Source organism: Protomyctophum parallelum (assembly GCF_964188405.1).
Source record: "Protomyctophum parallelum genome assembly, chromosome: 2".
Taxonomy (NCBI): Eukaryota; Metazoa; Chordata; class Actinopteri; order Myctophiformes; family Myctophidae; genus Protomyctophum; species Protomyctophum parallelum.
Window position 1 is genome coordinate 56,884,787 of NC_139699.1, and position 136,526 is coordinate 57,021,312.

Here is a 136,526-nt window from a genome sequence, read left to right on the forward strand (position 1 = left end):
TTGAAAGTTGATGACCTTGCTTTTGTGTCCCAATCCTGGCATGCATCTACAGTATATTGAGATTGAGTAGCACCACTAATGGAGATTAAATTTTGAATGTCTTCCTTTAGAGTTTAGAGCCTTGTAAGAAATGTAGCGGCTGCATTCTGAATTATAGCATTTTTGGGGAGACTTGAAAGAAGAACATTACTTACTTTTCTAAGTCAAATTCATAAGACAAAATTGCAAAATCAATTGTGTGACTGTAAATTATGGGATTTCATTGTTACAGTTGTTGATGTCAAGGATGGAAGAAAGATTCCTGGGGTGATTAATGTTGCTGGCCTGTGATGTGATGTCAGTCATCTATGTCATGATGACCTGCATTTGTTATGTATAAGTCCACATTTGGGCAAGGTTTCAGCCTGATTAGAGCCCCATTGACTTTATGAAATTAAAAGACAAATATTAAAAAAATATATACACCAAATCAATCGTTTGCATACAAGCAGTGTGCCAAAGAAATGTGGTGTTGATCAGTCCAGCGGAGATGGCCTCATAGACAGTAATGGCTGGGTACTGAAAATAGTCACATTACATCAATTCCTGCCAGCGACAGTGATTGCATCCCACACTCAAGTCATATTTAATCTTCTTTCTGAGAAGACAGATATGACTCAATTACTGAGCAAATTAGACCAAAATTGAAAGTACCATTCATTCCATTGTACTGTAACTGTACAAACAAGGAGTTTCACTGACAGAGCATTCAGACTATCTCTCCAGTTCTTATATTATTTTGTTTTTTTGTTGCTTTTGCCTTTATTTATTTTTTATGGAGGGACAGACAGTAGCCTGACAGGAAATGGGGAGAGATGGGGGAAGACACGCAGTAAAGGCCGTCGGGATCTGGAGTCGAACCCGCGGCACACTGCCAGACTGGATTACCAGCCAAGGTGCCTGGAGCGCTGAGCCAGGGCCCAGGCCTGATTTAGACTTTTAACCCATTCTGACCTGAGATCAGATTCATACGAGGTTTCCACTGGACACACACTGGTCTGATGAACCCATTCTGACCCGAGATCAGATTCTAAAAATGTCAGTCGTTCTTCGATTTTTCAAAAAATAGCAGACCTACAAGCTCGTATCGCGCCACTCGGTGGCGCGATATGAGCTTGTAGATCTGCTATTTTTAAATAGCTAAAGCATAACATAATGCTAACACCAAAATGGGTGCCCGTTCAGAATGGGTTAAAGTATAGATTATTGTTCCCATATTGGATGGCTCGGCCGGGCCAAGCTACCGGCCCGCGCCTCTGAGCTCGTGCTGCTCCAAGTTTGACAGAATCTTGATTTCTCTATATTTAACGCCAGTCTTTCCACACCTCTACAGGGATTCCCAAACTGTCATCCTATGCAAAGTCAGAAGACAAGCTGTTCAAGTACCTATTCAAAAACTACCAGAAATGGGTCCGGCCAGTAGAATACCTCAACGGGACAATCCAGGTGAAATTTGGGCTCGCCATCTCCCAGCTAGTCGATGTGGTAAGTTTGAAAGGAGTATTTGTGGGACATACACAAATGTAAATTTGTGAACTTAAAGTAATGTTCTATATTATTCAGAGCACACATGCACGACAGATTGCATGATTAATGGTTGTATGGTGACTAGTCTCCTACTTTAAAAACGGAACCCTCAATTGCTTCAGTAGAGGTTTTATTGGTACAAAACTATCTATACTGGACATATGTTTCTTTGCAGACTTAGACTAGTTAGTGTAACAGTAAAATAACTAACACAGTAAAGTTAACTCACATTTGTAACTATGGGTTAATTATTTTTTCAAGTGCATTAATGTAAAGAGTGAAGACACATAAAAGCATACTTTGAATTAAGGTTACACTAAACTTATTAAACGTATTTCTTTATATACTAGGATGAGAAAAAGCAGCTCATGACAACCAACGTGTGGATGAAACAGGCAAGTACAACTCTTGCACAAAATCATACAATCATACAACAAATATGGCAGTAATTATCTGCTCTGTGCACCTTTTGTTTACAAAGCCTTGAAAGCTAAATGTTCAGTGCCAAAAACACAACTAACTCGTTAATCACAATTATTTGTAAAGCAGTTCATGACCGCTACTGACAGCCTTACTCGCAACCCTGCCCACCGCCCCACGCATCTACATCCACCTGTTGTTGCCTAACTCCCCCTGTCATTTTTATTAATGGCCTTGGATGCCTGCTGTTCTGTGCGGGTGGTGCAGCCAAAGGAATTACCACTCCACACCGTGTTCTGCCGGTCAGGTCAGGCACTCCCTTCAACAGTGATAAATGACAATAGGCCTTAATGCAAATGAGGAGAGGGAAGGGCAGTGGATGCCATGGTTACGGCTGTCAGGGATTGGCTTGCTAGGGTGTTGTTGAGACAGGGTTGGTGGAGAAGTGGTTTTCAAAGCAGGGTCCGGGGACCCCCTACGGTCCTCGAGGGGTTTCCAGGGGGCTCCCAGCTAAATGTGTTCATGTACAGCAGTCAGTGGTTAATATTATACAGTATAGGCATTAAAACGTTACGAAAGATTTTGAATATTTAATACTAGAAGTAAAATGAGTAGTATCAATTCTTCCCTTTCCTGCTTTGGGGTTTGTGCTAATCCTTGCTGAACAAGGTAATATGTTGGGGCAGGCAGATCGGCATTAGCCTGGCTACGCCAGGCTAATGCCGATCTGGCGTAGCCAGGCTAATATCACTGCGTAGATATTAGTCTGGAACTTCGGTGTGGAAGATTTATTTCCAAGGGGCGGCTACAAAGAGATTCCAACGTCACTTTGAATAGTGGGCTCTGATTGGTCACCCATATGGGGTGAGCGGAATGTAATTAAAACTGAAGAGTGCCAGACCAATCTCGCCAGAGATTATTATAAAAATAATATGTGGCAGATTAGTCTGGTTTCCAGGCTAGACTGGCATGAGGCATATACATTGAATTGGTGGTGAATTGACAATTTTTGGTGTTTAGTACCAGAATTTATGGAACATGAACCAGACACGTACTGTACAGAGGTGAATAGTCCAGTCTTTCTTTCTTTTTTACCTGCATTACACTTATTTCATTTTTTATCTTTTTGTATACTCTTAAATTGCTCTCCACTGTCTAGGAATGGGTTGACAAGAAACTGAGGTGGTCCCCAGATGACTACCTGGGCATCACTTCTATCCGAGTCCCCTCGGACACTATCTGGATCCCTGACATTGTGCTGTACGATAAGTATGTTACATGAGCTGATAATGATGAAAACCAACACATATGTACAGTAAAGCATGATTTTCATGATGCAATATCATCATATCATATCCGAGTCACCGGATAGGAAGGACGAGTGAACAAAAAAAACCCTCAATAAATGTGATCACAGCATTAGACTCTAAGGGCTCCATTAAGCAATTCATATAATATGACATATAATATTACAGTTTTATGAGCTGGGGGCGTGTTTATGTCATATTGCAATTTTGGGCATGTTAAGAAGCGCAAAATGGCCTTGAATTAGTCATGGGTGTGTTTAAGGCGTGTTTGAGACGTACCCAATCAACATGTCCGTACTATTCTCTTTACCAGTCAGCTGATGTCACATACGGAATGCGCACTTTGGGGATCGTGGTATTACATTTCTTCAGGCTGGCACCATAGAAGACATGACATGACTTTGTCACATTTGGGTTAATTAGTGTGGTTGCCCTGAGGGCAACCAAACTATAGTTTCTGTGCCCTGTTTATTTTGTCGCGTTATACCTCCCACAGTTTTTGTCGCACGCACTCGAGCCATATGTCAAAACGACGGGCTACATCGGGAATCGTGTGCTTGTATTTTGCTAAGACATTTGTTGGATAATTTAATTGATATGAATTAATTAGTTAATAATTAAATTTCCCCATAGACATGAATGGGAAAATGCAAAAGTATTTTTTCCTCTGAGACCGTAAGGGCTATACTTACAAGACTTGGAGGAGAGATTCATAATAATTACTAAAATTAATTACCTTAGAACTATATCGGTCGGCCTCATGGTGGCGCTATAACAGCCAACTTTACATTTTTGGGTATAACTCTTGAACCGTAGGTCGTAAAATCAAAATGTTTTTTTCCATGGATTCCTTGGGTCATGACGCATCTTCCCATATAGGCCACGCCCATTTCCGTCTAGAACGAATTTGCAGCAAATTAGCATCTTCTTCAAAACACACTTTTTGCTCCTCCTCCTACAGATTTTGTCCAAATCTCACAGAAATCGGTACACATGATCTCGGGACATATCCGATGAAAACAGCACAGTCAGAATTTCGATATTCCATATCGTTCGTCCGTAATCAGCTTCCAAAGTTAGTGGGAGGGGCCTATTTTACAAAAAAATGCACAAATCACGAACGGAAAGTCCAATCCTCCCCAAATTTGAATCACATGTTTAGGATGGCCTAATCAACACAGAGGCAATTCCATTTCCATCCATAGGGGGCGCTACAATTGCAAAAACAATTACCCGTTTGTTGCAAAAACACGATTTTGGGGGGGAAATCCCCTTTGAATTACTTACGCATGATCACAAAGGGTGACTTGACATTGTAATTGGCTGGCAAAATTACTGGGAGGGGCCTATACCCCTTTGTTGCAAAAACATGATTTTGGGGGGGAAATCCTCTTTGAATGACTTATGCATGATCACAAAGTATGACTTGACATTGTAATTGGCTGGTATAATTACTGGGAGGGGCCTATATCAGCCAACCTATCCGATTTCAACAGCACAGTCAGAATTTAGATCTTCTGTATCGTTCGGTCGTAATCGTCTTCCCAAGTTAGTGGGAGGGGCCTATTTTACAAAAAACGCCACAATTCACGCACGGAATGTCCGATCCATCCCAAATTTGAATCACATGTCGAGGGTGGTTTCATCAACGCAGAGACAAAAGCGATTCCATTTTCGACGGGTGCGATGTGGGCAACCACACTTTGCAATTTCCCAGAATTGCCTCTTTCTAGTTATTCCTATTGCACTGCATGCTGTCACCTTTATGCCTCAAAATAATTTGTTTCTATTGAAAAACACCAGTAAAATAACGTTTATTATATTTTATTTCATTCAAGTCATGATGAAGGAATGAGTTGAATGCTGCTGCTTAATGCTGTGCCTGTGGCCCCGATGGTATATTGTCTTCGCTCGTAGCATTTTATTGAAGACTTGAATCGGGTGTGATACAGCATATGAAAGCAAACTTCCCAAGGATTATGGAGATGTTTTTATTTATTTTTAAGATTGATAAATGAAAGAATTATGGCCGTTTCTAATCTCAACATTTTACAAAAAAAAAAAGAGGCTGTTGCCATGTCTCATAGAAACAAGTAAATAGGTCTATAAGAATAAGCGCATATAACAGGGGTCTGTAACCTATTTTAAATGAAGTGCCATGTTTTTATTTTCTAGATAGTGAGTCTGCCATATCCAGATTAATTTTAATGACACCACATTAAAATAAAAAAACATATTTTGATTGTCCACAAATATATAGTTCTTCCTTCTTTTTAAATTATGTTCTTGCACATTGTTATAATGGTCATTATATATATCCCCCTGCAGTCAGAGTTCATAGTTTTAATGAATGAATGTGATGCATTGTGAGCTGGTATAGATCTGCTATTTTCTAAAGTAATCTTGGAAAAAAATAATTTAATTTTTGGATTAGCCGTCCTTAGTTGGGCAAATGCATTCATCTGGGGATCCTTGACATGGGAATGTGCTGTGTGAGGATCACTGGTTTAAACAACATTAGGAGAAAAGCCCAAATAACCACTTTAGAAACAAGAAAAGCAACCACAACTAGTACAACTAGTCAACTACCAATATTTACAAGCAACTTTACAGAAAAAGAAGCCGCTTATAATAAACAGACATGGCAACACTCCAGCAGCCTCCCAGATCCGCTCAAGTGTAAAATCAAACAGTGCTTTTTGCGTTTATGAGGTGGTCAGACCCACGTCTAATCGTTGCGCTGAGTGTTTTTAGGTCAAGGGGCTTAATAGTAAATTGCGCAAAGCGAAAATAATTAACATTATGGACACTCCCACAATGCTAAAATATTCAGGAACGCCGTATGCCATATGTGTGTGCGTTCAACACGGGCCTTTCATAATACGATTGTGCGCAGAGCGAGGGCAATTTATGTATTACCCCATTGTAAAACGGATCTTCAAAATGGCACCCTAAGGATTAGATTAGAGGACCCATACCAGCATCAGTGGGTCAATGCACAGCTTCGCCTATATAATAACTTGCATTAACAGATGTTAAAGGGTTTCTTTTCAAATATCCAAACAATCAGTCAATGTTGGCTAAATATAATTTCAGTTATGGACATAAATACATCTTTTCTCTATAGTGACTTGTTCATTTTCCATATCGATCCACACAAACCACTGAGTGCTTTGGCAAATGGCCGGCAGTAATGTCAAGTACACCACGATTTGAAGACAGTATGGTCCATAAGAGCACAGTTGCGCACAAGACACACAGACACATGCAGAAGTTTGCTTGAGTTCTAATTCTTCTAAACACAAATATGCCAAAAGTATGGATTCAAGATGATGCCACATGTAATTGAAAAGAAAAAACTAAAAACAATTACATGTGGCTGTCTAATAACAGCATGGCTAGAATATCACACCATGCAATCTTTTATCTTACAGTATGTATATGATATGGCCAGATATGACTCCATATCTGGGCAACAAATCTGGCCCCGATTGGCCCAGCAGTTTGAGAGATCATCGCCGCCATATATAAATTAATTTGGGGGTTCTTGGTATATGAAAAAGTTTGACCACTGTCTTAAAGCAAGTAACTCCTTCAGTTAAAGTTAATTGCTTTGTTTGAATCTACATAATGTACTGTAGCTAACTTGCTATAAATCGTTATCTTATCTTATACAGTATTGATTGATTGATGTATTTATTAACAGATTAGAGAATTACAGTACATTTCAAGCACAACTCAATACAAATCTGTTAACTGTGGACGACACCATAAAGCATTACACTTGTTTACAATAGGGTCCACCATGTTCAATTCATCAACAATTAGAGACATACAAATACACTTCTATAGAGCACAGAAGTCCTGACGTATCTCGCCCATCCCTTCGATTCCCCTGGTTCCTGGAAGTAATTTCTCTATGGAGAATAACATGGGCTCATCTTACAATCGTTTCATATAAGCGTTTGTCCAAAAATAAACAAGCTGTCTCAGCGTTATGGTCAGGGAGGTGTCTCTGTATCGTTTGCAACAGTCAGTCACTCATATATGATACAGTCTGCTTCTAGGCGAAAATTTTACTAATTCAGTAGCAGTAACAATAGCGTTTTTTCTCAGTCAGTTGATTCTTAATATCCATAGGAGTGAAACGGCCGGGGTGACATGTTTATTTTTCAAACACAGTTCTTATATGAGGCGATCTAAAATCCCCCTATGGGGATTATAATGCAAATAAAAAGTACACGAACCTGTGGATTTGCGCCCGATATTGACGTCAGACATCGATGCTCTATAGCCAAAAACAGGAAATCGTCATAGAGCAGGGGTTCTCAACGCTTTTGGCTGGGGACCCCCGGAAATGCTTTGGCCAAATATTTGTAGTTTAAATATATTTAAGTTTTTCAGAAAACTATCTAAACTCTATTTAGATAGATGTTTTTAGAATCGTCCTAAATGGGTTATACTGTATATACTATATATATATTCTTTATTCTTCTCATATAGTTCTGATGGCCATTTTGAGGGTACTGTCACCAAGGCTGTGGTGAGATATGACGGTACCATATCATGGAAACCACCGGCCAATTTCAAGTCAGCCTGCACCATTGATGTCACCTTCTTCCCATTTGACCTCCAGAACTGCTCAATGAAGTTTGGCTCCTGGACCTACGATGGCTCACAGGTTCTGTTACCCATTGTATAATGTACTCCAAGTCAGTGGTGTTCAACCCTTTTCATATCTCCATTATCTATTCAGCATTTGAGCCACGGACCACCATTTGATGAGATTTATAGGGCTGTATTTTGCGTGTCTTAAGTACCAGGTCTTATTACTTAACTTAAGACCTGGAGGCGTGATCAATGCAATTTGGCTATTCTGAGTGGCCAAAGAGCATTGACCACGCCTCCAGGTCTTAAGACCTGGTACTTAAGACACGCAAAATACAGCCCACAGCCTCTCAGACCTAAAACGTAGAATATTTTGTTGTCGTTGGATAAGAATTTGTCCACAATTCCATGCTGTATTGATGAGGTACCATTAGGAGAGATAACAGGCAAACTTTGATCAAAATAACAGTTCTTCTATACATTCTGTAATTGTGTAGACTTCTTGTAAATTAAGTAATGTATATGTTTAACAATAATTTAACTCAAGAGTTAAAGATATATAAGGGTCCATTTGGATTTAGATGGGGACACCTGGAACTCCCTCAAGGACCACTGGTGGTCCCTGGACCACTGGTTAAAAAACACTGCTCCAAGTCATTACTAACACCTGTTCTGTATGAAATACAAAGGAGGAGAAGGATGCACATCCAATCTTTGGTCCATGGGCAACAGACAGATGCAAAATAATAATACGTTTGCACACTTGTTCTCAGCCTCGCTTTAGATTTATTAAATTTGTTTGTGTTTAACATTTCAATCTCGAAAGATCTTTATCAGTGTGTGGACTTGTTTTTAGCTGGCTATATATCTATGATATATATATATACACCACATGGATTAATTTAAAGAAACGAGTCAATAACTGAAGCATATTTCCTTTTTACAGTTTGATTAAAGTAAGTGTGACAAAGGAATCATTATGTCAAAAAAGGCTGGTATGGACCTTTAATTATTTTTGTAATAACTTAATATATTTTTGATTAGACCGATTGAGACTATTCGAGATAGTTGAGACATTAAATTGGTCACATCATTTATTCTATAAAGTGGAAAACTCAATAATAATAAACATTTTCCTGATAGTTCATGAACAAAGAGTAGTAATTCATAATCTGTCAAAAACCACAATACATAATGATCTTCTGGTGGATGACGTTCTGTTCTCTGCGCGACAGGTGGACATCCTCTTGGAAGACTTCCACGTGGACAGGAGGGACTATTTCGACAGCGGCGAATGGGAGATCATGAAGGCCACAGGCAGCCGTGGCGTGAGGACGGACGAGAGCTCCTTCTATCCCACCATCACCTATTCCTTCATCATCCGCAGGCTGCCCCTCTTCTACACCCTGTTCCTCATCATCCCGTGCATTGGCCTGTCCTTCCTCACCATCCTGGTCTTCTATTTGCCCTCCAACGGCGGCGAGAAGATCTCGCTGTGCACCTCTGTGCTGGTGTCGCTCACCGTCTTCCTCCTGGTCATCGAGGAGATCATACCCTCGTCGTCCAAGGTCATCCCGCTCATCGGGGAGTACCTGGTCTTCACCATGATCTTCGTCACCCTCTCCATCGTCATCACGGTCTTTGCGATCAACATTCACCACCGCTCCTCTGCCACGCACCACGACATGGCCCCGTGGGTAAGGAAGATCTTCCTGCACCTGCTGCCCAAGCTTCTGTGCATGCGCAGCCACGTGGACCGCTACAGGTATGCCACCCACGAAGCTGCTGAGGTGGGCAAAGGGGGAACGACGGGGGCCTTTGTGAGATCAGGTGGCAGTGCTAAAAGCTTACCGCCGGAATCCACCCCTCCTCCGTCCACTCGGCACAACCTACAGGCAGCACTGGACTCTATTCGCTACATCACTATGCATGTGGTCAAGGAGAACGAGGTCCGAGAGGTAAGGATCATGGACTTAATGTTGGCCTGCATCCAGTGCTTGATGCCAGTATGCAATATTTTTATTATATTTGTCCTGCTGTTATCAATGCAAGGGGAATTGTTTCATTTCAATCCCCAGTTTATTAGTTTTTTGTGAGTGTGTGTCAGATGCTATGGAATGAACATCCCACTGGGCTACCTATGGAGTCTTGCTGTCCAAATATGGACTTCCACACGGCTCCAGACTGGCCTCCAACATAATGTTGCATTCTCCCTCTACACAGCATGGTTAGGCCACCCGGCCTGGCGGATATATATGCGCTACACTGAACACCCCTTTCTAGTTCATAACCAAAAAGAAATGCTCAAATGTTCTGAAATGTTTTGAGGTGCATCATATTGATCAGTTTTTTTATATCAATCCTGGGCAAAAGCTCAACACAAATTATTACATTAGTATTTTTGAGTGGTGCTAGCCACTCCAATTACGTGACTTTGTGTGTGTGTGTGTGTGTGTGTGTGTGTGTGTGTGTGTGTGTGTGTGTGTGTGTGTGAGACACTGCTCAACAGTGCCATCCAGCTGTATTGGCGTGATACTTCTGTGCACTCGCGAACACACACACACACACACACACACACACACACGCCAGGGTGGAGTACAGTACAGTGCAGTACAGTACAGTACAGTACAGTACATACAGTACAGCACAGCACAGCACAGCAGATCTGCTGCTGAGTGAATGCACTGGGAAATCTGCGTGAAGGGGGTAAACCTGCCTATTATAAATGTAGGCTCTGCACCCTTACATTGACTTCATTCATCCAGTCACCTTTACACAATATGGGCTTCAAAGTCTGTGTAACCTTTTCAATTAAACAAGTTATTTTTGATATATTTCAGTTTCAGATATTTCTTTCCACAATAACCATTCCACATACTGTAGCCTATTTTTGTTTTATTGTAAACCTCTCTAAACCTTATTTTAGTCATGATCGAGTGTCCACCAGAAATGTATTTATATAGTCAATAAGACAATAAAGTCAATACAGTTAAATAAATATAAATAATAATGCTGTTAATGCTGTAACCCGAACCTGCAGCATCCGTTTTGGAACAATCTTTCCATGTTGTTTTCTGAACTGAACGGGTCTTACAGATAATTACTTTATAACCATTGATTGAATTCTCTGCACTGAGACTGATTGTGTTCTTTTGTTTTCTTTTCACAGGTGGTGCAAGACTGGAAGTTTGTGGCCCGGGTTCTGGATCGAGTGTTCCTGTGGGCCTTCCTTCTCGTTTCAATCCTGGGCTCTGCGCTGCTGTTCATTCCTGTCATCTACAAGTGGGCCAGCATCATTGTCCCCGTTCATTTTCGGGGGACTTAAGCCCAAACCACACCAACGGGTTGGGTGGGGACAAAACAGTTTTAAGGTAAACCCACACCAATGCAACTCATTGAGTTGCAAGGAGTTGCATTGATGTGGTTTACCTTAAAACGGATTTGTCCCGACCCGACTCATTGTTACGAAAAGGAATATGAAGATGGGAGGAAAAGGAAAAGTTGAACTCATTATGCTGAAACATATTTTCCGGCCCTCGAAAGAAATAATGAATAATTTCCTATGCATTTTTATTCACATAACACAAAATAATAAATGTCATGACATTCATATCACTCAGATTCTCTTGTTATTACTGTATTGTTACCCATTCACGATAATAATGATATATTAAGGGGTGGATAAACATGTTTGCTGTGTCACAATATGTTGGAAAGATACCAGGCACTCAGGCAGGTGGGATGGGAACTGCCCATAGATCCGAAGTCCCGTTAGTCCGAACATGCACTGCTCCCGTGCTTGCGGTTAGGTTTAGGTTTGCTCCCGTGCTTGCGGTTAGGTTTAGGTTAGGGTTAGAGATAGGGATAGTAATTTCGGAACAATGAACCTTCTGACTAATGACACGGCACCGGTGGGATGCCAATTTCAGACAATCAGGAGAGATTAGCCATTGATCAAGTTCAGTTGTATATAGTGTTCCAGTCCTGTCTGCTCACTTCTTTATGTCATCACTTCCAATTTAACTTGTTACTTGTGCAAGCAGAGCGCGCAAGTATTGTGGTCGTGCTGGTATGAATGCATGTGTATGCTTGGTATCAATGCCGGGGTATAACTAGCTTTTGATGGTGACGTAATACAGATAAGTTTCAGATTACATACATGTATACATACAGACATTACCTTTAATTCACCCGACACTGAAACATATCCTAATTAAGTCACCATCGACAGCCATTCATAACCCGAAATTGAAATATCTTAATTACGTCGCCATCAACATCAGTATATATACCTACCAAGCATACGCATATAAAAAAGCCAGCTGACTACAGTATAGTACTTTCAACTTACAAACATGTATACATACCATAATACATACATATATATTATATTATGTCACCATTGACAGCCAGTTATAACCCGACTTTAGTATTGAGATTTGAAAGTTCGTAGCGTTAGACGGATAGACAGTACGTGCGCGCTCTGCTTGCACACTAGTATTTATTTATTTATGGCCTACCTGCGTGCAACGTGCAAGTAGGCACTCAGAGTGCAATTCTAGTTTATCCTGTATCCTGTGTAAATGGTAAATGGTGCATTTATATAGCGCCTTTATCCAAGGCGCTTTACAGAGATTGTGCATTACATTCACCCATTCACACACACATTCATACACCAATGGCAGCGGAAACCATGCAAGGCACCAATTCTAGCACATCGGGAGCAATTAGGGGTTCAGTGTCTTGCTCAAGGACACTTCGACAGTAACTCTGGGGGAGCCCGGGTTCGAACTGGCAACCTTACGGTTACCATCCAGGCACTCCACCCCTGAGCCACCGCCGCCCCCCGCCGTGTGAGTTCTCTCTCCTGATTGGAAAATGGATTTTCGGTTTACTAAAGAGCTGGAGAGACGCCTGTTACTGAACAAACACAAAATCAATGATTACTGTAACCAGGGCTGGATTAGCACCTCTGAGGGTCCCTGGGCACTGAAGCTCGAAGGGCCCCCCTGCACATGCACGTGCAAATCTTTGTGTGCGCGCACGCAAAATGTTGGGGTTTAGGGGCATTTTAATTGGCCTATTCATGGTCGCCTACCCCAGCCCAGAGTGACAGTCAGGCATTAACAAGCACATCATTTTATTTGACCCACTTAGTAAGCAAATGGGTGCGAGAATCTGACAGTGCCAGTGTATAAGTACTTCAGTGTTGTTACCTTTTTTTGTCGCATTGTTGCTGCTTTACACACAATTGCACTATTCAGCTACATCTTCGCCAAAAAAAAAAAAAAAAAAAGAGTGATTAGTGGGGGAAAGATATGTGGGCCCCAAGGGGCACGTGCCCAAAGTGCTCATATGGTAGATCCGGCCCTGTATTTAACAAGTCTTTGGCACACCGGTGCTAGGTGCGTAGAAGACCAGACGGGGTCCAAACGTAGAAAAACTCCTGCACACTGTCTTCAAATGCACTGTCTTTTAAAGCAATCTGGGAACCCATTGGCAAAGAAAAGAATAATGTTTTCCTTTCAATTTGCCTCTGGGTACTCGTTCACCCTACACGTTGTAATGGGAGTTTCCGGCAGATTCAGCTTCGGGGTGCCCGTCGTCTGCCGATTACGCAATTTCAACCATAGACTGTAAAAAATATGGACAAAGCGTTCGCCGGGTCTAACATGGACGTAAAATGAAGCCTGTTATTCCTGCACTGTAAGTGGCCATCTTTCTAGATCCGTTTGGTACCAGCTGGCCATTGGCTGGCTCCGTTTTGGACCAGCTGGCCATTGGCTGCCCAGACAACGAGGCGGGACTTCCCCCCTTCTTCTCCGTTGGTTTTTATTTTGACTCGAGTGGGAGGGGAATCCCGATCATAGACTGTAACGGTAGCCACGCCCCTCAGAACATACGCGATGGTTTTATTTCTTTATGGTCATTTTTTTAATTAATGGGACCATAATTTTCCAAAAAGAATATTATGACATTAGAAATGAGACTTTAAACTAGTGACTGGAAGAAGAAAGTATTCATGACCATGTTTATTAAGGTAATACAGTCTAGGTGAAGTTGGGCCAAAATACATGGGCCTCTATGGAGCTATGGGGCTTTTTGGGTCCAGTCCAGCGCCACAACAGGCCATTATATGAACTACCGATTTCAAATGAGGCTTCACGAAATATCTGGCTGACTGCCCCCCTGATTTCAACTAAATGACCGCTTTATCACTATGAAGTGGCTGCAACGCAAACCAGCCTGTAGTCATGCCCCGGTTGTTTGCAACGGAGGTCAAAGAGTTTAAATGTGGTAAAAAAAAAAAAAAAAAGATTTCTTTATGGATGTTTTTGGGTAGAAATTTAGATTTATTGAAGAGGTGAGGTTTGAAACCACACCGTGGGACTCCGTTTTTACTTTCAAGTTTTGCAAGAGTGATTGATTCAACAAATGGGTTCATTCGGATCAGAGAATGAGGTTTAGTGTTTTAGCAAAACTGTAGATTAATTTACTGCTCTAGTCCTATTTCTTGACTGCTTTCTGGGAAAGCACACGGTTCCCGGCAATACAGGTTAGACTGCCTATAATGGCTAGACCCAGGAGGGTCTGGAACATGTTGAGGTACATCCAATACATGTACATTAGGCCCAGCATGGCTGAATGTAATATATGGAACAGAACAGAGCTCGGAGAGAAGCTGAAGTTGGAAACGTTGACCCCAAGTTTAAACCACAGAACGAGCAGCAGTAGAAATGGAGAGAGGGTAAGAGCAGTGAAGGTGTCGGACATCATCCTAGGAGCCTTCTTCTCCGGCTCCCTGAACAGATGTTGGATTTCTGGTTTGGGCATGTAAAGGGTCTTTGGCTGCATGGTGGTGGGGGCCTCCTCTCTGGGAAACTTCAGATCAACATCTGCCACATTCCACAAAATGGGATTCTTCAGGGTCGCATCCCCAACAATGAGATGGAGAGAGTAGGTGCCAGACTCCAAATCAGCTATGTCCAGCTCAAGTTTGTAAAGTTTCTTACTGTCTGGCACAGCCACAAACACAACCTCTTGGTCGGTTTTCTGATTATGCAACATCACAAAGGTCTGGTGAGGCATGAGCTTGACTCCTGTGTTAACATCAGTCAGCTGGAAGGTCATGGCAAACTTTTGGCAGCTGTCTGCTTTCACAGAGATCTTGGCTTTATTAGGATAGTCCACCTTGGTAGTCTTTGTACCAATGCTCCGGTCCTTATCCACCACAGAAAGATCAACATTGTTAATGGCCACCTTGGTGGACACCTTTACTTTCAGCTCAACGCGATTGGCAACCATTCTGTCATCTCCAGTCACAGCGACAGTGAGCTGGTAGTATCCACTGCCTGGTTGGCTCGACATGAAGTTCATTTCAAAAGCACCATCTCTGAGGGTGAAAGGTGTTTGGCTGATTATGACACTCTTGGAGGCCACGGCATAAGCGGATTCCGCCTGCACATTGGCTGAGACCAGGGGCTGAGAACGGACATTGGTAACAAGGAGTTGCAATGTTGGTTGGCTGTGGGAGACTGTAGCCAGGCCCTGGACAGTGACAATAACTGGAACATGGAAGCGGTTGTTAGAGAGGACGGCGGCAGCACTAGCCACACTGAAAGCCTCGGCCAGAGAGTCCCAGGACTTCTTCCTAAAGATTGAGTTGACCAGCCGGACAACCTGGTCTTCCTTTAGAGGGGGCTCTATATCCACATGGTCTGACAGTGAATAAGCACCCGTCACAAACAGGGCGGTTGCCTCCAGTCCCTCTTCAAACTGGAGGTAGACGCCACCCAGATCGTCCAAACGAGCCGTCAGATCCTCGACCCCCTTCAGTATTCCTCCAAGCTCTGCATCCTGCTGTGAGAGGCGGGCTGCTGTTTGCAGGGCTATTATTCTGTCCATTACGTTGTCCTCGTTGAGGCAGCCTGCCAAGGCACCTACTGCTTCCTGAGAGGCCAGAGGAAGTCCCAGGGAGCTGAGCGCACTCACAGCGCGGTGGATCCGAGTCACTGTTGAGTCACCACTAACTGCTGCCAAGAGGATACTGTGGCTGTCATCGGACACGGGGATCTCACATCCCGACAGGGCTCGACTGGCCTCGGCAGTGAAGAAGAGAGAGTCGAGACTCAAAGGGTCGAGCTGGGATTTAAGGAACTGGCATGCCTCACTTTGATTAGGAACAGAGACTCCAAGTTTGGTTAGACCAACAATAGAGTAGTACGCTGATTCTAGGTCTGTGAAAGGTTGACTCAGTATGTTTTGCAGTCTCCCCACATCAGACATTGACAGATAATGAGATGGTGAGAGAGCCTTGGCTCCAACTGTCAGGGTGAGAAGACATAAGCCTAAAACTCTATAAAGCACCATTTCTGTATTGTATACACAAGCTGGGACATCAGGAACAACACCAGACTGCTACTGAAGGCCGGTTTTAAGCTGAGTGACACACTGACGCCCGCATCATCACTATGACGTCACTGTGATACCAGCTACAGAATGCTCAAATGTGGCAGGGCAACCAAACATGATATATAGAAACCAATAGAACCAATAACCAACGTATAATTGAATAATCGAGAAGGTTTATTTTTGAGGGGTGCTAGCCCCTCCTATATACAGCTTTTGTCCCCACACGCCATTGACAATGAAAGGAGAAATTAGGTCATATGTGCCTCAAATATTACGTAAATTTGTGGCAACACAAACATTAAATGCCATTGACAATGAAGGGAAAATTTACATCATATGTAAATTTGAGTAAAAGTTTAGACATCAAATTGTACCAAAAGTAAAAGTACTCATTAGGCTGCTGCAGAATGTTTCTGTAAAATCTACAATGTAATTTTCAAATAAATGCAGTTGGAGTAAAAGTAGCCTACAATATTTATTTAGCTCTGAGATGTAGTGGAGTAGAAGTATTTTATACTCAAGTAAAGTACAAATACCTCCAAATTATAATTAAGTACAGTACTTGGATACTTTTCAACACTGCATTTCAGGTGGGGTACAATATAGAATATATGAAATTAATGCAAGAGCATATCTTCAGCAGCAGTGTCCAATGTGCAAAATAAGTAGAAGGCATACACATAATACATACAGTAAGCTGCTCAGCCCATGACCTAAAGGACCTGTCCCATCTAGTGTAAACATCAGTGGTTCTCAAAGAGGGGTCCGGGGACCCCCAGGGGTAGCCTGGCTAATAAGCCAGACCGAATCAGCCGTTGGCAAAAAGAAAATTGCCTGCCGGCAGATTACGGTCTGGAGAGGCTCAATTGTACCGTACGCCCATTTCCAACACCAGAGAACTGGTGTGGCCAATCAGGACACGGTATGCAATATGGGCGGGCTTTGATACAGTGATGTTTAATGCTTGAGACCTTTGACTGACAGTAGCTCTGACCAATTGCGTCAAAGAGAAAATGTTTGAACCCGCCCCCCCCCGGGAAACAACATCCATACACAGCATCTCCAGACTCAAATACCACACGACAGTGTGATTTGAGTCTGGCTTATTAGCCAGGCTACCCCAGGGGTCCTTTTGAAGGTGTTCCAGGGGGTCCCAGCAGCATTAGTTAACATGCTGTAGTGTAGCTATTTAACCACTTCAAGTCTTCAACCCTAATTTATAGGCCTACTTCAGTTATTTTTCCCCTGGCACGTCCATACTCCCCCTGGCACGTCCATACCGGGACGGGCCTCTCGGGGCGGGTAGAGTTGCCATGGTCCTCTTTGCCCCCAGTTAGCCATGTCTCGTATGGAATAGACAAGACAATGGGAAAATGGAGCACTGCTCCTGGCCATGTTCCTGTTGCCATTGTCATTAGAATGCCAAAAGTGAAAGCCCCACAGGATCTGACAACGCTGTCACCACGTGGAAGCTCACACCACCATGACCTGGAGAGTCCTGTGACAGAATCTACTCCTTACTGTGATTGGTCTTGCCTGGTTAACCACTCCCCCTTGTCCCCTTGTCAATCCATGCTCACAGAATGGAATGGAATGTTTCCAAGGTGGAGTGGTTAACCAGGCTACTGCTGTTGCACTCTTTCACCGTCTATATTTTGTATAGGCTGAAACTTTGGTCCGTGCCTCACTGCCTCCAGAATTAACCAAGCACATCTTGTTACAGACTATATAGGTAAGTGGGGTACACAGCAGGGGCTTAAACTGTTATTAATTAATATTACTTATTACTACCGTATAGTGATCATAGTGACCTGATCATTTATTTCTTCGTATAAACTTTTTGGGGTCCCTGTGACATCATGTGTGTCAATACATGATCTTATGCAAGACTCAAAGCTTGAAATTGTCAGTGCAACCACAGAACAAGGCTGTTTTCAGTGAGTTTGTACATGAATGAACAAGACATATTTTAGTGATTGGTTTTAGGGAAAGAAAGTCTGTTTGCAGTGGGCGTATGCAAAACAACATGTCGCATACAATAATTTGGTTCTCTTCTGTGTTATCGTAAATTGCAGAACACAACAGGGAGTCAGGGACACATCTGTAGTTGTCAAGTTAGGACATACTTCGCTCCGCCCTCGCTGAAGGCAGGGCCAGAGTTCATGTTTTAGCCCTTTCTTTCTATTCTGTCTGTGGGTCTGTGCCTTATTAACCATATTAACTTAAACTACTACACTGATCAGCATTGCCCACTTTATATTTTGGCCTACAAGTCTGGAACACTAATAGGCCATATTGTGAGGTCCCTTTTCGTTCAATTTTGTTCCCGCGTCATGGGCACTACACATTCAATGCATTTTACTCATAGATAATACCCTTCTGGACTGTGGGTTAAAAGTTCTACTCATAATTATTACAGTATTCTGTCACAGGCCAGAAATGTATATAAAAGTATATAACCAAAAAACGAAAATCTTGTTCTGTTGTTTTTGCTTGTAAAATGTGTTTTGGCAACACAAAATCTTTCTCAAATGTCATAAATACATATACCTAACATCTGAAACAAGTACTGGTGCCTTAGTTTACTCATATGTGAATCTAGATCATCAACTTAAGTGATTGGCACACAGCACATGAAGCATACACATAGTAAATGTAGCCAAAAGCTTAGATTTCATACATTTTCACAACCTACTGTGTAATGAAAGGTAGAAAAGAAAAGCAGTGCACCTCGGCCCACAAAGGCTCCAAATCTATCAAATTGTTACCACAGACCACACCCCCCTAAATTGAATAATGCAAAAAAAAAAGACTAAAGACAAATGCAATAAAGGTCAGAATTATTACAACATATGGTATGAAACATTTATTCAAGTATCACAAAGTGTCACAGCATCTGACATTAATGTACAGCGCATCGCGACCTCAATGGCTGCTAACTAAAACTGTTTTGGCTGTAAAACCAGATGAGCTACACATGCAAACTTTGTGACTGTCATGTTTTTGGACCATTACAAACGCATTGGAATGTTTATCATTGTGATTGGGTGTGTCTGGAACCCTATGGCTATGTGAAAACGAGTGAACTTTTGAAATTTTTGACAAACGTGGTGTCTATTTTAAACACATTGCTCTGATGTATGATTACATCTATCTAGAACACTTTAATATACACATTCCTATTGATACAGATAGGAGTATTAAATAATGAATGCACAAAATCTCTGTACGTGCATATACACGTCCATCTAGTAGACGTATCTCGAAAATCGTTCAACCGACCAACTTCAAACTCGGCATGTGCGTTGCTGTTGACTCCAGGTAAATTTTTATGTCCGATGTCGAGTTCATTGGATAGGTAGTTGTCCAGAAACACCTACAGTATGTACGCCCAATCGCCCATACACATACATACGTAGGTGTTGGCGTAACAGTATAGTATAGTATAGTATAGTATAGTATAGTATAGTATAGTATAGTATAGTATAGTATAGTATAGTATAGTATAGTATAGTATAGTATAGTATAGTATAGTATAGTATAGTATAGTATAGATCTAGTCTAATGCCTTCATTAGAGCTATGGGACTGTTGTCTTCCTGCGCTCGCATGAAATGCAGACCAGCCTCTCCTCTGTTGTGGAAATATAAATACGTTTTACCTATACTCACCAATACAAAGGCGGCTTGTGTTATTAGAAAGCCTACTTTCCACTCTGAGCTCCCCACCACATGTATAAAATCGTCACTCACCGATGGTGAGTGACTACATTGGCCCCCTTCAGTTAGAATCATGCTTTTTTATACTTCTCCAATGTCTTCAAAACTATCCAGTCACAGCTGCTTGCAGAAGCTTGTGTTGATTGGGGGGGGGGGGGGGCATGGTTTGGTGGCATGGATCTAAGATCTATGAATCTCTCGGGCAGACTGTAGTATGTGAGACTGCAGGGTTGTCTGTTCAGAGGTGCTGGTGTACATCCCCAAGGTCACCTTTCCTGCTCACCCTATAGACTAATGCAGAAACGGGTCTCATGGTCGCAGCTTACATCGAGATTAACCTGTTTAGTTTATGGCTGCTCCAGCAGTAGTGGCAACATTCCAAAAAACAAAACAAACGGAATGTCAAAATATCCACTGCAGGGTCTGAGACCAGATGTTAGGTATATGTACAGTATTTATGACAAAGACTTTGTGTTGCCAAAATCAATATAACACATTTTACAAGCAAAAACAGCAGCACAAGATTTTCGTTTTTTGGTTATATACTTTTATATACATTTCTGGCCTGTGACAAAATACTGCAGGATATTATGAGTAGAACTTTTAACCCAAAGTTCAGAAGGGTATTATCTATGCAAAAATGCATTGAATGAGTAGTGCCCATGACGCGGGAACGACATTAATTACTAGGGTCCCAACACGGCATATACCGTAACTGTTTCTCTGGATTCATTGGTGCATAATGCAACTTCCCATATATGCCATGCCCATTATTGCCCACATTACAATACATTACACTACTCTACTCCTGTACAGTTTGTCAAAAGCACAAGTTATATTTGTGTTTCTTTTTTTGTCTTTTTTTTCTAAAATCTAATGATTTTTGTGGAAACAATGTTCTCGAACAAAACATGTCAACATGTCAATTGTCAAACATGACTTTGTTTCCTAACGAAGCTATTTTCTTGATTAATCTGAACCCCCAATACAGAAATTCCATTGAAATATGCAGTGGGCACTCATGGCAGGACTAACTTCTGGATTGACCAACATGCTACTACATGCAGCTTGTAAGAGGAAATTGTTTTTTCCATTTGCTCCCATCATATTGTTTTTTACCTTCACCCACCCAGTTGCCTATGGTGGGAAAGTCCTGGTTTTTCCGCATGATGGCAGCCACTGGGTGAACATGAAGGTGCTTGTTAAGGAGTTGCATTCAAGGGGCCACAGTGTGACAGTATTGCGAGCGTTAGACAGCTGGTACATCAGCGAGACCTCTCCCTTCTACAATTCAATCACCGTGGATGTCGCTGGGGGTGCCAACTTGGATTTATTTCGTTCCTTCATCTCCAAAGTTATCCATATAAACAGAGGGGCTAGGCCAGCGTGGACGCGATTTGCTTTGGACATGGAGTTAAAGGAAACGTTTTCGGAAATGCACAGGAAGGTCTGTGAGATGGTGGTGAAAATGTTAGAGAGTAAGGAGTTTGTGCAGTCTCTTAGAGACGTTAAATACGACGTCGTTTTGACCGACCCCGTCAATGGGGGAGGAGTGATCCTGGCACACTTCTTAAAATTGCCACTAGTGTTCAACGTTAGATGGACTGTTCATGGTGAAGCCCATTTTGCGATCGCCCCATCCCCACTTTCATATGTTCCATTTCCAGTTTCAGAATTAACAGATAACATGACTTTTTTAGAACGAGTAAAAAATTTCTTTGTTTATGCTATGAGAATGTATTTATACAAACAGGTAGTGGGGGCCCATTATTCTACATTATGTGGCCGCTACTTTGGTCCCGATGTAGACTACTTTTCCCTGTTTCAAGCAGCAGACTTGTGGCTGATGAGAGTTGACTTTGTGTTTGAGTTCCCTCGCCCCACCATGCCTAATGTTGTCTATATGGGTGGGTTCCAGTGTAAACCTGCTAAACCACTTCCTCAAGACATGGAGGACTTTGTCCAGAGTTCTGGGGAACATGGAGTCATTATCATGTCTTTGGGGACTCTAGTTGAAGAACTTCCCCATGACTTAGCAGATGAGATAGCTGCAGCTTTTGCCCAGCTACCTCAGAAAGTCATCTGGAGGTATAAAGGTGACAGGCCAGCTACTCTGGGCAACAACACTTTACTGGTTGACTGGATGCCACAGAATGACCTGTTAGGACATGCAAAGACTAAAGTGTTTATATCACATGGGGGAACAAATGGTATTTATGAAGCTATATATCATGGCACTCCAATTGTAGGCGTTCCGATTGTGTTTGACCAAGCAGACAACCTCTCCAGGATGAAAGCAAAGGGCGTGGCAAAGGTTGTGGATGTTTCCATGTTAGATCAGAAACTTTTTGGGAATATCCTGCAGGAGGTTCTCCATGAGCCTTCCTACAGGACGAACATGCAGAGACTCTCCAGGCTGCACAGAGACACACCAATGAAGCCACTGGACAGCGCCCTCTTCTGGATAGAGTTTGTTATGAGACACAAAGGAGCTGCTCACCTCCGCACAGACTGGCACAAAATGCCCTGGTACTCTTACCACTCTGTTGATGTCATGTTGTTTTTACTAACAGTGGCACTTCTTATTGTGATTATATTTGCTGCTTTTATCAAGTGTGTATGTTTCAGGGTATGTTATAGAAGAAAGATTAAGTCAGACTAAATGTGGGATGTTTCAAGGCTGCAAGTGGCCATAGATTGTTGTGTAGAGCCCTAGCAATTTGTACTTCTTTGAAGATATTTGATTTGATTTGATTTATTTGATATATTCAAGATACAGTTAAAAAAGAGCAGTACAGGATTTTCAGGATTGCACAAAAAGTTAATTCCTTTGTGGTCCAAATAAATAAATACAGCATATGGTATAGGAAGAACATGCGTTGACTAAAATCACAATAATGGATATTACAACGACACCATCATAGATCACTAAACAAAACAACAAATACATCATAAATAGATAAATACAGCACTATTCTAGCTTGCCCATCAGCCAGTTTTTCAACATTTAAAAAAAAATGTTCAAGGACTGGGCAAATTTAATATCCCTTGGGATTTTGTTCCAGTCCTCCGCACCCCCATATATTTAAATGAGCTTCTGCCTACCTTATTTTTTAGGTTTGATAGTTTAAGATCAGCTAGTGTATTCAAGCTATGGGACTCGTTGACATACAGGAAGTAACCTTTAAAATATGTTGGGCATTTTTCCTTTACTTTATAGACCATAATGAGTCTCAGTTGTTGTCTCCACCAGGCCGAAGGCATGTGGGGAGAGTATGTTTTGCACTCCGTCCGTCCGTCCGTCCGTCCGTCCGTGAGCAGTTAATCTCGGCCACCGTTAACCCGGTCGATGCCAAATTTTGCACACACACTCCCTGGATGCCAACCATGAACCTCTGCCCCAAACTTTCCAGAACGGCCTGTTATAGCGCCACCAGGAGGCCGCTTTGTGCAAAACAAGTTTTTGCACAGTACACCTACAGATTTTGTCCAAACATCACGCAAATTGGTACACAGTCTCTCTAGAGCCATTCAACCAAACCGGTCTTTCAGATTTCTCAGACTCCATCCTGATTGGTTAAGATTGGCTTCCAAAATTCACAGGAGTGCTCAGTTTCAAACAAAATGCTGCAAATCATGAACACATCGCGTGATTTCCGTGAAATTGTGCACCCACATTCCCACTAGGCCGAGGACGAAATGCCACATGAACAATTTCAACTCAGCCTCAAGGTGGCGCTATAACTGGCCGAAAAGTGTTTTTACCTCTAACTGCACGGATCTGTGGATAACTTTGTATGCCAACTCCCTAGAGGCCAAGGAAAAACCTTTGCCTGGAATTTTTCACATCTGCTCTTTATAGCGCCACCAGGAGGCCGACATATGTAAAACACATTTTCTATTATTACTCCTTCAGATTTTATCCAAATTTCACGCAAATCGGTATACACTATCTCCATAGTCATGTGATCAACACGGAGCGCCACCATTTCCCATCTTCCATCCTGATTGGCTAAGATTGGCTTCCAAAGCTCACACGATTCGTCCATTTCGAAAAAAGGCCACAAATCACAAACACAGTGTGCAATTTCCGTTAAATTGTACACGCACATTTTCACTAGGCCGAGGACGACATGCCACAATTTTTTCCTCAAAATCAGCCTCACGGTGGCGCTATAACAGGCCAATTCCTGTTTTTAGCTATAACTGCATCGATCTGTATACAACTTATGTATGCACACATGGAAAAACATTGTACCTGCATCCCTCCAACATGAACCTCCGGCCCAAATCTTCCTCAACAGCCTGTTATAGCGCCACCATGAGGCCACAACCTGACCTGCCCTGGTGGAGACCTGTGCCGATTGGCACTTTGTCTAGTTGTATTCTGCCTTCGACTGGAAGCCAATTTAATTCTCTAAAGTGGTTAGCACCAATGTGGGTTCTTGGGGAGAGATACAGAACTACCCACATTAGTTTATTTTGTGATGTCTGTAGTTTATCTTTGGTATTCCTCATAGTGGTTCTGTCTAGGAATTTGGCGATCCTGGCTAGTAACTTAGTCCTTGCGTGGATCTTGCCAATAACTGAGTGAGCCATCGATTCACTGGTCATGTTCTGGTCTAGTGTGCAACCTAGATATGTAACAGTACTAACAGATGTTTTCACCTGGAGTTTAACTACGTTACATTCAACTGAAAAGTTGGATATCTCTCTTAAGTTGTGTCTTGAAGCAAAAACTATACATTCTGATTTACCCAAATGCAGCCCTGGATAACTTGTTATCACTTAACCATCTGTTGACTCTTTTTTACTCGTTTTGTAGAGAGCGACTAACTGATTCCAAGCACTCACCTGTCACCAGTAGTGCAGAATCATCTGCGTACAAAAATAAAGGACATGAACAGGCTGCATCCATGTCATTTATGTACAACAAAAATAATAAAAGGACCTATTATGCTTCCTTGAGGAACTCCACAGGTGAGTTTTTTCGGCTCCGAGAGCAAACCACCTGTTTCGACCATTTGGAATCTGTCTGAAAGGTAGGACTGTATCAGTGACCGCCTCACTTTTAAAACCTATTGCCTTTCATTTATATAATAATATCTGGTGTTTGACTGTGTCAAAGGCCTTCTGAACGTGCAGCATGACCATCCCGCAGTACTTGCCATTGTCAACTTCCTTTTTTATCAGGTCAGTTAGGTATAGTAGGCAGGATTCAGCAGAGTGTGATTGTCTAAAACCTGACTAAGTTATATGAAATGTCAAACTGATTTCCATAGTTTGAAATCTGTTCGTGGATAACTCTTTCAAATATTTTGCTAAGAATGCTTGAAATAGATACTGGCCGGTAACTACTTACATCATCCCTCCTGCCTTTTTTATGTAGGGCAGTAACTGTGGCCTTTCTATATTCATGAGGCACCATTGCTTGGGAGATTGAAAGATTTATAATGTGTGTTACATATGAAGCTATCACCTCAGCTCCATCCCGCAAAAAAGTGGCAGGGACGGCACCTAGGCCTGTTGCTTTGGCAGCATCTAATCCTCTTATAAACTTTGCAACTGTTTCCTTTGGTATTTGTGAGAAAGAGAATTGCTCTTTCAATATGCCTTTGGCCTCGTAATAATTATTTACTTGGGTTTCTCCATATTCACCTGTACTAACAGGGAGTTTCTGGACTAAATCGTTAGCAATATTGGTGAAAAACGTATTAAAGTTATCTGCCACACTGGCTTTATCAAAGGTTAAGGAACCATTTATCATAAAACCTACATTTTCGTTTTGGGCTTATCTTTGGTCCTTACTCCCTAGTAACTTCAGGGTTGCCCAGAGCTTTTTTGAGTCACTTTTATGTTCTTCGATCTTAAGGCCTATTCATAGTCTGGATTTTCGATAGTGAGGTGACCACCGCTCCGGTGGTGAGCTGACCACCGGAGTTGAAATAACGTTGAGCGGTGGGGAGTAAAAACAGAGAGAAGGGCTGGAGCGGTGGCGGTGGTTTGCTCTTCACCGCGGCTCGTGACGTCATGTTGTAGTTCGGTGGTCACCTAACCACCAAAAATCCAGACTATGTATGAGCCTTTATTCTTAAAAAATGTTTTTTGGCTTCTTTACTATCTAGTTCTGGTATCCTGTTTCTCTTACATTTCTTTAATATTTTGTCTCTTAAATGTATTGTGTCTATATGGCACTGGCTTTTCTACAAAACATTGAGAACATAATGATTTGTTTACCATCTATTTCTCAGAAAGTACTGCTCATCTCTGCCTAAAGTCTTACAGAACACCGGCCCAGGCACTGCTACCATTGTTGAGGTTATTGTATTCTTGAGGGGCACAAGCCCCTCCTATATTCAGCTATAGTGTAGATTTTCATCTTACATAAACATTAAATTCCCATTCACAATGAATGGAGAATTAACGTCATATGTGGACGAGCAAATCTGCTATGTATGTCCTACACAAAGCTCAAATTCCCATTGACAATGAATGGATGATGTATGATGATAAGAGCGCCCCTCACTTCACACAGGTGTGATTTTTTGAAAAAGCGTAATTGTGATAATTATTGTTCACTTTCGCTGCTTCAGTCAATTCATGTGCAATCTGAGAATCTCATCGTCAAATAACAGGACAGCGACCCCCCCTGTCCTTCCTTGAAATCAACAGTCTGTCTAGACTTAATCATGTCTTATGTTGCATTTACAAATAAATATATATATTTACATTTATTAAATCAATGATAACAGACAGTTTGATCTCTATTCCTGGTAAACCATACTGTGTATGTGAATTTTCTAACAGCTACTGCACTTGCTGTTGTAACTTATTTTCCCTGCTGGCAACAGTTAAGCCATCCGTCACTCTGACCATTTAGTGCGAGGCATTGATCAGTCTACTGCTCAGACTGATATGAAGACATTTTGTGAGAGAGAAGCATGAGGCAGGCAGGGGGCACTGTCTGCACCAGGCACCCAGAACTGGTGGGGAGAAAGCTGACACTGTGGGAGACAACCCAAGTTAAACAACTGCATTGCATTTCAAATTAAATAATTTAATATTTTACTCGAAATGTCGAATTTTGAGGTTAAGGTTTTCTTTTCAGTCACATCACAGCTTATTTTAATTCAAGCGTAGCGTTAGTTTATTGCGGCACGGAGGGCAGATGGTTTATATGCGTGAAAAATTCCCCCACCTCCCCGGCCTCCTCCCTGTAGTTCTTAGTCCAGGGGTTATGGGATATTATTGTATTGTTTGTGATTGTGTTGAATCATGTGTTGTGTTTCATTGTGTTGAATCATGTGTTGATGTGTCATTATTGTGTATTGGTCATGGATTATTGTAGCTTTGGCTCTGCTCTGGGGGGTTGTTTATATCAGAGCTGTGTCTTGGTGCACAGATAATCGGAGATATCAAATGTGATATCAGACCTGTGTCTCGGTATGCAGATCATCTGATATCACATGAGCAGAGCCACACCGCCATACTAACATGCAATAGCTTTGCAATAAATGGTGTATGGTCATTTGTCAATCTGAGCTGAAGTGTCTCATTGAATTGTTGTAATGTGTTTTCAACTAAACTTAACTCCTCTCAACTAAGCTGCATTCCATCATTCCTTACTGGGTCAGTAACGTGTCAAGTTGGCCTGTTATAAGTTTGTAAACAAAAGAACATGTTCTGTGCAGTGAGAGAGAAAGAATAGGCCTACATAGAGATATCCTTTGCCACCATGCTAGTCATGATCCAAAACAGCCACCCTGTCACAACAACTCACAACAAACCTCAACAACCACAACACAACACATAACCTACAGTCCTACCCTACAGTCTTCAATTGAACATTTACATTTGGAATTGATGGCTGTTAGCCTGTTATAAAGCCCATGACCTCTAGCTCGAACCAAAAGGAAATAGCAACTTCACTCATAGGATTATTGAGTCATCAAGAGCCATATACACACATATACTGCTCCCTGTTACGACTCACACACCTACAACGGCAGATACAACACAACATGCAAACTGTAGATTCACATCAGCATTCAATTCCAGAACCAGAAACAGTTATTGAACATGTTTCATTGCCACCTAGTCACCATGGGTCCAAAAATAGTACAACAGCACTAGAATACGCACAGCATAGGCTACAACACAAGCAGCAGCAAAGAAGCAAAAAGTTCCAACCTTGAGCCGTCTTCTACTTCAGCAGTTGTGATGTCAGGGTCAAACAGTGGAACCCATGGATAGAGGCTGTCTCTCTAGTTCATGATGATCCCTCCAGCGGCAGCTCCAGTCATCTCCATCCTCCTGGCTGGCCAGTACTTTCCTCCCTGTATCAATGGCACCGACCAGCCTCATTCTCCTGGCTGCCATCTTCTCACTCTGCCTTGGATGTTTAGTACTGCACATAGCATTCTGGAGTAGTGCAGTGGTCAGGGATTTAGGGCAGGCCCTAGGGCCCAGTATTCACAGCATGTCACAGGAGAACGGACTCAGGGCTGAGAAGAAGCTGAGCTTGGGGTTTTTGGGGTCATCACCCTGGCACCTGTAGGCTGTACCTGTGGAGAAGGTTGAGACACCATAAGCTTAGAGTAAGGTAGAAAGAAGGAAAGTGAGCCGACTAAGGGCCGATTCATTCATACTCCTATTTTACCGCTGTTTCGGCACTGTAGTGCCGAAATGATTTCGGCTCGTCAGAAGTTTTCAGTAGCACCGAAGAGCCGACTTTAGGACGGTACCCGCCCCCCAGAACCTCAAATGACGTCACATTGTAGGCTCTAAAATAGGAGTATGAATCGGCCCTAAGAGCCACATAGTGTAGCCACCAGGGGTCCTCAAAACTTCAAAAGGTAGATTGAGATCAAAGGCTGTGCAGGTGGACCACATGACATTCCCCTAAAAATATATATAATTTAAATATATATATATAAAAAAAGCCAATTGAATTAAGTTGACTTGATTGATTGATATCAAAATGGGCCTGTTAGCTCAAACCATAGACTGTAAAAAATATGGACAAAGCGTTCCCCGGGTCTAACATGAACGTAAAATGAAGCCTGAAATCCCTTGCATTCTAATGCACTGTAAATCGCCATCTTTCTAGATCCGTTTTGGACCAGCTGGCCATTGGCTGGCTCCGTTTGGGTCCAGCTGGCCATTGGCTGCCCAGACAACGAGGCGGGACTTCCCCCCTTCTTCTCCGTTGGTTTTTATTTTGACTCGAGTGGGAGGAAAAGACTCTTGAGTGGGAGGGGAATCCCGATCATAGACGGTAACGGTAGCCACGCCCCTCAGAACATACGCGACTTTATGGTCATTATTTTAATTAATGGGACCATAATTTTCCAAAAAGAATATTATGACATTAGAAATGAGACTTTAAACTAGTGACTGGAAGAAGAAAGTATTCATGACCATGTTTATTAAGGTAATACAGTCTAGGTGAAGTTGGGCCAAAATACATGGGCCTCTATGGAGCTATGGGGCTTTTTGGGTCCAGTCCAGCGCCACAACAGGCCATTATATGAACTACCGATTTCAAATGAGGCTTCACGAAATATCTGGCTGACTGCCCCCCTGGCTCAAACCCACAAACCACAATGCAATACTTTTGTTGTCAAGAGTGTTTTGCACAAACGTCAGTAGTAGCATTACAAAGTTATCTACAAGAAAACCCTAAATAGGTAGCATTTCCCATTCCAAGTGTGTTTTGCTTATATGCAACACCATCTCCGCTATTCCAAAGCCCCTCCTCAGGTACATTTAAAAACTATTTTCAGCAATGTGAAGATCTTTTTTTTTATGCTTGAGGGGCGCTAGCCATGGTTCATGACTCTCGTAATCATCATGGCAGTCAAGTCATGTTTCAGGGCTAGAGGGGCGCTAGCGGCTAGCCCCTCCTATATACAGGTTTAATGTTTGTTTGACAATGAAGGGAAAATGTACGTCATCTTGTCCCTAACACAAAACATTAAAACCCATTAACGATAAAGATAATTTAATGTTTGTTTTGACACCGTTTGTTTTGCTGGAGAAGCTTCCCAAAACTCAGGTAATTTGATCGGAGCGTTCATAGCCATGGTGGTTACGTAACTTACGTTCGGGTTACGTCAAGTCACTGGAGGAAACGACCAGCAGACGAATGTCGGGGTCACCAATGTAGGAATTGCAAGTAAGACGAATTGCTACTTCTATTCTATCTTTGAGTCAGAATGTGCAGAACGGCATTCTCGAACGGCACGTCTGTTTATTTCACACTCTTCAATCATACTGACAACACAAAACACACACACCCCCACTTCCTTGTTTACCCCGAAACCCCCGCCCACTCTCTGGGTGAATTATGTCCCTATAAAGTCACTACAACATCACCTAATCATATAGCATCATGGCTAACAGGACTTGGGCACTACCCCTCTCTATATCCTTTGATAAAGGCATATTAAAAACATGACGTACACCCAATGAAAATATAAACTTCACGGAATATATACCAGTGCCACTTAGCACTGCAGTGTTTCACCTATACTTGTGAGGACCTCTGCTTGGATTCATGTGAGTGGGGCACCGACGATCTGCAAGCTCACAACGCGCTGCATGTGGACGCTTGTAGATCCACGGCTTGCCAAGCCGTGTATATTATCCACGGATTCCGTGACAATTACCTAAACATGAGTAACCTCGCATCAAAAGTTCTCTGTTTCAAAAGTCCGTATGATCCGGGCTGGGGCCGGATGATGTGGTTACGTCATGTTGTAGTATTGTTTTGTAGTCGGAACAGGCGGCGGCAACTTCCTTTTCTTTCTCAATAAAAGCTCTCGTAAGCGAGAGCTTTTATTGAGAGGGAAAAGGAAGTTGTCGCCGCCTGTTCTTCCTGTTTGTAAGCATATCATCCGGCTCCAGCCCGGATCATATACCGAAATGAAATGGTGCCCAGGCTAAAACATGAGAGAGATGTGCCATATGCGCACGCACGATGATTCCATTCACACACCTCTCTCTCTGCACCCTCTCTCTCTCTCTCTCTCTCTCTCTCTCTCTCTCTCTCTCTCTCTCTCCCTCCCTCTCTCTCCCCTCATATGACCATGACCATGAAATGGAAAGCAAAATACAGCATGATAATGATATAGTCCTTCTTTGGTTGGAGATAGCAACAACGGGTCATCTGTGAATAGTAAGCATTTGACTTCTGTGTCCACTAGGGGGATGCCCGGTGCTGTGGATTGTTCTAGTGTTTTTGCAAGTTCTCTCTCTCTCTGTCCCTCTATCTCTCCCTCTCTCTGCCTTTCTCTCCTGTGCGTGCCTGTCTGTCTGTCTGTCTGTCTGTCTGTCTGTCTGTCTGTCTGTCTGTCTGTCTGTCTGTCTGTCTGTCTGTCTGTCTGCCTGCCTGCCTGCCTGCCTGCCTGCCTGCCTGCCTGTCTGTCTGTCTGTCTGCCTGCCTGCCTGCCTGCCTGCCTGCCTGCCTGCCTGTCTGTCTGTCTGCCTGCCTGCCTGCCTGCCTGCCTGCGCCTGCCTGCGCCTGCCTGCCTGCCTGCCTGTCTGTCTGTCTGTCTGCCTGCCTGCCTGCCTGTCTGCACGCACGTGTGAGAACTATAGTGTTAAAGTGCCAGTTTTTTATCAATACCATTTTGGTACAGCATGACTTTGGCTGACGAATGTGAAAAAAAAATTTTTTATATTTGTATATATTATTATAATGAATCATTATAATACACACTCACATACAACAGTCATATATACAAAGTCAAAGGGTGCACTGCTGGGACCTTGACTGCATTTGTAGGCTACTACAATATTTTGGCTTGCAGCGACCTCACATTGTTTCTTCAGGAAAAGTATTTCTAGTTGTCTGTTTAACATTGTCAGTTTGTTTGGCTGGCGAAGAGCTAGGGCTCTATGTTTTAGTTTTCAAATAGAATAGATTGAGAATACTTAATAAGTTGTACAGAGTAGCCTACCTCTTTGCTTTCTGGGTGTATGGATGGACAGGACATAGTTGAAATATAGTTTAGGCCTACATACAGTCTCAAGTCTGACGCCTTTGAAAGGTTAGTGATGGTTACTTTCCTGGTCAAAGTGGTTTTGGCCAAAAGTTTGGCTGCTCCAGTCTTCTGAGACTTAGCAGCATAAAGAGGTGCCTCAACTCCGACTGCTTTTGATGGGTTAGTGATGGCTACTTTGGCTTTCTGGGTCAAATACAAACCCTCCCTTTATCAGAACTCTCAGGAGGGCTGGGATTATATGAATAACACTGGACTATGGACTGGAGCCAGACACACATCGCTTATTGTTTTTTGATATGCTGCTCTGTTTTGACACTTATTAGTTTTTAGTTTGAGCAACATCTGATATTTGTTGAATGTTGTATTGTCCCCCGCCAACACACCTATTGTGTTGTCAGAGCCTTTACGTGTCATTTGATTTATACTTGGTTGCAAGCCAGTGAGTGTCATCACAGAAAATAGCCCATCTACAAGCTCACAATGAGTCACACTGATTATTCAATGACTTTATTTTGATACACTCGGATGATTTTTTTCAAAGTCACTGCCACTGGTTCTCTTGTTGTTTTTTATGTGCCTTGCAATTCTATTATTCCGATTTTGTTTCTTTCTGGTAACACTCAAATTCATGCTTTTAGTAGTTATTTAATGCCTTGCTTAAAGATGGAGTGCCACCATTTTTTTCCACCCTAAAACATGATCATCAGGTATTATTACAATATAAGGGGGAAGAACATTTTCCAAAAAGTGTACAGTATTTGTTAAAATCATGCTTTTATGTGGACACGCCCACCAGTTCATTAAGTATGCCTGGTTTGCCTGGTGGGTGGTGATGGGTGGTGATCCACCTGAACTGAAGCCGCACCCACAGCTGTAGTTGTATGATAAAGGGGGAGGGGTTAGGGGAGGGGCTGATAGTGTGGTGTCACTATATTACTGTTTACTTCATTGGCCCGTTTGACTGTCAAGGGTTCAGCCTCCAGGAAGAAACCCTAAATACAAAGTCAATACACAATTGCACATAAAAACAACTCCAGTCTGTCTAATTAAGTACTGTCACCTCATAGACACATGAAAAAATGGAAAAATTCAAAAATTGTGGCACTCCATCTTTAATATTTTCTTACCTAGAACATTTTAGCAATAAAAAGTATTTTTTGGCATCTAGACCTTTCGGTTACCTCCTAGAACATTTATTTTGTGGCTTTCGCCTTTATTTTTACGGAGGGACAGACAGTAGGCTGACAGGAAATGGGGAGAGATATGGGGGGGAAGACATGCAGTAAAGGCCGTCGGGATCGGGAGTCGAACCCGCGGCACACTGCCAGACTGGATTACCAGCCAAGGTGCCTGGACCATTGAGCCTGGCCCAGGCCTACCTAGAACATTTTAACATGATCAGGGTATAGAGTACTCTGGCAAACAAGTACTGTAATTGGTCTACTACTGGAACATATGAATGGATTACTTACACTTAATGTCAACTTTTATCCACGGACACATCCTTTATCACATTTTATTTTGTGTATTGTAAGTGGAGAGGAGTGCTGCCTGGATACAAAAAAAAAAATTGATGTCTTCATATAATAAGACTGCTGAAAAACTACTTTTGGATAGATGTGCCCTTTTTTTACAGTAAAGTTCTAATGACTCAACACAAGTAGTTGTGGCTTTCACCTTTTATTTTATATTTTTTATGGAGGGATAGATAGTAAGTAGGCCGACAGGAAATGGTGAGAGAGAGGGGGGGGGGGGGGGGTGACACGCAGTAAAGGCCGTCAGGATCGGGAGTCGAACCCGCGGCACACTGCCAGACTGGACTACCAGCCAAGGTGCCTGGACCGCGGAGCCACGGCCCAGGCCAACACATGATGTCAGATGGCAACACCTATGGACCAGAGCTATAAAGGCAACCCCCAAAAAGCCGATTGGATTGCAATGTCCTCAAGTGTTTTTTTCTTCTTCCCTTCCACTCTCTCCAGGTTCCAGCAATGAATAAACAAAGTTTTTGGCCATGTCTCATGACCCCTTAGGTCAGGATTTAGAGGAGTTTTTACAGTACAAATATACAGTACATCTGAATGTTATAGGGAAGCCTCGCGGTCCAGAACCCAACCCTCAGTACAAGAAGACCACCCATAAAACTGATCAACACAGAGGGTCCCTTTTTCCAAATGTATGACCGTATAAACCAGATAATGTGGGTGAAAAGCTATGTCATTCTGCCCAATGAATTTGGATTTACGGTTAATGACTTCAGGGAAAGAAACATGTCCTCATTCTTTGGGAATGGCTGCTTAACGCTAGAACCACTGCTGGCGTGGGCTCATCATACAACATTAAATAAGCATACATTGGATGGGATTACGCATTTCTTTTTCATATCAGACCTGTCAAGGAATAGAACAAACAACAAATAAAATAAAAATATATGTTTTAATGTGTCAAAAGAAAAGAAAAGGAAAAACATGTAATGTGTGTCAAAACAGAAAAGTACAAAACAATGCAATATGGAACAAAAGCTTACACTGCACACATCTGTCAGGTTTGTCATGTTGCTGTTTGTGCTATATTTATGAGTGTTTGGGGGTCTTGTGAGGAGGCGAAGCAGAATGCACAATCTGTGTGTCTGTGTTGGCAAGAAGACCTCAGTGACTTCATTGCGTGGGAGCCAATAAGCTCAGAGGATTTCTCTTCTCTCATCAAGTGGGAGAAGAGAAGAAACGGCACAGCAGGGAAAACTTTTATTTGAGCCATGAAGCGATGCGAGCTATATCTATAATAAAACTTTGTGTGTATATCACTCTGTCTGCAAGTGTGTCCAGGGGTCACCAACAGATATACAGTATAACAGAAACATGTTGCATAATGTAAAATAATTGAAATACAACCCCAAACACTTTAGTTCATATTCAATTCTGACTCGACACAACCATTTACAATGAATATAGACGCCCAAAAGACTTAAACATAATGTCACACGACCACGACCAAAGGTCAAGCAATGTAGATAACTTGTTAAATAAAAGTTGTTATACTTTATAATCATCTGGACCTCATTCTATTATATTTCATTCAAGTCCCTTTGCCAGAGAGGGAGAGAGCTAATAACTCCTCCTACACCAGCTGCTCTGCATTGCGTTGTACGGTAATGGGAGCATTCCTTATTCATAAACTACTCATCATGGTCCAAACAGTAACTGAATACACCAAGCTTATTAGCAGCCTTCACCCTCTCCTTTGCTCAGGCCGACCAGCATCACACCTGCACAGATGCACGCTATGCTTGGAGGAGCCACTGCTTTTTGGTTTTTAACACAACATACTGTTTTGATACGTTGCATTCTCTACAGACACATACATAAATACACAGACATATATTTCCACCGTGGGGTGTGACTGTTTTCCAACAGTGAGGATGCCATGCCAGGAACAGGAGGATGGGCTGGCCTCCACCCAGCCACACACTGCTGCATGTTGTTGAGTGAGGGTTAGAATCATTGCTTAACACCAGTTTATATACAGACCATAACTTGCACATCCTGAGATTAAGTTTCTGTCCACCAAAGCAGTAATACTTCCAAGGTCAGGACCGGCCATTTCCTCCATCTCAGTGGGTCGAGCATGTCACTAACTCTACTGTTTGCACTTACTGAACAGTAAGGTGCTTCTTATGCCAACATGATTTGTTTTATAGTTTAAGCTGAGAAAAATGTTGAATGAAACTCCCTCCTCACACAATATGGCATCTTGGTTGGTACGGGCAATGGTGAATGCCCAAGTGATCATCTATAATAAATACATTTAACATAATCTGTCCCTCCCCTCTCTGTCTCGCCTAACACGCGTGTACGTAGTGAGGACATTTTTTTTTCTCCCCTTTTTGTTTAAATTTATATTTTATTTGTCCCACGATTTTGTAACCCATTTTTCACCCCATGTGTCAATCATCCTGTGATGTGATCCTGGGCTCTACACACCCTCCGCCAACCTAGGGAGAGCAACGGACTTAACTCATGCTTCCTTCATAGGGTTCCCACCTTTGAGATCTTGAAATAAGGGACACTTATACGTCCACGCGGCAAAGCCGCGTGGGGGGTGGGTCACAAGGGGTAGTCAAGAAAGCTATAGGCTACTTCAAGTTTAAATTGCTTTATTAGCAATGAACATTCAAGTGCTGTTACATACAACAACTATAACCTGCCTGGAGACACTTAATAGCTGAATGAGGACAACAATACCTGCCTGGAGACACTTTGGCTACTGAATGAGGACAACAATACAATTAAACACTTTTTTAAACCCAAATTAAAAGCTTAATACAAAAATAAAGTGCAAAACATTCCCCCTTCCTCCTCCTTCAACCCTCTTGGCCAAAAAGTCATGGGTTCATCTGAAAGTATATCTCCTCCTCTCCCAGAGTAAAACAGTAAATAGCATTATGTCATATTTGGTGTAGACCAGAGTAAAACAGTAAACAGCATGTCCTCTTTGGTGTGTAGTAGACAGTCAACAGTTATCAGCTTTCCCTCTCTTCCTATAGCTGTTACTTCTTTTTCCAAGTGTACTTCTTGTCACTCCTTGCAGCACTGAGTAGCTCTTTGTCTTTCAAAGCAGTGCTGTGAAACTCTGAACAGGACTGCTCAAAGTTGAGAGTGATCAGGAGCTCACTCCTCATGAGCTCCACTGAGCACCTGTTCCTGCTGTCACTCCACTTGTTGGTCATTCTGGAGAAAATCCTTTCCACATATCCAGTGGATGCTGGGATGCTCAGTATGTGGCTGATGATAGACAGCATGTTGGGCAGGTCAGATTCTTTAAAAATAGCCATCCACCTGCCAGCAACACCTTGGGACTTCCATTCATCCTCAGAATCTCCTCTGAGCCTCTTCTGGATGTTATTGGCTGCGGTACATTCATCATAAAGCTCATCCATATTCACTTTATGGATGAGGTTGAGCTTAGTAGCCACCTTCTCAATGTCAGTGAAGGTCAAGGTGTCATGGTGCAGAGAGAGAGGTTGCAGTGAGAACAGCCAGTTGTCTTCTGAAAAGTTGAACCATTTCTCAACATATCCAATTGCTGTGTTAAGAAACGCAGTGAAATCTGTGTATGCCCTGTTCGCATCAGGTGGAAGGAGCTTCTGCAGCTTCAATTTAGTTAAGTAGCCGTAGAACTGGTCATCTCGTCTCTGTGTGATTTTTTCCTTGAAGTCATCCATGATGGAATATAACTCAACACAGGTGGTTGCATTACTCTCCAACTTCTTTACAACTTCCTCAAAGAGGGAGAGGATATTGTTGCAGAAGAGAAGGTAAACCTCCACTATGTCTCCATCTTCCTCATTTGAGTCTTCCTCTTCTCTGAGCTTTAACAAAGCTTGAATCTGTTTAGGACAATCAGCCCCCATGCTCTTGAAGTAAGACTTCAGTGCAGTCCAGGTTTGCATCAGTCGGTGGATGGCTGGATTAAGAGAGAGCCACCTGGTTGTGACATGTCGTAGGATTTCTTGGAACTGAACATCACAAAAGTCGCAAAACTCTTTGAGTGATTCTCTTCGTTTGGCAGATATGGAGAAGTGGCCATATACTTTCAGCACAACATTCTCCACATCTACAGTGAGCTGGTCTAATGCATACTTCACTGTGTTGTGCACTATGTGGGCATGGCAGTTCCCTTGCAGCAAATCTTTGTGTTTCTTCTTCAGGTTGGTGAAAACAGAGTTGTGAATTCCATAATTAACATTTGTGTTGTCTGCACTAAATGCTGTCACTTGATCCAATGACAAGCCACATTTTTCTAGGGATTGTTCAAGGAGAGCTACAATCCCGGCAGCTGACTCATCTGCATTCTCCACAAAGTCAAGCATTTTGTTTGTGACCCCACCTTTTGGAGTGAAGTATTGGACAGCAAGGGGAAACATCTTCCTGTTCCCTTTATTCGAGGCATCCGTCTGTATGGAAAATGGGAGGGGTGTTGCTAAGTCCTTGAGAACATCACCCACTGCTTTCGGAGCCAGGACATCTTTCACCAGTGCCTCTGCCTTTGTTCTCCCCAAAGTCATTTTCTTCAGTATTTTGGAATCATGGAGAATCTTTTGATTGAGCTTGTGTGCACAGTCAGCACTGTTGTAGCTGAGATTATGTTTTACTGTGTGGTATACCTGGGTCACCTCCGCTGCAGTAACCTAGGGGAGGAGTGGGATGACAAATTGTTAATGAAATTAAACAGTATGACTTTTATATCTGTATACTATTATGTATTGTGTATATGTGTTTTTCTTTGTATTTATTTATGTATATGTTGTGTATTTATTAACTGTAAATGTTCTTTAAATGGGCACAATATTTAATTATATTGATTCATTTATATTAAATACATGTTTATTTATTAGACATAAAAAACTCAACATGAATAAACTATCAACCATAATAGTCTATTGAAATAGTCTAGGCTATATGCCCAGCAGCCATTGACTATTGGGCACTGGGCAGGAAAATAGAAATACTATACTGACATCTTGAAATAACAAAATATACACATACCGAATCGATTTCAGGGGTAGTTTGAGTCATGAAGAATTGTGACACTTCTTGATGGGTCTTCTGTGATCGTACATATCTTACATGTTGCTCCCCTGAAGAATGCTGTTTGATGATGTCAGACAGTCCTCCATGTGCCACAGAAAACACACGCCGACATACCGTGCAGTTTGCTTTGTATTCATCTCCTGTGACGCTGCAAACCCAGGGATTTACCTCTTCCCATTCTCGTCTATATTTTTGAAGGCGTCTTTTTTTTTTTGCCGGTGGAGTATCAGCTGTAGTAGCCGACATGTTTTAAATCGCGCGGTGCGTGTGACAGGCTGCGGAGGGGGCGGGCATGCGGGCAGACAGGCAGAGGATTTGGCACGCTGAGTCGGTGACGGGGCGCCGCACACACGCATGCAGCCACGGGGATGTTTTTTTTTGTCTCGCGGGAGGGGGTCCTCGCGGGAGGGGGTCCTCGCGGGAGGGGTGCCTCATACTCTATGGGTGCCTCCCGCGCCAGAACAATTGTGCTGTCTTTAATATTTCCCGTTTTATTTTGTTCATTATTGTTAAATTCAGTGTTGACGTTGTGTGACGGATCGCGCAGGGGGCATTTAGGGAAATACGGAACAAACCGCGTTCCGTATTGATTCAATACGGGACGCATCATTTAATGCTCAAATAAAGGACGAATCCGTATTTTACGGAACGGGTGGCAACCCTATTCCTTCATGCTTGAGTGTCCAAGTTGCTCCTCTACACCTGACAGGGGGGAGTTTCCCTGGTTGGACGTAGCGCGTGGAAGGAGCACTCTCCCCTTTTTGTAATCGGAGATCATCTTCTGTCAACCCCCCTGGGACAGTCATGGGATCCCTGAGGTCTCCTGCTGATGATCACACAACAGAGAGAGAGGGAGGAGGGCTAGATAGGCAGGCAGGTTCTCAATCGTTTCCTCAATGAAAAACACATGTGAGAGAGAGAGAGAGAGGGAGAGAGAGAGGGAGGGGAGTGAGTGCTGTAGGACTATAGTGCAGTGAGAGGTAGAGAAAGAGAGATAGAGACAAAGAAGGAAGAAGAAAAAGTGGGACCATTTATGTTCTCACTGTCAGAAGAAAGGAAGCAGCTAGGACATCCTTCTTGTTTGTAGACAGACAGAGTGGAGAATATACAACCAAGAGTGACAGCAAAGAGCTCTCCCACAAAAAGGAGTCCCTTAATTCCCCTTTGATAGAAGGAGAAGAAGTGGATCAGTGGAGCGTGGTGGAGTCAGTCAGCCCCAAATCCAAACACATAATCTGACCCCTGTCAGTCTACTGAGCGAGCCATGGCCAACTCCATTACGAGGAGAAGTTCCACCAAGCAGGGCTTGGAGGACCTCATCAGGTGAGTTGTAACACAATGAGCTGCCTCATGCTCTGAGTCTGAACCTAATAGCCACGTTGTACAAGTTAAAGTTCACTTTGTGTTTCCAATTTAATACTATTAAGAGCTAATTTGATTTGTAAGCGCTTTTCATCAAACAGAAAAGTTCCAAAGTACCTCAGTCACCACATCTTCACCAGGACATATGAAATGATTGAATAACCAATATTGAGAAGTTTGTATTGTTTGTCAAGAGAAACTATGTACAGTAAAAGAAAATGTTGCAGTTGATGCCAGTAAACAAAATTGATGTTTATGCAAAAGACGTATCATTAGGATATAGCTGGAAATGTTTGCTGCCATTGCTGCCAGTGCCATTGTGTGTGTTTCATATTCATGTTCTGAATTAGACTTGTTGAATCAGAACAAGAAAATGCTGAATACGCTGCGCAATTTCTAACTTCTAAATGAAGTCTGACACAGTTTCACGCAAGGTGTTTTCATTAGCACTTTGTTATAATAAATTGTATTGGACATAGCCTGTTGGATCATATACTAAATAATTATTCCTTAAATGTTTGGTCTTAATTGGCTTCTAAAAGTTATTCATATATTTTATTAACAAAGATATTAATTTATCATGTTAACAATTTCAACCTTCTGCAATAAGATGCTGTCTGTACAGTCAAATCAAAACGTATGGCAACAAAAAATATGTGACTGTTGTTCTGGAACTATAAGCATTTTTTTATTTGTTGTGAAGTTAAAGAAGTCCTCTGCAGTTTAGTGTCATATGGTACGTGCGTCAGGGGAGATTCTTTAGTGCTGCATTTCTGTATGACATCACTGAGAATGACATCGAGGTCTGGCTACTGGCTTCAATGGCATTTTTTTGTGTTGAAACTTCCCTAATGGTAATGACATCATCTCCTACCCCTGCTGTCGACGCACACACACACACACACACACAGAGTATGTCTCCATGACTTCCCGCGTTTTACTGTGTGCTGAAACAGTGGAAAGTGTGATGAAACGCCACACTTTGGGGCCCTGACCTGGGCAGCCCTCAGGATCGGCAAGCTCACATTTCAGCCAACCCAATATCTCATCCCAGCTGATCTCATCTCATACAAAGAAGTACTTTAGTATACATATGGAGTACACGATTCAGAATTATTATTGTCAGGTATGTCTGTACATGAGGATTGATTTCCGTTTCCTTCTGTTTGGCTGTTGCAATACACTGAACATTATTGATGTATTGGTAATGTCGCATGACAAGACCTATGCATGGGGTAGGGCCTTGCTTTCATTAAGAGGAGAAATGCAGTGGAGTACTGTAGATGGTTCTCATTATACCAGTATTCCGTACTGTATATACATTCTGAATTTGGTCAAACTGAATGCAGGCAGCATGACATCAGCAGGACAGCTGTTGGTTCCAAAGTGAACATGCCAAAAAGAAAGGAGGGTGGGAACAACAAATGCACATTTGTGCAGATGTGAAACAAAGACGTCTATATAACCATGTGCTTCTCTGCATGGAGACACATGGGAACAGTATACTCCAATGTGGATCTGGGACTTCAGGTGGTGTGAGGTCAATCATCTCTATAGGCTTTCTCTATGTCTATGATGTATGGATTTGGGCCAGTCTTCAGCTAGAGCGCTATAGAGCCAGAGCGACTGATCCGTCCAGCTGTTTGCGAGACGAGCAAAACACACGAGCAGACATTTTTAAAATTGCCAAAAAGACCAATGATAAACACATGACAACACAGTCAAGTGTTTTCAAGGATCGTGTTCAGCCGATCTGACCTCCTGTTGAGGACAGTCTAACTTTATACTGTAAGTAATATTGACTTTATTCAGCGTGAGGCCTTAATTCCCCCATCATTCCCCCCGTCATTGCTCTGCCTCTGAAAGAGGCCACGTTTTGTTGAAGTTTCTCTACTTACACAGACGGAGTAATCTCTTAAGGGATATGTCACCTCAGAAACTGCTCTTGGACCAGAATAATTGTTATTTTATTCTCCATCATGTTCTCATGCTTTGCTGCACTTTTATCTGAACATGATGATAAAACAGTGCATACTGAAACGGTCCAGTCACAGCATTGGTGATAAAACGGTGCATACTGAAACGGTCCAGTCACAGCGTTGGTGATTAAACAGTTCATACTGAAACGGTCCAGTCACAGCGTTGGTGATAAAACAGTGTATAGTGAAACGGTCCAGTCACAGCGTTGGTGATAAAACAGTGCATACTGAAACGGTCCAGTCACAGCGTTGGTGATAAAACAGTGTATACTGAAACGGTCCAGTCACAGCGTTGGTGATAAAACAGTGCATACTGAAACGGTCCAGTCACAGCGTTGGTGATAAAACGGTGTATAGTGAAACGGTCCAGTCACAGCGTTGGTGATAAAACAGTGCATACTGAAACGGTCCAGTCACAGCGTTGGTGATAAAACAGTTCATACTGAAACGGTCCAGTCACAGCGTTGGTGATAAAACAGTGTATAGTGAAACGGTCCAGTCACAGCGTTGGTGATAAAACAGTGTATAGTGAAACGGTCCAGTCACAGCTAGCGTTGGTGATAAAACAGTGTAGTATACTGAAACGGTCCAGTCACAGCGTTGGTGATAAAACAGTGTATACTGAAACGGTCCAGTCACAGCGTTGGTGATAAAACAGTGTATACTGAAACGGTCCAGTCACAGCTAGCGTTGGTGATAAAACAGTGTAGTATACTGAAACGGTCCAGTCACAGCGTTGGTGATAAAACAGTGCATACTGAAACGGTCCAGTCACAGCGTTGGTGATAAAACAGTGTATACTGAAACGGTCCAGTCACAGCTAGCGTTGGTGATAAAACAGTGTAGTATACTGAAACGGTCCAGTCACAGCGTTGGTGATAAAACAGTGCATACTGAAACGGTCCAGTCACAGCGTTGGTGATAAAACAGTGCATACTGAAACGGTCCAGTCACAGCGTTGGTGATAGAAACGTGTATAGTGGAACAGTCCAGTCACAGCGTTGGTGAGCAGATCAGTGTTCAAGCCTATACATGCTTGGAGGGCAAAGTGTCTGCCAGTGGCTATATGAGGATAGCAGTGAACTCGCCAGTTTACCAAGTCGCCACGGCGAAAATTCTTCATCATACTTATCATTGGTATGCACATACTCACCTTTTTATCATCTAACTTAATTTAGTTTAATTGCACAAAATAATTTGATAACTTTGGAAATTAACTACATCTGTGAGTTTGTCAAACTCACAGATGTAGTTAATTTCCAAAGTTATCAAGTTATCAGTGTACCTATAGACAAATCCACAGAGGGGTGCCCTGGGCGCGGCCATTACTGAGGTGTAATCCATGGAGCAGGTGCTCCGTAGGCCAGGTGTGGCTAATCAGTGCTGCTGTGCTTAATGGTACACCTCAGTAATGGCCGCACCCAGGCAACCCTCTGTGGATTTGTCTATATTATAGGTACACTGATGAAGACACCATCTTAGCATAACGATGAAGTCATTGATGAAGAATTTTCGGTTACATGCCGCCATTTCGACATACCCCTATTCCGACATACCGCCATTTTGACATACCCCCATTCCGACATACCGCCATATCGTTTCTACCAATTCAGGAATTGTTTACTAATGAATTACATTGTTTCGGTACTTTGGTGTTTAAACTTTTAGCATTCCTACTTTCTCTAGTGTAAACTCTACACAACTATCCTCTCTCAATTCAATGCAATTTAAAGATGAAGTAAAACTGAAATGCACTAAATCGTGGCGAGTTGGTAAACTGGCGAGTTCTCCGTCCGGATACCCTGTATGACCACCGTCACTTACATGCAGTAAGTTGCAGGAAAGGTTTCATTTGTATTGCAAACTAAACTTTCCTTACAAAGAAATACAAGATCTGAATTGAATTGTGAGTAGGATTCAAGAGGCCAAAGCAGGACGCTCCCCATTCCTCCCCAGGCCCTGCATGCCGCACCCCTCTCTCCAGAATCCCCTTTTCCTTTGCCCTTGTTGACATTTTCTCTAAACAGACTTTCAAATTCAATCCTAAAAAACAGAGTAATGAGAGCTGTGTAGTTTTCCTCTCTGGGGGTGGGTTGTTTTTACAGTTTTTTGTCTTTGAGTTTGTCTTGTTTAAAAAAGAAAAAAAAAAAAATCATGATTCTGTAATTCATTGTTGTAAATGATGATTTCTGCATTATCAATAAATAAATCTTTAAAAAAAAGCATTTTTTCAATTGTCCTTTTCCCCAAGGACAATCTTTTTGGGTTCAAAATCCCAATTTATTTCCAAACCATAGAAATGAATAGAATTTGGTCAGATTTCAGTTTTCCAAAACCATGGTATGCTTTAGAAAATGGTCAGCAGTAACGTAAACAATGGGCGCTAAACTAGCCAGACTCGTGTAGTATTTCTAAAGGGTGATGCATACATTGCTGCACGCGGTTTTCACTTGCCGAAAATAGCAGATCTACAAGCTCACAATGCAGTGCGACATCGGTGCACAACTAAGTCTAAATCAGGCATAAGCCTCAAATGGGCATTGGTGATATTTATTGGAAACCAGTGTTTTTGGCAGCAAATTCTGATAGTTTTACTGTGAGTCTAGTTTTAGTCGACTAAATCTACAGTTGATTTAGTCGAATAAAATGTATTTTGGCTGGCCTTGATGCCGTTTTAATGATTTTTTTTTCTTTTCTTTTCTGATGTGGAATATGTAAAAAAAAGAAGTAAAATTAATATGATCATGTAGCGTATGAGCGTATAGTCTGGAGGGTCCTGTCTCATTCTCTCTGTGCCCTTCCTTCACACAGGGTGACGGCCCAGCGTATAGTCTGGAGGGTCCTGTCTCATTCTCTCTGTGCCCTTCCTTCACACAGGGTGACGGCCCAGCGTATAGTCTGGAGGGTCCTGTCTCATTCTCTCTGTGCCCTTCCTTCACACAGGGTGACGGCCCAGCGTATAGTCTGGAGGGTCCTGTCTCATTCTCTCTGTGCCCTTCCTTCACACAGGGTGACGGACCAGCGTATAGTCTGGAGGGTCCTGTCTCATTCTCTCTGTGCCCTTCCTTCACACAGGGTGACGGCCCAGCGTATAGTCTGGAGGGTCCTGTCTCATTCTCTCTGTGCCCTTCCTTCACACAGGGTGACGGCCCAGCGCAGTCTGGAGGATGCTGAGGAGCTGGCAAAGGAGCAAAGGAGACGAGCCAGGGAGAAACAGACAGGACAGGGGGGTCCTACGAGGGGTCCCATGACGCCCACAACCCTCACACAACATAATGGCCTCCTGTCGCAGGAAGCCACAACCCTCACACAACATAATGGCCTCCTGTCGCAGGAAGCCACGACGCTCACACAACATAATGGCCTCCTGTCGCAGGAAGCCACGACCCTCACACAACATAATGGCCTCCTGTCGCAGGAAGCCACGACCCTCGCACAACATAATAGCATCCTGCCGCAGGAAGCCACGTAAGTTTAAGCAATAACTGTGCGTGCGTGTGCGCGTGCGACGCCGTGCGTGTGTGTGCGCGTGCACCAAACCCGCAATACATAAATAACCACATGTGAGAGAAATTTGGGCTACATACTTGGAATCAGAATCATAACTACTTCATTGCAAAACCAATGTTTCAGTATAATTAACCATACCCCTAATTATTTCCAGCATGAGGCTGCTAGGTTGACTGTTAAAAGCCTCGCAATGATGTCATTGTACACCAGTTGACTTGTTCCGTTCAAAATAAATGCAGGGAGACGTTCCCGATGTGACGTCACCGCTGATGATCAGAAATGTTTGATTCCGCCTGTCTACAGGCTACGCCCGCTACAGTATTAATTAATAAAATGTCTGTAAGACTTACTTAGGGTATGAAACTGGTGATTACAATACAGAACAGATATTGAGATTATCATCAGATTGAAGTTTGGTTTGGTTTGGTTTTGCTTGGCAATCTCCTGGTGCGTCCCATTGACAAATGTCCCTGCTGGTCCACACACAGTCATGACGGTACTAATTGGACTAAACCCCATATGGTTGACCGGAGTCCCTCAAGGCTCTATACTGGTGAATTTTCAGTTTTCTGTTATTGTCCATCTGCTATTTTCTGTGCTGGGGTTTAAGTGGTTAAATTCATGCAAAGACAATCTTATCGGACCCCTCCCACATTCTGCATTCTGAATATCAGCTCCTTCCATCTGGCAGGATGCTTCTTAGGGGTTCCTGGAATAACATATTTTCAGATGGGGGTCGGAGGCCAAATACATCTTTGGGATCCTTGACATGAAAGATTGAGCACCACTGATATAGAAACCTAGGTTTTTTTTCGACGTCAGGCCTAAATGGGTTAATGTGTAATTGTTTTGTCTGTGTTCATGTGAAACATGATGCCCTCGGTGTAATGTCATTGTAGAGCAGCGTTGTACACATTTTACCCACAGGGTAAACCTTATATTTCTCTTATTTATAACACTAATAAGTGGCCTTAAAATAATGACAATTACATTTAGTCAAATTTTCATTTCCAATGGTGATGGAACTACTTACTGTATGCTACATTGTTGGTTCATAAGGGTACATTTCTTTGACATACTACCTGTGCTGTGACGAATCGATAACAACGCAACATAAACCTCTTAACCCATTTAAACCTGAGGACGATTCTACAAATGTCTTCTAAATCCTGACAGTTTTCTGAAAAAACAATGTTTCTATGACAGTCATTCTCAAACATTGTCATGCCAAGAACCCCCAGAATTATCTGTATTTGGCTGCGGACCATATCTGAAATGAAGAAGCAAAGATTTTAGTTAAAAACGTTTGCTCTGAAAGAATATACTGTATATATTCAAAGATTTGTGCCACATTCTCACGATTTTTCAAAAATAGCAGACAGAGTGCCCCGTTACGAGCTTGTAGATCTGCTATTTTTCAACAGCTAAAGTATAATATACTTTAGCTGTTGAAAAATAGCAGATCTACATATCTACATACAGATCTACATACATTATGTAATATTATTACATAATGCTTAAAACACCAAAAGGCGTTCCCGTCCAAAATGGGTTTGGGCTCAAGACAGCAGGCAAAAAGGCAAATAGACATGACACTACATTACAGGGCATAAAGTCGCACAGTATAATATGAGAACATTACAGCAGACAAAGTGCACTGCTTAATATTATATGGACGTTTTTATAGGACTTTATTGGTTGTAAGTTACCTGCAAAACAAATTAGAGCTTGTGTTATTCCAAATGCTGACTGTAAGGAAAGTGAATGTGTGACTAATTGGCATGGTTGCTCCAATTACACACTTCAGAAGCCAAGAAGCCAAAGTAAAAAAAAGTGCCCCGTGCCCTCTGTTTCCTCCAGGTGTGACACAGAGTTGAAGGCCAGCCAGCAGCCGGCTGCCGTGGAGGAAGACGAGGGCTTCAGCGACTGGACACGTAATAACCAGCGCCCCCTGGATGAGCAGGAGGACTGGAGGACTCAAAAGGCCATGCCCCAGGCACCCAAACTAGATTCCAGGCCGTCGGAGGAGGAGGAGGAGGAGAAGGAAGCTGTGGGAGAAGGAAGCGACCTCTCCTGTGAAGCTTCAAGAACACACCAGGACGAAAAGGTCATCCATCCAACAATAAATCCTCAGTGTTAAAACTGCAGTCTAGTATTAGAAGTTTAATTGGAACCAGCTGGTCTCCTGAATGAGAGACCACATTTCTACCACTAAGCTAATACAGAACGACACCAGTAGGTGTCCTACTCGACTCAAGGATCTAAATCTGTCAATGGAACAGTAGGGAGACCACCTACAACCTCTGCAGATGTGCTAGTTATAAATCTACTTTACTATGCATGTTTTGTTTAAATAACAATGTATCAATTCAAACAAGTTTTGCATTCCAGCTTTAATTTCCATCACGTTTACAATCTAGACTCTACTAAATGATATGTTAACGGAAGATTTTACTCCGGTCAGAATTGAGCTCACGCCATTCTTTACTGTCTATGCTTGTCAATAAATGGCTTCGTTGTGGGTCACGATGTGCCTTTTCAAACACGGATAGTTATGTTTGGGAGATTTACATCAAGCATTAAGATTAAATGTTTTTTCAAAATAATCTATGTTCCACATCCATGGTTCTCAATGTGGAGTCCGGGGACTCCCTTGAGGGGTTCCAGGCCATCCTCGTATAGCTTAAAAATCACTTCAACCCTTTACATCGACTGTTTGAAAATAGACCGTCTACAAGCTCACAACGCATCGCAATGCGACACATTGTGAGCTTTAACAACTCAAATATATATCGGGGGCTCTGGCACTAAATGTTTTCTAATGGGGGGGCTTCCATTGCAAAATACATTTTTGGGTTGTTGACTTGAAAAAGTTTGAAAACCCACTACTTTAATATTTTGGCTTCTTCTTCCAGATATGCGTCAATAAAAAGGAAGTGAAGATGTCGTACAGCTCCACAGTATTCATGCCACAGGATGCCAGGCCCTGGCATACCAATGGCCACACAGCAGACAGAACCTCCTACCAGAACCTTCTAACAATAAAACCATGGTAAGAACACATGCAGCTTAACCACATGAACCCTATAGCATCCATATTCTGGGGCATTTCACAATATCCAAACATTTTGAGAATTAGGCAAACAGTCAACAAACATGAACGTGTCATCAAAATATGTATTGTGGGCTTGTAGAAGGCCTATTTTTGGTGTTCCAAACTCCAATTAGAAAAAGAATCACCTGCAGAGAATTTCTTGACAGAAAGTAGCTCATAACGGTGTCTACGGTGGATTTTTATGAAACAAAAGCTCGGCAGATTGAAAGAGGATAATTCAAGTTTGGCATAGAGCTGCAATGTTGGTGAGTTTAACCTTGTTTAATACAAGCAGATCGCTAACGCAAATTGGATGAGTGGGGAGTCAATGGAGGGTATTGCAACTCTAGATTCATCCCATTATTTTAAAAAATCTAGAGTTGCAATTTGCAGACTATAGGCCTATTCATAGTCTGGATTTTCGGTGGTGAGCTGACCACCGCTCCGGTGGTGAGCTGACCACCGGAGCTGAAATAACGTTGAGCGGTGGTGAGTAAAAACAGAGAGAAGGGCTGGAGCGGTGGCGGTGGTTTGCTTTTCACCACGGCTCGTGACGTCATGTTGTAGTTCGGTGGTCACCTAACCACCGAAAATCCAGACCATGTATGAGCCTTAAGAATAGGCCTTAAATCTTGCACATTTCTGAAAACTTTTGATGTTTTCTTTTAAATGTGTTACTTTTTTGGGAAGGTTTTAAAGGTTTTTGTAGGAAAACAAAAAACACAATATTTACTTGCAACCCATAAAAACCGGTTTGCCACGGCTTGTGGAGCTATATGTTGGGGGAAAACCAGGAAAGGTCCTGGGTTGAAGCCTATTGGCAATTTCCAATTACAATATCTCCCCCTCGCTGCTTCAGTGGGCTGGCTGAACAAAAAGTGCAGGGCTATGGAGTGGAGGCAGAAGCTTTGACAGAAAGAGAGAGGAGACTGGACGAGGGCCGACGGTGTCACATGGCCAAACGGGAGCAGGCTCTGGAGGAGCTGGCTCTGGAGGAGCTGGGGTGCCGAGTGGAAAAGGAGGAGGTGGAGGAGGAGGAGCAGGGAACGGGAGACCTCAACCACAGACGGGAGGAGAGATGCAGTGTCAATAAGCTGGAGGAGGAGCACAATCCCATCCCAGAGGAGGTGGGCGACAGGTTTAATATAAAAACACTCCTGCTGCTGCTACTACTACGACTACCATCTATAATATATCTTCTATACCATAAACTCCTGTTACTTACTATAACGATTGCGTAATTTGTGTAAGTGGCAGACTGTTACTCCTTTCATAGCTCTGGTCCATAGCTCTAATGCATTGCATTTAGAGCTATGTTACTCTCAACTTCCACCGCTCGCATGAATGCAGACCAGCCTCTCCTCTTTAGCGTAAATAAAAAGAACGTTTTTTCTACTCACCAAAACAAAGGCGGGATGTGTCATTAGAAAGCCTACTTTCCTTAGTGGACGCACTCTGAGCCCCCCACCACACGTATAAACTGTAACTTTTTGGCCAGAAAGGGATTTTTTTTTCACCAGAGGAAAAATATTCTCTATGAGGCAATTCTCTGGGCAATATCGGTAGAAGGCGCAGTGGAGTAACTAAAAGTATAATCTTTTCGGTAGAAACAAAATAACCCTTTTGGCCAAACATTACATGTGGTGGGGGGCTAAGAGTGCGTCCACTAAGGTAAGAGGCTTTCTAATGACACGACCTGCCTTTGTTTTGGTGAGTAGCAAAAACGCTCTTTTTATTTACGCTAAAGAGGAGAGGCTGGTCTGCATTCATGCGAGCAGCGGACTGCGGAAGTTGAGAGTAACATAGCTCTAAATGAAACGCATTAGAGCTATGGACCAGAGCTACTCCTTTCATGACAAATTGTTATATACCGCTATAACTGTAGCCAGTTGGATATTTGATTCCATTTGTACACACTCGGAGGTAAATGAACGCTGGCGTGTTTTAGAGCCAGTTGTATCCATGTAGTGTCTGGGGTACTGCTGTAGTTTTGAACACTGAATCTATTAGTGTTCCACTCTACCCATAGGAGGACAGAGAGAGGGTGAACCCGGAGCTGAGGGGGACGCAGGGGGTGAATCAGGAGAAACGCTCAGCAACACTCTGCACTACTAGCAATGAAGAGGAGCAATCGATAAACCCTTTTAGTCCCATGAGTCCAACATTTAAGGTAATCTTAGTTAATAAGTAATAATAAATAAAATAAATCCAAGGATCTTTTATACATAATGTACCTAAGAGTTCTTTACAATATGCAAGGGACATACACATAATGCTAAGACGTGTGTGTGTGTGTGTGTGTGTGTGTGTGTGTGTGTGTGTGTGTGTGTGTGTGTGTGTGTGTGTGTGTGTGTGTGTGTGTGTGTGTGTGTGTGTGTGTGTGTGTGTGTGTGTGTGTGTGTGTGTGTGTGTGTGTGTGTGTGTGTGTGTGTGTGTGTGTGTGTGTGTCACCGTTAACCTGGTCGATGCCAAATTTTGCACACACACTCCCTGGATGCCAACGATGAACCTCTGCCCCAAAAGAAATTATATTACTCCTCCAGATTTTTCCATCCTAACATTGGCTTTCGAAGTTTGCAGGATTGGCCCGTTTTGAACAAAAAGCCTCAAATCATGAACGCAGCGTGCAATTTATATATCCCACCCTTTTCACATTGGCCTATTATAGCACCACAAACAGGTGAATTTTTGCAAAACACATTTTTGGAACCAAATGCCTCAAATCATCCAATTGCCATCAAAGGCATAAGAACAAATGGCACCCTTTTCACATTGGCCTATTATAACACCACAACCTGACCTGGCCTGGTGGAGACCTGTGGGGAACTTTTTCTAGTTATATTATGAGATATCTTGTGTTCAAAGTAAAAAGAAAATTGTGGCAGAGGAAAAGTCATGGGATCCTCTGAGAAACATGAATGTGTCAGCAAGCAAGCTTCACAGCAATCTGCCTGTTATATTTTGAGATGTATATGTGTGGAAGTGGAACATTTGGCCTATAGGTGGCGCTAGATGAGAGGCCGTGGGGTCAACTCAATACTATTGGTATAGGATTCATCCTGCCGGCGTGGAGCATGACAATCCATTACAGCACATCTCACTCATCTTTCTAAACTATAAATGTAATAAAACAATTACAATTTAGGAATAATAGCAGACGCTCAGAATCCAGAGTGATCGATGAGTGATATTTAATGTAAGCAAGGTAATGCATCAAATGCACAGAGACTGTGTAGAATCTCAAAACCTATGTAAACTATACAAAATCTAGGATGCCGGCCCGGTCAACAAACCAACAGAAGTATACAAATACAAAGAGCATATCTCCGCCAAAACTATGCAAATGTTATTTCAACCTGACCTTTGACCATTTTGACTCAAAGGTGAATCAGGTCTTTGGCCAGTATACATTACCACAAAGTAGCATGAAAGTCCACCCATCCAGGGTTGTGACCTTTACATTGATTGCCAGCCTCTACTCCTGTTCATTCTCACCATTAAGTTGAATGAAAATCTGACCAACTGCATTTGAGTATAATTTTGCCTAAAGCTAAACAATCAAAAATGGTATGTTGGTGGAGGTAAATTACAACAATGTAGTTCTGTCAGTCATGTTCAGATGTCTTGTCTCTTTCATGCTCCACATGCCACCCCGCTAGAAACTTCTCATTCAGTTCTATCCAGTAAGTTGCACGCATGTGTCATCAGTTATGCTCCTGTGCTGCGCTTTATACTGTGTTATATACTGTATGAGTGTTATGTGAGTTATGAGCTGGCAACTTACTTTGAGTTGCCAAACTGTCTGCAGGAGTCGTCCATTGCAAACAATGTGGTGTTATGTGGATATAGTGGTGTTTTGTTATACAGCCAACAAACGCTCTAATCCAGACAAGCCAGCTTTTGCTGTGCATGATGCCATTGTGCCAATAGTGTCTGCCTTGCTTAAGTGAGAAGGCCAAACCATTTTCGGCTCTACACGCCAGGTATTGCCTGTGCTACATTGGTACTGTGCTAATCCAGGTTATAACCTGTGTCGCATGTATTTTCTTCTTCTCTCTTTGCGATTTTAATGAAGCAGAAATGTCTGAGAATAATCTGTTACAAAAGACATTCTTTAGTTCATGTATTTAATGTTCTGCCTTCCTGTGTTATGCAGAATGAGATGGAGGCCAGAGTCACAGCTGAGAGCACATGCACGGTGAGTGTACAGTCTGTTAATTTAATTTATACTAATGGAAGGGTCCTTTTAGTTCTAGTAATAGTCTCTGAGTTACAAATGGATAAATGAACACAGAGAAACCTGAGAGACCTGCAGCCCTGTATAGAGACTGAGAGTATGCACATGCATGATTTTCCCATCAGGACACGCCCCCCTCATCTAGACCTAGTGGCAAAACGTTGAGCAGCATGGAGTGTTGGCGTTTGGAAGCGCTCGTTGGAAATCACTCAACCGTCCTGTGTACCACCTGTTTCTAAATGTCACATAATGCAGGAGTCAGCGAAATGTTGTGTTATTGAAAACGAGCACTTCCAAACTCTGACACTTAAAAATGATCAAATGCAGGGCATTTCTTGACAGAAAGTAGCTCATAACGTTTCTATGGTGGATTTTTATTAGTGATGCACAGAATCTTCGGCCGCAGAAAATGGCTAAAAACGCATTTTCTGCCTATTCGGTTTCAATATATCACCGAATAGTGTATGCAATTAATGCATTCAAAAGAGCGGAATAAATGTTTTCTGGACCCATAATAGTGATTATTATTTAAGTTAAGTTTTGCCATAACCATTTATTTTGCCATAAATCAGGTAGCTTTAAGGTACGGCCATGACAGCAATGGTAGGAAAAAACATATATAATATTAATAATATTGGGATATGCGGTATTCGGTTTTCGGCCAACTGTTTCCTATATTCGGTATTCGGTTTCGGCCAATAATTTCCCTTTCGGTGCATCCCTAATTTTTATGAAACAAAAACTTTGCAGATAGAGGATAATTCAATATTTTCATACAGCTGCAATGTTGGTGAGTTTAACATTGTTAATGCAATCAGACAGGACTTTTCTGTTTGGATGAATGGGCTGTCAAGGCCAGAAAGTAGTGTTTTGCCACTCAGTGGGCGTTCCCGGCTCCCGCATAACTTCCAGGTACGAGGATGTCACGTGCATACCCTCTATTCTGTACAGTCAGTGAAATATTCATTGAGGTATGCTCTATAAATTCTGCAACAACATACTGTTGTCTGATTTCATATTCCTAAATTCAATTCACATTTCAACCTTTTAATCAGTGAGAGCTCCTGCCTCCTGGAACTATAGATACAGTAAATATATTTTTTTTTGGTCCCTGGGGCATTAAACTTTAAAATCCGCAGGCACAAACTAGCAGGTGACACAATTACCACTAGGTGGAGTTGTTTTACAGTTTTGAATAATGCATAGTGTTTCAAGGTTAGCGCTTTACTGTTTTGTGTCATTAACCACCACCAAAACTATACTTCTTGAGCAATGTCCCCCAGGGATCTGTACTTGGCCCGTCCATTTTTCCCTCTACACCAAATATCTTTTTACCAAAGGTTCACCTATTATGCCATATGCCAGAATGTAGGTGTTCATGTCATTAATCGAATGGCTCCCTACTCTAGACCAGTGATTCTCAATAAAAAAAGGACCCCAGTTTTAATTGTATATCCAATCTTGGTTCATATTTAGATCACTGAGAGAACAGAGTGTCTGAGTCGCTCTCTGAAGAACGGGTGAGGCCAATGTTTTATTTTTTACTTTGATGTCCATTGTCCTTGTCCACTGATAATATTTGCTCTTGTGCAGTGGCAAAGCAATTTACTTGAATAACTTCTTGTTACTAATGTCTAGATAATGAATGAGTGAACAGTGAGACTTCTGCAGTGGCTTAATGTTTCATTTAAGTTAAACCTTGAACCTTATTATATTCATTTATTTAATGTATTTCATTATCTGCTCAAACCCCAAAATAGATAAGAGTATAACTTGGGGCTTTTATTTTATTTTTTAATAATAGTTGTACATTTATAAACTGTGTACATTGGTGACTATAACTATAATCTAGCTGATCTTGAGGCCTACAAAAACGGGGGGAAAAAAACATTTTTTTTTCTTATCAACTATAGTCAACTAGTACCAAGAAGGTACAGGTAGGCTAGTCGATTTACTAGTCGACTAGTTGAATAGTCGACTAGTTGCTTAAAGCCCTACTCTATAACTAGTCATATTCCTTGACCAACAACAATTGTATCCCGTTCTTTGTAAAGCACCGACGGTGTGAAGAAGACACCACCTCCTTTGACTGTTGCCAAGATTGACAACAGGCTGGAGCAGTACACGCATGCTGTCAAGGTAAGTACTGTACCACAACCTCTGGAGACAAATGCAAGATGAGGTTTAATAACCGCGTGGATCCCATGTGGATGTCGGACTGCATGTGGCCAGTCGGTCATCTATCATGGCTCTGCAAGGTTTCAGCCTCATCTGACCGCCAATATGAAATTCAAGTTCAATATCGTCACCTTCTTAAACTAATGGCCCAAGTCATTGTTTGAGGGAAATATTGTTTTGGGCCTAAAGGCTCATTCATAGTCTGGATTTTCGGTGGTGAGGTGACCACTGGAGCTGAAATAACGTTGAGCGGTGGTGAGTAAAAACAGAGAGAAGGGCTGGGGCGGTGGTTTGCTCTTCACCGCGGCTCGTGACGTCATGTTGTAGTTCGGTGGTCACCTCACCAGCGAAAATACAGACTATGAATGAGCCTTTAGTCGGCTCCTCATGACAGTGGCCACCTCTGGTAAAATCGCCCAAGTGGCTTATCTCAAGAGTGTGACTTAGGCAACATGGGCAATTTTCTTGGCCTAAGTTCCATGGTTTTGTGACTTAGGCAAATATATATATTTTTTTTATTAATATTAATACTTTAATAGTCATAAATTGGTATAAACTTTTTGGTGAAAGAAATATCATTATATATATATATATAGTTTTGTTTTGGATATTTTTTTTTATTGAAAAGACTATTGACTATTTAAAAAAGAAATATAAAACATATTGCTGGCCTACTACTGGCAGTGTGCACATGCACAATACACTTGGTGCTAATTGGTCCAATGGGCTGTGCGATTAGCTGATTGGTCCAACGGGCTGTGCGATTGGCCCTATGCAAGCGAAACAGTGTTCTGCACCGACTAGTTAATGATGTTAACCCTTTGCTAGTTATAGATGGGAACCCTTGCACTGACATGGCAAGGGTGACAATGGTCCTCAAATGCCCTCTGCATAATGCTATACTACAGTGCATTATTTGTACTGTATAAGCCAATAGATCTTGGTACTGTATAATATCAAATAAATTAATAATATATTTTATTACGGTATACCTTATCTTGTCTTTATCATAAAACATAATTCAGTTCAGTTCAGTTTTATTTTCGGAATGTTCATACATGGCACACATAATTTCCTTTTTTTTTCTCTACTCCTTTTGAGTGTCCTTTGCTTATGTCCTGTCCGATATCCGAAAATGGTCTAGGGGGAAGCCATAGGCTTGTCAGGCCCTACCCCTGGAATCCATTTGTATATTTAGGTGCACCTACGCAGACTGATGGGACATCTATCTGCCTACACAGTGCATACATTCATGTTGTCCTTAGATATATACATTCATCTACACATATTCATATATATAAACATACATATAAACTAGAACTGCACTCTGTCGAGTGCATACTTGCTTGTTGCACACTAGTAGGCCATTATGGCCTACTAGTGTGCAAGCAGAGCGCACAAGTACTTTCGACCGCTACAAATTGTCAAATCTCAGTTTCTCTGTTAAGGAACGTTTGAAATGTTGAATTAATAGGTTTAACTATTTGCTACCTACCTACTTTATGCAAGTAAAAAAATATTATTAAGTATGGTACAAGTTTCTATCTATAAAAGAAATACAGTTTCTCAAAGAAAAATAAATTATCGATATCCGATGAAAAAATGTATCGCGTATACAGTATAATTGATTAATTATTTATTGTAAATTGTAATTGTATATAGCAAAGAGCATACCGAGGTACATTGTTGGCGGATTACTATATAAGGGTTATTATTTAGGGGATATTATGAGTATGATTCATATGTCTCTGTTATGTTATCCTTATTGAATATATATGAGTTACTTATAATGTATATGGTATATTATCTATGGTATAATATGTTTTACTATAATATGGTATAATAGGTAATATGGTTTTACTATTGTATAGTATAATATGATACATGGTATGGTTTACCATTCTTATAGTACACAATATGCACCACGGTTCACCAATGATAATAACAATTGTAGTTAATAATAATAATAATTTACTATACTTGTATAGTACATAATGTGTTATGGTTTACTAATAATGGTCTACTAATAATGTATGATGAGGTTTACTATACCTACTATATATTACATAATATTTATATAATGTATGGTTTACTATAATTATATGGTACAATACTTCATAGTTCCCCTTTTGTAATGCCATTAGTACTCTTCTTCATTTCTGTATCTATCAAAAATAGTTATGTTTTTTTTTTTAACTCTGGGTATAATATAATACCACATGATCACATCCTATCATATATTTATTATATATCATATTGTACTGTATTATACACTTTATATACACTTATACAATTTAAAATGTACTTGAACGTTTAACATTTATATCCTATCATATTATTATGATAGCCTGTCATCTTGTAATACTTTTCCTACCAATACTGTGTCTCTTTCTTGTACAGGTCTCTTCTGAGGATGTCACTGCGGCCAGGCAGCTGTTGACGGACCTCCCCGTTCCTGCGGAGCCTGTAGCCTCCAAAAAGCACCTGTTTGAGGCTGGTGACGCCTGGAACCAACACTCCATGAAAGTCCCTCTGGCATTAAAGGTTAGGTTAACAACATCTAGCTGTGCTTTCATTCAGCACAGTGACAGTATTATATAACCTGTATCAGAAAGCCCTTGTAGAAGTAGCCAGTGTTGTTTTTGGCAAGGATTTTAGTTTGTCATAGCCTTTTGAATAGTTATCATTTAGTTTTAGTCACATTTTAGTCACCTGGAATGTCTTAGTGATAGTCTAGTTTTAGTCGACTAAACCTCATAAGATTTTAGTCGACTAAATCTACGGTTGATTTAGTCACGGTGTGATTCTTTTGTTTTTTTTAGGCCACCACAATTCTTTTCCAATGGGAGTCACATGGTTTGACCAAACATTTGTGTTCGATTGCTGATTGCTGGTGGTGTTCTGCCCCCTCCCCCCCCATCAAACAAATGTTTGGTCAAACCATGTGACTCCTATTGGAAAAGCATTGTGGTGGCCTAAAACAACAACCAAACATTTGTTTGATCAGTGTTTGATACGTGTGAATGAGGCCTTAGTCAACATTTAATTTGACTACTAGCCAGATGTTTTGACACACTGATTTGTCTCAGGACGCAGAAGGTATCAATGTAGGTGTGGCTGAGCTCATCAACCAGTGGGTGAAAGGGGGCTCGGATGGCACCAGAAGCAGTTCTCCCTCCAAACCAGCTGTGAGTTATTGATATTATGGTATTTCTTTAAGTGAGGCGTTATTGATAACACCTCACATTCAGTGGCTTTAAAACAATGTTGTGCCCAGGCCGTGGCGTAACGGTCTGGGCACCGGACTGGTAATCCAGTCGCAGTGTGCCGCGGGTTCGACTCCCGAACCCGACACGGCCTTTACTGCATGTCATCCCCCATCTCTCTCCCGTTTCCTGTCAGCCTACTGTCTGTCCCTTAAAAAATCAATAAAAGGCGTAAGCCGCAAAAAAAATATCTTAAAAAAAAAAAAAAAAAAAAAAAAAAAAACAATGTTGTAACACTGTCTGTCATAAAGCAGTTGTAATGCTCCATTGTGTAACCCGTTACATGTTATTAACCATTACTTTCAAGATACAATTTCATATAATAAACATTAATTATTGTCAGTTGTTTACTTACTGCATACACTCTGAGGTTTCTTTTATTTTTTAAATTACATAGGCTAATACATAGCACTGAATCAGAAGCCCACTCCACTTACCTTCCGGGGCCTCGTTGTATGGCTAAAATTCTGAGCAGACAAAACAGTAGCATTCAACTCACCTGTTTGGATTTTATATTGCAATACATAATTTGTTAAGGATGTGTTTTTTCACTCCTCAAAGCCTTCTGACAGAAATACAAGGGGTTGGGCCATGCATCCAGCAAGCCCAACCCAGTAGTGCACTTTGAGTGGCACCACACAAAGCCACGGGTGAACATGTACTGTACATATGTCGGACTAAGACATTACTATTTCTAACCCTATACCCCTAACCCTATAACCGCAAGCACGACGCCACGCAGGTGGGTGAACATGAACATGTACTGTATGTCGGACATTACTATTACTAACCCTATACCCCAAACCTAACCTTTCAAATAAATAAACTCCCAAAGTGATGTGTTGTTTCACCCAGAAATGTGGCACGATACAGAAGTTGGGTAATATCAAAATGCCTTGACACATCTTGCCCAAGAGAATTCCAGCTCTCACAGAAATGTAATTTAGGCACTATTACAATTTATTGAGTTGACACAGGCACGCATTGCAGGTAAATGTGCACGTTTCATCACAAAGCCTTCATCAGCATTGGTAACACCTGGCAGAAGGTTTTTTGCTTTAAACATTTTTTTAGTTGGATTTGAGCTCACATTCTCTTTAAAATACACAGCCTGACACTGTCAATGATGCTGAGATATACAAATGTCTGCCCTCTTGTGGGGGAATTGTCAAACTTCAGTCTTTCATTGGTTGACATTTTTGTACTGTGGCTCATTGACATTTTAAAAGCTTTGGTTATTGGCAGTTTTATTCATTTCATTTTCTATAGTTCTTATCCAAATTCTAATAATTTAGTAAATATTGTTACATTAGAGTATAGAATGCACTATACATTTTATGGATTGATGAATACTGTACTTGTTAACAGTATCTTCATCTCAGGGGGAATAAAAAGCATAACCAGGTGCTCACAGGAGATATAAAAAGGTAACGATCAGAGTGAAATGGAGGAAAAGCCTTTATTTAATAATAGGCAATATTACCAACATGTTTCGACCTCGGAAGGTGTTCATCAGGCCAAGAAAAAAAGGATATTCATCTGATTGACAGATTAAATAGTACTCAATAAGCTTTGTTGTCAGACCTTTTCAGGTATCAGGTTTGGAGCTCCATCCCTACTGACAAACCATTCAACGCATGTCGTAGTATAATGTAGTCTGATTTCACTAATAATGATTGCTAATTGTGTTGTCATGGTTGCAGGAAATAAAACCAGGTGATGTGCTGTGCAAGAAAAATCTATGGGAGAACCTTGGTGATGCAGTCTGCTCTGGAAGAGCAGGGAAGGTATGCAATATGCATTAACTAATTAATAACAAGTAATGGTAAAATAAACTAGGATATTTAACAATTCACTTGATGAAATTTGATATAGAAAGTAACCGTCTTATTTGGAACTGCCATAGAATACAAATATATATATGTTTAAGTTTAAAGAATACTGTATGATCTCCATTCTCCTCACAAGTGTGTCTTATCTTGACCTCTTGTCTTGAGGTATGGATTCTGTGTTTATTTTACATACTGTAGATTTTTGTGCCACTTGAAATAATCCCTGTTTGAACGTGCAGCAGGTATAGACGTTGCAGCTTGACACATGAATAGTGAAATATATTTAGCTTCATGTAATGCTGTTGTTGGGCAGGACAAGTAGTAATGTCTCTACTGGTTGACAAGGAGTAGTGCCTCAAACTGCTAACACAACATTATCTTCCCATGCCTTATTTTGCTCTCCAAAGCAGGAGAAGCAAGTTTCTCACTGCACCCATTAAAACCTGAGGCCAATTCTACAAATGCCTTCTAAATCAGTAGTTCTCAACACTTTATATGTAAAAAAAAAATGCATATGTACATGCTCACAGCGTCGCACAAAGTGACATGCTGTGAGCTTGTATAGTAGGCCTATCTGCTCATTTTGAATAGCCAACACAAAAATCTAAAATTGCTTTCCCGGTTTTCAATTGAACTCATCAAACTCAAGGAATAGTGGCATATTGCCTGAAATTAATAATAATAACATAAATATAATTAATTGTTAAACAATTGAAGAAAAGTGTGCCGGTTAAAGGTTAAAATGAGCTTGTTAGCAATTCCACAATCTATTTACATTCTATATAAGACTAGTCAGTCTTTAGAGTATACTCTAAGGTTTCAACCTGTTAACAAGCCACCGTTTTCAATTGTCTGAAAATAATCTAAGTATTAATATTAACCAGATTGGAACACAGGTTTGTTTTTCCATTTCCTGAAAAGTAACAGTTTTTTGGGACAGACAAGGTTTCTGCCCGACAGTGATAATATGAACTTGAAAAATTGCCTGCCAGCGGATTAGTGTTGTGTGATATTAGTCTGGCTTATTAGCCAGGGTAATTATGTACGGGAACCCCTATTGGTGTTTTAAGCATTATGTTATACTTTAGCTACGGAAAAATAGCAGATCTATGAGCTTGTAGATCTGCTATTTTTGAAAAGCCGTAAAAATGTGGTGCAAATCTTTTAATATAGATTCTTTCAGAGTGAACGTTTTAACTCATATCTTTGCTTCTGGGAGGGGTCCCTGGAACAACATATTTTCAGATGGGGGTCGGCGGCCAATTACATATAATTTTGGGGGTCCTTGACATGAAAATGTTTGAACGACTGACATAGAAACATGAGGTTTTTCAGAAAACTGTCAAAGACATTTGTAGAATTGTCCTCAGGTCGTTGTGATTTGATTCATTGTGTGACAGAGAGATACATGCTGGACGGCCTAATTAAAAACAAATTGGCATCACTTCACTGCCTCCCTCCAAGTTTCATAAAGGTCCACCTTGATTCTGTCTTTGTCCGTTATTGTGATTCTACGATTGATTTTGATACTGCAGCCAGGGTAATGTACATTAAGGTCAGATGCATGCAAACTCAAAAGACTTTTAGCGAATGTTGTCTGTAATTTGGGGAACGTACTTCTGGTACTATACTGTACATATGGTTAATTGTTAAAATAATATATAACATTCCTATTTTTAGGGGAGCTCCTCTGGAAAACAATACAAATTTCTGGTGACCGGCCATGGAAAATATGAAAAGGTTGCTGCTGATAATGCCTACAATGAATGCGGTCAATATAATCAGCCTGGTAAGAAACCTCTCAAACATAGTGTTAGTCGGTATGAAATGTCCCGTTTACTACCTGCTTGCTATTGGTAAGTCTGAATTATGGTTTACTTATATTCATACATTTATTACTTAAAATATTACATTTTCCATGACTTAATTGGGTAGATAAAGCTACAATACCGTTTCCCATGCTAGCAAAGTTTTTGGGGTGCAAATGGCCAATTGATTTAAGGTGCATATACTGTATACCACAGTGCGTACTCTGATCGATTCCCAGGCAGGGCGTACCTTTGCTGCATGTGACTCGCGAAATATCTGTCCCTGTTTCCCGTCTTTCTATCCTGCAAACAAATTACCACAGAGACGTGCACGCACGCACGCACACTCACAAAGAGACATGGCTCCACATATATTAATTCAATCAGGGATGGCATGCAAGAAAAATGTTAACGTTATTTTATGTACGTTTATACATTATAGTAGGCCTATAATTTGGTGGTTCAGCCAGTGAGTGTGATGCCTGGGGTTTGAAGCTGTCCCCTATCTTGTCTCACTCGTCTCTCTCTTTGCACTTCCAGTGTCTTATCTACACTGACATTGTGTAATAAAGCATAGCATTAAAAAAATAAAAAGTCAGACATTGAGTGAATTCAAATATTTTGCTGACTATAACCTCTCTTAGTGTTGCTTAATGCTGGGGGTTCCTGGTGGCTCAGATAGTGTGTGAGGCTGACTATAACCTCTCTTATTGTTGCTAAATGCTGGGGCTCAGATAGTGTGTGAGGACCTAATCCAACCACTGGTGTGTCTCGCAGGTCTCTCCACTCTCTTTGCCCTTGGTTTCCTCTCCGCTACACTGACATATCTGAATTAATAGCATAAAATGTACTTGAACGCAGCAAATATGGTTGCCACTTTCTATAATAGAAATAAGGGACAGCCACCTCAGGGGCCAAGATTTACAGGGAAGGTAGGGAGTGTTGACATCCATCCATAGGTTAAATATAAATACAACCAGATGGGAAATCTAATCGATCAGAACACAATGTTCCATACCGTGGGATATCAGTCTTGGGAGATGTTTGGGGAATGAAGACATGTGACATTGTTGCTTTAGGTCATACTGTACATGGGCAACTGGCGGCCCGGGAGCCACATGCGGCCCCCACCTTCACTTAATGTGGCCCTCAAGTTAATATCACAGTATTGATATAGTATTGATTTCAGCTGTTACAATTCCAAACATGACCCGCTTTTAATTAATTCAGTTAGCTTAATGAGTAGTATTAGAATGTTATTGTCTTTTTTTTATGTACAATGTATTTGTACTTAGTTCATAAAGTTAACATAACTGTAATTAAAGGCATTTGAAAGGCATTTTGAAAAGTTAACTCCAATTTAAAAATGGCAACAAAAAAAAGCTGATCTACAAGCTCAAAACGCGTCGCGATGCATTTTGAGCTTGTAGATCGGCTATTTTTGCTATATTTGACGATTTTGACAGTTATATGCAATGTGACCCTCTGGAGTGACTGTGGAAATACAGTCATCAAAGTTGCTCACCCCTGCTTTAGTAGAAGGAGTACATTGTATATTCTATCTGAAACTGACTGATGGATGTCTGACATGAGCACATATTGTTCAGTAGCGTTAAAGGGCAGTCCATACTGTCCGACCATCGACCTTTTAGTCGGAAAGCTCCGGTACAACTACAACATGACGTCACTCGCAACTTCTGAAACGCATTCCTCCGAATTTTTGTTCTGAAAGCTGCACTCCCAGATGTTGTGACTCGCCGAATTCTACTTCGGAGAACAAATTAAAGACTGATCTTTCCGACGAAAAGTTCGGTGGTCGGAGACAGTATGGACTGCCGTTAAGGCTCACACATACTCGTTATCACCTAAAAATCACACCCGTGTGAAGTGAGGGGCGCTAATATATTAAAGTCTATCTCATGTTGATTAGGTGATGTAATGGTGATGTAAAACAAACATTAAAACATTAAACGCCATTAACAATAAAGGGACAATATGACGTAAATGACACATTATGACGTAAAATGTCCCTTCATTGTCAATGGCGTTTACAACACAAACTTTGAACTAAAGACAAACATTAACCCTGTGTGGGAGGGGCTGGCGCCCCTCAAAAACTGGAGTATGCATCCCGCTTTAATTATTTTCAGGCCTTGAGTTGTGAGTGACCATCAGAAATGTCACACTATACTATGTCACACACAAGACTAGAACCTCTCTTAACCCATTCTGACCTGAGATCAGATTTTAAAAATGTCTTCTACATCCTGACAGTTTTCATTTTGACCTGAGATCAGATTCTAAAAATGTCTTCTATGTCAGTCGCTCTTTGATTAAAAAAAAAATAGCAGACCTACAAGCTCGTAGCGCGCCACTCGGTGGCGCGCTACGAGCTTGTAGATCTGCTATTTTTCAATAGCTAAAGCATAACATGATGCTGACACCAAAATGGGTTCCCGTATAGAATGGGTTAAATAGACTGATATGACAGGTCTTGAGCAAGTGATTATGGTAGCTAGATTAAATAATTCATACACAAATAATGACAAGTGAGACATGTGGCTTTCCGTTCAACTTTATGCAATCGTAACAATCACACAATGGTCACATGTATTTTTTTTTTTAAACCCAAACACGGATGCAATAATTCCTTATAAGTAATTATTGGTATCTGGTTACAATGACCACTCTAAACATCATCTCAGAAATAAACAAACAAAAGTATAAAAAAAATATGCTCATAACTGCTGTAGCAGTACAATAAACCTTATAAGCCATGAAATAATGGAGACCACCTACTAAATTACATTCTTCTCTTCACTTTTCAAACAATCTCACCATTCAGGGGGTCATTCTGAGCCTTCTTTTATCATTCAGTTCTTCGGCCATACGATTATCAAAACTATTCCATGTCATTCAGGACCAGGGTGGGAAATATCTACCAGTAACCGTCTTGACTGTTGTAATGAGTGAACTTATAAGTTAATGACAAATCTACTGATCATTAGTTACACTCTATCAGCCACTTTGAATAGTATCGACTATCCAACCATTATTGGTACAGTTTGAGTTTAGGTCCTCTTTTATTTCAGAGATCTAGTCAGAAAGTTGGTCTGGTCAATAAGGAAATAAAATGGCTGGTTCCTTTTTTAGAGCAAACTTTCCCTCCCTGGACCAGATTCCACATACAGTAACTCCACATAACTCCCATGCCATATCGCTCTGTTCTTGCACTCACCATCACCATCTTCTGTCCCCTCTACATTTCTGCACATTGACCTCTGTCCTTCTGCCCTTATTCCAGGAATGTAAAAGCCCTATTCATCACACAGATTACAACAAAGGGTTACCCTTCCAGCAGTTGGCACTAAAAGCAAGCATCTTTTTAGAAAAAATAGAAAAAAATAAATGTAGCCTGACAAATGAAGTGATCTCAACGTCACATTGAAATGAATATCTACATGCATTCAGACAAAACGATTTACAAGAAAGAAAGATCAACCCAAATATTGTGAAGATTCATGCTCTAGCATGTATCTTGAGTAAAATTATAAATATATATTCTATGAAAAAATATTTCTATGAAAAAATATTTCTATGAAAATATATTTAGTAAAGAAACAAATGAATTGTTTGTTACCATTTTCTAACAAAGAATAAATAATGCAGTATCAGTAAAAAGTTGAATGAGTTACAGTACTAAAATGAATGAGTAGCTCAATCACTCATTATTTTCAGATGACCATAATCTAGCTTTATGTCTGACTGTGTACATAGCCTACTGTGCTTTTAAGGTTTTTTTTTAAATATATATGCTGTACCTTTATTAATCGCACATACATTTCTATTACATGCCTCTGTTGGTGTGATTCTTACTTTGATTCTGGTGTTGTACATATTTTGCTAATATTAAATTGAGCTATTCCATACAGACACCTGCAATATCATTATGCTTTCTTAGTGAGACCAGATTCTCAGCCTCGGTCTCTTTTACTCTCTAAAAATGTCTCTTCTATTCCTCACAGATCTGTGGAGACACATATCTCGCATAGCTTCTTACAGGAGAAAAATCAATCACATATTACCAGTAAATACTCAAGACATGCATATAGCGTCCTAGCGACGTCAAAACAAGTCAAGCTTCTGGCATCTTCAATGCACCAAATCCCTTTGCCTTTCTGTTAAAGTCCTTTCGTTCGTCCTCCTGGGATTTGCGATTCAGCAGCCCTCTTTCAAACACAGAGGCTATTTTAGTCAGGGGCTTCTCTGCCGCCTCTTTCAGCTTCCTTGCATCAAAGCGGGGGCTGTACAGCAGAATTGGAAGCCGATTCACAAAGGATGGGACCTCCACCTGGGTGTCTTTCGATGCCTTCTTTTGGTCTGGATCCTTTTTGTCACCTTTGATCTGCTGCATAATTTTATCCTTGGTGGAGAACATCTGAAAGAGCATGGCGTCCCACATCTTCATCGCTATGGGGTTGGCCTTTTGATCGTGCACCTCCCGGCCAGCAGACTGAGCTTCTGGCACCACATCATTAACAGCTTGCACCATGGTTCCACCGGAATCTGCCTGAGGTTGGCTCTCTTGTCCTGGAAACATCGGCTCGTCTGGCTCCACCACACAGTGTTTTTTGAGTCTCGTCCATCCGCTAAGCTTGGCCTTGAGGCCTTTCGGTTTCTGCGCCGCTTTGGATTCGGAGGCCGCGACGTTCTTGTCAGCAGTTGAAGATGCAGGTGATGTCACTGACTTCATAGAGGTCGTGTCTGGAGGGGCTTCCGTCAGGGCAGCTGTAGATTTGGTCTTCAGAACGTCCTTCACTTTTAGTCCACTTTTTGGCTGAGATGGCAGTGACATTCCTCTGTTTGTAGATGGATCTTTGACTGAGACCGAGGCCTGCGGCAAAGAGGCAGGAGTGGTAGAATCAGTCACAGCGGCTTTGGTTATGGACGCTTGCATGTCAGTATTTGTTGCTGGGTTTGCTGGGGTTACAGGTTCTAATGCTGGCTCAGTAAGGCTCTGAGCGTTAATATGTGTGTTAGACTGGGCAGGATCAGGGGAAGGCTTTACGGAGTCTTTAGTTTCTATTATTGGTGTCATAGAAGTTTTATTTTCAATAGCAGGTAGGTCAGTCTGCATAGGAGAAGTCTGCATTTTTACAGCTTTGGATTCTACAATCTGTGAGGAAGGTTTTCCTTCCATGAGGGGTGATGATGGGGAAGGTATAATCTGTTTCTGGGGGTGATCTACATCTAAAGCAAGACTATTAGTTGGGATTGTAGTGGTTTTAGTTAAGGATTCTTTCATGCTGGTATCTGTTTTTCGACAAGAAATGCTCTTTGCAGTTGGCACTGGAGGAGGTTGGACAGTAGCGGCTGGCATATTAGTTGGAAGAGATTTGGGGGGCGAGTTAACGAGATCTCTGTTTTTTATAGCAACTGTAGAGGGTTTAGTCTCCGTTACAGGATAGTTACGAGCCATAGGCTCCGGAGACCGTAGGAAAGGTGAGTCTCTCCTCCTAGGCACAGGTATAACATAGTGTTTTTGTGTACTAGTAGGACTTGCCAGGGCTCTGGCTTGCCCAGGAGGACCTAGTTTTAGTGTAGTAGTAGGACTTGCCAGGGCTCTGGCTTGCCCAGGAGGACCTAGTTTTTGTGTAGTAGTAGTAGGACTTGCCAGATCTCTGGCTTGTCCAGGAGGGCCTAAATCGCTCCTGGGGTTATTCAGAGTAGGATGTGTGAGGGGCTGCGTGTTTGCTGCTTGTACATTAAATATTAACAAGTCTTTTGTCTCTATTAACGAGTCTTTTGTCTCTATTACAGAGTGAGTGACGTGTCTCATGTCGACATGAGGGTTTGCCAATCCGTTGGCAGAGGTATGATCATTGACTGCAGATGTAGTGATTTGGCTTGGCAGTGAAGTGGGTTGTGTCTGGATACTACAAGTGGTAGCTGGAACATAACCCGGGGCAGGGGAAGTTATTTTGTCAACCACAGGCTTCACAAAGTGCTTAGCTTCTAATGGATGCTTTAGTGAAGGTCTAATGTCTACAGCAGACTGGGAAAAACAGAACTGCTCGTTTATGGTGGTTGTACATGACACTTTAGGCTCGGGTGTTCTACAACTGTTGTGCTCGACAAGTGGGCCGATGAGTGGTTTCGCCTCTGTTCTGCAGTTTGACATGGGTCTCGTTGGACTGGTACAGCTACCAGGGGCAAACGTTGCAGCTGACGTGAATGGCGAACTTTGTGGTGTTACATACCTCATGGTAGAGCTCGACGGGATGATAGGTTTACCGAGCGGAATCGTTTCAATGGCAGTTTTGCTGCTCATTCCCGTTTGTGTGTTAAATACTACAGTGGATGCAGTTTCTACAACAGCCTTGTTGATAAGGTGCAGGGTGTCAGTGGGTGCAATAGTGTGAAGCTGTTTGCTGCTTAAACTGCCTTTGTTAAGCTGCGGTTTTTCACTGTTCAATTTAAGTTTCTCTGCACTTCCTGGCTGTCCAGGTGAGATGGTCTCTATGGCAGAGTTCTCTGTACTTGCCATTCCTATGGCGGTTTTGTCTGACAGTTTGGGTTGACTGCCGAGCATGTTCAGCAGAGGTGTGTTTTCATTTGATGGATTGGATCCTAGTTCAACAGTTGGTTTGCTGTAAATGTTTTCTGATATAATGGGTGTACTGGGAGGAGTTTTAATTGGCAACAGACCTGCATTTCCTGTGGCATGTTGTTCTTGTAGTTCATTTTTAAGCACCCCCTGGCCATCTACTTTGGTTTCATTCACAGTGTTACTGAGGGGCCTAGTTGTCATGTTTGCTTGACCGGACTGTAAAGGCACTTTAAATGGTATAGTTTCAGCAGTAGGCTTTGCGGATATGGTTCCTATTATTGGCGTACGTGGCTGAATTTCTCCACTGTCGGTTTTGGGCTCGAGTACCTCCATCTCTAAAGGAAATTTGACGTCTGTAATATTGGGCAATTGGGTTACCGTAAAAGGTTGACTGAGGAGTGGGGACTGTATGCAAGGCATGTCTGGTGAGATATAATTTACAGCCAATGCATTTGACATGCTCGTCGTCTGAGATGGCACGATGAGAAAATCTGGTCCAGGCAAATATTTGCTGGGGATTTTATTTTCTGTTGGAGACTGTATGTGAGTTATAGTCTTTAAGGCTGGTTTTCTTTGTTGCGCAAAGTCTGTCTTTTGCTTTGTTGTGAATACAGCACCCACATCGGTAGGGGAATGCTGAGCTATGAGGATGGATCTCACCATGGAGTTGCTTTGTGGATTAAAACATACATCTGAGAACTGGGGTTCGGTATGTGCGTTGCCTACATTAGAAGACGTGCAGAGCAAACCGCTCTCGTTGTTTGTCTCACTGGGTAGAACACTAGCAACATCTACTGCCTTGCTGTTTAGTGCATCCTCTAGACCTGCAGTCTTGGGGTGCTGTTGGAACAATCGGTTCAGGATAACAATGGTGGGATCTATTGGTTTCATGGGTGGATGTTCTACTGCAGGGTTTGGGAGGTGTTTAGGCTCATTAAATGGCGTGGCGTCACACTGAACATGTAGGACGTTGTCTGCTGGAGTAAGCTCACTGGGAGTTTGATAACCTCGTACAGGTTGGTGAGTTGAATCAACTGGTAAGGGTTGTGGTGGGGCATTTATAGTGTTGAAATTATTATGTTGAACAGTTTGAGGGCTAATAATTTTGGATGATTTCTCCACATTGACAGTATTCTGTATTCTTACATCTATTGCCTTTGCACTATTCTGGATATCTAACGTCCCTGGGAGAGTTGGAGAGTTTGGCAGACTAGTGCTATCATTCAGGCAAGGGGGAGTTATATTTGATGATTCTGCTATCTGATATGGTGCCGCACCTTGTGTGTGTACCTCACCTGCTTTACGTATTGGTATTGGAGCCTCTGAATATGAGGCTTTTGGTGCGGATACATCGCCTGTGGGTTGTTGCATAGTTTTCTGTGCCAAACCATAAGCAAGTTCAGGTTTTGCTATGTCCACTATAGGCATATTATTCATTTGTATTCCATTACAGGGTGCTTCAGATGCGGCCGCTTCCGACTTGATCTTCAAACACTCAGCAGTCTCTTCCTTTGGAGATTCAGAGTCTCTTGTGACCACTGAAGACGTTTCAGATTTGTGTCCATTAAGGGTTTTGGATGTGGTCACTTGAGCGTTTGGGACAGAAGATCCATCTAGCGCAACATCAGACTGCACATTGGTTGAAGTCTGTTCATTAGCCTTGGAGCCTGCAGGACTGTAACAATTTGACATAGTCCTAATCCCACCGTAGGCAACATATTCGGCAGGTGTTAGTCCATAATATGACCGCACTTTTTGTTTTGAGAACCCTAATGACAGCTGAGATCCCAGTAGTGATGTTAAAGATTGCCGTGCCCCAAGCATAGGAGAGCATGGTGGGTGACTCGGTGCTAAAATAAGCGGTATAGTAGGGGGATTGGAACCCATGTTTTGCATCGTAGGGTGAATTAATGGAGTAATTTGTGAATGTACAGCTCCCTCAAGCATAGGAGAGCATGGTGGGTGACTCGGTGCTAAAATAATCGGTATGGAAGGGGGATAGGAACACATGTTTTGCATCGTAGGGGGCATTAATGGAGTAATTTGTGAATGTACAGCTCTATCAAGCATAGGAGAGCATGGTGGGTGACTCTGTGCTAAAATAACTGGTATGGAAGGTAGATTGGAACCCATGTTTTGCATCGTTGGGGGCATTAATGGAGTCACTTGTGAATCTACAGCTCCCTCTGAAACTGAGATGGCCTGCTGTGTGGCTTCTGTTTGTGCAATTTTTACACTAACGATTCCTGAACTTGAAACTCTGTTTCTTTCGTTGTAATGACTTGTTCGGTCCTGGGAAACCTTGTTGAGGATCGTGTCATTGAATCCAGTCTGTTTCAGTTCTGGCACTGCAGTGGGAGGCTTACTCATACTGGTAGTATGCATTGGTGAATTGTATGATTCCTTGTTTACAGCAGCAGGCTGCAGATTTTGGGTTGAAGTGAAAGCAGGACTCGCAGCAAATAAAAGTGGGTTTGGTTTTGATATTTCAATGACTGGTGTGGACGCCCGGGAGGGCGTCCAGGAGGGTGTCTTAGGTCTCCCTGAAGGGGTCTTGGACACAGGGACCTTATGTGGGGAAAAGGTTTCAGATTTCAACATGGTTACAGCATTCTTTTCTCGGTGAATGGTAGATAATGATATTCCCTGGTATGACGCATTCAGTCCTGTTAAGTCCTGAATCGAAGGGGGTCTGGAGAGCTCATAAAACGTGGCCTTGGATGTGTAGATCTTTGTCTGAGGAGAATCAAACCTTTTCTCTTGGACTGCATGGACCAGTGATATGTCTGACCTGACCATCGCAGGGGCCATCTGGCTGGCGAGGGAACCGCCATCACTAGCATGCAAGCTGGTCAACGACATTTGGCTCCTGGTCTTGTCCTTTATGTCAGAGTATGTCTGCCTCTGGCTGGTAATAACGGGTTGTCTTTGAGGTACTGAAATCGATAGCAGGACAGGAACCGGCGGAAGGTTGGCGGCGACTTGAGGAAGTGCCAGGCTTGTGCCACCACTGGGGGTAGATGAGGAAAGAGCCATGCCTGAACCTCCATTGGGGGCAGCTGGAGACAGCTTCAGGCTGTGAGTTGATATTTTAGGGCTGGACTGTGGCACAGGTTGTGGGACCAGAGGCGCTTTGAGTACGACAGACCCACAAGGAGGTGTTGTGGCTGAATACAATGGAGATGGACGCAACACCGCTGGTGGTGGCATCATCATTGGCATTGCCTCGTCGAATAAAAACGAGGAGCACTCGTAGAGTGGAGCCACCTGGTCTTCGTATATATTGTTGGGCAGTGTGTAAGACTGCAGGGGGAAGCTTCCGGTCTGGCTGAGGGGGCTGCTCCGGAGGTGAAGGAAGGGAGACGACCGGTGGCTGTAGCAGGGAGCAAATGGGAGACCGGAGTCTGAAGCATCGTCACCCACATAGATTGTTTCAGGCGTCATGGATCGCGGAGTGGACTGATCGCTGTGCTCAAGGTCTGTGCTCGCTTCGTTAACGGGGGACAAGCAGGAGCGAAAGGGGATCGGCGTCTGAATGGGGCCTTTTTTCTTAGATCTCTTCTTCTTGAGCTTCTGTAGCCTGGCATTGTCTTTACCCGGTTTGGGCAGTAATGGAGGAGGGTATTGCTCAGGATTGTCATCCTCCAAGCCATTAACGTAGCCCACTTCCATCAGCATCTCGAGACCCTGAAAGACACAGAGAGAGAAATCTCATTAGTGTACTCCTGTTCATGTTTAACCGATAAGATATATATATATATATATATATATATTATTCTTTTCCTACATTTGTGTTTGATATCGTACATTGCAAGATTTTTCTCCAATAGTTGAAAACCTCTTAAATACGGTTACTGGCAATCTATCTTATGTGTGTGTGTATAGTATGTGTGTGTATAGTATGTTGTTATGTTATGTTTACTTTCTGTATGGGTCATTTAAATTCTATGAAAATATTGACATGAGCTCTTTTGCTTTACAGCAGGACAGTTCCATGAAGATATTGTGAACGACACATTGGATCCTTGAAAAACTTGGATAACGGCAGGATATCTTCATTGCTTCACAACATTCACTGGCTAAGTGTAGACTGTTGTGTAGACTATAGTTATTTTCTCTATATGCAAATACTGTTAATGTTCATAATCATTGCAGAATAACTCAACACATAGCGTCGTAGACTGTATGTACTACTCTGTGTAAATGTTGGACCAAAAACTGTTAATTTTCTAATTTCTTGTCTCCTTTTAATATGTTATTTTGTTGTATCATCTCCTTTTACTATAATAAAAGTTAATGAAAGGGATGTGTTTGATAATTTCATAGTACAATGGTTACAAATACAATTGCGTATGCTTAGACTGTGTTCACTTTCACTAACCCTCACAGCTGCCTAATGCCCATATCCTTTATTTAACTGACAGACACTAATGGCTCTGGGAAACCTAACCATGTGCCAGCTTTAGAAAGGCTCTCATGGCTATGTAATGGGCTCATTAGCAGGTTTCAAAACCTTGATCTTGGTGAGACCTTAAAGATGTCGTATACAGTAGCTTTGTGAAACACCACAGCCCAAAATAGAAAAGTAGGCTATACAAGTTGTTTTTTTCTTTAGTTTTTTCTTCTGAATTGGAGATGGAAATAAACGTTATAATTTTTTATTTGACTGCATGTATGAAGGGCATGTGAAGTGAGATTATGTCAAAGCACATTTTAGTCATGCAAAATAATGTAATTAATCTACATTGAAAATGATTTGTACAATTGAAATCGTTTCCATTAGTGCACTGCAGGGTTCATTATTATTTTGTTTCCTACATTTAGTTTTTGAATTATTTCAAAATATTTTCAAATAACATTCCCAAAAAAGTTACATTATTCATGACTTCAGTAATTTCATGAATAAATCAAAGAAATACCATAAATTATGAACAACAAAATGTTTAAGAAGTAGTGAAAATAGACGATCTACAAGCTCACAACGCGGCGCAACACAATGCCTTGTGAGCTTGTAGATCTGCCTTTGATGTGATGCAGGCATCTCATTTCTCATTTGGACAGACTAAAATGTTTGGGAACCCACTGATCCAGTGTGTGTGTTCACATCACCATATGAGATTAATTGTTTCCCTTCTCTTAATAAGCTTTCTCTTCATGTGTATTATCTCTTTCTCTCTGTGGAGAGACGCTGTAGTGCGACAAGGTCTAATTTTAGACTAGGAGAAAACGGATCATGACACCAAACACCTGCTTGTTGCAGTTAAGACCTGCCCAGTCTGGGCAGTCAATCAACCTCGCTCTGTGCTGGATGCGATAAAAATAAGTGTCGCCCGAGTCAGGGCAAAAGGGTTGCTATATTGCATTTACACCAGGCACGACAAGTGACATTTGCGTTTGAGTGTGACAGCAGCAACTGTGTTGTCTCCACCAGGCCTGGCGTGGAGAGAGCATGTTTTGCACTCCGTGTCTGTGTGTCCATGTGTGAGTGTGTGTCCGTCTGTGTACAGCAAATCTCCGGCACCGCTAACCCGGTTGATGCCAAATCTTGCACAACACACTCCCTGGATGCCAACGATGAACCTCTGCCACAAATTTTCCAGAACGGCCTGTTATAGCGCCACCAGGAGGCCGACTTTTGTAAAACAAATTTTTTGATATTACTCCTCCAGATTCTATGCAAAAATCCCACAAATCGTTGCACAGTATCTCTATAATCATGTGTTCAAGACTGATCTGTCCGATATTTCATATTTCATCCTAATTGGCTAGCATTGGCTTTCAAAATTTGCAGGATTGGCCCGTTTTGAACAAAAAGCCTCAAATCATGAACACAGCGTGCAAGTTACGTGAAATATTTCACAGACTTTCCTGTATACTAGGCTGAGGAATATTTCCCACCCTTTTCATATTGGCCTGTTATAGCGCCACCAACAGGTGGATTTTTGCAAAACACATTTTTGGAACAAAATGGCTCAAATCATCCAATTGCCATCCAAGGCGTAAGAAGAAATGTCCTTTCACATTGGTCTATTGTAGCACCACCAGGAGGCCACAACCTGACCTGCCCTGGTGGAGACCTGTGACCAGAGGGGCACAAAGTTATTCTAGTTCAGCTGCTAGTGACTTTGAGATGCACTTTAGATGTGAGCTGTACAAGGGGAGCAGCTTATAGATGGCTGTCATAAAGAAAGTCTTGGCTTCAATAACAAAACGACCCATCACAAATTATCTTGCACTTTATATTGTGCCCATGCAGATCTCTCAGAAGGAGAAGATTGTAGACCAGGCCACCAGGGTCCCAAAAAGGAACAGGAGCACATGTTTGATGTTATTCATCAGGTGCAACGACTAACATTTCGATGCAAAGCGGAGGTCTTTGTCGTAACACTCAAGGACAATGGAGATCATTAAACAGCACTTTTATGACTACAGAGACTAAAGACAGCCAGCCTCGACATATGAGAGGTCACCCTTTTAAGGCACCAAGGTATCTGGGCCACTTCCACCGGAGCAGCTCAAAAGAGGAAAGGGTAAGATTAGCGTTGCAATAAAGATGTGTCAATGACCTCAGCTAATTCTAGCTATAGTTGATCAACATGGAGAACAAGCTGTTAATTCACCAATAAGTTGATTCACTCAAACACAATATAAAGTCATGTGGCACATGACTCATGTGAATGTAGAAGTCTACCCTATTTCCCCCATGAAATATAAAGCCATCGGTCTAGTTGGTTCACATTAAGAGTGTAAGTACAAACATATAACATATTGATATTGTTACATGGGTAACGTAAATAAACTGAATAATCAATATGCTGCTATACTGTACAAGGGCTCAATATAATCTAGTGTAGCCTATATACAGGATCTTTTCATTCATCCATAAATCCATCCATCCATCTGAAGATCTGACAAGATCTGACATCACCCCAGAGTCTCAGGGGATTGTTGACGTCAACCAACTCTGTTTTCACATTCTCAGCCAAATACTCTAGTCGCAAATAACTACAGACATTCACCAAAGGAGGGTTGTTGAAAATGCGATTCCTTCATAAATGCATCCCTCATTGCTAAATATTGTGCAGAAATGCCCGTTGCAGCTGTAATGCACTGTCCACATGCATGCACACTGAAATGGATCATGCTTTAAAGATGTCAGATCATGCTTTTCCTATGTAACATTCCTCTGCACATTTTGCAGAGCACTCATCATCAGCGCCATGCCAATGGATCCAGAACAACAGGCCAGCCGGCATGTGCCAAAACAGACAGTGAGTTTGATTGTGTTTACCTTTGTTGTGACAGAGTGGTGTTGATGGAGGGAGGGGAAGCTGCTTTCTGCTTGTTAATCCCAGCTCAGAGACAGTATGTCACAGGGGCCGTCTCATCCTGAAGTGAACCAGCTGAGCCTGCCTTGGGGAGCGGGCACTGCGGTGTCCATGACCACTCCAAAAATAAAAACCCCTGCTGCCTTCACTTCATGTTTCCACTGCGACAGCGCTCTGGAACTATGACAGGTTCACACATAAAGGGAGTTTCCAGGTCACCTGAGAGACCGCGAGAGAGAAAGAGAGAGATCTACTTCCTCTATACCTTGTTGCAACCTCTACAGGAAGATATCATTTTTGAAGTTTGCTTTCATGCATTTATCCAACAAAATAAAAACTGCATGAATACTGTACTGTTACAGTTGCAGCTAGTAGTCTTAGTTCCTCCATCACTTTACCCTGCATTATTGCTATACAAAGGTACAGCCTTTGCAGAAATCACCCTTACCTTTAACCCAACTTAACCCAACCTATCCTGCTGCAATAGATGGAGATGACTACGGCATTGACTACGACATGACTACGGCAGTTGAATCAAATTATTATAGGGCGAAACTGTACTGTCAACTACTAGATACCTGACTGTTCCATAAATGTATCTTTTGATGCTCATTGCTCGAGAAAAGATGATTTTATTTTTTATATTTGCTGACATTTCATCAAAGTGTGTTGCAGCTATAAGGCATTACAAGTATGCATGAGATGTACATTTGGGCTTTAACTGTAGGCTACACTGTATTTAAAAAATATATATACTTCATAGCCATGTTTCACAATAGACAATAAGTAAGCCTTGCCGAGCCATGATGTCATGAGGTTTCTGTAGTGTGAGGCAGCTTTGATGCACAAGTACGCCCCCTGGACATGACGCTAGTATGTCGCAGGGACTTACCCCCAATCCAACCCTTGATGCTGACCAACCATAGACTGATGCTGACTCAGTGCCAAGCAGTGAGGCATTGGGTCTCATTTTTAAAGTCTTTGGTATGACCCGATAGACAATAAACAGGCCCAGAAATATTATTAAAGTATTATGGTTTGGATTTTAACATGTATTTTCACAAATATTATATTCAAGGCACTCAACATAGTCATACAAATTATGTTCTCAACAATTTATCTTTTGGCTATTTTGCAAAATATGGGATCTATGTCTTGTCACCAGCTCAGTGGCCTTGTGGTTAGAGTGTCCGCCATGAGTCTGGGAAGTCGGGGTTCGATCTCTCTGAAGTGAACCAGCTGAAGAAGTGCTTACCTTTTAACCTGGACCGTGCTGTGTTCATATTTCTGATCATCTGTGTAGTTCTATATGTTTTTGCAGCTATTGTGTTGTCTATTTATACCTTCAGGGGCCATCCTCGATATGAGTGTCGACGAGGCTATAACTGGGTGGACACTCCAAGAGACAACTTATACTGTAGGGCCTATCTATCACTTTCGGTTGGTGGTTGCAATATTCACTTATATTAACCTTATTTTGTTTATAGTGGATCTTGTTTTTAGTTTTTACCCTGCTTGGAATATGTGGCTTCAAACGCGGATAACACCTGTACATTTTTGTTTTAACACCCTTTATGTCTGTGTGTTGCTTCGAAAATATTGAACCAATGGAAAGTAATAAAAAAAGCTATGGACAAAACCTCTTAACAACATTGGACCCTCAAACTGTCTGCTGCTAAAGCAATGAACTCCACCGCCATCTCATGCAAGTAGCCTAATAATTGACAATATATAAACTCAACATCAACTTTGATGAGGCAGTATTGCTGGCATGCTCTGTTACAATCGTGATGTGTTCATAAGACAATCAAACACAGGGTGACTTTATTTCATTTATTTTCCTAATTTTACTTTCATTGTTTTCTATAACCGTTTAGTTTTAGTTTTTTAACAATTACTTACTTAATGAATTACTACAACAGTAACCAATACTGTTATAATTTATACATTTCTTTCAAAATAAGAATAAACTTCAGTTATACAATTTCTGTTTTCTACAATGTTCTATTTTCATCCTTCCATGTCAGTAAAATGAGCCTTGAGCAAACTTTCTTTGGACATTGGAAGCAAGTGTGAGAGCAAAGGTCCACAAAAATTACAATTCTTATTTACACAATTTAGGGTTTATCATTATAATTTAGCAAACTGACAGTCACGTGGTTAGGGCGTTTCCCAGGGCTTATTGGGTTAGTTTAGATGCAAAGTATGACACACAGAGGCACAGTATGTCAGTTTGTCAGGGCTAAACTCTGGAAGTTGAGTTCAATCCTTTTCTGTGAGAAAGCTTTTGGGAAACTGAGAGCTGATCATAAATATTTCTAGACTATTAAAGCTCAAAGTCAAATGTCTGTCTTTGGTCATTTTGAAAGCAGGGGATAAAAATTAAGACATTGGAACTGTTTAAAGTGCATTACAGATTTCCACTGAATCAAGATTAGCCCTGCTAAAGGGGAATGTTTTGACAGGTCTGTGGTCTCAGCAACCGTAACTTAGTCATTTTAAGTAAGCAGTTATGTTAGTTTTCATCTATCAATCAGAGCCAGACTCACTGAAAAGAAAAATAGTACATTACCAGCTAGTCTTTCTAATGTTGTCTGTATGCAATGTCAGTTTTGAGGTCAGTCACGATTTAATAATAATCCTGTATTCTTGTCCAAGTTTACCATTAGCATTCACTTTCACTTGATGATTGTGATAGAACAATGTACCATATAAATAAGATACCCAGTAGTGTCCCCTGGTCGTGGATGTAAATAACTACATTCGGTAGTCAAATTTACTTGCATGAAATAAAATGTAATATAATGTGAGTCTGTGACACATCCCATGTGTACAGGTTCTTTGGTCAAGTTAGCATGTACTTTTATGCTCACAATAAAGGCACATAATCTGGCTTTTGTAAAATATAATAATGTGTGTATTTAAATGTACATTGAAGAGTTGAATGAATATAACTTAACATTTGTATCTATTATATTACATTTGCCTATACATTTACATTAGTACGTTATATTATATTATATTTGCCTATTATAGTGGCACCCTCATTTGATTTGGAGCCCTGATGGTCCCAGGTTGAATGCTTCTGTTGCTTTCAGTGTAATGTACCAACCTCACAGACATTCCTTGTATACAGTATGTTCATAGCTGCTGCCAATTAATACAATTGTGATTCACAATGCAGGACTGGATTTTCCTCATCTGTATCATTGTGTGGACCAAGAGTTTGTTCACAATCTATCTCTTCCTTTGCTAAACCATCTAAACTGAATTCCTTCAATCAAAATGACAATGAGTGAATGCTTTTTCCTTCAATATTTACTTCAGGTGTCAAAGACGTAGTGTACACTGTTGTAGCTGACACTGACATCAATCCTGAACTTCACAGTTCAGCTTCAAAGTTTCATTTGAAATTGTATTTGTAACATCTATATAGTCTAATGATTAGACTATATAGATGTTACAAATGAAATTTCAAATGAAGTGGATTAGACTCTAATCCACTAGTCTACTATTTCACTATCATGGGAATACGGTTACAGTTGTTTTGTACAAACCTCAAGCCTGAGTTTTTCATAGCTTAGTTATATTTAAACTAAAAGAAGAAAATAAAGACATGAAGCTTGATATATGATTATCAAATCAAATATATTATTTATTATTATGAAATCAAACTTAAATATAACATATAGGATGAAGCACGTTTGATGTATAACACAATAGGAAACATACTTCTCAACAATCTCTTTAAAATACAAATACAAAATAACAAAAAATTAAACCATTAATGTAAGAAAAATTTGCACTATTATTTACAACTGTTACAGATTATTAAACAAAAGAGAAATAATAGTCAGTGTAGCATACTATCATTTCAAAGTAACAACTATTTACAAGCATAACTATGTATACACAGAGAGAGAGAGAGAGAGAGAGAGAGAGAGAGAGAGAGGGGGGGGGGGGGGAGTGATGGGTGAGATAGATTGAGGTGGGAGGAGGAGAGAGTGTGTCGTCTTGCTGGGATGGATCAGGGACCTGTGTGAGAAAAATAAGTGATAAGTAACTTTAGGTCATTTACTTGATACATTTAATTGCAGGAAATTGCTCCTGCATTGTTGTTGTTGTTTATAATTGTTTCTTATAGACTTTATTTTTATGTCTTGCAGTTTAACCACGTGAACCCTAATGCCCCTATTCTTTCTGCACAAATAGCAGAGCACAAATAGCAGATCTACAAGCTCACAATGAGTCTCGATTAGTGATGAGAGATTCATCGGTAAACACATCGGTATCGGCCGATTTTAGTTGTTTTTAGATTCATCTGCATCGGTTCGATTAATCAATCAGCCCGAGTAATTAATCGGTCTGATTAATCGGCCTGTCTTTACAGATAAACAAACCCAAAGTAACAGCTTGAACAGATCTACAAGCTCACAATATTTAATATAAAGGTATTTAAGTTAAATCTGACTTCCCTAAGCCTGCAGTGCAGAATGCAGATACCCTGTTACATTTCAGAATGGACAATATTATTATAATCTTTGAATACAGAATGAGATCATATCGACATCGGTAATATCGGTTATCGGCCATAACAGCAATTAATTATATTGGATATCGATATCGGCCAAAATGTCTCATCGGAACATCCCTAGTCTCGATGCAAGGCGCTGTGAGCTTGTAGATAAAGAAATGTAGTGTAGGGCGAAAAAGGAGGACCTAGTATGGAGGCCTGGGGCACCTTGGTCGACTAAGTATAAATGGTTTGTTGAATGGGAGCGTAGCCTAGTTTAGCTCAACTCTTGGATGATCAAGCATCAGATCCTCTTAATAGTAAAGAACTTCTTCATACTGTAGATGGATGGATGGTCTAACTAAACTAAACAATGTATTATGATGTATTTATTAAGTGGCTAAATTCTCTATTAGTAAAGATGTACTGGTATTTACTTACTTGGCACACGTTGACAGTCAACCTTCATCCTTGCCTTGGTCCAGGTCTCTTGGTGCTGATGGAGGCAGAAGATTGTCTCTGCACATGGAGAAGAAACACATGTTAGTGAAAATCAACATACATATCTTGCTAATTATAACCAAATGTACATAGTAAGTTACATCTTGCCATGTAGTTACTAATTAGTAACATAATGTATATTACGTATTACAACAATGTAAGTCACAAAATGATCTCAACATTAATTTTATAACTACAACTCAACATTTGAGTTGTATCCTTGCAGATATAATACATAATTATAATGGATTAAGTATCAATTGTATGTTTTATAATGAGACCATGTTGCCATGTCATTATCTTCACTCAGAACCGGTAACCAACTCACCTTCCTATGGACCACCCTGGGGGCATCGATGAGGATGGTGCTCATCGTCCTGGGGGGGCTGTCAGCTTCGACCTCCTGTGTGAGAAAAGGTAGTGATTTGTAATGTTATTGGTGGCAAATGTACATGCATAACAAATCACTGGTTATTGGTTAATCACTTAAATTCAACTGTTCCACTGTTTCATGTCTCTGCTTGCAGTTTAACCACTGACATGAGCCCTAGTGTTTGGGGCAGAAAATACATGCTGTGTTGTGAACTTGTAGATCTGTTCTTTTTAGCAAAGAGTTTAGTGCAGAGGGAAATTAGGAGCGGCCAAGTATAGACCCCTAACTCCTTGTATACTATGTAGTAAAGTTGTACTCACTCTTAGGCGTTTGGCTGGTGGTGGCACTGGCATTTCACCGTGGTTTTCCTCCTGGTCTTCCTTTGAGTCCTTGGGTGGTGGTTTCCTCTTGTTTCCCTTGCTCTGGGATTGTAGTCTCTTCTGGAGGAAGGCTTGCATGCTCCTGCAAAAAGTGTGAGATGGGAATAAGGAGAGTAAGCATTAACTCAGACAATAAACAAAGTCACATAAATAGAGCACAGGGAGAACAATGTGGTGCCTCAAAGAAACTAAGATTCAACGTAAACAATGAACCTAGCATGTCTAAACAACATACTATCTAAACATTTGTGGTCAAGCAAAACGAATCAATTAAAGTAACAAAACCATTAAAACCAGTGACCAAGATGTATCTATACATACTTGAACTGAGCAGATCCTCGCTTCTTTTTGGCCACGGTGACCCTCTTCCTGGGGGTGACCTGCCTTGGTGGAGGACACACAGGGGAGTCAGTTTCCGTGTCGGAATCGTCTGTCAGACACGGAAACCAACTCACCTGTGTATCTTGTGGGTCTTTGGGTGCTTCTCCCTGTGAAGCCTTCACTGTCCCTTTCAGTATCACCCTGGAATTCTTGGGGTCATCGATGCATTTCCAGGTCCAGTTGTCTAGGTCCAGGTCCTGTGTGAGGAAATGTAGACAATTGTAACTTCAGCAAATTTCCTTCAATAAATCTAAATTCATGAAATTGAAGTAGTTAGTAGTGAAGTAATTCATATTAATAATAGTGTTTTTTGTAACGTTTCTTCCTACAGATAAACTCATGGAAGCTTTCTTTATCAAATAATCTTTCAAAAATAGCCGATCTACAAGCTCACAATGCATCTCATCGGTTATTTTCTAATAGACACAGTAAAAAAATAGGGCTTATAAGTGGTTAATGCATGTTTTGAATAATAATCTACAGAGTAGTAAGTTTGAAGTTTTCAAAAAATTGTAGTGGAGTTGCCTGAGAGATGTAGTGGAGTGTATAGTATAAACTATAAAGTATTGAAAAATTGACATATTCAAGGAAAGTAAACATCAAAATTGTACTTAAATAAATAAATCAACTTAGTTACTTTAGTTTCCACCACTGGTAGTAAGGAAGGATGTACTTACTCGAAAGAGCTCAGTCCTAACCCTCTTCAGAACCACCCCCACCCTGCGGTTGTTGGGGTCCTGGATCAAGGTAGAAGTCAAGGTGAAGTTGTCATCTGTAGAATCCTGTGGGAGAAAATGTAGAGATTAGTAAATTAAGCAAATTTCCTTCATTCATTGAACTGCAGGAACTAGAACGGCATTGCATTTTTTTAAACAATTGATTTGAAAATGAATTTCAGAAATGAAACATATCCAGGAGCCACTGCTCCTTCGCGTGTAAAAGGTTCAGGCATCGCCATCTAGTACGAATGCCTCTGGTCGTCTCCCTATAGCCTGGCTAATAAGCCAGACTAATATCGCACAACTCGCCGGCAGGCAATTTGTGTTGTCCAGGAATGGGAAGTCTGGAACTCTCTGCTGGAACTGTTGACCCCTCAATCCGACTCCAGATAGGCAGTTGAGGATGGATGAACAATTATACAGTTAGTTATTTACATTAAAGTTGTTCAATTGTAACAGTTTACATCAACTGTTCATCTATAAATGTCTCTGTAAGTGTGTATGAACGTTTGTAATCCACGTAACTCAAGAAATGTTCGCCCCATCGACTTTTGACACCTGTTTGGTGCCCCAGTGCCCAGGCTATGGACAGGGCCCAAATTAGCCAATTGATCACACCTGATCACCCCTAGATCTCCATATATGGAGCTGGCCTGTTCTGACATCACAATGTTGTTAACCGATGTAAAAGATCACACATGTCATGATGCAATGCCACACATTGTGAGCATGCATGTAGATCTGCTATTTATTTTCTAAAAACTATTGAAACATTTTGAACAATTTGGAATAATTATACATTTCAAGTTCAACAACACAAATCTTGTATGGGGGTACTTCCTTGGCACAATATATGTTCAGATCCTAACCAAACCCAAACCTGGGGTCGTTGGCATTAAAAAAGTTTAGAAGAACCATAAGAACCACTGATTAAAACAGTGAAACAGCCATATGGATTAACTGTAACCGTTTACATTTAGCCTCAGGTGCATAATATTTGAACCAGTGCAGTTGGCTAAATTTGTACAATATCAGAGTTATGCTGAACACTATCTGACAACAACCGTTTGAAAGAGGCAGTAGCCAAATATGTCGACAAATATGACTGATATTTGTCCACAACGAGTGAAAGCGAAGAGTAAATATCAAACCTTGTCAACGAATGAGCGTGATTATGAATCCGAACCACTCCGAACCGCTCTAGGGTAGACCGTTAGCCGTTTCGTGCAGCATATAGCCCCGGAACCTCACCCACACAATCCAAACGAAAACGTAGCCTCGGTCCCAGGCTTACTTATCTGCGAAAAGAAGGTACGAAACGGGTCTTAACCGCTGCGGTGGGATCCATAATAACACCACGCGTCAACGACATTTAGAGCAGAGCAAACAAACTAGGCTATTTACTGCTAACGTTTCAAATTAAACAAACCCGCCTGTAAACAATTCCGTCACGAAATAACATTATTACGATCGTTGACCGTTGACAGTGCATACTATTGTATTAATAAACACGTCTACATATACCGTCTCCATCTTCTTCGTAACGTTCGTTTGGTAGAACTTGAAGTAACTGTCCGCTTGTGTTGGCTCCTCTCAATAAACGTCCAGTTGTTGGTAAAACCTTGGCAGTGTGTGTGTGAGTGAAAGCGAATGAAGAGATGAGCACTTTGAAAATATAATCCGACGTCATCTGATATACACCTGTTATCTGGTTGGCTGATTTCGCGACAGCACGGCCCTCTGTGATTGGCCAGTCAGTCAAATCAGCAGTAACCGGCCCCGCCCATTGTCGTGAGCCGGCGTATGGCAGCGTCGTTTGTTGATGTGCACGTGTACACACCGTGTGCACTAATTTAGTAACTGGTACTTTCAACTGATTTTCAGCAAACCTCTCTCACATCAACTGGACAACTGGACAACGCAGTCGCAGAACAGAGGACAGAGCACAGTTACTTACAAAACAGCTTATTTTCGGTTAACGGTTACATACCTCTTACTGTATAGGACCTGTATACTATACTTACAGTTATGTGTATGAGTATTTTGGACCGTGGTGTTGTAGCTGAGCAGCAGCTCAACACTTATGGTATTATAACGCCTGATTGCCGCAAAACGGCAAAAGGAAGGAATATGTCTACATGCTGGAGCAACAAGCGCAATAAGGTGAGTGTACAAACCTAGAACGCATTATTTACTGGAATGTTTCATTTTGTTCCTCGTAGAGGAGATATTGAAAAAACAAGAAGTGGTCGCACACACCAATAGCCAGAATGCCAATATGTATTAGGACAGCAGGTAAGACAGAAATGAATCCAACGTTTCGACGGTTAATCATCCCTGATGAAGGCTTTCGACGGTACAACGTTTCTTTGCACACAGTATTTCACTTAAGCCTTCATCAGGGAATCATGATGAAGTTTAACCGTCGAAACGTTGCCAACGTTTCGAGCCTTTTCCCTGATGTTTGTTTGCTCTGCTAAATGTCGTTGACGCGTGGTGTTATTATGGATCCCACCGCAGCGGTTAAGCCCCGTTTCGTACCTTCTTTTCGCAGATAAGTAAGCCTGGGACCGAGGCTACGTTTCGTTTGGGTGAGGTTCCTAACGGCAACGGTCTATCCCTAGAGCGGTTCGGTTCGGTTTCATAATCACGCTCATTCGTTGACAAGGTTTGATATTTACTCTTCGCTTTCACTCGTTGTGGACAAATATCAGTCATATTTGTCGACATAATTAGCTACTGCCTCTTTCAAACGGTTGTTGTCAGATAGTGTTCAGCATAACTCTGATATTGTAAAAATTTAGCCAACTGCACTGGTTCAAATATTATGCACCTGAGGCTAAATGTAAACGGTTACAGTTAATCCATATGGCTGTTTCACTGTTTTAATCAGTGGTTCTTATGGTTCTTCTAAACATTTTAATGCCAATAATTTGGGGTTGGTTAGGATCTGAACATATATTGTGCCAAGGAAGTAGGCCTACCCCCATACAAGATTTGTGTTGTTGAACTTGAAATGTATAATTATTCCAAATTGTTCAAAATGTTTCAATATCTTTTAGAAAATAGCAGATCTACATGCATGCTCACAATGTGTGGCATTGCATCATGACATGTGTGAGCTTTTACATCGGTTAACAACATTGTGATGTCAGAACAGGCCAGCTCTCTGAATTTATCATCTGCCATGTGCACAGTGCATTACCAATGCATAACCATCCATGGATTCATTCATTCAATTCATCCTTGGATCACCGCATTGGATCATCTAATCTTTTGCAAATCTTTGGGGTTTTTAGCAGCCAGGGTTAATTTGTTAGCCCTGTAATTCTACTCGCTAATTGATGAAAAATGACCACAAGATTGTCCATTTGTTTTGTGAAATCTTAAATGTTGCTTTACTATACTTTTCCTCTCTCAGGTGAAGGTTTTCGGAGCACCACTGAAGAGCCTACAGTGTCATCATACTGACCACGGGGATGTGCCAAGGTGAGTGTCCAGTGGAAAACCAGCAAATGTCAGTTAAATGTTACTGTTCAAATGGTGTTTATTTTTAATTGTTTTGCTAATTTCATTTCATGTCTCTGCTTTCTCAGGTTTCTGGTGGGTGCATGTACCATGCTGCTTGAGCACACTGAAAAAGAGGGCCTATTCAGAATAACAGGTTCCATTACTAGACAAAAAGCACTCAGGGTGAGTAATGGCTCTAGTTGACTTTGCTGTCATTGCTTAAGCCTAATAGGCAAACAGAAATGAATTTGTATTCATATGTAGGGTACCATTGTTTAATGCTAAAAACACAATTAAATCATTAATCACAATTATTTACCAATAATTAATAATTATAATGCCAACAATAAGATGTCATGATTGTTAGAGCCCATACTGACAGTGCCTGTAAGTATAAATGAAGTCTAAACACAACTTTTGCATTGTTTCTTCAGGTCCAGCTGGATGCGGGCAAGGAAGAGTGTCTGTCCACAGCAAATCCCCATATTGTGGCCGGCCTGGTGAAGCAGTTCTTCAGAGAGCTGCCAGAACCCATCCTGCCCACCGAGCTGCATGATGCCTTTCTGAAGGCGCAGGAGCTGACCAGTGAGGCAGACAGAACCGCCGCCACACTGCTGCTGTCTTGCAAACTTCCTGACAGAAACATCAGCGTGCTGCGCTACCTTTTTGACTTCCTCCACAGTGTGTCCAAGAGGTAAGTGTGTTCACCAGCTTTTTCAACCAACTTCCAGATTTATGCTCATGTGTTTTCTACTATGTGATCAATGCACCGCCAAATACAAGGATTCCGATTGTAATTGTACTGTGATTGTGATTGCCGTTTGTTTCTACCCTAGGAGTGCAGATAACAAGATGGACAGCAGTAACCTGTCTGTGGTCTTGACCCCTAACCTCCTTCCATCTGGAGCGGGAACTGCAGAGAACTTGGAATCCCACCTCAAGCTGCAGAGAGCAGTCATTCAGTGCTTCATAGAGAATGCTCAGGACTTCGGTAAGACGCCACAGTTCATTTCAAATTTATGACAGTTAACCACTTAAATCCCTATATATATACTTCATCACCTGTTATTTGTTTAGAATAAAGTAATTGCCTCCACCAGGGGGAGAGATTAGACTTTTAGTCATCAGGCAGCGGCTCTGTACTGGACTGGAACGAATATGTTTACCCACAAAAACACATTTTCATTCTATAGAAACAGAAGCATTTGGTAAAGTAAAGTTATAGTGCATATTTGACATTTTTACATGATACATCCCTAACACATTTGATTACTAACAGTTAGTACTTAGTTTGATAATATGTGCTGATCAACTAATCAATGACCTCCTTTGTGCTCTTAGGTGTGTTACCACAGTGCCTCTTGGAGAAAGTTCCAGTCATGTTTGGCGGTGAGACCAGCGATCCACTGCCTCCTCAAGACAGAGAGGAGAACACCCTAGGACAGAGAGCAGAAAGGGCAAATAAGACACTTACAAGATTTGCAACTTGGATTCACAGATGCAAATCATTCAGATTCAGGAAGCGCACAGGTTGCTATGTGCTTAATCCTGAATACGACTAAGACTTCAGCCAGGCTTTCCTGGGTAAGGGAAGCGAGTCCAAGAGTGAGTATCCATAAAGAACTAAATCGTCTTTGATAGAATTAGAAGAGTGGTTCTCAAACCTTTCTTGTCAAGGATCCTTGATGAATATGTATTTGGCCACGGACATCCATCTGAAAGTATTTGTGTACCTCCATCCGTACAAGATTTGTGCTGTTCAAATGTTTAAAAAATATTCAAAATGTTTCACCTTTTCCAGATTTCTGTTGGAAATGGGAAATCTACATTGTGACGCGTTGTTGTATTGCGACCTTGTAGATTCGGATATTGTCAATAGCCAATGTATTAGTGGTTGAACAGATTTTTATGCTATATTAACAAATTTGTTATCTTTATTGGAGACCCCCCTGGAACCCCCTTTGGGTCCCCGGACCCCACTTTTAGAACTACTGAATTAGATGTTCAACATAATGCTGCAAATGATCCTAGGCTGACGGTACTTACTGTCACAATCATCTCTGTAGGCTCAAAGTACTTCAGTACATCTGAAGAGAACCTGCTGACACCCCGGGGTGATGTAAGCACCCTACGGACCTCATGGATCGGTGAGACATCCGGTGGAGCCCAGGAGTTCAGCGAGGGATCCTTGGCAGACTCCCCCATGCCATAGCTACTACTACACCTCTGAGCCTGCCATCATAGCATCTACTGTAAGCCTCCGTTGGGGGAAAGATGTGCTGTGCCTCCAACGCAGCGAGTCTGTAGAACGAGGCACACCTAGAACGGTCCCACTCTGCTGAGGATCAAGACGGCCTTGACAGAACCTGGAGGTGACCTGCGAGCTGTCACACATGACCACCACCGGGGCATATTTGAGAACGATACAACTTGGGAACCTAATAATACTTGTTGGCACCTACTGTAAGCCTCAATGTTAAATCGGCTATTTATTTTTTCTAATGTAAAAAATAAAGCATTTGGAAAATGGTCTGAAGTAATACGTAAAGTATATAGGATTTGAACATGCTGAGAACAGACTTTTAAGGCCTAAAAATACACTTGCAACAAATTGCTACAAAACCTGTGATCAGCCAGTCATTAGGGGCATAGTTGAAGGATACATTTAGGTCTGCTAATTATGTACCATGCATGTTCAAATCCTATATACTTTACGTATTACTTCAGACCATTTTCCAAATGCTTTATTTTTTACATTTAGAAAAAATAAATAGCTGATTTAACATTGAGGTTTACAGTAGGTGCCAACAAGTATTATTAGGTTCCCAAGTTGTATCGTACAGCATATATAGACCCTGAAGGCGCACCATTCCACCCAGCTCTTATCAGCCACCTGGGGAAGCTACAACAAATATAGTTGAATAGTCCAAATATGAATACAGTGGACAGTAACAAAGTTGATATATTGTAAATAATTTACAGTTGTCTTCGAGCAACTTTCCAATGCCTTTGAATGTTGCAGTTATTAATCCTCAATTAAAAGAATATTCGCAAGGGCAGTAATATTTAAATTTATTTAGTTTATGCCTCATGTAAAGCACTCAATTGGCCTTTGTGTATTAAATACTAGAACTACTAGGGAGTAAAGAGCATTGTATTGTACATGGCAGATTGTAACATTAACTAGAGGCCATTCGACTACCAATCTACAGTACTACAATGGATGACAAAATGTATTCAAATGGCAGTTGAAATACTGGGCACACTGATAGCTAATGCAAATGTCCACATACTGCACACTCATTTGGTTCGCATATAATATTATGCCTTTGTATGTACATACATTTGAAAATGAAATAGCTTAATTTGTTTTGTTTTTTTGTTTTCGTTACACTGCTTCCATTATTGCTAGCATTTAATTTTAATTACTTTAATGCATGAATCTCAAGCACAGTAACTTATTCTGTTTCCCCCGGGGCATGGGAGGGTGAGGGCGGGTGGATAGGTATGAGGGACTGTTTTGTTTTGTTTCCCTTTGTTCTGTTCACTGTTTTGTTTTGTCTCTTGTTTTATCCCCTATGTTTCGTTTGTGGTCATATGTAAATAAAAATATATTAAAAAAATAATATATATATTATGCCTCTATATACAATAAGTCACAGTAAAAAAAAGCCTAATTCATGTTGTATCACTTGTGTCACTCGCCAAAAATATCATGACAATTTGTTTTAGTTGAAGATGTTGTCATCTAACCAGACTGCCAGATGGGGGCGGTATTGGGTAACCATGTTGGATCTGGCAGCGTCAGGTTAGTTGTCATCCCCCTGACATTGCTTTCAGTCCTGACAGCCTGTAGGGGGTTACAGAACTCATTTCAGTCTTCGTCGTGTTCCTCATACTCCACGGCGGTGTCCAGCAGTCCTTGGAAGGTGAAGTAGTGCGAGTTAGAGTAGACCGCTGGCTTGTTGGGACACATCCCCACTACTTCTGGTTTCTAGATCACAGGATTTGACTGTGGACAGTTAATAGACATGCTGTACTGTACCATGTCTATCTGCACCATCTAGACTTGGCTGTAGTTGTTCAGTGGACTCACTGCACATATCCTCTGTATACTGTGCAATCAATTACTACTGTGTATGTAGCACTGCTAGTACTTGGTAAGAAAACCTAAAAATAATTGCTCAAGTTTCTTCATAAAATGTTTTCTAAAAGCACCAATATTCAGCAAAATGTCTTTCTTTTTGCATGTAAAAAAGTTGCTTTGTGATTTTACTAATAGATCGCCCAACCCCATTTGAATTGGCAACTATTTGAGATTCCAATAAGTACTACTTGGAAGAAAAATGGGAGATGGAAATGGATAGCATTTAAGATCAAACGACGACAACTATAAAACGGACATCAATCAGTTAATTCAGTACCTTGAGAGAATAAACAAAGGTTTTATTTGTGATTCACACGGTTATTTGTAAACAGAATCAGTACAAATCCTAAAATAAACTGTTGTTTATACTGTACAGCAGTGGTCCTTGAGGTTTCAGGTGGTCCCCATGCAGCTAAATAATGAAGTTGATAACCAAATGGACCGTTATAGATTTTAAATTCTTGAGTGCAATATGAAATAAAATGGTTTTATCAATACCAGCATTGAATTGTGGACAAAAATTCTATACGATAACAATATTCTTAGTTTTGGTTCTGAGAAGCTAAATCTCTTCAAATGGTGGTCCGTGGCTCAAATGCCGAATAATGAATATGAAAAAGTTGAAAACCTTTGCTGTACAGTATATCGGTTGGTGTTCCAAAACAAGACACTTAACCCACAACAATCTTCCAACTACAAGGAAGCTTCTGTAAGCTATTCTTAAAATATCTATTGTAAACATTAAATGAAAATAGGCCATTTCTTGCCTAAAATGTTAACAAGATTTTCTTTTTTCTGGTGTAGAAGTGAAATGTACGTACATACTGTACTGTAGGTAAACAATTTAGAGCCATTGCTCTCTAGCACAAACTGAAATGTTGCATTAACAAAAACAAACAAAGCATGCAATACTAATTAAGAAGACTCATGCAAAAATAAAATGACTGCCGGAAGGCAGGCCGTGGCAGTGCCTTCTGGGGCTCACAGGACAGGTTTACAGCCAGTTTACAGATAGAAGAGGTAGTCATCCAGGTGGACGCTGGGCTGCCTGTGGATGCTCTGACCCACAAGGAAAGCCAGCTTGTGCGCGTACTGGCAGGGAGCTGGAACGCGCACGATCCCCTGAAAAGCAAAATATAGGGAAACATTCAATGTTGGTAAGATTCTTACTGTATGGCATATTGCTGTCAGGTCCAAACAGTAAGCCTGTTTTCCAATGGATAAAATAGTCACAAGCTCTTGTGAACACCCCTTTGCCCCCGTCGGCGGGGGCAGCGGCTGTCCACCTCTGAACAGCGCTCAGCAGGTCAATGGAGACCCAATTGGTCTCCGGTTCCAACTCTGATGTTGCAGATTTACCCCCTAAACCCCCCTGGGGTTGATGATCTCAAATTTGTATAGTGCATTTTCAACAAAACTACTTGGGTCCTAGTGTCGCAGTCCCGCTCCCTTTCAGAACAACGAGTGGCCAAGGAAATAATTCCCTATAGGCTTTTCAAAAAGTATTTATTTAAAGACGTTGATACGCCGCGGACAAAGCCAACTCGGATCGTAACAAATCATGACAACAAACAATGTTTTGGGCAGATCAAATAAGTCGAAAGAAGAAAAAAAAGGCAAGATACAACATTTTGTTTTTCCTCCGATTATTTGATCTGCCCAAAACATTGTGTCGGTCGTCATGATTTGTCACGAGCCGAGTTGGCTTTGTCCGCCGTGTGTCTTTAAATAAATACTTTTTGAAACGTCTATGGGGAAGGGGCATTATTTCCTGGGCCACTCCTCGTTCTTAAAGGGGGCGGGACTGCGACACTATTGAAGAAAAAGTGCTAGACCCAAATTCAGTATACATGACATCAAAACAAAAAAATTAGGGGAAAAAAATCGTAGATCCACTGCATTTCTCTCTGGGCCAGTGTGTAGAATATCAACCCCTCTAATAGGCATCACAATTATCTTATTCCCACAGAATTGGAATGAAGAAGGTGAACCATGATTTGCACATTTTATTTGTGCTCTGATAGCTTTTGTTTGAGGGGTTGTTTAGTTTGTCCCACGTATGACTAGACCACAGGGACATAACATGTAAATCACATGTGTAGACTTGCAGTTTAGCAGCTTACCTGCCAGTTGTAGTACATGTGGCAGAGTTTGTAGGTGAGTCGCTGCATGTGGTCCGGCTTCAGTCCGCTGGTGTCGTACACCACATTGTAGTGGGTAGGGGAGACGCTTCCCATGCGAACGGCCTGGCTCACAATGTAGAAGTCGTACCTGGGAGTAAGATTGCATACATTCTTTTATTTTAAGGATGTTCCAAGATGGACGAGATAAAACAAAACCAAAACACTTTGTCTAAATGTTCCAACCGTTTGTCGGGTGGTATCATTGTACTGTATGTCCGGCAGTGGTATCATTGTACTGTAGGGGCGGCAGTGGCTCAGGGGTAGAGTGACCGGATGGGAACCCCAGAGTTAGTGTCGAAGTGTCCTTCTATGTAAAGCGCTTTGGATAAAGGCGCTATATATAAATGCACCATTTACGTCCAAAACAACTTACCACTCAGGCCTGGTGACGTCCGTGTCAATAACAGTTCCAGGGGGAGGGTTGGTCAACTTGCCATTGAGGAAGGCAAAGAACCTCGAGCAGACGCGCTTCTTCACGACCACCATAGTCAACTTGGGCCTAGACCAGAGGACAAGGAGGTTAGAATCGTTTTCTAGCATTACATAGTGCACCCTGTCGCCATCGGTGGAAACCTTGTACGTCTAATTACTTTTGGCTGATTGTGGTAACCAGTGTTTTTAACAGTTGAGCCATAATGCCATTGAAGATTGGAGGTTCCTTGGTTAGATGACTAGAATCAAAGCCAACCAGACGAAAAGATGTTTGTCGACTACCTTTTTTCACTGACTAAAACTAAATAAAAACTAGACTAAAATGTTAGGAAGGAACTAGTGGACAAGAGATCCAGTATAAGTAATTTTACACTTGGTTTGCATGCTGAAAATAGCAGATCTACAAGCTCAAATCTGTTATTACGGCATCAAGGTCCGTCAAAATATTTTTTTGTCGACTAAATCAACTGTAGATTTAGTAGACTCAAATCTTATATTTAGTTGACTAAAACTAGACACTAAAACAATCAAAGGTGACTAAAATGTGACTGAAACTAAATGAAAACTGTTAGAGACTATGACAAACTAAAATCAAAATGTGCTGCCAAAAACACCACTGAAGCCAACAATACTCTTTTCAGGAAGAATCACTGGTCAGGATAATGGACATGTAAGGTTCTTACGCGTAGTCTGTCCCCATGGATTTGATGGACGCCAGCAGCTGGGGGACCTCGTAGTCAACCACAGTGGACAGCATGCCATCTCCTACTCCATCTCTGAACACAACGATGCGGGCAGGCATCTGGTTGTTGAACTTGTAGAATGATTTGAGAGCACCTGAGAAAATCAAAAACACATTTCATCTCAGATAAGAGTGCAGCAGTTAACACCCCAAACGCCCCAGGGTTATTTAATCCATCAAATCATTTAGCAGCGGAGCACTTTTACCGACAGACGTTATCCCGGATGTGGCTGAAGCAGCCGTTTTGGCTACATCTAGCTTCTTTACTAGAGGCGATCGACACATAATCTTTGCTTAGAATTGGACGGAATGATTTAGATTAAGTTATTCACATTTTAAGATTTTCGGTCTCGTCGGCTACAATTTTTAAAATAATGCTCAAATGGTTATTTAAGATGGATATGTGCTTCCATTATTCGATTAATCGAATAAGTAATCAATACAATAATCGATAATGTGATAGTTGCAGCCCTAAAGTTGGCCTTTGAACACGAGTGCAAATGAGCCTAACTTACCGACGAAGGCCGGTTTCAATCCATCCATGAGTTCCTGTCCTCTGTCCTGCAGAACACACTTGGAGTACCACCTATTCAACAGCACAGACAATGTCATATTTTAGGACACCACTTTCTAACCTCCTCACTATTGGCTCTACAGGTAAATGTAAGACCTGTCTCCTAAATATCTAAGTTTTCAGGGCCTGCAGTCTCAACTACAAATTGCATGAAGCAGGTATGGCAGCTAAACTATGAAAGCATGAGAGGAGTTGCAAATTGCAATATTATAACGTCTAACACCACAAGTGTCTAATGGCTGGCAATGATAATGTCCAATGGTAGCTGGGTTACAGTAGGCGACATCAATTATAGATTGCTTCTAGACAAGCTGCAATCGCTCTTCAACACTCCGCTTCGTCCAAACTACAGTACTGACAGATCACTGGTGCTGTGAGCACAGGGTATAAGACTGAGGTGCCAGCTCAACTAGCAGGTGTTAAGATGAGGTATGGCAGCAGGTGTTGAGATGCAACATTGTTCAGACTACATACTAACCTGGTCATGCCCTGGTTCAGAGTGCTGTACTAACTTGGTCATGCCCTGGTTCAGAGTGCTGTACTAACTTGGTCATGCCCTGGTTCGGAGTGCTGTATTAACATGGTCATGCCCTGGTTCAGAGTGATGTACTAACTTGGTCATGCCCTGGTTCAGAGTGATGTACTAACTTGGTCATGCCCTGGTTCAGAGTGCTGTACTAACCTGGTCATGCCCTGGTTCAGAGTGCTGTACTAACCTGGTTATGCCCTGGTTCAGAGTGCTGTACTAACTTGGTCATGCCCTGGTTCAGAGTGCTGTATTAACATGGTCATGCCCTGGTTCAGAGTGCTGTATTAACCTGGTCATGCCCTGGTTCAGAGTGCTGTATTAACCTGGTCATGCCCTGGTTCAGAGTGCTGTATTAACATGGTCATGCCCTGGTTCAGAGTGCTGTATTAACATGGTCATGCCCTGGTTCAGAGTGCTGTATTTAACACATTGATTGCTAACTTTTGAAATTCTACTCAGGATTGCTTCTGCTAAGCGATTAACATTGGACTTTTTAACTTTTTAGGGGCCCACAGCGAGGGGCCTCTTATAGCACATCGCACATTGCATAAATCAAAAGGAAGCCAAACTAGTCCACTTCAATTTAAAAAAAAATATATGATTCTACCATCTTCCATTCTGGAGATATTGACCTTTTTCTAAAACCTGCTTTTCACTGCACGCTGCTCTTTTGAAAAAACAGCAGAGATATGGAAGGTTGAAGTTGACAGACATTGACAGACAGATATAAAAATGAACACAAATAATATCATATACATACTACACACTGAATGAAAGCCCTGAATGTCTACTTTTAGGAGGAAAACAAATACACATGGTCCCATGTATAGTTTGTCAGTAATTGGCTGTTGAATGCAGCTTGCGCCCACCAGAGAGGATTTCAGAAAATGCATGGACCTGAAGAACCATTATTCACAAAATAAGGCCTATAGCGACATGTACATACTATATACCGTATGAAACAGAAGACTCTCTGCTTTCATAAGAAAAATACTTCTACTGTAATAATAATACAAATCACACCCCTGTGAAGTGAGCAGTGCAATGTTGCATTGTGATTTTTATTATTATTACAGTAGAAGTATTTTTCTTATGAAAGCAGAGAGTCTTCTGTTTCATACGGTATATAGTATGTACATGTCGCTATAGGCCTTATTTTGTGAATAATGGTTCTTCAGGTCCATGCATTTTCTGAAATCCTCAGAGTATTTTAGACAAGACAAGGAACTGACAACTAAATATTCACAAAATAAGGCCTATACATACTATATACCGTATGAAACAGAAGACTCTCTGCTTTCATAAGAAAAATACTTCTACTGTAATAATAATGAAAATCACACCCCTGTGAAGTGAGCAGTGCAATGTTGCACTGCTCACTTCACAACATTGCACTGCTCACTTCACATGGGTGTGATTTTTATTATTATTACAGTATTAGTTTTTTTCTTATGAAAGCAGAGAGTCTTCTGTTTCATACGGTATATAGTATGTACATGTCGCTATATGCCTTATTTTGTGAATAATAGTTCTATAGGTCCATGCTTTCTCTAATCAGACCAGTGTGTTCTCCAGTGGAAACCTCGTATGAATCTGATCTCAGGTCAGAATGGGCTAAAGTTCTCTCTGAAAAAGAGAATTTTATAAATGAAATGGATTCAATAGTCTAGTATTGACAAACAGTATATGGGATATGTGTATTTTATTTGTTTTCCTCCTAAAATTAGACATTTAGGGCTTTCATTCAGTGTAGTATGTATATGATAATTTATTTATGTTTATATCTGCCTGTCATGATAACGTCATGATGATGATGATTCTATGCACATATGTGATCATTGTCTCAGTAAACAAAATCAACAGATCGTTTGATAGCATAACAGTGACTTGAGAGGTTGACATGTCTGGACATGAACCACAGGAGCGACTCAACTCGCAGTGGGGGGGGGGGGTTCCACGACATGTCTGGACATGAACCACAGGAGCGATAAGCGTAGCCCGGCTGGCTGTGATTTCGACAAAATGACAGACAACACGATGGCTTCCGCAGCTTAGGATTGTATTAGTTATCCATTACAAACGGGTCGATTACGTCCCAGACGCCTTATCACTGCAATTGGCTGGCGAAGGCGCTATGGCGATTATGGTGATCAACTGCCGAGAATCTTTTTTCCGAGAATGAGAGTAGCATTGCAAACTGCAAAACGATCGATCGCAACTCGCAGTGTGGGGGGGGTTCCACGGTGTGATATCTGCTAGCCTAGTATACTGCTTCTTTGTCCAAACATGGCTGACGCGACGGCGAAAAAAAGACAGTTGGTCAGATGTATACTGCTTCTCCTATGGCGGTCCTTCGAGAATACGTCATTCGTTTCGCGTGTCTGTGTGCGTGAAATGGCGATCGACCGTTGGAGATTATTCTTGGTTTATATACGGGTTTATATTTCCGAGAATGAGGCGGCAGACCGGTGAGTTGTCGTTGGAAAGAATTAGAGAGGGCTGTGTCGAGTGGATCTGTGTGAATGAGTGGGGGGGGGGGAAGAAACTGTAATGCGATGGAGAGATGCCTCGGGAGAAACCATGTAGAAACAGGAGGGGAAGGGTAATCGAGTGTATTCACAAATTTCACACACACTAGAAAATGGGTAGCTCCATTTTAGATCCCCTGATCTGCGTTGGTCTATGCCGTGTGCAGGACGGCGATGCCGCCTCCCCAGTACGTCGTAATGGATACGGCATGCCTGGAATGTGGTTAGACCAGGCCTCTTTTCAGGAGGTGGGGGGCTTTAAACTCCCGGATCTCATGAGCGGATCTTTCTGGAGATGATCGGTGTTACATTATGTGTTGTCCGGGCGTCAGAGAAGTTGATGTACAGTATACAGTAAAAACACCAATAAAACGCTTTAGAGCGTGATGCGCAGACGGCGCTCGAGATTAATAAAACGCTTTAGAGCGTTTTGCGCAATCGATGAGTTAACATGGTCATGCCCTGGTTCAGAGTGCTGTATTAACCTGGTCATGCCCTGGTTCAGAGTGCTGTATTAACCTGGTCATGCCCTGGTTCAGAGTGCTGTACTAACTTGGTCATGCCCTGGTTCAGAGTGCTGTACTAACTTGGTCATGCCCTGGTTCAGAGTGCTGTATTAACATGGTCATGCCCTGGTTCAGAGTGCTGTACTAACCTGGTCATGCCCTGGTTCAGAGTGCTGTACTAACTTGGTCATGCCCTGGTTCAGAGTGCTGTACTAACTTGGTCATGCCCTGGTTCAGAGTGCTGTATTAACCTGGTCATGCCCTGGTTCAGAGTGCTGTATTAACCTGGTCATGCCCTGGTTCAGAGTGCTGTATTAACCTGGTCATGCCCTGGTTCAGAGTGCTGTACTAACCTGGTCATGCCCTGGTTCAGACTGCTGTACTAACCTGGTTATGCCCTGGTTCAGACTGCTGTACTAACCTGGTCATGCCCTGGTTCAGAGTGCTGTATTAACATGGTCATGCCCTGGTTCAGACTGCTGTACTAACCTGGTTATGCCCTGGTTCAGACTGCTGTATTAACCTGGTCATGCCCTGGTTCAGAGTGCTGTATTAACATGGTCATGCCCTGGTTCAGACTGCTGTACTAACCTGGTCATGCCCGGGTTCAGACTGCTGTACTAACCTGGTCATGCCCGGGTTCAGACTGCTGTACTAACCTGGTTATGCCCTGGTTCAGACTGCTGTACTACTACTAACCTGGTCATGCCCTGGTTCAGACTGGCCACCAGAGCACCGATGGACCTCTTTCCAGCAACGGTGTCGTGGTAACAGTCGATTCCCACAATCATCAGCTGCTTGAGCTGCAAAACATGGAATTATACAGTTTTCTTCTCTTTTTATTTATTTAACATTTAACCAGTAAAAACACTGACTGACATAAACGTGTTCATGTAGGTTGATCAAATAATCAATTAACCACTTAACTAAACCTGTAATACACTTTTGTACAATGACGTACAAAATAAAAACATTTGACGATCTACAAGCTCACAATGGAGTTGTGAGCTTGCATTTTTTTCTCAATGCCTATAAACATAATCGTTTATTATAATGGTGTACGAGGAATACGTTTGGAATAATCGTGATATTGAATTTGAAGTTATATCCCCAAGTGAATGCCACCTGTACATGGCTTGCTGATAATATACATTGAGTGTATCAGCTGCCTGAGCTGCAAAACAGGGAATTATACAGTTTTCTTCTCTTTTTATTTATTTAACATTTAACCAGTAAAAACACTGACTGACTTAAACGTGTTCATGTAGGTTGATCAAATAATCAATTAACCACTTAACTAAACCTGTAATACACTTTTGTACAATGACGTACAAAATAAAAACATTTGACGATCTACAAGCTCACAATGGAGTTGTGAGCTTGCATTTTTTTCTCAATGCCTATAAACATAATCGTTTATTATAATGGTGTACGAGGAATACGTTTGGAATAATCGTGATATTGAATTTGAAGTTATATCCCCAAGTGAATGCCACCTGTACATGGCTTGCTGATAATATACATTGAGTGTGTGACAGGGTGGCACTAACAGGAATCTCCAGTGTCCACAGCTCTCCTCCCATCTTGCAGGCCATCTGCAGTGCAATCTTGGTGGCGATGGTGATCAGGGCTTGTGGGCGGCCGAGGGTGCGAGCCAACACACACTGACTGGGGGTAGGGCAGTCCACGCAGAGGTACTTCTTGACGCTGTCGTATTTGTCCTTCTTAACGCTGGAGAGGACCACTACCACCTATGAGAACAGACCAAATTACACATATTAAGGAAAACCTTAATTATGGGTTGTGGACCATTCCATTTACAATGCTAGCAAGTCTTCTGAGGACCATCCTTAGTGGTTTTAATCAGTCAGAATCTGTCATGTCCAATGTCTCCCCTACCATTGACTTCGCGATGGCGCCCCATCTTATTAAAAATAATTTATTTTAATAAGCACATTTACTACCTCGTTATTGATCTCCTACTCTTCTGTGCTCCACAAAGGGCAAGACTCTTAGCAACAGCTTACACTCTTACAAATGAAGCCGATTCTGTCATCACAACAAAAACCTGCTATGGCATTATTTTTTAAATACAAATGTAAGACCATTTAAAGATTTGGATCTGCAGATACAGTCCAGGTCTATTCCAGATAGTAAGCTCAACTTGAAGTGAAAACTGGGTTGTTTCCTTTGCTTTGTTGTCTCCACCAGGCCGAAGGCATGGGGGGAGAGTATGTTTTGCACTCCGTCCGTCCGTGTGTCCGTCCGTCCGTGAGCAGCTAATCTCGGCCACCGTTAACCCGGTCGATGCCAAATTTTGCACACACACTCCCTGGATGCCAACGATGAACCTCTGCCCCAAACTTTCCAGAACGGCCTGTTATAGCGCCACCAGGAGGCCGCTTTGTGCAAAACAAGTTTTTGCACAGTACACCTACAGATTTTGTCCAAACATCACGCAAATTGGTACACAGTCTCTCTAGAGCCATTCAACGAAACCGGTCTTTCAGATTTCTCAGACTCCATCCTGATTGGTTAAGATTGGCTTCCAAAGTTCACAGGAGTGCTCAGTTTCAAACAAAATGCTGCAAATCATGAACACATCGCGTGATTTCCGTGAAATTGTGCACCCACATTCCCACTAGGCCGAGGACAAAATGCCACATGAACAATTTCAACTCAGCCTCAAGGTGGCGCTATAACTGGCCGAAAAGTGTTTTTACCTCTAACTGCACGGATCTGTGGATAACCTGGTGGAGACCTGTGCCCAGAAGGGCACTTTTTCTTTTATGCTTTATGTTTCTGAGGTTTATTCTTAGTTTGTGTTAAAACAGTGATTGTTGTAAATATACAACACGGTACATTTTCTGTGAGCAACACCATCGATGGTACAATGAAGTATAATCATGCTTCAGTTTCCAGACTTAGGAATAATGCTGCCAGTGAAGAGTTCCAGTCCACTATGTTTTAATCACTTACCATCTGGGTCTCCTGAGTTACATTTTGCTGCAAGGCCCTGAGGAGTGCCTCCTGCCGGTCATCATATTCCACCCTTAAAAAAAAAAAGGAAAGTGTGTCCAAGCTCAAGTGTGTGCAAACTTTGCAAAGTACGTATTAAAGTTTTATTTTAGTAAAGATTTCTAGTTGGAGGGTCTGTTTAATAATTACATGCTGTAAATTGAATGCAGAGGGAACAGTAGCATGCCAGGTAAATAATGAACCCGACATCCGTCTTAAACAACATGATGCATACAGGCTATGCGACTATTTTAAACTGGCGTTTTAAAACATACACCACTTACTAGTCGTTATGCATTTATTTAGATCCATTTCATTGTTTTGAGTCGATCGTATTGGATACCGATATTGTCATGTGATAAATGATGAACATAAATGACTCACATGGTAGGTCTGTCCACGTGGATGCCCAAAGGACCCGAGACCTTGCCCAAGGTCTGTACGAGGGTCTGGGCATCGTTGGCGTTGCGTCTGGTGCAGAACACCAACCATTTCTGCAGTGGGGGGGCCTTGATGATAGGAAGGCCCTTCATCTCCCTGGACCAGTCGGCTGCCATGGGGTTGTAGTCAAACTGTGTTGAAAACAAAACAATTGTGAGGTTTAACCCACGTAACTGCTTCACAACATTCAAACACGTTTGACACGAGACCTTGTTTGACTGATGACTTTTGCTAAACACTGAGGATTTGAGCTTATTGACAAATATAATATCAAGATGGGAGAACGGTTACATAAAGTGAAATATTGGTACAAAGAGTATATCTGTATGAGGAAGAAAAGGAAGGACAGTGCAGACTATTTTCTATATCCTCCCCGACTTGCAAGTTTCCTGACAAATCCTGAGGGGACATTTTTGTGCTTTTCATACCGAACGGGAGCCCTGGAAAATCCTCTCAGACTGAAGAACTCTGCCCTTTATGTTCAGGAGCTCTTTATCGAAGTTGAGTCCCCAGGTATTGAGCTCCGCCTGGGCTTGGGCGTTCCTAAAAACAGGAAAGGGTTGTTAGTTACCTCTACCTGTGGGCCATGGTGAGGATGTTGTCAAAAGAGCACCCAAATAATTGCCAAAACACACATTAAAACAAAATATAAAACATGCCATGTTTTTAAACCCTGAAAAATGTGTTTTCATTGTGATAGATGAATAGGAATTAGCTTAGTTCCATTGATCCAAGCCAGACCACAATCAATGTTGTGCTCTGAAAATGCATGCTGCTCACCATCTGCACCGTGTTAAGTGCTCAGATGGATGGGTGGACCCTGATCCAGAAAAGGTTGGGAACCACCGTTTTAGACATTTGCAAAAACATTGGTAACGTGACCTACCCATGAATGTTGCCGGAAAACTGTTTGAGGCGACATTCTCTCTGCTCAGGGGTCAATCTGGTCTGAGCGGAAAGGTCCTTCATGATGTTGAAGTCGGCACGCATCTTGTCAGTCAGACCTGTGGGCAACGCCAGTTAAGCTTGTTTTCAGTAATTGTCAGTTAATTTACCAAAATACTCTACTTAAGTACAGGTAATTAGTTTCTAGTTTACTCGAGACCATTTTTCGATACTTAATACATCATCTCAGAGTCAAACACCATCACCAAAAAAGTGAAAATATATTGTGCAAGGGATCCCATACAAGATTTGTGTAAAACTTCTCAAAATATATTCCAAATAATCTTTCAAAAATATTGTCCCTCTCCCCTTTGAGAGCAGAGCACCTGTAAGGTAGCAGAGTTCTGGGATCAGCATGGCTGGCCCTGGGGGAGGTCCCCCAGAAGGTACCTGTAAGGTAGCAGAGTTCTGGGATCAGCATGGCTGGCCCTGGGGGAGGTCCCCCAGAAGGACCCCTGATCTTCTTCAGTTGGCTGACCAGCAGTGCCTGGTCACTGCAACGGATGTCCAGGCTGTATTGCTTCAAGAAACACCAAATCATTAGTCTAGTGTAGCCTAGGGGTGTGCAATAGTTCACAAACTAATCTAGCACTGAGGCAGATTCTACAAATGCCTTCTAAATCAGTAGTTCTCGCAATTTCAAGATTAAAGAAATCAAAATAGCAGGTGTGCAAGCTCGCAGCACTTTCTGAATAGCTAACTTATGAAATATAAAATGACAGATGCTTTCTTGGTTTTAATGGGTAAAATTAAAATTAATAATCCGTTTTGGGCAGGTTTTATTTAAAAAAAAAATGCGTTATTTAAATGTTTGTGCCTTACAGTAAGACAAAACATTTCAAAAATATGTCAACGTCACAATGCGACGTGTTTCACAAAGTATAAAACAGGTCCTAAGTTTGTTATTCAATTTCTAGATATGAAAATATACACATCACAGTATATCCATTCATCTAAAAAGTAATCAATAAAAATGAAGTTAGTTGCAGCATTCCATATAATCTATGCTATACAATTGTGACCAGCAGGAAAACCTACATTCTTCATGTAGTCCTTGAAGGTGACCTCTGTGTCTCCCTTTCTGAACGTGTTGTTGGGAGTGTGATCCCATGCAATGTCATCAATCCTGTACGTTTTGTTGTTGTACCTGAGGAATGACATACACACCGCATTTATACACTGCATTATAGAAACTCATAGTATTCATTTCAAGTGAAACTTTTTTTTATCGGCTCGCCTAGTGTTGAAATCATTTTTAGGTGAGCATCTTGTGTTTGGGAAGAATTTATTTGGTGGACAGGCTCGGCGTCCGTATATTACAGTTTGATTGCACTTGGGATTCATTTTACCCAGACAACCGCTAGATTAAAACATTGCAATTCAAATGTGCTACTTTCCACAGCAGTCATTTGTCAGATTTATGTCGATCCCAAACGCAACACAGCCACTAAGCTCATCCATTACACGCTCACGGGCGTCAAGTGGATGGAGTGTGAATCTTCTGTTTACTTTGTGAGGACGATGAGGCCGACCAGCTCCTTGGTGCAGGCCTCTCTGAAGTGCTGCATTGGACACTGCTGCTTGAGGTTGGTCATGAAGTCCAGCACGGTCTCACTGCGCAGCACCTTGTGGCTCACGTCGGCACACATCATGATGCCCGACTCGTACTGCAAGATGCTGGTTTGGTAGCCAGGCCAGATTGTCAATCTTTGGAGAGAAAGAGGGTATTAATCATGGGAGTTTCCTACCTGTCCCAATCTTTGGCTCTCAATAGAAAGTTTCTACTGTGTGTTTGCAGTTTGTGAACAAAGTCCCACAAATATGGTGTTCAGAACACTATGCAGCTCCAGCCAATTGTAATTATTTGAACTCGGCACCCACATTGTCTGGAGCAAATCGGGAGAACTGCATACAGTACTGAGATAATCGCTTACGGCATATATTTCCTTACTATTTAGACAGTGTAACGCATTAATACCGTAGGTCAAATCCGGAGATGACAAATACATGAAGACAAACGGATTCAGTACCTGTGCTGTGGGATGTTCAGTGGGTCGTTGGGGTTGTAGTAGTGCCGTCCAATCTGCTGCATGTTCAGCATTCTCAGGATCCTAAATGAATTTCACAAGTTCAATTTGTAAATCCCTGCCTTTGGCAGAAACCTTGTATCTCCTTATTACTACATTTTGAGAGTTTTTTTCCCCCAGTTACTTAAAAGTAACCGTTTTGGACATACAAAGTTTCTGCCCGACAGCGACAATATTCACATTTTCTTTTACAAATTTAAAGAATTCCACATTGGAAATGAGCTGCATTTGAACTGTGAAGTGTAGTGTAGGATGGACCTTCTAAAGATGATGTTGTAGAACTGAAGGCACGCTGGTGAGGTGGGGGGCAGCTCATTGGTCAGTGTAACCGTTATTCTGACCTTCTCTCCCATCCGGGTTTCACTGTGCAACACGGTCTCCTAAAACAAGTTCAGACATCAGTGAACAGTAAGTAACTATTAATATACTGTATTTACTTGGGTACTGCACAACCCATTTAGACCCGAGGACGATTCTACAAATGCCTTCTAAATCCTGACAGTTTTCTAAAAACCTCATGCATTTTCATGTCAAAGACCCCCAAAGATATATGTAATTGGCTGCCGAGTCCCGACCCCATCTGAAAATGTTGTTCCAGTGTCCACCCAGAAGCAAAGATTTGAGTTTAAAACGTTCGCTCTGAAATAATATATTCATATTCATATATTCAAGATGTGTGCCACATTTTCACGATTTTTCAAAAATAGACCTACAAGCTCGTAGCACGGCACTTGGTGCCGTGCTATGAGCTTGTAGATTGGCTATTTTACAATAGCTAAAGTATAACAATGCTTAAAACACCAAAATGGGTTCCCGCCCAGAATGGGTCGAGTACATTTTGATTATCTGTACTTGAGTCATTGTATTTTTGGATACTTGTGACATTCACAAACGTACTCATTATCTGTTCCATCATGTGAGATGTGAATGTTTGGATTTTGGTCAATTCTTTTTAGAAAAGGAGTACCAAGAGAAGGGCGCCATACCTTGTTGTGAAGTCTACGAGGCAGAAAGAGGAGGGCTCCGTCGAAGGAGCGCGCCGTGCCAAGAGCCTCCTCATGCTGGTAGAGAAGGGCACTCCGCAGGCGGCGCGACTCCATGGGAGGGTTGTAGTCCACATGGTACTGATAGAGAGCCCACTGCGGACGGGATATGATCCGCAGGAAGTTGGCTTTCAACTGAATGACAGAGCCATTGACACCTGGGAAAGACAGTAGTGAATACAATGTGGTAAACCGAAAGGAGGTCTGATATACTCTCATGTTTGCAGTGTGCTGTGGACTATACTGTAAAGCAGTGTTGTTTTTCGTCGACTAAAACTATTACGAAAAATGTTCATCAACTACCTTTCACTGACAAACTAAATGGAAACTAAGCTATGGTGACTAAAACTATGACTAAATATACTGTTGATTTAGTCAACAAATAAAAACCAGACTAAAATGTTAGGAAGGCACTAGTGGACAAGAGATCCAGTACATTTTACACTTGGTTGCATGCTGAACATAGCAGATCTACAAGCTCACGTGTCGCAGCGGCTATTTTCAGCAAGTGTCAAATCAGCCATTACGACGGCATCAAGGCCCGCACATGAATACATTTTACTCGACTAAATCAACTGTAGATTTAGTCTACTAAAATTAGACTAAACACTAACATTCCAGGTGACTAAAATGTGTCCAAAACTAAATTAAAACGTTTCAAGAGACTATGACTAAAACTAAAATTGAAATTGCTGCCAAAAAAACTGCTGTAAAGCTCTCAAAACAAAACTCAATTCTGGGAAAGTTTTAGTTTCTGATTTTGATGTTCTCAAAATGGGGGCTTGCACAAAGACGGGACATTGAGGCTCTTTGGATGCAAAAACACACATTTTACAGGTACTCTGCCCCTAAAGCATATCTCTTCATCAAATACGATGGTGAGGTCTATACTTTTGCAGTTGTATTGTAGTAATGTTGTAGATGACTTGTAAATAACATTATCTCTTCTCTAATAGTGATACGACGATATTGGATTGATTCCCATGTTTGTTAACTGTATGAAATGTATGTTTATACTTATTCATAAGCATGAACATGTCATATACAGACCAGACTTTGACTCTCTGACATGCTCCATCGCCTGTCTGGTGTTGACTCCTGCATCGGAAAAATCACGCCGGCGTCCTCTTTCTCCAATCTTCACCTTCTGGAAACCCCCGGAGATCTGCAGCACTTCCTCTAAAGGAATAACCCCCAAGATACAAATTACTTTCAACCTATCTTCATATTAATTTATAAAACCCACAGACAGACTTCACCACTTCCAATTTTGTCCTAATAAATAGCCCATCTACAAGCCCTCACCATGAGCTTTACCTTCGCACAACACTGTTGTACAACAAAGTTGGGAAATAATTTACAAAAATAAAACAAATGGACTATATACAAGATGGGGTCAGACTGCACCTTCTGTAGTTGCAACAGCTCCTGGGGCGGTTTTCTGTCTTCCTCTGCCAACCAGCTCACCCTCCACAGGTGGAGGAACGGCTGCTGTGGCTTCTTGTAGAGCCGAGGAGGTCTAAAACAAAACACAAATTGATGTCACTGTGGTAGATACGCAAGTACCGGTACTCAGTTTTCTCACAATACTACAATGTATGCACTATGTAATGTAAAAAGCAAGCCTTCCAAGTTTTGAATTGTCTTATGTCTTTGTGTCGTCACTTCCGTTTTCCCTGGTTCATCCTGTATCCTGTTAGAGTTCTCTCTCCTGGACAACCTACCTCAAACCCTAACCTAAACATAACTGCAAGCTCGGGAGCAGCGCATGATGTCCGACATGTCGGACTAATGCTCTGTCGGAATTACATGTGGTCCCCCTCCTGATTAGCTAAAATCTGTATACCAACATGAACATGCATTTTCTGTTGACAAATAGCTGGACAGACAACTGTTACTCTACATATAACCCCTAGAGGGAAGCAGAGATATGTGATGTCCTAAGTGACAGGTATTAAAGGCCTTTCTGAACAGGCAGGTAGGAGATTGCCAATCTGTGGGTCCTCAACACCATACCAGTTACTGTGTTGTGAGAGGTGGTTTGTTTGAATGCCAACTTGAAGAGTGGTAAGCCTGTTTGGTGTCATTGTTTGTACAAACGTTCATGCGTTTGAGACATGCAAGGGGTGTCGTCTCTTCAGGGAATTGTGCATTGGATACCGAATGTAATTCTGTGTAACATTCTACGTTTGTGCTGAAATTCAGTGTACAGATGCAGTTGTCTGAGGAAGTGTGGCAATGAACCAAGTCACTGCATACAACCTTACAGGCACATGGCAATGTAGTTTGTTTCATCTTTACTTTTAATAACACACCATTTGGATATTTCTATTATAAGTGAACTGTCTTGTATTTGTTTGTAGGGTCGGGTCATGTGGAGTGAGTGGCTTAGGCTTGACCGCTGTTCCTTTTTCTTGATAGTGTTTCCTTTTGTATTTCGAGTACAGGGCACAAATCAGCTGGCCGGCTACCACAAGTGAGCATTGGTTTGGGTTCCTGGATTCAGATTTATGGTGATGAGTAGCCCCTTTCGGGACCCTATGTAAAACTTTTTTGATATTTTGTTGAGTTTTACGTTGGGTCCCTGCTCGCTACTGTATTTTCGTATGGAAATTCCTAAATGCGGATGTGGAGATTCTCTCTAAAATAGGCCCCGCGGCATGTGACGCCATTATTTTCCTTGAGTTATTCTGAATTCGGTAACTTTAAGTAGCTATACATCCCGGTGCGAATATCTCCTGTGGCGCGGAAGCCGTTAAGTATTTTTAATCTTTGTTTGACCGATTTGGTCGCTTTATTTCTTCTTGTTTGTTTACCGTTTATTGTACCGCCTCCCGGTGTGCGGTTGGCTTGTGAGGCTACGTCCCTGCCTCTGATCTGCTGTGTCATAGCTATAGCGCCACTAGCTAGCCAGATAGGCGGTACAATGAGGTGTCAATAAACAAGAAGAATCCAAGCTTCCAAATCGGGCAAACATATATTAAAAATACTTAACGGCTTCCGCGCCACAGGAGATATTCGCAAAGGTATGTATGTGTACTTATACTTTACATATTCAGAAAGCCTCATACTGAAGAATATCGTCAAAGACCGCGGGGAGGCGTTTTAACATGTAAACATGAGCCAGTAAATGTTTTAATCAGGTGGCATGGACGACGAGGAACAGGACCCAATGCACTGGGTCGAACAAATGTCAGAAACTTCAGTAGCATTTGGGTTCTGCTTGGAGGGCTAGGTGATGAGTAGAGTGCAGAGCTGGCTTGCTGGTTTAAAGTTTGTAGTGTGTTGTGTTATAGTGTGGAGCATGGCTATTTTGGGGAAATGTTACATCCGTCATTGCTCAGTTCAGATTTTAAATGAATTTGGAATAAAAATGTATTTACTTATTTGTATTGTAGGCTAATAAAGAATGTGTATTTTATTTTTCAATCTTACCTTGGGAGTCCTGCCTGTTCATTATAGCGGACGGGGTAAGGTAACATAGCAACAGCTAACAGAATACAGCTATTTAACCCATTTAGGCTTGACTTGAAATTAAGTCTTCTAAATACTGCCAGTTTTCTTAAACACCTGTTTCTATATCAGTAGTTCTCAAACTATTCCATGTCAAGGACCCCCAAAAATACATGTAATTGGCCGCCGACCCCATCTGAAAATGTTGTTCCAGGAACCCACCAGAAGCAAAGATGACTTAAACATTCACTCTGAAAGTATATAATCAAAGATTTGCGCCACATTTTCACGATTTTTCAAAAATAGACCTAAAAGCTCGTAGCGCGGCACTGAGCTTGTAGATCTGCTATTTTTCAATAGCTACAGTATAACATAATGCTTAAAACACCAAGAGGGGTTCCAACTTCCCCCAAGTATTATTTTGGCTAAATCATTGAATTATTTTGGCAAAATCATTGAATACACCATTAATTTATAATAATTAATATGAGAGGATATATACGGTCAGTGTTCTGAAGTGTGACATTACCATTCCAGGTGCTGCAGTCTCCTGACCACGTGCACGCCCTCTGGACCTCGCTCGTGCACGTCCAGTCATTTTCACTCTGTATTAAATTTCTGCATTTGGAAAAAAAAAAAAAACAGCAAAAGTCAGGAACACTTGGATTTATTCAACACTTTATACATTCATTTCCTAATGTAGAAATGTTTTAATCTAGATCAGTACAGTAGTTCTCAGAGACCCTGCTGGGACAGATTCGGCTCAAACAAGTGATTAAATTAATTCCGCTCCTATGCCACTAAAATGTGAAAAGCCCTACCAACAGCCATGAAGACATATGAATCCCTTGACTGACACCCCCCCCCCCCCAGCCCATTTCCCCCCATATTGTACTTGTTTTTCCCTTTTTTTTATATGATTTCCTGTTTTTTATAGAAGTGTATATTTGTACGTCTCTAAATGTTCTGATTAATTGAAAATGGTGGACCCTGTTGTAGTGTTAACAAGTGTAATGCTTTATCATATCGTCCAGTTTGTGCTTGCGTTTGAAATGTACCCATTCTACATACTGTGAATAAAACATTCAGGAGGGGTCCCAATTGGCAAACACAGATCTGTAACTCTGGGAATGTACAAAACGGTACCCTGAAATATAAACCTTGAGAACCTTTACTTTGGTATCCACAAATCGGTATCGATAAATCTTGATCCAAGGCTAAAAGCCACTGAATTTGAACTTTAATCTAAAGTCACAAACGAAAGAATATATATAATCGCCTCTTTAAAGGAATAGTCTCCTGCTGGGGGCTGCGCAAATTGAGGCCAGCCGACTGAGCCGAGTCTCTTCAAGCCTTTTCTTAATGACAAATAACATTCTTGAATGAAAATTCTTCAGTAGACTATAGCCCAAACATTTAGATTCTCGTAGAGGTACGAGAATCTAAAATTTGGGGCTAAGTAGGCTATAAGATTCAAATCGAAACGTAATTTGTCCACACAAGGTTCCATTTAGTTACAACATGGCGCCTGTAAACTCTCACACTCGAGTATTAAAAGAGCGTGTGTTGGTCATTGCAGTCAAGTAATGTATGTTTAATGTAAAAACGGCATTTGTTCTGTAAATATAAAGCCAATGGGTCTGTAATACAGTATTAGACCTTTAAAAAGTCGAAATCGACAGTTGAAACTAAGTTTTAGCTCGTATCCACAATAAAGCCATGAATGAAGTGACTATAATCATCCTCGACTTGATTGAACTGACCCAAAAGTAGGCTACAATTTTATATATACAGTAGTATAAAAAAATAACAGTATAAAAGTGAATAAGTACATATTATCTACCAGTACCAACCTTTACAACGTGTAGTTTTGTATTATTTGTTTTCAGGTTTTACTTCTTACACGATGTGTCTTTGTGTGTGTGAGTGAAAGCGAATGAAGAGATGAGCAGTTTGAAAATATAATCCGACGTCATCTGATATACACCTGTTATCTGGTTGGCTGATTTCGCGACAGCACGGCCCTCTGTGATTGGCCAGTCAGTCAAATCAGCAATTTTCAGCAAACCTCTCTCACATCAACTGGACAACTGGACAACGCAGTCGCAGAACAGAGGACACAGCACAGTTACTTACAAAACAGCTTATTTTCGGTTAACGGTTACATACCTCTTACTGTATAGGACCTGTATACTATACTTACAGTTATGTGTATGAGTATTTTGGACCGTGGTGTTGTAGCTGAGCAGCAGCTCAACACTTATGGTATTATAACGCCTGATTGCCGAAAAACGGCAAAAGGAAGGAATATGTCTACATGCTGGAGCAACAAGCGCAATAAGGTGAGTGTACAAACCTAGAACGCATTATTTACTGGAATGTTTCATTTTGTTCCTCGTAGAGGAGATATTGAAAAAACAAGAAGGTGGTCGCACACACCAATAGCCAGAATGCCAAATGCCAATATGTATTAGGACAGCAGGTAAGACAGAAATGAATCCAACGTTTCGACGGTTAATCATCCCTGATGAAGGCTTTCGACGGTAGGCCTACAACGTTTCTTTGCACACAGTATTTAATTTAAGCCTTCATCAGGGAATCATGATGAAGTTTAACCGTCGAAACGTTGCCAACGTTTCGAGCCTTTTCCCTGATGTTTGTTTGCTCTGCTCTAAATGTCGTTGACGCGTGGTGTTATTATGGATCCCACCGCAGCGGTTAAGCCCCGTTTCGTACCTTCTTTTCGCAGATAAGTAAGCCTGGGACCGAGGCTACGTTTCGTTTGGGTGAGGTTCCGAACGGCAACGGTCTATCCCTAGAGCGGTTCGGTTCGGTTTCATAATCACGCTCATTCGTTGACAAGGTTTGATATTTACTCTTCGCTTTCACTCGTTGTGGACAAATATCAGTCATATTTGTCGACATATTTGGCTACTGCCTCTTTCAAACGGTTGTTGTCAGATAGTGTTCAGCATAACTCTGATATTGTACAAATTTAGCCAACTGCACTGGTTCAAATATTATGCACCTGAGGCTAAATGTAAACGGTTACAGTTAATCCATATGGCTGTTTCACTGTTTTAATCAGTGGTTCTTATAGTTCTTCTAAACTTTTTAATGCCAACGACCCCAGGTTTGGGTTTGGTTAGGATCTGAACATATATTGTGCCAAGGAAGTACCCCCATACAAGATTTGTGTTGTTGAACTTGAAATAGCAGATCTACATGCATGCTCACAATGTGTGGCATTCGGTTACAGGCCAGCTCTCTGAATTTATCATCTGCCATATGATATGTGCACAGTGCATTACCAATGCATAACCATCCATGGATTCATTCATTCAATTCATCCTTGGATCACCGCATTGGATCTAATCTTTTGCAAATCTTTGGGGTTTTTAGCAGCCAGGGTTAATTTGTTAGCCATGTAATTATACTCACTAATTGATGAAAAATGACCACAAGATTGTCCATTTGTTTTGTGAAATCTTAAATGTTGCTTTACTATACTTTTCCTCTCTCAGGTGAAGGTTTTCGGAGCACCGCTGAAGAGCCTACAGTGTCATCATACTGACCACGGGGATGTGCCAAGGTGAGTGTCCAGTGGAAAACCAGCAAATGTCAGTTAAATGTTACTGTTCAAATGGTGTTTATTTTTAATTGTTTTGCTAATTTCATTTCATGTGTTTTTCTGCTTTCTCAGGTTTCTGGTGGGTGCATGTACCATGCTGCTCGAGCACACTGAAAAAGAGGGCCTGTTCAGAAAAACAGGTTCCATTTCTCGACAAAAAGCACTCAGGGTGAGTAATGGCTCTAGTTGACTTTGCTGTCATTGCTTAAGCCTAATAGGCAAACAGAAATGAATTTGTATTCATATGTAGGGTACCATTGTTTAATGCTAAAAACACAATTAAATCATTAATCACAATTATTTATATATGACAATTAACCAACAATAAGATGTCATGATTGTGAGAGCCCATACTGACAGTGCCTGAAGTATAAATGAAGTCTAAACACAACTTTTGCATTGTTTCTTCAGGTCCAGCTGGATGCGGGCAAGGAAGAGTGTCTCTCCACAGCAGATCCCCATATTGTGGCCGGCCTGGTGAAGCAGTTCTTCAGAGAGCTGCCAGAACCCATCCTGCCCACCGAGCTGCATGATGCCTTTCTGAAGGCGCAGGAGCTGACCAGTGAGGCAGACAGAACCGCCGCCACACTGCTGCTGTCTTGCAAACTTCCTGACAGAAACATCAGCGTGCTGCGCTACCTTTTTGACTTCCTCCACAGTGTGTCCAAGAGGTAAGTGTGTTCACCAGCTTTTTCAAACAACTTCCAGATTTATGCTCATGAGTTTTCTACTATGTGATCAATGCACCGCCAAATACAAGGATTCCGATTGTAATTGTACTGTGATTGTGATTGCCGTTTGTTTCTACCCTAGGAGTGCAGACAACAAGATGGACAGCAATAACCTGTCTGTGGTCTTGACCCCTAACCTCCTTCCATCTGGAGCGGGAACTGAGAACTTGGAATCCCACCTCAAGCTGCAGAGAGCAGTCATTCAGTGCTTCATAGAGAATGCTCAGGACTTCGGTAAGACGCCACAGTTAATTTCAAATTTATGACAGTTAACCACTTAAACCCCTATATATACTTCATCACCTGTTATTTGTTTAGAATAAAGTAATTGCCTCCACCAGGGGGAGAGATTAGACTTTTAGTCATCAGGCAGGGGCTCTGTACTGGACTGGAACGAATATGTTTACCCACAAAAACACATTTTCATTCTATAGAAACAGAAGCATTTGGTAAAGTAAAGTTATAGTGCATATTTGAAAGTTTTACATGATACATCCCTAACACATTTGATTACTAACAGTTAGTACTTAGTTTGATAATATGTGCTGATCAACTAATCAATGACCTCCTTTGTGCTCTTTATAGGTGTGTTACCACAGTGCCTCTTGGAGAAAGTTCCAGTCATGTTTGGCGGTGAGACCAGCGATCCACTGCCTCCTCAAGACAGAGAGGAGAACACCCTAGGACAGAGAGCAGAAAGGGCAAATAAGACACTTACAAGATTTGCAACTTGGATTCACAGATGCAAATCATTCAGATTCAGGAAGCGCACAGGTTGCTATGTGCTTAATCCTGAATACGACTAAGACTTCAGCCAGGCTTTCCTGGGTAAGGGAAGCGAGTCCAAGAGTGAGTATCCATAAAGAACTAAATCGTCTTTGATAGAATTAGAAGAGTGGTTCTCAAACCTTTCTTGTCAAGGATCCTTGATGAATATGTATTTGGCCACGGACATCCATCTGAAAGTATTTGTGTACCTCCATCCGTACAAGATTTGTGCTGTTCAAATGTTTAAAAAATATTCAAAATGTTTCACCTTTTCCAGATTTCTGTTGGAAATGGGAAATCTACATTGTGACGCGTTGTTGTATTGCGACCTTGTAGATTCGGATATTGTCAATAGCCAATGTATTAGTGGTTGAACAGATTTTTATGCTATATTAACAAATTTGTTATCTTTATTGGAGACCCCCCTGGAACCCCCTTTGGGTCCCCGGACCCCACTTTTAGAACTACTGAATTAGATGTTCAACATAATGCTGCAAATGATCCTAGGCTGACGGTACTTACTGTCACAATCATCTCTGTAGGCTCAAAGTACTTCAGTACATCTGAAGAGAACCTGCTGACACCCCGGGGTGATGTAAGCACCCTACGGACCTCATGGATCGGTGAGACATCCGGTGGAGCCCAGGAGTTCAGCGAGGGATCCTTGGCAGACTCCCCCATGCCATAGCTACTACTACACCTCTGAGCCTGCCATCATAGCATCTACTGTAAGCCTCCGTTGGGGGAAAGATGTGCTGTGCCTCCAACGCAGCGAGTCTGTAGAACGAGGCACACCTAGAACGGTCCCACTCTGCTGAGGATCAAGACGGCCTTGACAGAACCTGGAGGTGACCTGCGAGCTGTCACACATGACCACCACCGGGGCATATTTGAGAACGATACAACTTGGGAACCTAATAATACTTGTTGGCACCTACTGTAAGCCTCAATGTTAAATCGGCTATTTATTTTTTCTAATGTAAAAAATAAAGCATTTGGAAAATGGTCTGAAGTAATACGTAAAGTATATAGGATTTGAACATGCTGAGAACAGACTTTTAAGGCCTAAAAATACACTTGCAACAAATTGCTACAAAACCTGTGATCAGCCAGTCATTAGGGGCATAGTTGAAGGATACATTTAGGTCTGCTAATTATGTACCATGCATGTTCAAATCCTATATACTTTACGTATTACTTCAGACCATTTTCCAAATGCTTTATTTTTTACATTTAGAAGAAATAAATAGCTGATTTAACATTGAGGTTTACAGTAGGTGCCAACAAGTATTATTAGGTTCCCAAGTTGTATCGTACAGCATATATAGACCCTGAAGGCGCACCATTCCACCCAGCTCTTATCAGCCACCTGGGGAAGCTAACAAATATAGTTGAATAGTCCAAATATGAATACAGTGGACAGTAACAAAGTTGATATATTGTAAATAATTTAGTTGTCTTCGAGCAACTTTCCAATGCCTTTGAATGTTGCAGTTATTTTGTTTTTGAAACTTTGTTTTTATTTTTATTTTTCAATAAACAGATGGGTCACATTGGGCATCACAGTACATATCGTAATTGTTACAAGTCTTTTTGTTACATTTCTTGTCATTAACTTTCACATTGTAACGGGTCTTTACAGTTCCAGGAGAGTAAGAGAACCCTCTTTGAGTAGTTTCAGAGTGTCTTAGTTTGTTCGTTTCCAGGTACAGGTTTCATGGTAATCATACATCGGTAGAATAAGACAATAAATAAAGTAAGTAAATTACATAAATAATTAAATAAAATACGAAACAAAATAGAGGGCAAACCAAAGACAAAGCAAAAACATGAGCGCAACAGGTACATTTATGACATCATTAATGACAGAAAAAATGACAGTGTTCACCTCTTATTCTTTCATACAAAATACCTTTACAAAATATCTATTCCCATGTATACTATCCATTTCAGCCAGTATCTGTAAAACTTTTCTGTGCTTATCCTAACGGCGAAAGTAAGTTCCTCCATCTCGTATATGTTTTGTACAATGGCTGTCCACTCTCCCTTCTTAGGCGGGCTTTTATCTAGCCACTTTTTGGTTATTGCCTTTTTTGCTGCCACTAGCAGTATTTTAAGAAGGTATTTGTCTGGGGTATTAAGGCCCTCTGGTATGTTACACAGATAGACACTTGTAAATTCAAATTCAATCTCAAAACCCATTATTGCGTTAATGTCTGATACTATTTCTAGCCAAAATTGTTGTATTCTTGGGCAGTCCCAGAATACGTGCAAGTGGTCAGCCATTGCATTAATACATTTCCTCCAACAGTTCCCTGCTTCCGGTGTCCCACCCTGTAGGCTTTTTATTTTCGGTGTAATGAAGAACCTAATCATGTTTTTCCATGAAGATTCTCTCCATAGGCCAGAACTAGTGTTTGTGGATATCATATTACATATATTCAGCCATTCTTCTTCTGTGATGGTTATATTTGCCTCCTTCTCCCATTTAAGTTTGACATATGATGTGGAATGATTTTTAGCAGAAAATATATTCGAATATAGTTTTGATATCAGTTTTTTTGTGGTTTCCCCTTTATAAGCTTATGTAAAGATGTAAATCAGATCTGTTTCAGGTTTGTCTATTTTTATGTTTTTATCAAAATGGTCCCTTAACTGTAAAAATCAGACAGTATGTTGTTATACCCTCCCAAGTCCATCGTTCGAATCTAGCGTCCATCTGGGCTGGTGGGAAATCGGTATCATATGCTATCCATTTCAATCTCTGCATTTCTTTATCTATCTTTTGGGCTTTACATTCCTTAAACCAGATGTTCAGGGGGACTTTCGTCCATTTACTTAATTCTCCTAAGTGTTTCCTCATGAGAGTCCTATCACCCAATAATGTTGCAGTCAATTAAAAAAATACTCGCAAGGGCAGTAATATTTTAATTAATTTAGTTTATGCCTCATGTAAAGCACTCAATTGGCCTTTGTGTATTAAATACTAGAACTACTAGGGAGTAAAGAGCATTGTATTGTACATGGCAGATTGTAACATTAACTAGAGGCCATTCGACTACCAATCTACAGTACTACAATGGATGACAAAATGTATTCAAATGGCAGTTGAAATACTGGGCACACTGATAGCTAATGCAAATGTCCACATACTGCACACTCATTTGGTTCGCATATAATATTATGCCTCTATATACAATAAGTATATTATGTCACAGTAAAAAAAAGCCTAATTCATGTTGTATGGCAGTGTCACTCGCCAAAAATATCATGACAATTTGTTTTAGTTGAAGATGTTGTCATCTAACCTGACTGCCAGATGGGGGCGGAATTGGGTAACCATGTTGGATCTGGCAGCGTCAGGTTAGTTATCCCCCTGACATTGCTTTCAGTCCTGACAGCCTGTGTAGGGGTTACAGAACTCATTTCAGTCTTCGTCGTGTTCCTCATACTCCACGGCGGTGTCCAGCAGTCCTTGGAAGGTAAAGTAGTGAGAGTTAGAGTAGACCGCTGGCTTGTTGGGACACATCCCCACTACTTCTGGTTTCTAGATCACAGGATTTGACTGTGGACAGTTAATAGACATGCTGTACTGTACCATGTCTATCTGCACCATCTAGACTTGGCTGTAGTTGTTCAGTGGACTCACTGCACATATCCTCTGTATACTGTGCAATCAATTACTACTGTGTATGTAGCACTGCTAGTACTTGGTAAGAAAACCTAAAAATAATTGCTCAAGTTTCTTGATAAAATGTTTTCTAAAAGCACCAATATTCAGCAAAATGTCTTTCTTTTTGCATGTAAAAAAATTGCTTTGTGATTTTACTAATAGATCGCCCAACCCCATTTGAATTGGCAACTATTTGAGATTCCAATAAGTACTACTTGGAAGAAAAATGGGAGATGGAAATGGATAGCATTTAAGATCAAACGACGACAATAACTATAAAACGGACATCTGAATCAGTTAATTCAGTACCTTGAGAGAATGAAAGACTGACTCCCAATAAACAAAGGTTTTATTTGTGATTCACACGGTTATTTGTAAACAAGCAAGCTTCTGTAAGCTATTCTTACAATATCTATTGTAAACATTAAATGAAAATAGGCCATTTCTTGCCTAAAATGTTAACAAGATTTAATTTTTTCTGGTGTAGAAGTGAAATGTACGTACATACTGTACTGTAGGTAAACAATTTAGAGCCATTGCTCTCTAGCACAAACTGTGAAATGTTGCATTAACAAAAACAAACAAAGCATGCAATACTAATTAAGAAGACTCATGCAAAAATAAAATGACTGCCGGAAGGCAGGCCGTGGCAGTGCCTTCGGGGGCTCACAGGACAGGTTTACAGCCAGTTTACAGATAGAAGAGGTAGTCATCCAGGTGGACGCTGGGCTGCCTGTGGATGCTCTGACCCACAAGGAAAGCCAGCTTGTGCGCGTACTGGCAGGGAGCTGGAACGCGCACGATCCCCTGAAAAGCAAAATACAGGGAAACATTCAATGTTGGTAAGATTCTTACTGTATGTCATATTGCTGTCAGGTCCAAACAGTAAGCCTGTTTTCCAATGGATAAAATAGTCACAAGCTCTTGTGAACACCCCTTTGCCCCCGTCGGCGGGGGCAGCGGCTGTCCACCTCTGAACAGCGCTCAGCAGGTCAATGGAGACCCAATTGGTCTCCGGTTCCAACTCCAATGTTGCAGATTTACCCCCTAAACCCCCCTGGGGTTGATGATCTAAAATTTATATAGTGCATTTTCAACAAAACTACTTGGGGTCCTAGTGTCGCAGTCCCGCTCCCTTTCAGAACAACGAGTGGCCAAGGAAACAATTCCCTATAGGCTTTTCAAAAAGTATTTATTTAAAGACGTTGATACGCCGGACAAAGCCAACTCGGATCGTAACAAATCATGACAACAAACAATGTTTTGGGCAGATCAAATAAGTCAGAAGAAGAAAAAAAAGGCAAGATACAACATTTTGTTTTTCCTCCGATTATTTGATCTGCCCAAAACATTGTGTCGGTCGTCATGATTTGTCACGAGCCGAGTTGGCTTTGTCCGCCGTGTGTCTTTAAATAAATACTTTTTTAAACGTCTATGGGGAAGGGGCATTATTTCCTGGGCCACTCCTCGTTCTTAAAGGGGGCGGGACTGCGACACTATTGAAGAAAAAGTGCTAGACCCAAATTCAGTATACATGATATCAAAACAAAATAATTAGGGGAAAAAAATCGTAGATCCACTGCATTTCTCTCTGGGCCAGTGTGTAGAATATCAACCCCTCTAATAGGCATCACAATTCTCTTATTCCCACAGAATTGGAATGAAGAAGGTGAACCACGATTTGCACATTTTATTTGTGCTCTGATAGCTTTTGTTTGAGGGGTTGTTTAGTTTGTCCTACGTATGACTAGACCACAGGGACATAACATGTAAATCACATGTGTAGACTTGCAGTTTAGCAGCTTACCTGCCAGTTGTAGTACATGTGGCAGAGTTTGTAGGTGAGTCGCTGCATGTGGTCCGGCTTCAGTCCGCTGGTGTCGTACACCACATTGTAGTGGGTAGGGGAGACGCTTCCCATGCGAACGGCCTGGCTCACAATGTAGAAGTCGTACCTGGGAGTAAGATTGCATACATTCTTTTATTTTAAGGATGTTCCAAGATGGACGAGATAAAACAAAACCAAAACACTTTGTCTAAATGTTCCAATCGTTTGTCGGGTGGTATCATTGTACTGTATGTCCGGCAGTGGTATCATTGTACTGTAGGGGCGGCAGTGGCTCAGGGGAAGAGTGACCGGATGGGAACCCCAGAGTTAAGGTCCTTACACACTGGCGAATTGGCGACGCGATTTATTCGTGCGAATAATTCGCATTTTATTAAAACCAATTGAAGTCAATGCAAGCTTCCACATCAGTGGCGAATTTGCGAATGTGCGAAAATGCGACCGTTTTCGCTCTTTATTTGTTCGCTCTGGTGTCGAATTTTGCAGACATTCGCAGGCGAACTGCAGCACCACTGACCAATCAGAATGCAGCCCAAACTTGTTGCTGTAAACAGCGGCGTTCCGTACAGTAGCTGTCAACAGAGCAGCCGTCGGTCCGGCTACGCAGGTCGGGATAGCACAGCGGCACACACTGTTGTACACCTCCCCTCCTACAACTCGTTGGGTGTGTGTGCGCTCGCGTGTGCATGCGCGCGTGCGTGCGTGGTGCGTGGACATGGCACATGTGTGTGCGTGTGCTAACAGCACGCAACGGCAACAGCGAGCAACGGGCTCCGCCAGACTTTGGTCTGTATGTAAGGTGGTCTCAGGTAAAGTGGGCCATCACTAAGGTAAAATGAGCCAAGGTTTCTGCCTCCTAGACCTTTGAGTTTTAACAGCCAATGCTGCACATCATGTGCACACAGCACATATGTCTTGACACAGCTGTACTTGACAAAACAATTGATTTGATTGGTCTATTTTTTATTTATTTTTACCATGGCAGCCATTTTTCAAAATGGCCACCAGCAACAACTGTTTTCTTATGAATGATGGATATAATATGATATTTCAGACTCATTTACCATATAGTACTTGGTAAGTGTCTTTTGCATAATTGAAAATTGTCATTGAATATTCAAGATGGCCGCCATCACTTGTATGATTGTCTGATATGGGTGATCTCGGTGTCAAATCAGTATTTTTTTATGATCCAGAATTCAATCTTTGGAATTGGCCAGAAGCTTCCTTCTACCTCACAAATGAATATCAACAGGGCATGTGTATAAGCTCAGAAGCCCATACAGCCCGCGCAGTCTTTTTCCCGTGGCCAACATGCTTGACACAGTGTCACAACCCGTCAATGCATGGAACACTGGTATAGTTTGTGTGCTTTCTCCTGCCATATCCCTGCTGCAATTTAATGGGCTGCTATAAGTATCGGAAATGTCTTATGGTGCTGACTATGTTCATGACTTTCATTGACACACCCAATAATAAAAATAGGTATTCCATTGAGTATCTCATGGTCAGAAACCATGAAATAGATACCAAGTTTGCGTTTCTAGCTCATCTGGTTCAGAAGTTCAAGCCAAACATATTTTCTGCGTGCTAATATTGTGGCGGCCATATTGGATTTCATGGAAACTTTCAATGCAAAAAATGTTCGTATTCATATTATTGATCAACCTGTGAAGTTTCGTGGAAATATCTCTGTTAAAAAAATTGCCCTATTCACCCCCCATTATAACTAATAGGGGCTAATATTGGGGCGGCCATATTGGACTTTCGCCCAACAATTGACCAGGTTGTCCATATAGGTTGTGATCCTACTGGGTCATAGATATTATTTCTGGTGGACAACTTTGTATGTTATGACAAATGCAGGTCAACCCCCTTTGCCCCCTGGGTAAGTTATTAGTGCAGCCACACCCGGCAGCCAGCAAAAACTAAAGTCCTCAATGGGCCCAAAAGGTAAGGGCCGGCCCTACCTGGGCCCTCATCACACCATGTACACTCAAGACACTGCCCCCGCTGCCACCCATAGATCTCCATATATGGAGCTGACCTGTTCTGACATTCCATATGTTGATCTGACCTCATCTGTACACTCAAGAAAGACACGCTCCATTTATGGCCAGTACAGAATTCATTCCATATGTTGATCTGATCCCCCCATGCCAAAGTGCCAGCGCTCACCCAACAGTCTGCTGTCACCCAGGCGGATACATGCATGCTCGCTTCTTGCCCTCAGGGTGTCTTACTGGTTTTATTAATACAATGTAGGGCTAATGACATTATTGTGGGAATGTGGGTATAGCCCCTCCTATATTCAGCTATAGTGTCGATTTTTGTCCTAACAAAAACATGAAATGCCATTCACAATGAATGGAGAATTTACGTCATGTGTCTGAGCAAATCGCCGATTTTTGTCCTACACAGACTAAATTCCCATTGACAATGAATGGATAATGTACGATGAAAAGAGCACCCCTCACTTCACACGGATGTGATTTCTTTTAAATCAGAAATGACTGTTTTTCTTTGCAGCTTGAGTGGCCCATTTTAGCTGAAAATAAAAAAAATAAGTCGGCTAAGCAGTATACGTGATCACCTTATCATTGACAACTGAGATTGCTTTCACCCATGGCATTTACCCTGAGTAGTCATATATGACTGATATTATTTCATCTGTTGCATTGCATCTCCCGCCATAACAACCATAGACTGTTTTATGTCAAGTACACTTGTAGCGAGAATCATGTGCATCCATTGGCTGTTCAACTTTAAAAAGCAAGGCTAAAGAAAACGGTGGCCCATCTTAGCTGATCAGGTGGCTTATTTTACATGAAAATGCTACATCTTAAAAATATGTGACAGCTTGTTTCAGTCAGAGGCTGTAGGGACTAAACTATTATTTGTTATTAAATACATTTAACTTAAACATGATATTAAACAGTCAATAATAATCATATAACCCCAATTTAGTGTCATGCATTGCTTTATCTCAGTTTAATTACCAAATTGCCAAAAAGTGGCCCAAATTAGCTGACATCCCCCTATTCATAATTTTATTTTATCGACGGCACGGGTGAGCAGCCGACCGGCCGTCGATCCCAAATGACTCTGGACTCCACTTCACGGTAGTGAAGAAGACAAGAAGTGGTGGAAAGGATAGTAGGATATACCAATACAAACAAAAGAGGTATTAGCGCACGCTGCACACCAATTTATTGAGGATCGAGGTGCATGCTGACCACGGGACGGGAGACAAACTTGTAAAGGATCGGTTGCACAGCTCGTAGTCACGAATCACGATACAGAACACTTCTATTAAAGACCAACGTTTCGGCACATGAGTGCCTTCTCTTTAGGGTATGAAAGAAATTTAGGATACCAATAATGACATAACGCAGGAGAAGAGTAGTGGAGTGGAGGAGGAGGAGTTGTTCAAGTTAAATTGATGCGTTGACGTTATTATGGTATTTACCATAGGCAATATGCCAATATTGAAAAAAGTTAAAATAACCAGTGAACAGGCTCATCAAAAAGGTAAGATTTGCACTAGGCTATTTCTGCTGTGCAGACCCGTTTTTGACCCGAAAATAAAGACTTTATAACCGGAATATATGCCCACATGCACGGGCGCGGCCGGTACCAGTTGTACCATATGTGGGCCGGTACCAATTGGACCCCTCCATCTGTGAAGTACTGGATACGGGGGTATTAAAGAAAGGATACCAAAGCGGGAGGGGGAGGAGAGGAGAGGAGGAGGGAGAGGAGAGGAGCTATAATCGCACAATACGCGTCGCATATAGATGTGTACACTGCATAGGCAAACGCGAATAAATTCGCCGGGCAAATATTTCACATTTTCAGATCGCTTATTCGCATCGCGTCGCTAATTCGCCAGTGTGTAATGACCTTTAGTGTTGAAGTGTCCTTCTATGTAAAGCGCTTTGGATAAAGGCGCTATATATAAATGCACCATTTACGTCCAAAACAACTTACCACTCGGGCCTGGTGACGTCCGTGTCAATAACAGTTCCAGGGGGAGGGTTGGTCAACTTGCCATTGAGGAAGGCAAAGAACCTCGAGCAGACGCGCTTCTTCACGACCACCATAGTCAACTTGGGCCTAGACCAGAGGACAAGGAGGTTAGAATCGTTTTCTAGCATTACATAGTGTACCCTGTCGCCATCGGTGGAAACCTTGTACGTCTAATTACTTTTGGCTGATTGTGGTAACCAGTGTTTTTAACAGTTGAGCCATAATGCCATAGAAGTTTGTAGGTTCCTTGGTTAGATGACTAGAATCAAAGCCAACCAGACGAAAAGATGTTTGTCGACTACCTTTTTTCACTGACTAAAACTAAATAAAAACTAGACTAAAATGTTAGGAAGGAACTAGTGGACAAGAGATCCAGTATAAGTCATTTTACACTTGGTTTGCATGCTGAAAATAGCAGATCTACAAGCTCAAATCTGTTATTATCTGTTAACGGCATCAAGGTCCGTCAAAATATTTTTTTGTCTTATATGGTTGACTAAAACTAGACACTAAAACAATCAAAGGTGACTAAAATGTGACTGAAACTAAATGAAAACTGTTAGAGACTATGACAAACTAAAATCAAAATGTGCTGCCAAAAACACCACTGAAGCCAAAAATACTCTTTTCAGGAAGAATCACTGGTCAGGATAATGGACATGTAAGGTTCTTACGCGTAGTCTGTCCCCATGGATTTGATGGACGCCAGCAGCTGGGGGACCTCGTAGTCAACCACAGTGGACAGCATGCCATCTCCTACTCCATCTCTGAACACAACGATGCGGGCAGGCATCTGGTTGTTGAACTTGTAGAATGATTTGAGAGCACCTGAGAAAATCAAAAACACATTTCATCTCAGATAAGAGTGCAGCAGTTAACACCCCAAACGCCCCAGGGTTATTTAATCCATCAAATCATTTAGCAGCGGAGCACTTTTACCGACAGACGTTATCCCGGATTTGGCTGAAGCAGCCGTTTTGGCTACATCTAGCTTCTTTACTAGAGGCGATCGACACATAATCTTTGCTTAGAATTGGACGGAATGATTTAGATCAAGTTATTCACGTTTTAAGATTTTCGGTCTCGTCGGCTACAATTTTTAAAACAATGCTCAAATGGTTATTTAAGATGGATATGTGTTTCCATTATTCGATTAATTGAATAAGTAATCAATACAATAATCGATAATGTGATAGTTGCAGCCCTAAAGTTGGCCTTTGAACACGAGTGCAAATGAGCCTAACTTACCGACGAAGGCCGGTTTCAATCCATCCATGAGTTCCTGTCCTCTGTCCTGCAGAACACACTTGGAGTACCACCTATTCAACAGCACAGACAATGTCATATTTTAGGACACCACTTTCTAACCTCCTCACTATTGGCTCTACAGGTAAATGTAAGACCTGTCTCCTAAATATCTAAGTTTTCAGGGCCTGGAGTCTCAACTACAAATTGCATGAAGCAGGTATGGCAGCTAAACTATGAAAGCATGAGAGGAGTTGCAAATTGCAATATTATAACGTCTAACACCACAAGTGTCTAATGGCTGGCAATGATAATGTCCAATGGTAGCTGGGTTACAGTAGGCGACATCAATTATAGATTGCTTCTAGACAAGCTGCAATCGCTCTTCAACACTCGCTTCGTCCAAACTACAGTACTGACAGATCACTGGTGCTGTGAGCACAGGGTATAAGACTGAGGTGCCAGCTCAACTAGCAGGTGTTAAGATGAGGTATGGCAGCAGGTGTTGAGATGCAACATTGTTCAGACTACATACTAACCTGGTCATGCCCTGGTTCAGAGTGCTGTATTAACATGGTCATGCCCTGGTTCAGAGTGCTGTACTAACTTGGTCATGCCCTGGTTCAGTGCTGTATTAACATGGTCATGCCCTGGTTCAGACTGCTGTACTAACCTGGTCATGCCCTGGTTCAGAGTGCTGTACTAACTTGGTCATGCCCTGGTTCAGTGCTGTATTAACATGGTCATGCCCTGGTTCAGACTGCTGTACTAACCTGGTTATGCCCTGGTTCAGAGTGCTGTACTAACTTGGTCATGCCCTGGTTCAGAGTGCTGTACTAACTAGGTCATGCCCTGGTTCAGAGTGCTGTACTAACTTGGTCATGCCCTGGTTCAGAGTGCTGTACTAACTTGGTCATGCCCTGGTTCAGAGTGCTGTACTAACCTGGTCATGCCCTGGTTCAGACTGCTGTACTAACCTGGTTATGCCCTGGTTCAGACTGCTGTACTACTACTAACCTGGTCATGCCCTGGTTCAGACTGGCCACCAGAGCACCGATGGACCTCTTTCCAGCAACGGTGTCGTGGTAACAGTCGATTCCCACAATCATCAGCTGCTTGAGCTGCAAAAACAGGGAATTATACAGTTTTCTTCTCTTTTTATTTATTTAACCTTTAACCAGTAAAAACACTGACTGACTTAAACGTGTTCATGTAGGTTGATCAAATAATCAATTAACCACTTAACTAAACCTGTAATACACTTTTGTACAATGACGTACAAAATAAAAACATTTGACGATCTACAAGCTCACAATGGAGTTGTGAGCTTGCATTTTTTTCTCAATGCCTATAAACATAATCGTTTATTATAATGGTGTACGAGGAATACGTTTGGAATAATCGTGATATTGAATTTGAAGTTATATCCCCAAGTGAATGCCACCTGTACATGGCTTGCTGATAATATACATTGAGTGTGTGACAGGGTGGCACTAACAGGAATCTCCAGTGTCCACAGCTCTCCTCCCATCTTGCAGGCCATCTGCAGTGCAATCTTGGTGGCGATGGTGATCAGGGCTTGTGGGCGGCCGAGGGTGCGAGCCAACACACACTGACTGGGGGTAGGGCAGTCCACGCAGAGGTACTTCTTGACGCTGTCGTATTTGTCCTTCTTAACGCTGGAGAGGACGACTACCACCTATGAGAACAGACCAAATTACACATATTAAGGAAAACCTTAATTATGGGTTGTGGACCATTCCATTTACAATGCTAGCAAGTCTTCTGAGGACCATCCTTAGTGGTTTTAATCAGTCAGAATCTGTCATGTCCAATGTCTCCCCTACCATTGACTTCGCGATGGCGCCCCATCTTATTAAAAAACGCAAATGTTAATTTATTTTAATAAGCTCATTTACTACCTCGTTATTGATCTCCTACTCTTCTGTGCTCCACAAAGGGCAAGACTCTTAGCAACAGCTTACACTCTTACAAATGAAGCCGATTCTGTCATCACAACAAAAACCTGCTATGGCATTATTTTTTAAATACAAATGTAAGACCATTTAAAGATTTGGATCTGCAGATACAGTCCAGGTCTAATCCAGATAGTAAGCTCAACTTGAAGTGAAAACTGGGTTGTTTCCTTTGCTTTGTTTGCTTTATGTTTCTGAGGTTTATTCTTAGTTTGTGTTAAAACAGTGATTGTTGTAAATATACAACACGGTACATTTTCTGTGAGCAACACCATCGATGGTACAATGAAGTATAATCATGCTTCAGTTTCCAGACTTAGGAATAATGCTGCCAGTGAAGAGTTCCAGTCCACTATGTTTTAATCACTTACCATCTGGGTCTCCTGAGTTACATTTTGCTGCAAGGCCCTGAGGAGTGCCTCCTGCCGGTCATCATATTCCACCCTTTAAAAAAAAAGAAGGAAAGTGTGTCCAAGCTCAAGTGTGTGCAAAGTACGTATTTAAGTTTTATTGTAGTAAAGATTTCTAGTTGGAGGGTCTGTTTAATAATTACATGCTGTAAATAGAATGCAGAGGGAACAGTAGCATGCCAGGTAAATAATGAACCCGACATCCGTCTTAAACAACATGATGCATACAGGCTATGCGACTATTTTAAACTGCCGTTTTAAAATATACACCACTTACTAGTCGTTATGCATTTATTTAGATCCATTTCATTGTTTTGAGTCGATCGTATTGGATACCGATATTGTCATGTGATAAATGATGAACATAAATGACTCACATGGTAGGTCTGTCCACGTGGATGCCCAAAGGACCCGAGACCTTGCCCAAGGTCTGTACGAGGGTCTGGGCATCGTTGGCGTTGCGTCTGGTGCAGAACACCAACCATTTCTGCAGTGGGGGGGCCTTGATGATAGGAAGGCCCTTCATCTCCCTGGACCAGTCGGCTGCCATGGGGTTGTAGTCAAACTGTGTTGAAAACAAAACAATTGTGAGGTTTAACCCACGTAACTGCTTCACAACATTCAAACACGTTTGACACGAGACCTTGTTTGACTGATGACTTTTGCTAAACACTGAGGATTTGAGCTTATTGACAAATATAATATCAAGATGGGAGAACGGTTACATAAAGTGAAATATTGGTACAAAGAGTATATCTGTATGAGGAAGAAAAGGAAGGCCAGGGCAGACTATTTTCTATATCCTCCCCGACTTGCAAGTTTCCTGACAAATCCTGAGGGGACATTTTTGTGCTTTTCATACCGAACGGGAGCCCTGGAAAATCCTCTCAGACTGAAGAACTCTGCCCTTTATGTTCAGGAGCTCTTTATCGAAGTTGAGTCCCCAGGTATTGAGCTCCGCCTGGGCTTGGGCGTTCCTAAAAACAGGAAAGGGTTGTTAGTTACCTCTACCTGTGGGCCATGGTGAGGATGTTGTCAAAAGAGCACCCAAATAATTGCCAAAACACACATTAAAACAAAATATAAAACATGCCATGTTTTTAAACCCTGAAAAATGTGTTTTCATTGTGATAGATGAATAGGAATTAGCTTAGTTCCATTGATCCAAGCCAGAACACAATCAATGTTGTGCTCTGAAAATGCATGCTGCTCACCATCTGCACCGTGTTAAGTGCTCAGATGGATGGGTGGACCCTGATCCAGAAAAGGTTGGGAACCACCGTTTTAGACATTTGCAAAAACATTGGTAACGTGACCTACCCATGAATGTTGCCGGAAAACTGTTTGAGGCGACATTCTCTCTGCTCAGGGGTCAATCTGGTCTGAGCGGAAAGGTCCTTCATGATGTTGAAGTCGGCACGCATCTTGTCAGTCAGACCTGTGGGCAACGCCAGTTAAGTTTGTTTTCAGTAATTGTCAGTTAATTTACCAAAATACTCTACTTAACCCATTCTGACCGGGCACCCATTTTGGTGTCAGCATCATGTCGTGCTTTAGCTATTGAAAAATAGCAGATCTACAAGCTCATATCGCGCCACCGAGTGGCGCGATACGAGCTTGTAGGTCTGCTATTTTTGAAAAATCGAAGAGCGACTGACATTTTTAGAATCTGATCTCAGGTCAGAATGGGTTCATCAGACCAGTGTGTGTGTGTGTGTGTGGAAACCTCGTAATGAATCTGATCTCAGGTCAGAATGGGTTAAGTACAGGTAATTAGTTTCTAGTTTACTCTAGACCATTTTTCGATACTTAATACATCATCCCAGAGTCAAACACCATCAGCATCTTCATACACTGAATCTCGTCAAGGACCCCCAGAAAAGTGAAAATATATTGTGCAAGGGATCCCATACAAGATTTGTGTAAAACTTCTCAAAATATATTCCAAATAATCTTTCAAAAATACTGTCCCTCTCCCCTTTGAGAGCAGAGCACCTGTAAGGTAGCAGAGTTCTGGGATCAGCATGGCTGGCCCTGGGGGAGGTCCCCCAGAAGGTACCTGTAAGGTAGCAGAGTTCTGGGATCAGCATGGCTGGCCCTGGGGGAGGTCCCCCAGAAGGACCCCTGATCTTCTTCAGCTGGCTGACCAGCAGTGCCTGGTCACTGCAACGGATGTCCAGGCTGTATTGCTTCAAGAAACACCAAATCATTAGTCTAGTGTAGCCTAGGGGTGTGCAATAGTTCACAAACTAATCTATCACTGAGGCAGATTCTACAAATGCCTTCTAAATCAGTAGTTCTCGCAATTTCAAGATTAAAGAAATCAAAATAGCAGGTGTGCAAGCTCGCAGCACTGCATATCTGCCATTTCTGAATAGCTAACTTATGAAATATAAAATGACAGATGCTTTCTTGGTTTTAATGGGTAAAATTAAAATTAATAATCCGTTTTGGGCAGGTTTTATTTAAAAAAATGTTGTTTTTTAAATGTTTGTGCCTTACAGTAAGACAAAACATTTCAAAAATATGTCAACGTCACAATGCGACGTGTTTCACAAAGTATAAAACAGGTCCTAAGTTTGTTATTCAATTTCTAGATATAAAAATATACACATCACAGTATATCCATTCATCTAAAAAGTTATCAATAAAAATGAAGTTAGTTGCAGCATTCCATATGATCTATGCTATACAATTGTGACCAGCAGGAAAACCTACATTCTTGATGTAGTCCTTGAAGGAGACCTCTGTGTCTCCCTTTCTGAACGTGTTGTTGGGAGTGTGATCCCATGCAATGTCATCAATCCTGTACGTTTTGTTGTTGTACCTGAGGAATGACATACACACCGCATTTATACACTGCATTATAGAAACTCATAGTATTCATTTCAAGTGAAACTTTTTTTTATCGGCTCGCCTAGTGTTGAAATCATTTTTAGGTGAGCATCTTGTGTTTGGGAAGAATTTATTTGGTGGACAGGCTCGGCGTCCGTATATTACAGTTTGATTGCACTTGGGATTCATTTTACCCAGACAACCGCTAGATTAAAACATTGCAATTCAAATGTGCTACTTTCCACAGCAGTCATTTGTCAGATTTATGTCGATCCCAAACGCAACACAGCCACTAAGCTCATCCATTACACGCTCACGGGCGTCAAGTGGATGGAGTGTGAATCTTCTGTTTACTTTGTGAGGACGATGAGGCCGACCAGCTCCTTGGTGCAGGCCTCTCTGAAGTGCTGCATTGGACACTGCTGCTTGAGGTTGGTCATGAAGTCCAGCACGGTCTCACTGCGCAGCACCTTGTGGCTCACGTCGGCACACATCATGATGCCCGACTCGTACTGCAAGATGCTGGTTTGGTAGCCAGGCCAGATCGTCAATCTTTGGAGAGAAAGAGGGTATTAATCATGGGAGTTTCCTACCTGTCCCAATCTTTGGCTCTCAATAGAAAGTTTCTACTGTGCGTTTGCAGTTTGTGAACAAAGTCCCACAAATATGGTGTTCAGAACACTATGCAGCTCCAGCCAATTGTAATTATTTGAACTCGGCACCCACATTGTCTGAGCAAATCGGGAGAACTGCATACAGTACTGAGATAATCGCTTACGGCATATATTTCCTTACTATTTAGACAGTGTAACGCATTAATACCGTAGGTCAAATCCGGAGATGACAAATACATGAAGACAAACGGATTCAGTACCTGTGCTGTGGGATGTTCAGTGGGTCGTTGGGGTTGTAGTAGTGCCGTCCAATCTGCTGCATGTTCAGCATTCTCAGGATCCTAAATGAATTTCACAAGTTCAATTTGTAAATCCCTGCCTTTGGCAGAAACCTTTTATCTCCTTATTACTACATTTTGAGAGTTTTTTCCCTCCAGTTACTCAAAAGTAACCGTTTTGGACATACAAAGTTTCTGCCCGACAGCGACAATATTCACATTTTCTTTTACAAATCTAAAGAATTCCACATTGGAAATGAGCTGCATTTGAACTGTGAAGTGTAGTGTAGGATGGACCTTCTAAAGATGATGTTGTAGAACTGAAGGCACGCTGGTGAGGTGGGGGGCAGCTCATTGGTCAGTGTAACCGTTATTCTGACCTTCTCTCCCATCCGGGTTTCACTGTGCAACACGGTCTCCTAAAACAAGTTCAGACATCAGTGAACAGTAAGTAACTATTAATATACTGTATTTACTTGGGTACTGCACAGCCCATTTAGACCCGAGGACGATTCTACAAATGCTGATGATTCAGACAGTTTTCTGAAAAACCTCATGCATTTTCATGTCAAAGACCCCCAAAGATATATGTAATTGGCTGCCGACCCCATCTGAAAATGTTGTTCCAGTGTCCACCCAGAAGCAAAGATTTGAGTTTAAAACGTTCGCTCTGAAAGAATATATTCATATTCATATATTCAAGATTTGTGCCACATTTTCACGATTTTTCAAAAATAGACCTACAAGCTCGTAGCACGGCACTTGGTGCCGTGCTATGAGCTTGTAGATCGGCTATTTTACAATAGCTAAAGTATAACAATGCTTAAAACACCAAAATGGGTTCCCGCCCAGAATGGGTCGAGTACATTTTGATTATCTGTACTTGAGTCATTGTATTTTTGGATACTTGTGACATTCACAAACGTACTCATTATCTGTTCCATCATGTGAGATGTGAATGTTTGGATTTTGGTCAATTCTTTTTAGAAAAGGAGTACCAAGAGAAGGGCACCATACCTTGTTGTGAAGTCTACGAGGCAGAAAGAGGAGGGCTCCGTCGAAGGAGCGCGCCGTGCCAAGAGCCTCCTCATGCTGGTAGAGAAGGGCACTCCGCAGGCGGCGCGACTCCATGGGAGGGTTGTAGTCCACATGGTACTGATAGAGAGCCCACTGTGGACGGGATATGATCCGCAGGAAGTTGGCTTTCAACTGAATGACAGAGCCATTGACACCTGGGAAAGACAGTAGTGAATACAATGTGGTAAACCGAAAGGAGGTCTGTATACTCTCATGTTTGCAGTGTGCTGTGGACTATACTGTAAAGCAGTGTTGTTTTTCGTCGACTAAAACTATTACGAAAAATGTTCATCAACTACCTTTCACTGACAAACTAAATGGAAACTAAGCTATGGTGACTAAAACTATGACTAAATATACTGTTGATTTAGTCAACAAATAAAAACCAGACTAAAATGTTAGGAAGGCACTAGTGGACAAGAGATCCAGTACATTTTACACTTGGTTGCATGCTGAACATAGCAGATCTACAAGCTCACAACGTGTCGCAGCGGCTATTTTCAGCAAGTGTAAAATCAGCCATTACGACGGCATCAAGGCCCGCACATGAATACATTTTACTCGACTAAATCAACTGTAGATTTAGTCTACTAAAACTAGACTAAACACTAACATTCCAGGTGACTAAAATGTGTCCAAAACTAAATTAAAACGTTTCAAGAGACTATGACTAAAACTAAAATTGAAATTGCTGCCAAAAACACTGCTGTAAAGCTCTCAGCATGAACATGTCATATACAGACCAGACTTTGACTCTCTGACATGCTCCATCGCCTGTCTGGTGTTGACTCCTGCATCGGAAAAATCACGCCGGCGTCCTCTTTCTCCAATCTTCACCTTCTGGAAACCCCCGGAGATCTGCAGCACTTCCTCTAAAGGAATAACCCCCAAGATACAAATTACTTTCAACCTATCTTCATATTAATTTATAAAACCCACAGACAGACTTCACCACTTCCAATTTTGTCCTAATAAATAGCCCATCTACAAGCCCTCACCATGAGCTTTACCTTCGCACAACACTGTTGTACAACAAAGTTGGGAAATAATTTACAAAAATAAAACAAATGGACTATATACAAGATGGGGTCAGACTGCACCTTCTGTAGTTGCAACAGCTCCTGGGGCGGTTTTCTGTCTTCCTCTGCCAACCAGCTCACCCTCCACAGGTGGAGGAACGGCTGCTGTGGCTTCTTGTAGAGCCGAGGAGGTCTAAAACAAAACACAAATTGATGTCACTGTGGTAGATAAGTACTCAGTTTTCTCACAATACTACAATGTATGCACTATGTAATGTAAAGAGCAAGCCTTCCAAGTTTTGAATTGTCTTATGTCTTTGTGTCGTCACTTCCGTTTTCCCTGGTTCATCCTGTATCCTGTTAGAGTTCTCTCTCCTGGACAACCTACCTCAAACCCTAACCTAAACATAACTGCAAGCTCGGGAGCAGCGCATGATGTCCGACATGACGGACTAATGCTCTGTCGGAATTACATGTGGTCCCCCTCCTGATTAGCTAAAATCTGTATACCAACATGAACATGCATTTTCTGTTGACAAATAGCTGGACAGACAACTGTTACTCTATATATAACCCCTAGAGGGAAGCAGAGATATGTGATGTCCTAAGTGACACAGGTATTAAAGGCCTTTCTGAACAGGCAGGTAGGAGATTGCCAATCTGTGGGTCCTCAACACCATACCAGTTACTGTGTTGTGAGAGGTGGTTTGTTTGAATGCCAACTTGACGAGTGGTAAGCCTGTTTGGTGTCATTGTTTGTACAAACGTTCATGCGTTTGAGACATGCAAGGGGTGTCGTCTCTTCAGGGAATTGTGCATTGGATACCGAATGTAATTCACATGTGAATTCTGTGTAACATTCTACGTTTGTGCCGACATTCAGTGTACAGATGCAGTTGTCTGAGGAAGTGTGGCAATGAACCAAGTCACTGCATACAACCTTACAGGCACATGGCAATGTAGTTTGTTTCATCTTTACTTTTAATAACACACCATTTGGATATTTCTATTATAAGTGAACTGTCTTGTATTTGTTTGTAGGGTCGGGTCATGTGGAGTGAGCGGCTTAGGCTTGAGCGCTGTTCCTTTTTCTTGATAGGGTTTCCTTTTGTATTTCGAGTACAGGGCACAAATCAGCTGGCCGGCTACCACAAGTGAGCATTGGTTTGGGTTCCTGGATTCAGATTTATGGTGATGAGTAGAGTGCAGAGCTGGCTTGCTGGTTTAAAGTTTGTAGTGTGTTGTGTTATAGTGTGGAGCATGGCTATTTTGGGGAAATGTTACATCCGTCATTGCTCAGTTCAGATTTTAAATGAATTTGGAATAAAAATGTATTTACTTATTTGTATTGTAGGCTAATAAAGAATGTATATTTTATTTTTCAATCTTACCTTGGGAGTCCTGCCTGTTCATTATAGAGGACGGGGTAAGGTAACATAGCAACAGCCAACTTCCCCCAAGTATTATTTTGGCAAAATCATTGAATTATTTTGGCAAAATCATTGAATGCACCATTAATTTATAATAAATAATATGGGAGGATATATACGGTCAGTGTTCTGAAGTGTGACATTACCATTCCAGGTGCTGCGGTCTCCTGACCACGTGCACGCCCTCTGGACCTCGCTCGTGCACGTCCAGTCATTTTCACTCTGTATTAAATTTCTGCATTTGGAAAAAAAAAAAAAAACAGCAAAAGTCAGGAACACTTGGATTTATTCAACACTTTATACATTCATTTCCTAATGTAGAAATGTTTTAATCTAGATCAGTACAGTAGTTCTCAGAGACCCTGCTGGGACAGATTCGGCTCAAACAAGGGATTAAATGAATTCCGCTCCTATGCCACTAAAATGTGAAACGCCCTACCAACAGCCATGAAGACATATGAATCCCTTGACTGACACCCCCCTCCCAGCCCATTTCCCCCCATATTGTACTTGTTTTTCCCTTCTTTTTTTACTTTGTTTATTTGATTTCCTGTTTTTATAGAAGTGTATATTTGTACGTCTCTAAATGTTCTGATTAATTGAAAATGGTGGACCCTGTTGTAGTGTTAACAAGTGTAATGCTTTATCATATCGTCCAGTTTGTGCTTGCGTTTGAAATGTACCCATTCTACATACTGTGAATAAAACATTCAGGAGGGGTCCCAATTGGCAAACACAGATCTGTAACTCTGGGAATGTACAAAACGGTACCCTGAAATATAAACCTTGAGAACCTTTACTTTGGTATCCACAAATCGGTATCGATAAGTCTTGATCCAAGGCTAAAAGCCACTGAATTTGAACTTTAATCTAAAGTTCCAAACGAAAAAATATATATAATCGCCTCTTTAAAGGAATAGTCTCCTGCTGGGGGCTGCGCAAATTGAGGCCAGCCGACTGAGCCGAGTCTCTTCAAGCTTTTTCTTAATGACAAATAACATTCTTGAATGAAAATTCTTCAGTAGACTATAGCCCAAACATTTAGATTCTCGTAGAGGTACGATAATCTAAAATTTGGGGCTAAGTAGGCTATAAGAATCAAATCGAAACGTAATTTGTCCACACAAGGTTCCATTTAGTTACAACATGGCGCCTGTAAGCTCTCACTCTCGAGTCAATTGAAACCAATTGACTTAATTAAAAGAACGTGTGTTGGTCACTGCAGTCAACTTAGTCAAGTAATGTATGTTTAATGTAAAAACGGCATTTGTTCTGTAAATATAAAGCCAATGGATCTGTAATACAGTATTAGACCTTTAAAAAGTCGAAATCGACAGTTGAAACTAAGTTTTAGCTCGTATCCACAATAAAGCCATGAATGAAGTGACTTCTAATCATCCTCGACTTGATTGAACTGACCCAAAAGTAGGCTACAATTTTATATATACAGTAGTATAAAAAAATAACAGTATAAAAGTGAACAAGTACATATTATCTACTAGTACCAACCTTTACAACGTGTGGTTTTGTATTATTTGTTTTCAGGTTTTACTTCTTACACGATGTGTTGCTCCCTGATGTGTAGTGTGTGTCAGCACTGATGAGCACTGCAGCAGCACCTGTGGGCCGTATCACTCCGCCGTAAACTTTTCAAACTATATTTCACCAAACTTTGACTATCAATAGTATGGTGTGTATGAAAAAGAAAGTATACACAACAAAAAGCAATGGCCTAATTTAAAACGCTCCCTGGCTGAGAGCACTGTGAGCAGCTTCGCAAAGTTTCCTTCCGCACTACTTCTTAAAGCGCAATGAACAATTCTTCAACTTTAGTTTGGGGGGTGATTTGGGCGATTCCCAACCTGTGGATAAGGGCCCATTTTTGGGTCGTGAGGATATAACCCAGTGCACCCCCAAAATATCGATGAATTGAGTAAAAAGGGACCACAATGGAAATAAGATTAATAGCAGACCTTATTGTACTGTATGTGCATGCTTGTCCATGCAAACTGAATCAATCAATCAATCAGATAATATTAATTACATAAAAAGTCATGTTATTTTTCTTCTCTTAACCATTGATTGTGATACCAATACATAGACATTTAAATTATTGGTTCTATTGA

General features: G+C 41.5%; 7 protein-coding genes across 9 annotated transcripts in view; 3 read left to right on the plus strand and 4 right to left on the minus strand.

Annotated features, from left to right (window-relative positions):
- Window positions 1-11,247, plus strand: part of chrna5 (cholinergic receptor, nicotinic, alpha 5) — a 17,292-nt gene extending 6,045 nt beyond the window's left edge. The window contains exons 3-8 of the mRNA XM_083759980.1: window positions 1,373-1,524; window positions 1,917-1,961; window positions 3,146-3,255; window positions 7,797-7,974; window positions 9,137-9,859; window positions 11,071-11,247. Of these exons, the coding sequence (XP_083616106.1) occupies window positions 1,373-1,524; window positions 1,917-1,961; window positions 3,146-3,255; window positions 7,797-7,974; window positions 9,137-9,859; window positions 11,071-11,226 (1,364 nt within the window). The 3' untranslated portion in view covers window positions 11,227-11,247. The remainder of the gene's footprint in view (window positions 1-1,372; window positions 1,525-1,916; window positions 1,962-3,145; window positions 3,256-7,796; window positions 7,975-9,136; window positions 9,860-11,070) is intronic.
- A 3,161-nt stretch (window positions 11,248-14,408) lies between these two features.
- Window positions 14,409-16,271, minus strand: LOC310854692 (dolichyl-diphosphooligosaccharide--protein glycosyltransferase subunit 2-like; the record flags this gene model as incomplete). The annotated part of the gene is made up of 1 exon (XM_083759367.1): window positions 14,409-16,271. The coding sequence occupies one exon, from the start codon at window positions 16,269-16,271 to the stop codon at window positions 14,409-14,411; it is 1,863 nt and encodes a 620-aa protein (XP_083615493.1).
- Window positions 16,272-20,464: 4,193 nt separating this feature from the next.
- ugt5f1 (UDP glucuronosyltransferase 5 family, polypeptide F1) lies at window positions 20,465-26,306 on the plus strand (the record flags this gene model as incomplete). The annotated part of the gene is made up of 3 exons (XM_083759368.1): window positions 20,465-20,471; window positions 21,165-22,660; window positions 26,283-26,306. The coding sequence occupies 3 exons, from the start codon at window positions 20,465-20,467 to the stop codon at window positions 26,304-26,306; spliced, it is 1,527 nt and encodes a 508-aa protein (XP_083615494.1).
- A 13,272-nt stretch (window positions 26,307-39,578) lies between these two features.
- Window positions 39,579-72,811, plus strand: LOC310854935 (uncharacterized protein). 2 transcript variants are annotated; one of them, XM_083759700.1, is made up of 15 exons: window positions 39,579-39,952; window positions 45,112-45,312; window positions 47,341-47,587; window positions 48,396-48,532; window positions 49,434-49,701; window positions 50,604-50,744; window positions 52,234-52,257; window positions 52,731-52,772; window positions 54,288-54,331; window positions 54,866-54,950; window positions 57,390-57,533; window positions 58,079-58,177; window positions 59,959-60,042; window positions 61,768-61,876; window positions 72,488-72,811. In XM_083759700.1, exons 1-15 carry the CDS (start codon window positions 39,894-39,896, stop codon window positions 72,532-72,534), a joined length of 1,731 nt encoding a protein of 576 aa, XP_083615826.1. In that variant the 5' UTR covers window positions 39,579-39,893; the 3' UTR covers window positions 72,535-72,811. The 2 variants fall into 2 exon arrangements, with proteins under 2 accessions (XP_083615826.1, XP_083615827.1); XM_083759701.1 differs by lacking the exon at window positions 52,234-52,257.
- LOC310854928 (uncharacterized protein) lies at window positions 64,455-75,953 on the minus strand. Of its 2 annotated transcripts, XM_083759691.1 has the most exons (3): window positions 75,797-75,953; window positions 69,801-72,192; window positions 64,455-66,789 (listed from the first exon to the last, which is right to left on the minus strand). In XM_083759691.1, exons 2-3 carry the CDS (start codon window positions 69,894-69,896, stop codon window positions 66,031-66,033), a joined length of 855 nt encoding a protein of 284 aa, XP_083615817.1. In that variant the 5' UTR covers window positions 69,897-72,192; window positions 75,797-75,953; the 3' UTR covers window positions 64,455-66,030. The 2 variants fall into 2 exon arrangements, with proteins under 2 accessions (XP_083615817.1, XP_083615816.1); XM_083759690.1 differs by having other exon boundaries at window positions 64,455-72,192; window positions 75,797-75,950.
- A 15,409-nt stretch (window positions 75,954-91,362) lies between these two features.
- Window positions 91,363-109,436, minus strand: LOC310854932 (piwi-like protein 1; the record flags this gene model as incomplete). Its single annotated transcript, XM_083759696.1, has 20 exons — window positions 91,363-91,479; window positions 92,481-92,628; window positions 92,914-93,039; window positions 93,656-93,809; window positions 94,230-94,300; window positions 98,551-98,654; window positions 99,402-99,602; window positions 100,831-100,903; window positions 101,254-101,441; window positions 101,739-101,853; window positions 102,197-102,314; window positions 102,646-102,775; window positions 103,294-103,402; window positions 103,765-103,962; window positions 104,286-104,366; window positions 104,601-104,722; window positions 105,329-105,543; window positions 106,436-106,564; window positions 106,793-106,904; window positions 109,368-109,436. 20 exons carry the CDS (start codon window positions 109,434-109,436, stop codon window positions 91,363-91,365), a joined length of 2,580 nt encoding a protein of 859 aa, XP_083615822.1.
- An 8,855-nt stretch (window positions 109,437-118,291) lies between these two features.
- Window positions 118,292-134,615, minus strand: LOC310854931 (piwi-like protein 1; the record flags this gene model as incomplete). Its single annotated transcript, XM_083759695.1, has 20 exons — window positions 118,292-118,448; window positions 119,449-119,596; window positions 123,478-123,603; window positions 124,191-124,344; window positions 124,765-124,835; window positions 125,779-125,882; window positions 126,260-126,460; window positions 127,109-127,181; window positions 127,525-127,712; window positions 128,010-128,124; window positions 128,468-128,585; window positions 129,207-129,336; window positions 129,866-129,974; window positions 130,337-130,534; window positions 130,857-130,937; window positions 131,172-131,293; window positions 131,892-132,106; window positions 132,695-132,823; window positions 133,052-133,163; window positions 134,547-134,615. The coding sequence occupies 20 exons, from the start codon at window positions 134,613-134,615 to the stop codon at window positions 118,332-118,334; spliced, it is 2,580 nt and encodes an 859-aa protein (XP_083615821.1). The 3' UTR covers window positions 118,292-118,331.
- Window positions 134,616-136,526: the final 1,911 nt, after the last annotated feature.

Coding starts and splice junctions, on each gene's coding strand:
- LOC310854935 (XM_083759700.1), top strand. CDS start 39,894: ATGGCCAACTCCATTACGAGGAGAAGTTCCACCAAGCAGGGCTTGGAG. Junction 52,773..54,287: donor CAGCTGAGAGCACATGCACG/GTGAGTGTACAG, acceptor GTTCATATTTAG/ATCACTGAGAGAACAGAGTG. Junction 58,178..59,958: donor GTTCTCCCTCCAAACCAGCT/GTGAGTTATTGA, acceptor TCATGGTTGCAG/GAAATAAAACCAGGTGATGT.
- LOC310854928 (XM_083759690.1), bottom strand. CDS start 72,183: ATGCTGATGGAAGTGGGCTACGTTAATGGCTTGGAGGATGACAATCCT.